Source organism: Nycticebus coucang, chromosome 16 (genome assembly GCF_027406575.1).
Source record: "Nycticebus coucang isolate mNycCou1 chromosome 16, mNycCou1.pri, whole genome shotgun sequence".
NCBI classification, from domain to species: Eukaryota; Metazoa; Chordata; class Mammalia; order Primates; family Lorisidae; genus Nycticebus; species Nycticebus coucang.
This window is the reverse complement of record NC_069795.1, coordinates 95,601,595-95,745,773: the sequence shown is the minus strand read 5'-3', so window position 1 is coordinate 95,745,773 and position 144,179 is coordinate 95,601,595. Positions and strand designations below refer to the sequence as shown.

The window sequence follows — 144,179 nt, the reverse complement described above, 5'->3', positions numbered from 1 at the left end:
CAAGTATCGGTCTATTTCCTTCAGATTTTCATATTTCTGAGAATAAAGTTTCTTGTAATATTCATTAAGGATTTTTTGGATTTCTCATGAGTCTGTGGTTATTTCGTCTTTGTTGTTTCTGATTGATGATATTAGAGATTTTACTCTTTTTTTCCTGATTAGGTTGGCCAGAGGTTTATCTATTTTATTGACCTTTCCAAAAAACCAGCTTTTTGATTTATTGATCTGTTGTATTATTCTTTTGTTTTCAATTTCATTTAATTCTGCTCTAATTTTGGTTATTTCTTTTCTTCTACTGGGTTTGGGGTTGGAATGTTCTTCCTTTTCCAGTTGCGTGAGATGTCCCATTAAGTTGTTAACTTCCTCTCTTTCTGTTCTCTTGAGGAAGGCTTGCAGTGCTATAAATTTCCCTCTTAGAAGTGCCTTTGCAGTGTCCCAGAGGTTCTGATAGTTTGTGTCTTCATTGTCATTTTGTTCCAAAAAATTGGTGATTTCTTTCTTAATCTCATCTCTGACCCAGCTATCATTCAGCATAAGGTTATTTAACTTCCATGTTTTTGTATGGGTATGCAGATTCCTGTTGTTACTCAATTCAAGTTTTATTCCATGATGGCCCGAGAAGATGCATGGAATAATTTCTATTCCTTTAAATTTACTGAGGTTAGACTTGTGACCTAAAATGTGATCAATTTTGGAGTAAGTTCCGTGGGCTGATGAGAAGTATGTGTATTCAGTTTTGTTGGGATGAAATGTTCTGTAGATGTCTGCTAAATCTAAATATTGGATGGTTAGGTTTAAATCTAAGATTTCCTTGCTCAGCTTCTTTCTGGAGGATCGATCCAACACTGCCAAGGGAGTGTTGAAATCTCCAACGATTATGGAGCTGGAGGAAATCAAGTTACTCATGTCTGTTAGAGTTTCTCTTATAAATTGAGGTGCATTCTGGTTGGGTGCATAGATATTAATAATTGAGATCTCGTCATATTGAGTATTACCCTTAACAAATATGAAGTGACCATTCTTGTCCTTCCTTACTTTTGATGGTTTAAAGCCTACTGTATCTGCAAATAAAATTGCAACACCTGCTTTTTTCTGATTACCATTTGCCTGAAATATGGATGACCATCCTTTCACCCTGAGTCTGTATTTGTCTTTTAAGTTGAGATGTGACTCTTGTATGCAACAAATATCTGGCTTGAGTTTTTGTATCCAGTCAGCTAACCTATGCCTCTTTAGAGGACAGTTTAAGCCATTCACATTGATGGAGAGTAAGGATAAGTCTGGTGGAATTTTGGGTATCGAGTTTTTCAAAGGTCCAGTGGACATTTTTAATCCTTTCGCCAGTGTGGAAGTTGGAGTTTGATCCGAAGTTTCTGAGTGAGTTTACTTTTGTGGTATAGGATTGGGTTGGTCATTGTGGAGGATAGGTCTGAGAACATCCTGAAGAGCTAGTTTACTTATGGCAAATTTTTTCAACATATGAATGTCATTGAAGTATTTAATTTCTCCATCATAGATGAAACTCAGTTTAGCTGGATACAAGATCCTGGGTTGAAAGTTTTTTTGCTTTAGGAGATTAAAAGTTGATGACCAACCTCTTCTTGCTTGAAAAGTTTCAGCAGAGAGATCTGCAGTTATTCTAATATTCTTACCTTTGTACGTTATAGTTTTCTTTCGCCGGGCTGCTTTGAGAATCTTCTCTTTCATGTTAACTTTAGTGAAGCTAATTATGATATGTCTGGGAGATGGCTTATTGGGGTTGAATCGTGATGGGGTTCTGAAGCTGTCTGCTATCTGAATTTCAGATTCTCTAGGCATGTCTGGAAAATTTTCTTTCATAATTTCATGTAGAAGGGCCTCTGTGCCCTTGGCAGCCACTTCATCATTCTCCGAAATTCCTATAACCCTTATGTTGTTTTTTTTTCGAATTATCTGAGAGCTCTCTGAGTGAGTGATCCGTTTTTGCTCTCCATTTCTCTTCCTCTTTGAGAGATTGGGAGCGTTCGAAGACTTTATCTTCAATGTCAGAAATCCTTTCTTCTGCTTGCTCCATTCTGTTACTGAGGGATTCTACTGTATTTTTCATATCTTTGAGGGCTGTAAGTTCTTGTTTCAGTGTGTCTAAGTCTTTGGTGGTTTTGTCTTTAAATCCGTTAAATTCTTGAGACAGTTTTTGAATTTCTCCTCGAATTCCTAATTCCATTTTATTAATCTTGTCTGCAAACCAAATTCTGAATTCGACTTCTGACATCTCAGCCAGTTGTTTATGAATGGGATCTTCAATCACATCTGCCGTATCTTTTCTTGGGGGGGTTGATCTATTCTGGTTATTCATGTTACCAGAGTTTTTCCGCTGATTCCGCCCCATGGTTTACTCCCTTTGGTTTTTCCCCTGGGGTTTTATCGAGGGCCGGTACAGTGCTGTGCCCTGAGAAACTGGGGCCCTGTTTGGTGTGGTGGAGCAAAGTGGTTCTGTCTTGTTTTCAGCTGGTTTCTGTTCGATCCTATTGCAACTTCTACTCTGGCTTGAAGTCTCAGCTGTGTGGAAAAATCAGCAATTAAGTCACCCCGCCTGCCCACCTCTGGCCCCAGTTGGAAAAGGAGAATCAAACCTTCCTACAATCGCACACCCAGGGCACCGCCTGAAAAGTCCTCAGTCTATTAGCCCAGTTCAAAAGGTCCGAATCAACTGTCTCAATCGGCACTTGTCTCGGGTGAAAGGGTTCAAGAGGTCTCTGGGAACTGGATCACAGGGGCCTGGTGACTCCTCTGACACAGCTCACCTCAGTGCAGCATGGAGTCAGGAGGAGCCACCCAGCAAACAGAGCAGTCTGGGAAGGTTGACGTCTCCTTCCCCACTTTGCCCCTCCGTCAGACCCAGTCACTGGTATCTCTGCAGATGGCTAACCCAGTTGCCTGCAGTGAACAGACACTCCAGGGGTTTGCACCTGCCTGAATCGCAAGGAAGTCTGCCAGGCCCCCGCAGACTGCCGCTATCTAGCAGGAGGAGATGGGGCCTGACATCTTTGAGTGTTTGATGCAGGTGATGGGAAGGAGGTGTTCACTCAGGCTTAGCCCCGTCCCTGATGCATGCTGCTAACAGAACAGAACAGAACAGACAACTTTGTGAGGTTCTGTCTCTGTTCCTGTCGTCGCCTACAGAAGACGGGCTGTTTTGAGTTCAAACGTCTTTGCTGCTGGAGAATTGCGTCTGAACACCTCTCTGGGTCGGCCCCGCCCTGGAAGCTTCCGGGTTTGTCAGCCGTGTCACCGGTGGCCTCCTCTGGTTGCCCAGGGAGACAGGGGGTGTGGCCTCAGAATATCCAGAAGTGAGCGTTCTGCCGTTAAAGAAAAAACGGCTGTTGATCTACCTCCAGGGAACTGCTGCTCTGGTGTGGGCACTCAGGCAACCCTTTTCTCCTCTGTCCCACGCCCCAGAGTCAGCACTGAGCGGCCGCAGTTTGTGCTGGGTCCACACTCCTTAAGAGATCCCCCAAGAATCAGAACTCTTGGGGATGGGCCCCCAGACCCCGATTGGGAGTGGGGCGGGGGGAAGCTAGAGTTTCATTCAGTTTCACGCAATACTACGGTCCGGCGAGGGCTCCTGCACTGCACCGCAGGGAAGTGCCGCCAAGGCTTGATTTCCCCTCAGCAGAGTGCCCTCTCCTCACTCACGTATCCCAGAGTCAGCGCTGACCTGACGCAGCTCAGGCACTGTGCACTCCCCTCGAGAAATCACCCAAGGAGCCGAACTCCTGGGGGATAGGCCCTCAGACCCCGAGGGAGAGTAGGGGTTCTCAGCTCTCAGCAGGGAGGCCAGAGTCTTATTCAGTCTTGGGCCCCATATGCCTGGGGAGGGTTGGTGCACTGCACCGCAGGGAAGTGCCGCGAGGCGTGACTCCCCCTCAGCCCGGTGCCCTCTCCTCACTCGGCGCGCCTCAGTGTCAATGCTGACCAGTCGCAACTCGGGGACTGTCCACTCCCCTTGAGAAATCACCCAAGGATCCGAAGTCCTGGGGGACAGGCCTCCAGACCTCAGTGGGCGGGAGGGGAGCGCCGGGGATTCAGGGTTGCCGGCAAAGGATTCCCAAAGTTTTATTCAGCCCTATGTCCGGCAGGAGAACGCCACGGCACCCCAGTAGGGGAGGTAGGTCCAGTTTTTAGAAGGTCTCTCCCATGGAGTGTAGTGGGAGGGCCTTTAATTTCTGCCCGCTTGTTTAATTGTGGGGCTCTAGAGCCGGTCTCATGGGGGAGGGGGACTCCCGTCCGCTTGGTGGTGGATTTTGTACCTTTTGTTTGCGTCCTTGTGATCACAACTTGCCTCAGCTGTGTTGATGTGCGTTCTTCAGCCTTCTCTCTTGGTGAGGCTCAAGTCCACCAGGATACTTACTAAATTCCTGTCCCTTAACTCTCTTTCTTGATGGGAGCCTTTGTTGAAAGCTGGCTTCAGTCCGCCATCTTGTCTCCCCCCCACCACAGTTTGTTAATTGATTCATGGGTTGATGGACACTTGGGTTGCTTCCACATTTTGGCAATTGTGAATTGAGCTGCAATAAACATTCTAGTGCAAAGGGGTCTTGCTCTTGCTCAGGCTGGTCTGAAACTCCTAAACTCAATGGATCCTCCTGCCTCGGACTTGGATTACAGGCATGAGCCACTACTCCTGGCCAGGATATGGATATTTAGTTTCAAACTTACCAAGTATCAGGCATTCTTTGCCTCTCTCTACCCCACTACGACTGAAGATAAAACATATTTCATGCCAGTTTACAGATATCTAAGAAAACATCCCTCAGAAGATTCTAATGTCCAAACCAAAATTGAAGTTTCTGGGCCAAGAAAACCGCTGGCTGCCCTTTGGCCCCTCAAGGACGAACCCGAGCTGTCTGGTCACCTCTTCCCTGGACGTCTCTATTTTGTTCTCTTATTAACTCAACACTGTCTTTGTTATCTTCATTGCAAATGTCTGAACTGTGCCAAGGCTGTCAAGTTGTATCTAGATTGAGTTTTTTCAATCTACTTGTATAAACTCTAGAAAACAGAACAAAATTTTCCTCTTTCTTTATCATCAGCTAGTTCCTTAGATGATAAATAAATTTCAGTATCCCACACACAGAAGATCCTCAATAAATAGTTTTGTTCTGTAGAAAAAAATTTTTTTGGCTCCATTCCCAGAATTAACAGTAACAACCAAAAAAAATTTTATATGTGCATGGTACAAAGGGACATTGTAGAGTGCATAAGGAAGCTTAAAGGAAAGGGGGGAAACATTCTGTGAATAATACTCTAAACCAGAGGATAAGACTGTGCATTGTTCTGGGAAAGGGTCTTTTGCAAGTAAACAGTTAAACCTCCAGTGAAAGCAGGCCACAGCTGGAGGGGTGTTTACAGTGCAAGGCAGGAAGTGTGGAGTCAGTGACTTCTGCTAGCAGGAAGGGGTAGAGGGGAAGGGGGAGGGAGGATTCTTAGCTGTTCTCGATCTGGAAGATTTTCATGATATGAAGCCAGATATTGGCCAGTAAACTTCTCCCATTGCTACAGAAAGGATGAAAAGGTGCTGAGTGCAGACAGAGTGAAGCCAATGTTGGAAGATGCAGGCATGATGCCCAGAATACAGTTGGAACTTCCAGCATTTGAATGGAGCTACACAAAAGTAGGAATTAAGATGCTTGGACATCTAGAAATACAGTTGAGAAAGCTTTCTTAAATAATAATGACTAAATACTTAACACTTATTTAGCAATTTTTACATGCCAAAAGCTTGTTTTGAATTAATTATCTCATTTACTATCAAGAACCCTGCAAGAAAAGTCCATTTCAGAAATTATTCCTTATTTTACAAATGATCAAACTGAAGCTTTGCAGGTTAAAGAGCTTGTCCAAAATATAAATTCAAATAGTTTGCACCTGTCAAAATACAAATGTCAAAAAGTTAGAAATATAATTTTCACCGAAATATTAATACAGACAGAATAAACATCCAAGATTTGCTTTTCTCATTTATAAGGGAACCAGGTGATTTAAAAAAGAGGACAGGAGAGTCTGTGTGTGTGTGTGTTTGTGTGTATGTGTGTGCATCTCACCAGTGGAAGAAAAGAATGTGCCTGCAATCCTAGCACTTTGGGAGGCCAAGGCAGGAGGCTCACCAAACATAACAACTGACAAACAGAAAACACTAACACTTCTTAGTCAAACAAGCATGCATAAAAATTAGAAGCTTGCATAGAATGGCTATAGGCTAAACTGATTTATTTCCTTGTTGTTTTGCTGTTGTTGCTTTTTTTTAATTAATTATTTTTTATTAAATCATAATTTTGTACATTGATGCATTTATGGGGTTCAGAGTACTGCTTCGATATACAATGTGAAATGTTTATATTAAACTAAGTAACACATCCATCACAATTATACTCATTTCTTAATAGTTTTGAAATGTACCATTGCATCATGCACATTAGGTGAGGTCTCCCCAAATACCCTCCCTCCTCCCATCTTCCCCCTCCTTTCCCTTCTCTCTTCTCTTCCCTTCTACCTTCTGGACTATAATTATGTTTTGTCATTCGTATGAGTGTGTAGGTAGTTATATATTGATTTCATAGTAGTATTGAGTACATTAAATACTTTTTTTCCATTCTTGAGATACTTTACTAAGAAGAATATATTCCAGCTCCATCCAGGTAAACATAAAAGATGTGAAGTCTCCATCTTTTATGGCTGCATAGTATTCCATAGTGTACATATACCACAATTTGTTAATCTATTCATGGGTTGATGGGCACTTGGGCTGCTTCCAGCTGTTGTTGCTTTTAAACCTAGGATTAAGCAGGGCTCTGTGGCTTTCACCTGTTGTCCAGCTACTCAGGAGGCAGAGGCAGGAAGATTATTTGAGGCCAGGAGTTCAAATCTAGGCTGGGCAACAAAGCAAGACCCCCATCTCTGAAAAAAGGGTAAGGGAGAAAGAAGGAAAGAAACAAGAAACCTAGGCTCAGGCTGCCATGTAAATCTGCATGACAGTGTGCACATTATATCCGATAATTCAGAAACAATCTCAAAGTCATAATGCCTACCATTTTTTCAAAGCCTGCTCTGAGTAAGGTTCTCTCTGTACATTATCTTATTTAACCCTCCAATGACCCAGTAAAGTGAACATTATCATCTCTATTTTACTGGGGAGCAAACGGGTTCAGAATTAAGTACTTTGCCTATAGTCACATAGCTCTCAATTCTGCTGACTCCAATGTCAATGCTCTATGATGTCTGCTCAGTAGCTCTGCCTGCACCTTTTCAGTCTATGTGGAAAAGCTGATTATGTCTAATTTTTTCCTTTGGTGAGAAGGTTGAAAATGGAGGAGAGTGAGCCAGAATGGGATCCTGGGGTCAGGGCTAGTGGTGAGGGGCACCTTTAGTGGGAGAAGAGTCTGCAGAACCAAGCAAATGAGACAGGTGAGAGTGAGGTGGGCCAGGGAGGCACCCAACTGGTGCTAGTGCTGGTACTGCTACAGCCCAATGCGGGGATGAACTAGTCACAACAGGCAACAAAGCCAGGAAAAAGCAGAGAACCCAAGAATCCATGAAGGACAGGATATTAGGGAGACAACTGTGCTCACATCAGAGGGTCATGCTGGGTTTTTTTGCATGATCTCTAAAGATTGATAACTTAGGAGAAAGAACAAAGAACTTACCCTACCACATGAAGATGTTATGATTCAATATATATTCATCCATTGATCTGTTTTAAGGATCAAATTAAAATCCACTTGTAGATTTGCATGTAATGCTGATTACTTGCAAAGAAGAAATGATGAAGCTGGAGAAATTCCATAGTAGAAATTCCAGACTAATCAAAGAAAACCAATGGCCCTTTCTGGTTTGGACTCCGAGCCCCAGCCCTGTGGTGAGACCCAACAGAGTGGTGCAGTGGTGCACGCCAGCATTACTGAGTCAGGAAAGGTGTGGATCAGGTGAACCAACACAGACTTTTCCACCAAATTCCATATCAAAAGTGCACATGACTTTAAGCTTAAATGTAATAGTTCAAAAATATATACAAAGAGGTATGCCACAATCCTACACATTTGGTAGTAAAGTTTATGGAAAATTTTGCCCAAGAAGTTGCTCAGGCTGATGATAGAATTGTTTCAGAAAGATAGTTAGTAAGCTATGTTCAATCATCAATTCATAATGGGTTTATTAAGAGAATCTAAGAGTGTTTGAGGACAGATCTATTCCTGACCCTCTCCAGTTGGTATCTTAGAGGGCAAGTATATCCCTGTTTCTCATATAAAATATATTTAAATGTTAATTCAAATATAAAAATATTTATTTACCTTACAAAGAATTTCCCTAGAAAACAACTTTTGTTTTACTGTTTTGGATTTTATTTGAAAGGTAAATAAATGAATTCCAATAAAAACATACATATGTAAGAGTATATAATAGTAAGAACTTATTTTAATATAAAAGAGTCATCAACAGAAATAGAATATCTGAAGTGAATGTCAGATTAAATTTTCTAATATTAGGTTGAGTTTATTTCAAAACACAATTAAATTCAGCTGAATGGTGGTGGGGCTCCTCCTCAGTCCTTAACGGTTTATTTATTGCTGCTACAAATAAAACATCTGTTAGCTGTGTAAAGTTATAAAAACTTTCCCTTTTATGGCTATAAAACTTAGAATTAGTATAATGTAACAGATTTGTCCAAGTGGAAATGTATTAATTAACCAAGCTGATTGAAAAAGTCCTAAGTATTATTTCTTAATTTTCAAAAATCACATACTTTCCAAGGAACATGAAATATTTCTTTTTTTTTTTTTTTTGCAGAGACAGAGTCTCACTTTATGGCCCTTGGTAGAGTGCCGTGGCATCACACAGCTCACAGCAACCTCCAAATCCCAGGCTCAAGAGATTCTCCCGCCTCAGCCTCCCAAGTAGCTGGGACTACAGGCGCCCGCCACAACGCCCAGCTATTTTTTGGTTGCAGTTCGGCCGGGGCCGGGTTTGAACCCGCCACCCTCGGTATATGGGGCCAGCGCCCCACCGACTGAGCCACAGGCGCCGCCCGAAATATTTCTTTTTTTAATAGGTCCAAAAATTTCTCACATCTACCTTTGCGATAAATTAGGTCTTTCTACCAACTTTATGAAAATTATTATTATTATTAGACAGAGTCTTGTTCTGTTGCCTGGGCCAAAGTGCTATGGCATCAACATAGCTCACAACAACCTCAAACTCCTAGTCTCAAGTGATCCTCCTGTCTCAGTCTCCTGAACAGCTGGGACTACAGGTATGAACAACAACATCCAGCTAGTTTTGCTATTTTTAGTGGAGACCAGGTCTCGCTCTTGCTCAGGCTGGTCTCAAACTCCTGAGCTCAAGCTAGCCTCCTATCTTGGCCTGCCAGGTGCTAGGATTACAGGTGTGAGCCACCGTGCCTGTGGCCTAGCCAAAATTATTTTATGAAATATATCTAGCCCCTCCTCACTTTTTTTCCCATGGGGAATAAAAAAGCCTGGAGTATAAAGTCTACACACCGTTTTTGGACAAATCCAGTCATTAAAAGCAGAGCTGCAGAGACAAGTGTGGGGAGTTCTCTGTACTGTGAAGTTTGGTTCTCTGTAGGTGTGAAGTAGAATTTCATCAAACTGAATGTGTTATGAATTTTAAATATATTTGATGCTAAAAAGAAAAAAAAAGTATGTTGTCCTTTCTTGTAGGTTTGTCCTTAGATGTGTCTGGTCACGACCTTAGCAGATGGCAACTGACATCAAGAAAACAGGAGAAGCCCTGCTGAGGGCACACTGCCTGCCACCTGTATGATAGGGGATTCTCAGGACATAGGGGACATGGTTGAGTGCAGGCACTGAATGGCTTCAGTATGAGCACAAGCAATCTCCCATTTCACAAATATTTTTCATAAATGTTTAAGGACTTGGAGATATGAAAAGAACATCTTTAAACTTTTAATTTGAGTAAAACAATAATTCACCTATTAGCTTTGGTGTTCTGTCCCACCATAACTGTCAAGGTCATTAAAATGTTTGTCACTGGTGGATCACAAAGTCAAGTGGAAGCTGCCCTTTTCTAAGAGTCTCACTTTGTTGCCCCCAGCAGAGTGCCGTGGTGTCACATAGCTCAAAGCAACCTCATACTCTTGGGCTCAAGTGATTCCCTTGCCTCAGCCTCCCACGTAGCTGTGACTACAGACACCCGCCACAACGCCCGGCTATTTTTTAGAGATGAGGTCTCTGGCTCAGGCTGGTCTCAAAATCCTGAGCTCAGGCAATCCACCCACCTCGGCCTCCCAATGTGCTAGGATTATAGGCGTCAGCCACCATGCCCAGTCATGCCCTTTTGAAAGTAGTTTCTCCCAACATTTTATTACAAAAAATTCAGACATAGCAAGTTGAAAGAATTTTACAGTGGACATTCATGTGCTCATCACCTAGAATCTTCCATTATCAATGTACTCTACTTCCCTGAGGGGGTTTAAAATTGTTTTGTGCTTTTGACACCCCCAGATCTGCTGATGTGCTATGTGATGGTTTGAACTCTTCACAGAGGTTCTTGGCGCAGTGCAGATATACAGAGGCACCAGGTATGGGATGGAGAGGAAAACTGTGGGGAACCACCAGGGACACATACCCCAATTATTTTTAAACCTGCCTCAGAAACTATTCTGTGAATATGGTCAAAGTGGCAACCGTTTATTGCCTTGAAGTTCAGCGCCTAACATTACATGCAGTATACACTAGAAGGGCAATACATTTTTTGTTTGTTTTGAGACAAAAATCTCACTCTGTTACCTTGGGTAGAGTGCTGTGGCATCAGCCAACCTCACAGGAACCTCAGACTCCTGGGCTTGAGCAATCCTCTTGCTTCAGCCTCCTGAGTAGCTGGGACTAAGGCACTGACCACAATACCCAGCTAGTTTTTCTATTTTTAATAGAGAAGTGAGTGTGTGTGGGGGGGGTGTCTCTCTTGGTCAGGCTGGTCAAGAACTTCTGAGCTCAAGGGCTCCTGCTGCCTTAGCAATATATGCAGAGGACGCCAAGAGCCAGAGGACCTCTGAGCAAGATGATTTGCAGCTGGGGAATGGACCCTCGGGTGATTCATCCACAGAATCTTGCAGAGAAAGAGCCCAAGTCCATGGTGATCCTTAGGCATGCAGTCATTATCTAATACTCCCCTCACCTGTCTTGTGCTGTCTCAATAAAAGGCTACTGCAGCGGTTGCTTGGGGCTATCCTGCAAGCAAGGTTAGCCTGCCTCCTACAAGCTTGTACTTCTAATCTGCATTAAGCCTGCTTCCTTTCTGCGGTGATCAAGTCCAGGGCCATAGGGGACGGTAAGGGCTGTGACAAATATAATATTTTTTTAAACAAATAAAAGCTTTTTTTCCAAAAAGGGCTTACCGTGATATACATACACTATGTTTTCAGTGCATGAAGGCCCCTTTACAGATTCAAGAACTAATTTCTTGAATTTCCCTAGTATTATACATCTGTAATATCAAGCCTAGATATAAATGTGCTTTTTCTTAACAAAAAAAATAACAGAATTGTCCTGAGAGGATAACCGCATAAACTCTATAAAAACAAAGACTGTAGATTTAGGTCAGTTGAGCTCTGGAGCCGTCAGAAAAATATATTATTACTATACTACTAACAATAATCCTCTTTATTTTAAAATGTGACAGTGCTATTCACTAATATCTTGGTGGCATTCCCAGAAAGCGAGCTTCACATAATTGGCAAGTTTTTGCAAAGACTGTTCTTTCTTTGCAGTCTCTGTATTAGTGTGTCTGACTGATTTCTTCAACTCTATCCTCTCCTAACTCAGTTTAGGTGAAAAGATATCTCTGTTCTACAGAGTTCTTAGGTCTTAAAAAAAATTGTATTGGAATTTCACATTCAACACAACACTTGGGGGGTGGGCAGGACAGCAAAATTAACCATTCCATATGAGTAGCTATGTCATTCTACACTTCACCTGTTGACCTAGGATAAATATGGGTCTCGTCTCAGCCCCAGTATCAGAAAGCCAGATGTAGAAGGGTGAGTTTGAGCAGAGAGAAAATAGCTTGTAGCAGACCATATAGCTTATGGGAAGGAGAAGTGAAAGTTAAGCTCGGAATACTCTGTAATTATAAGAAACACCTGTAACATCTCAGCGATATAACACCTTAGTGATAAGAGCATGAGGAAAGATTCAGCTCTCCTTAAAATGAGAGCTCACGAGATGAGAACATCAATGATTGTCATTCTCTACCGCTGTGGTGCAAGTAGCCATGGAAGTACGTCTATAAGAAGCTACAGGACAGGGCAGTCAGGGAGTGCTGATTCTTTTGTGGACTTGCTCACTCTGACTCGCGCTTCTCCTGCTCGCAGAGCGTCTCCCCTGGTAGACTACTAAGATTTACTTTCCTTTTGAGACCGTTTCTCTTCCTCTCCCTTCTGCTAAAGCGAATAGCGCACAGGCACATAAGGGTAATTGTTCCCCAGCAAGATAGTACAGCGGTCCAAGGCCAGACAATAGATAAGCTGGGGCCAGAGACCTGACCAGTCCTAGCCCTGACAAGTGGCATCCCAGATGGGACAGTGGACAGCCACCAGCAATAGCTCAATAACCAGCTGGAGAATTAGGCTGTTTGGCAGTCTTTTTTTTAAATTATTTTTTTATTAAATCATAACATTGTACATTGATGCATTTATGGGGTTCAGGGTACTGCTTCGATATATAATGTGAAATGCTTACATTGAACTAAGTAACACATCCATCACAATTATACTCATTTCTTAATAGTTTTGAAATGTACCATTGCATCATGCACATTAGGTGAGGTCCCCTCAAATACCCTCCCTCCTCCTCCCCTTCTACTTTCTGGACCATAGTTACGTTTTGCCATTCATATGAGTGTATAGGTGATTATATATTGATTTCATAGTAGTATTGAGTACATTGGATACTTTTCCATTCTTGAGATACTTTACTAAGAACAATATTTTCTAGCTCCATCCAGGTAAACATAAAAGATGTGAAGTCCCCATCTTTTTTATGGCTGCATAGTATTCCATGGTGTACATATACCACAATTTTTTAATCCAGTCATGGGTTGATGGGCACTTGGGCTGTTTCCATGTCTTGGATATTATGAATTGGGCTGCAGTAAACATTCTGGTGCAAATGTCTTTGTTGTAGAATGATTTTTGATCATCTGGGTATATACATAGTAGAGGAATTGCAGGATCAGATGGTAGGTCTACTTTCAGTTCCTTGAGTGTTCTCCAAACTTCTTTCCAAAAGGTCATATTCCCACCAGCAGTGTAGAAGTGTTCCCTTCTCTCCACATCCACACTGACATCTGTAGTTTTGGGATTTTGTGATGTGGGTTAATCTTACTGGAGTTAGATGGTTTTGATTTGCATTTCTCTGATGATTAAGAATGATGAGCATTTTTTCATGTGTTTGTAGGCCATGCACCTGTCTTTATCAGAGAAGTTTCTGTTCAAGTCTCTTGTGGTTATTTATTCTTTTCTTATTGATTCGTTTGAGTTCTCTGTAGATTCTAGTTATCAGACCTTTGTCTGTAGTATAACCTACAAAAATCTCCAGTTCTGAAGGTTGTCTCTTTGCTTTACTTACTGTGCTCTTGGCTGTGCAAAAGCTTTTTAGTTTGATCAGATCCCAGTAATGTATTGTCACATCTCATTCCTGACACCACTTGTCAGGGCCCAAGACTGGCCAGATCTCAGGCCCGGCTTAACTAGGTTCTGGACACAGACCGCTAAGTTACCTTGCTCAGGTCTATTAGGTGCCTGAAGGCTATCTACTTTAGCTGGAGAGAGAGAGTGTGTCTTAGAGTAAAGCAGTCTTCTTAGAAAGATAGATCTTAGTCTTTAGCAGAGCTTGGTAATCTTCAGCAGAGAGACTCCATGCTGACGTTCTACAGGTAGAAGAGGAGACAGAGTCAGAGTAAGCTGGTCTGTGATAGAATGCGCATGCTCCTGACTGCCTTCTCCTCCAGCCTAATATAAGGCTGATCTCGTGCCGCTCAACACCACAGGTGTAGAGATTGCCAATTCACCAATAGTCTCATCTTGGGAGCTCTCTTGCTTGTTAGGAGAGCTAAATCCCTCTCCATGCCCTTTCCACCAAGGCGTTCCATTATTGAGCTATACGGGTATTTCTTTTTTTTTTTTTTTTTTTTGTAGAGACAGAGTCTCATGGTACCGCCCTCTGGTAGAGTGCCATGCTGTCACACGGCTCACAGCAACCTCTAACTCTTGGGCTTACACGATTCTCTTGCCTCAGCCTCCCGAGCAGCTGGGACTACAGGTGCCCGCCACAACACCCGGCTATTTTTCTGTTGCAGTTTGGCCAGGGTTGGGTCCGAACCTGCCACCCTCGGCATATGGGGCTGGCGCCCTACTCACTGAGCCACAGGTGCCGCCCTATACTCCTCCTAGCCATAGGATATATGGGCTGCTACAATGTATTTTTGGTGTTGCTTCAATTGCCTGGGGAGGTCCTCCTCATAAAATATTTTCTCAGGATGATTTCTTCAAGTGTTTTCTCTGCACTCTCTTCTAGTATTTTTATAGTTTCATGTCTTAAGTTTAAATATTTTATCCAGTGAGAATCAATTTTTGTTAATGGTGAGAGGTGGGGGTCCAGTTTCAGTCTTCTACAGGTCACCAGCCAGTTCACCCAGCACCATTTGTTAAATAGGGAGTCTTTCCCCCACTGAATATTTTTGATAGGCTGGGTTCATCTCTTGGTTTTCTATTCTGTTCCATAATCTACCACTCTGTTTTTGTGCCAGTACCATGCTGTTTTGATCACTATTGGTTTATAGTATAGCCTGAACTCTGGTAATGTGATACCTCCTAATCTGTTCTTATTTCTCAGTAATGTATTTGCTATTCAAGGTTTTTTCTGATTCCATATAAAACAAAGTACTATTTTTTCAAGTTCTTTAAAGTATAACAATAGTGCTTTAATAGGGATTGCATTAAATCTGTAGATTGCCTTGGTTATTATGGACATTTTAACAATGTTGATTCTTCCCAGCCATGAGCATGGTATGTTTTTCCATTTGTTAACATCTTCAGCTATTTCTTTTCTCAGAGTTTCATAGTTCTCCTTATATGTCCTTTGTTAGATAAATTCCCAGATATTTCATCTTCTTTGACACTATTATAAAAGGAATAGAGTCCTTGATTGTTTTTTCAGCTTGATTATTGTTGGCATATATAAAAGCCACTGACTTGTAAGTATTGATTTTGTTTCCTGAGACACTGCTATATTCCTTGATCACTTATAAGAGTTTTAAAGTTGAGTCCCTGGGATTTTCCAGGTATAGGATCATATCATCAGCAAAGAGTGAGAATTTGATCTCCTCTGACCCTATTTGGATACACTTGATCACCTTCTCTTGCCTGATTGCAATAGCTAAGACTTTCATTACTATGTTGAATAGCAGTGGAGACAGTGGGCATCCTTGCCTCGTTCCTGATCTGAGTGGAAATGTTTTCAATTTTACACCATTCAATATGATATTGGCTGTAGATGGCCTCTATCAGTTTAAGAAATGTCCCTTCTATGCCCATTTTCTTAAGAATTCTGATCAAGAAAGGATGCTGGATATTATCAAAGGCTTTTTCTTCCTCGATTGAGAGAATCATATGGTCTTTTTTATTTTATTGATGTGATATATTATATTTATAGATTTGCGTATGTTGAACCAACCCTGTAACCCTGGAATAAAGCCAACTTGATCATGGTGTATAATTTTTTTGATGTGTTGTTGAATCCTGTTTGCCAAGATCTTATTGAATATAGATATTCATTAATGATACTGGTCTATAATTTTCTTTTTTTGTTGGATCCTTTCCTGGTTTGGGTATCAGGGTGATATTTGCTTCATAGAATGTGTTGGGAAGTATTCCTTCTTTTTCTATGTGTTGGAAAACATTGTATAATATAGGTACTAGTTCCTCTTGAAAGGTTTGATAGAATTTGGATGTGAAGCCATCTGGTCCTGGACTTTTCTTTTTAAGGAGATTTCATACTGTTGATGCTATTTCAGTGGTTAACATAGGTTTCTTCAAGATTTCTAATTCTGGGTGGCACCTGTGGCTCAAAAGGGTAGGGTGCCGGCCCCATATGCCAGAGGTGGCAGGTTCAAACCCAGCCCCAGCCAAAAACTGCCAAAAAAAAAAAAAAATTCTAATTCTTTCTGGTTGAGTGTAGGAAGGTGGCATACTTCCAGGTATTGGTCCATTTCCTTCAGATTTTCATATTTCTGGTAATAGAGATTTTTGTAGTAATGCTTGAGGTGTTTTGAATTTCTGAAGTGTCTGTTGTTATTTCTCCTTTATTGTTTCTGATAGACAATATTAGAGATTTTACTTTTCTATTTCTGGTCAGTTTGGCCAAAGGTTTATCAATGTTGTTTAATCTTTTCAAAAAACCAACTTTTTGTTTTGTTGATCTTCTGAATGATTCTTTTGTTTTCAATTTTATTTAATTCTGCCTTAATTTTGGTTATTTCTTTCCTTCTGCTGGGTTTGGGGTTGGAATATTCTTCCTTTTCCAGTTGCTTGAGATGATCCATTAAGTTGTTGGCTTATTCTCTTTCTATTTTCTTGATGAAGGCTTCCAGTGCTATAAATTTCCCTCTTAGGACTGTTTTTGCAGTATCCCACAGGTTTTGATAATTTGTGTCTCCATTATCATTTTGTTCCCAAAATTTGATGGTTTCCTTCTTAATATCATCTTTGAGCCAGCTATCATTCAGCCTAAGATTATTTAGCTTCCATGACTTTCTTTCACTATGAAGATTCCCATTGCTGTTGAGTTCAAATTTTATCCTCTGGTGGTCTGAGAAGATACAAGGAATAATTTCTACATTTTTAAATTTTCTGAGGTTAGACTTGTGTCCTAGGATATGATCTATTTTTGGAAGATGACCCATGGCTGATGAGAAGAATGTATTTTCAATTTTATTAGGACGAAATGTTCTGTACATGTTCTGAACAAATGTTCCATTTGTTCTAGGGTCAGGTTTAAGTCTAATATTTCTTTGTTTAGTTTCCTCTTGGAGGATCTGTCCAAAACTGTCAAAGAGGTGTTAAAATCTCCAAATATCATAGTGCAGGAAGATATAATGTCCATTAAGCTTTGCTTTATGAATTGAGGAGCATTCTGGTAGGGTGCATAAATGTTAATTATCAAAATCTCTTCATGTTGGGTGTTTCCCTTGACAAATATGTAGTGACCTTCCTCATCTTTCTTTATCTTTGTTGGTTTAAAGCCAATTGTACCTGGTACTAAAATTGCAACCCCTGCTTTTTTTCTGGTTTCCATTTGCCTGTATTATACAAGTCCATTCCTTCGCCCTAAGTCTATTTTTATCCTTTAACATAAGGTGAGATTCTTGTATACAGCAGGTATTCGGTCTGAGTTTATATATCCAGTCAGCCAGCCTGTGCCTCTTTAGAGGACAATTTAAACCATTCACATTAATTGAGAGAATTGGTAATCCTGGTTATGTTTTGGGTGTCATGATTTTCAGATATCCAGTGGACATTTTTAGTCCTTTCACCACTGTGGAATTTGGGTTTTGTTCAAAAATTTCTGGGTGAGTTTTCTTTGGAGGTAGAGCATTTCACTGGTCATTGTGGAGGATGGGTCTGAGAATATCCTAGAGAGCTGGTTTAGTTATGGCAAATTTCTTCAACATGTCTATGTCATTAAAGAATTATTGATTTCTCCATTACAAATGAAACTCAGTTAGCTGGATATAGGATCCTGGGCTGGAAGTTGTTTTATTTTAGGAGACTGAAGGTCAATGACCATCTTCTAGCTTGAAACGTTTTGGCTGAGAGATCAGCAGTCATTCTGATATTTCTCCCTTTGTAGGTGATACTTTTCTTACATCTGGCTGCTTGCAGAATGTTCCCCTTCATCTTAACTTTGGCAAAGTTTATCACAATGTGTCTAGGAGATGCTTTATTTGGATTGAGTCTTGCTGGGGTTCTGAAACTGTCTGCTATCTGAAGTTCTATATCTCTTGCAATGCTTGGGAAATTCTCGTCCAAAATCTTTTTGAGTTGAGCATGTGTACCTTTAGGACCATCCTCTTCTTCTTCCAGAATTCCTATAAGATGAATGTTTGATCTTTTGGAGTGATCTCACAACTCTCTCAGGGAATGATTAGTTTTTGCTCTCCATTTGTCTGCCTCTTTGAGTGTTTGGGAATGTACAAAAGCTTTATCCTCAGTTTCAGAGATCCTTTCTTCTGCCTGGTCAACTCTATTACTGAGGGATTCTACTGTATTTTGGAGCTCCTCAACTATTTTGTTTCCTTGAGCTCTGCTATCTCATCATTATGTCCATGTCTTTGGTGACTTTGTCTTTGAATTAATTAATTTCTTGAGGCAATTTTATAACTACTCTTTGGAATTCAAATTCTATTTTTTCCTCCATTCTATTTATCTTATTTGCCATCCATATTCTGAATTTGATTTCTGACATTGCTGCCATTTGCCTATGCATAGCATCTTCAGTTGTATCTCCTTTGTCATTTCTAGGGGGTGTTGATCTACTCTGGTTATTCATGTTGCCAGAGTTCTTCTGTTGGGTCCTCACCATGTTTATTTTCCACCATTTGGTTATTAGAACTGGTAGAGTAAAATTGAATTGGGGTTCCCAGGTAAGGTATTTCCCTTACCAAAGCACCAGGCTTTGTAATTGTTGCTTATCTCCTAAAACCTTACAAAGTCCCCTTTCAAAGTTTTAGTTGGAGACTCTGAGGACCTACTTGGTGAGATAGCACAAGCTAGCTCTGTTTTGATATCAGTCAACCTCTACCCCATCCTAAGAAACCATAGTATTAGGTTCAAATCTCGACTATGAAGAGATACAAACAGCTGCAATGCCCAGCCCCCACCCTTCAGTTCTTTTCTACTCCAGAACTTCAAAGGTCAACCCCAGAATGTCCCCAAGTGGACAGCCCCAGACATGGATTCCAAACAAATTGTCTCAGGCAGTGCAAACCCTGCCCAGAGAGGGATTCAAGGGTCTCCACCAGCACAATTGGAGCCAGGGATCCACAGTCCCACCCACCAGACTCAGTCCACACTGTTGTCCACTTCTTTGCTCAGAGGCCCCACTGGAGCCAGGGGCCATGCCCCCACCCACTTGTCTCAGTCCACCTCCAGGTAGCCTCTGCTTGCCAGACCAGTTGGAGTCAAGGGACCATGCCCCTGCCTGCCAATCTCAGTCCACTGCCTGGGAAGCCTCTGTTCGCAGGCTCTGTTAGAGTCAGGGCACCGTACTCCACCCACAGGTCTCAGTCCTGACCTGGTAAGCCTCTGCTCACTAGCCCCGCTGGAGACAGTGGACCATGCCCTAGCCCTCAGATCTTAGTTCATATCCAGTACACCACTGCTTGAGGGTTCTGTTGGAATCAGGGACCACGCCATTTCTCTCAGGTCACAGTCCATGCCTATAAAGCCTCTGCTCACAGGCCCAGCAGGAGCTGGCAACAATCCCTAGCTGCCAAACTCAGTCCACATGGGGCAACCACTGTCCCGCTGTGGGTGCCGTCAGAGTTGGGGGTACTGCACCCTGTCCTGCCAGACACAGCCCGAACTGAGGGTCAACACTACCACCAGCCAGGCATAGTCATAACCAAGGGTTTGCTCCTCCTCCTGCTGAGTGTCCCTTTCCACACCCTCTTTCTTCTCCGTTAGTCACAGATTCTGTCCTGATGGTTGGTGGTCCACACTATGCCCAGTTCTCTCAGGACAAGACCAAACTCTCTGTGCTCTGTAGGGGGCACAACTTCAGGCTACCATGCAAGGGGGAAAGGGTGGACTTGGAGTTTGGATTTGTGGGGGAAAATATCTGTTCAATTTTATGCCTGGTGGGGTGGTGTCTAGATTCATAAGTGGGACCTCCCTGGAGAAAGAGACCTGGAGTTTAGTGGCTCTCTCCAGCAAGGTAAAATGAGAGGTCTTTTGTTCCCTGCTCATTTGTAGATAGCCTGCGGCTGGCCCCCTGCTTAGGGGAGGGGTCTCCCTCTAGTCGATAGGCTTTGTACCTATAATTTGTTTTCTTGAATGCTTTTCCTTGGAGTTACAGCTTGCCAAACTTTTTTCTTGGCTCAGCTCCCCATCTTTGGCTTCATGGAGTCTGATTCCATCTAGTTTTTCTTCCTCTGCTCAGGAGCCTCTGACGAGGGTTGCTACCAGTCGTTCATTTTCCCAGAATTCCCCTCTTTGGCAGTCTTATTGGGTTCTTGGTGAGGGGACAAAGTGATTTCTGAACATTCCTCATAGATAAGAAATGTTATATTAATCAGGACTCCTTTGATTTCAGGTCACAAAGATATAACCCAAAATAGAATAAATGAAAGTGGAGACTTAGGGCTCTCACACACTGAGGAAAGGGCAGGGCACAGCTGTCTTCAGGGAGAAAGCCAAAAGTCTGATACCATTTGGGATTCCCGTCCCTTCCTCTTTCCCAACTTCACAATGTCCAAAGTCCCCTCCAGGCTCACCATGCTCAGCTTCTTCAAGAAGGGACAGTTTCTGATTCTTTTGTTCCAATACAAAAATTCCTGAATAAGAGCTCTGAAGACCTTGCTTGGGTCACTTGCCATTTCCTAAGATCAGTATTTATCAATCTCCACTTGGGCCAAATGGTTAGAGTGAGGATAGGAGATGGTCTTCAGAAGGAAGAGAAGGAAAGCTCTGGGCAGGTGACAACAGATGACCTCAGACTCCTGAACAGGACCGGCCAACCTCCTCAAATTGCCCAGATTTATAAGTAATCTTGGGCCAGGACTACCCTCAATTCCAAGTCGCTCAAAAATGCTTTACCTATCCACGGTCCTCCAAATGGATTGGTACTTGGGGAGCTTTGAAGGACGGGATAAAAGATGATGAGAGAGTTTCTGGAGGCGTTATTGTGCCAGGTTCCCACGGGGTGACTGGTGTTTTCACAAGGACTCAATGGCCAATTAAATGTTTTCAAATTCATGGTTTATTGTGAGATTTTCACACAACAACAATCATGAATGTATATTCAACACACCCAGGCAATGATAAGAGAGAGGGAGAAGGAGCCACTGCTGGAGAACAGTACACTGACTGACAACCAACCCGGGCAGGAGGGGATTTACCAGAAAAGGCTGACCATAGGGGAACTGACCAGCAGGAGATTGCGGCTCTTCTGGCAGAGCTGTCAAGGTCTGTGTGTGAGCTTCTGCAGATGTCTGGGCCATCATCTTTGCCATTTTTATGGCCCTCTGCACCGTCATCTCAGCCACCTTTGGCTTTCATTTTCTTTTTGGTTTCAGGGTGCCTGGGCATAGCTGGTGTCACTTTCTCCACCACCAGTCAGTCTGAGGGGCCAGCAGTTTCACTATGGGCTGAGTCACTTGTCATTTTATTATTATTATTATTATTGAGGATTCATTGAGGATACAAGAAACCAGGTTACACTGATTGCATTTATTAGGTAAAGTCCCTCTTACAATTGTGTCTTGTCCCCAAAAGGTGTGTCACACACCGAGACCCCCCTTCCTTACTCTTCTCTGCTCTCCCCTTCCACCACCACCCACCATGTACTAGGTAATTATTGTCCTCATATCTAAATTGAGTACATAGGATTCATGTTTCTCCATTCTTGTGATGCTTTACTAAGAATATCTAAATTAAGTACATAGGATTCATGTTTCTCCATTCTTGTGATGCTTTACTAAGAATAATGTGTTCTACTTCCATCCAGGTTAATACAAAGGATGTAAAGTCTCAATCTTTTTTAATGGCCAAATAGTATTCCACCCTCAGTATACGGGGCTTGTGCCCTACTCACTGAGCCACAGGTACTGCCCTATTTGCTTTGCTTGTTGTCTCCTTAGCTGTACAGAAGCTTTTTGGTTTAATTAAGTCCCATTTTTGTTGTTGTTGCAATTGCCACAGCAGTCTTCTTCATGAAGTCTTTCCCTAGGCTGATATATTCCAGTATTTCTTCTATGCTTTCTTTGAGGATTTTTATAGTTCCAATGCCTTAAATTTAAGTCCCTTATCCATCTTGAATCAATTTTTGTGAGTGGATAAATGTGCAGGTCCAGTTTCAGTCTTTTACATGTGAATATCCAGTTCTCCCAGCACCATTTATTGAATAGGGAGTCTTTCCCTGGGTGTATATTCTTGTTTGGTTTATTGAAGATTAGGTGGTCTTGTGGTTTCATATGGATTAAGATGGTGTTGTTAAACAAAAACATATATAGAATAAGATTATTGATGGGTTGAAGAACATACTGTGACCAATGGCTTACAGGATCCTAACCCTATATGTCCCCTAGGAACAATGGCACAATATTCACTACTTCAGTGCTCTTGGTAACTTCACAAGAGATAGTTACCATGTATAATGAGCATCAACTACATCTCCTTTTCAAGGGTTCTGTGAGGATTCAATGAGTGGTAGGACAGGTTTTCTTGTTCTCTCAGACCCATCCTTGAGTGAGACACAACCAAAATGAAGGGAGCCTATAATGTGACTCAAGATTGAGAAGAACAGAAACACCTGCTTTGAGGAGGCAGAGCAAGATGGCAGCCGAGTAACAGCTTCCTTGCATCTGGGCACCGTGAGTCTGGGGATATAGGACTCCAGGCATCTCTGGCTGGTGGGATCTGCCTATCATCACTCCTGAGAGGATACAGGGAGTCAGCGAGAGACTTCTGGACCCCAAGAGGAGGACTAAAACAGTGGAAAACCGGCAAGTGGTTGTGTGTGTTCAATCCGTCTAAACCCTCCCGCAACTTCCACAGGCATGAGAACTTAAAGAGCAAGAGGAAGTGAAAGGAAAATTAGGGCAAGGAAACAGATAAAAGAAATCACTCATGAGGAAGAATCAGCAGAAAACTCCAGGCAACATGAAGAACCAGTCCAGAACAACCCTGCCAAGGGACCATGAGGTAGCTACTGCAGAGGATTCCACTTATACAGAAATGTTAGGAATGACAGAAAGGGAATTTAGAATACACATGTTGAAAACAATGAAAGAAATGATGGAAACAATGAAGGAAACTGCTAATAAAGTAGAAAATAACCAAAAGGAAATCCAAAAACAGAATCAAATCAGAGATGAATGATATAAAGAATATAAAAAGGATATAGCAGAGCTGAAGGAAATGAAACAGTCAATCAGGGAACTTAAAGATGCAATGGAAAGTATCAGCAACAGGTTAGACCATGCAGAAGAAAGAATTTCAGAGGTAGAAGACAAAGTTTTTGGGATAACTCAGATAGTAAAAGAGGCAGAAAAGAAGAGAGAGAAAGCAGAACGTTCACTGTCAGAATTATGGGACTTTATGAAGCGTTCCAACATACGAGTTATAGGAATTCCAGAAGGCAAAGAAGAATGCCCCAGAGGAATGGAAGCCATACTAGAGAATATTATAAAAGAAAATTTCCCAAATATCACCAAAGATTCTGACACACTGCTTTCAGAGGGATATCGGACCCCAGGTTGCCTCAACTCTAACCGAGCTTCTCCAAGACACATTGTGATGAACCTGTCCAAAGTCAAGACAAAAGAAAAGATTCCGCAAGCTGCCAGGAGTAAGCGCCAGTTGACCTACAGGGGCAAATGCATCAGAGTGACCGCAGACTTCTCTAATGAAACTTTCCAAGCAAGAAGACAATGGTCATCTACCTTTAATCTACTTAAACAGAACAATTTCCAGCCCAGAATTCTGTACCATGCTAAGCTAAGCTTCAAAATTGATGGAGAAATCAAATCATTTACGGATATTCAAACATTGAGGAAATTCGCCACAACAAGACCAGCTCTACAGGAAATACTTCAACCTGTTCTGCACACTGACCACCACAATGGATCAGCAGCAAAGTAAGAACTCAGAAATTAAAGGACAGAACCTAACCTCCACACTGATGCAAAAGATAAAACTAAGCAATGGACTCTCACCAAATAAGACGAATAGAATACTACCACACTTATCAATTATCTCAATAAATGTTAATGGCTTGAATGCCCCACTGAAGAGACATAGATTGGTTGACTGGATTAAAAACACAAGCCATCCATTTGCTGTCTGCAAGAAACACACCTGGCTTCAAAAGACAAATTAAAGCTCCAAGTCAAGGGTTGGAAGACAATTTTTCAGGCAAATGGAATTCAGAAGAAGAGGAGTTGCAATCTTATTTTCGGATACATATGCATTTAAAGCAACTAAAGTCAAAAAAGACAAAGATGGTCACTTTATATTGGTCAAGGGAAAAATACAACAAGAAGACATTTCAATTCTCAATATCTATGCACCCAATTTAAATGCTCCCAGATTCTTGAAACAGACCTTACTCAGTCTGAGCAATATGATATCTGATAATACCATAATAACAGGGGACCTTAACACTCCTCTTACAGAGCTGGACAGATCCTCTGAACAGAAATTAAACAAGGATATAAGAGATTTAAATGAGACCCTAGAACAACTGTGCTTGATAGATGCATATAGAACACTCCATCCCAAAGATAAAGAATATACATTCTTCTCATCACCCCATGGAACATTCTCCAAAATTGATCATATCCTGGGACACAAAACAAATATCAATAGAATCAAAAGAATCGAAATTTTACCTCGCATCTTCTCAGACCATCAGGCACTAAAGGTGGAACTCAACTCTAACAAAAATGCTCGACCCCACCCAAAGGCATGGAAATTAAACAATCTTCTGTTGAATAACAGATGGGTGCAGGAAGAAATAAAACAGGAAATCATTAACTTCCTTGAGCATAACAACAATGAAGACACAAGCTACCAAAACCTGTGGGATAATGCAAAAGCAGTTTTGAGAGGAAAATTCATCGCTTTAGATGCCTACATTTGAAAAACAGAAAGAGAGCACATCAACAATCTCTCAAGAGATCTTATGGAATTGGAAAAAGAAGAACAATCTAAGCCTAAACTCAGTAGAAGAAAAGAAATATCCAAAATCAAATCAGAGATCAATGAAATTGAAAACAAAAGAATCATTCAGAAAATCAATGAAACAAGGAGTTGGTTTTTTGAAAAAATAAATAAAATAGATGAACCATTGGCCAGACTAACGAGGAATAGAAAAGTAAAATCTCTAGTAACCTCAATCAGAAATGATAAAGGGGAAATAACAACTGATCCCACAGAGATGCAAGAGATCATCTCTGAATACTACCAGAAACTCTATGCCCAGAAATTTGACAATGTGAAGGAAATGGATCAATATTTGGAATCACACCCTCTCCCTAGACTCAGCCAGGAAGAAATAGAGCTCCTGAACAGACCAATTTCAAGCCCTGAGATCAAAGAAACAATAAAAAATCTTCCAACCAAAAAATGCCCTGGTCCAGATGGCTTCACTCCAGAATTCTATCAAACCTTCAAGGAAGAGCTTATTCCTGTACTGCAGAAATTATTCCAAAAAACTGAGGAAGAAGGAATCTTCCCCAACACATTCTATGAAGCAAACATCACCCTGATACCAAAACCAGGAAAAGACCCAAACAAAAAGGAGAATTTCAGACCAATCTCACTCATGAATATAGATGCAAAAATCCTCAACAAAATCCTGGCCAATAGATTACAGCTTATCATCAAAAAAGTCATTCATCATGATCAAGTAGGCTTCATCCCAGGGATGCAAGGCTGGTTTAGCATACGCAAGTCTATAAACATTATCCACCATATTAACAGAGGCAAAAATAAAGATCACATGATCCTCTCAATAGATGCAGAAAAAGCATTTGATAAAATCCAGCATCCTTTTCTAATTAGAACACTGAAGAGTATAGGCATAGGTGGCACATTTCTAAAACTGATTCAAGCTATCTATGACAAACCCACAGCCAATATTTTACTGAATGGAGTAAAATTGAAAGCTTTTCCTCTTAGAACTGGAACCAGACAAGGTTGTCCTCTGTCACCTTTACTATTCAACGTAGTGCTGGAAGTTCTAGCCAATACAATTAGGCAAGACAAGGAAATAAAGGGAATCCAAATGGGAGCAGAAGAGGTCAAACTCTCCCTCTTTGCTGACGACATGATCTTATACTTAGAGAACCCCAAAGACTCAACCACAAGACTCCTAGAAGTCATCAAAAAATACAGTAATGTTTCAGGATATAAAATCAATGTCCACAAGTCAGTAGCCTTTGTGTACACCAATAACAGTCAAGATGAGAAGCTAATTAAGGACACAACTCCCTTCACCATAGTTTCAAAGAAAATGAAATACCTAGGAGTATACCTAACGAAGGAGGTGAAGGACCTCTATAAAGAAAACTATGAAATCCTCAGAAAGGAAATAGCAGAGGATATTAACAAATGGAAGAACATACCATGCTCATGGATGGGAAGAATCAACATTGTTAAAATGTCTATACTTCCCAAAGCAATCTACCTATTCAATGCCATTCCTATCAAAATACCAACATTGTACTTTCAAGATTTGGAAAAAATGATTCTGCATTTTGTATGGAACCAGAAAAAACCCCGTATAGCTAAGGCCGTTCTCTGTAACAAAAATAAAGCTAGGGCATCAGCATACCAGATTTTAGTCTGTACTACAAAGCCATAGTGCTCAAGACAGCATGGTACTGGCACAAAAACAGAGACATAGACACTTGGAATCGAATTGAAAACCAAGAAATGAAACTAACATTTTACAACCACCTAATCTTCGATGAACCAAACAAGAACATACCTTGGGGGAAAGACTCCCTATTCAACAATGGTGTTGGGAGAACTGGATGTCTACATGTAAAAGACTGAAACTGGACCCACACCTTTCCCCACTCACAAAAATTGATTCAAGATGGATAAAGGACTTAAATTTAAGGCATGAAACAATAAAAATCCTCCAAGAAAGCATAGGAGAAACACTGGAAGATATTGGCCTGGGGAAAGACTTCATGAAGAAGACTGCCATGGCAATTGCAACAACAAAAAAAATAAACAAATGGGACTTCATTAAACGGAAAAGCTTCTGTACAGCTAAGGAGACAATAACCAAAGCAAAGAGACAACCTACACAATGGGAAAGGATATTTGCATATTTTGAATCAGACCAAAGCTTGATAACTAGGATCTATAGAGAACTCAAATTAATCCACATGAAAAAAGTCAACAATCCCTTATATCAATGGGCAAGAGACATGAATAGAACTTTCTCTAAAGAAGACAGACGCATGGCTAACAAACACATGAAAAAATGTTCATCATCTCTATATATTAGAGAAATGCAAATCAAAACAACCCTGAGATATCATCTAACCCCAGTGAGAATGGCCCACATCACAAAATCTCAAAACTGCAGATGCTGGCGTGGATGTGGAGAGAAGGGAACACTTTTACACTGCTGGTGGGACTGCAAACTAGTACAACCTTTCTGGAAGGAAGTATGGAGAAACCTCAAAGCACTCAAGCTAGACCTCCCATTTGATCCTGCAATCCCATTACTGGGCATCTACCCAGAAAGAAAGAAATCCTTTTATCATAAGGACACTTGTACTAGACTGTTTATTGCAGCTCAATTTACAATCGCCAAAATGTGGGAACAGCCTAAATGCCCACCAACCCAGGAATGGATTAACAAGCTGTGGTATATGTATACCATGGAATACTATTCAGCCATTAAAAAACATGGAGACTTTACATCCTTCGTATTAACGTGGATGGACGTGGAAGACATTATTCTTAGTAAAGCATCACAAGAATGGAGAAGCATGAATCCTATGTACTCAATTTTGATATGAGGACAATTAATGACAATTATGGTTATGGCGGGGGAACAGAAAGAGGGAAGGAGGGAGGTGGGTGGGGCCTTGGTGTGTGTCACACTTTATGGGGGCAAGACATGATTGCAAGAGGGACTTTACCTAACAATTGCAATCAGTGTAACCTGGCTTATTGTACCCTCAATGAATCCCCAACAATAAAAAAAAAAAAAGAATATATTTGTAAGAAGTAAACTGTGTGGAAACCTCAAAAAAAAAAAAAAGAAACACCTGCTTTTAGTGTGAAAAGGGGAGTGTTAATCACCACAATATTTAAAAATCTGATTGTCTTTCAGATATGCCAACCACCAGGAAGACTTACTGACACTTGTCTTGTGCCCCATCTTCCTTCTAGCTATAGACTCGGAAAGAATGCCTGGCCACCCAGGGGAGGTCGGAGGTAGTGCTGGGGAGTGGAGGGATAAAAGGAGGGGAGGAGCACCCTAGGGGACTCCATAGCCAGCCATGGAGGTGACCATGTGGTGTGTTACTGATGCCCAGGATAAAAGGCCTCATGGGCAGAACTGGAGATAAGCCAAAAGGACTAGAAACACTACTTCTAGATTTTTGACCCCATGCATTGATTTCTGATTTCCATGGACTCTGTGAGAGTTGGAATATAATGCTTGAACTTAAGGAGATCCCTAAATGAATATTCCTCAGGATTTCATGGGTGCACCTTACAGGCTAAGAGTAAAATCGTTTTGAAACAGATTTATTCCTTGACATCCACAGTAAATGGCATAATGCTGGGATTATATACACAGAATATGATACGTTATGCCTGGCATATAATTAATATTCAAAACATGAAAAATATTGTTGTTATTATTGCAAGGCTCCATGAGCATGCTTTGTGTCAAGCTTGAAAATAGAAATTTTATAGTATGCATTGAGCGCCTATATTGGGTGAGGTGGTTTTGGGGTCCACATGGGGGAAATTAATAGACAGTGCCCTGCAGGAACTTAGAATCTAGAAGAGAGAAAGGGTGCACAGAAATAACCATACAGAAGGTAATGTTGTGGTACATTCAAAGTGCTTTTTGATTTCTGAGGAAGGAGCCATGATATCCACTTGGGAGATCAGATGCAGAGGTGGTGCTTGAGCTGGCTTTTGAAAGATGGGTTTGACTAGACATGCAGAGATAAGAGATGCTGTAAGGATGCAATATTATGAGCAAAGCCCAGAGGCAAGAAACCTCAGGTAATGAACGACCAGTGGCACTTTGGCTGACTAGATAATTGGATGTGGGAGATGAGGACAGATAGGTGATGTTATGGGCTGAGCTGCACCCCACTGAAACTCATGTGTTCAAGTCCTAATCCCCTGTACCTCAAAATGTGACTATATTCAGAGATAAGGTCTTCAAAGAGGTAATTGAGTTAATATGAGGTCTTTATGGTGAGTCCTAATTTAATATGACAGATATCCTTATAAAAGGACATATAGATAGACAAAAGAAAGACCCCATGAAGACAGGAAGAAGACAGCCATCTAAAAGCTCAAAAGAGAGGCCTCAAAGAATTCAAGCCTGCAACACCTTGATCTTAGAGTTCTAGACTCCAGAACAGTTAAGAAAATAAATACCTGTTGTTTAAACCACCTAGTCTGAGGTTCAGGGTTATGGTAGCCCTAGCAAATGAACACAGGTGAGCTGGAGTTCAGGTGCAAGGGTATTTGAATTGCTGGCAAAGGAGTTTGGGCTGGATTCTGTACTTAGTGTGAGCAACTGAACTTTTAAAGAATATCTAACAAGATCCATGGTGTGCTGTAGGAAAGAAACTAGAGCCATCCTCTAAAGATTATGAACTAAAAGGGAGAGAAACTGCAGGCCAGGTGAATTATTGCTGGAGGGGCCAATTCTTGCTGGTTTACACCTCCGTAGCCAAGTTGTGGATCGTTAGTCCTTGACACAAAAAAACCTGTTCAGTAGAGTGGTGGAACACAAAAGAGAAAGGTCTGAGAAAAGGCCAGGAAAACACTTTTTAACAAAACACTGGTACTTGCATGAGCTCTAGAAACCTTTCACAAGGGCATGTTTGAAGTTTGCAGTGAGGCCATGGTGATAAAACGGAATTTTGCAGTGGTGGCCACTTAGCTTGAAGTGTTCTATGTCTAAGTGAGCCGAGAGTATCACTGGGGATATGAAATATCCTCTTCAGGCATCTGGCTGAGAGTCCTGAGCCGATGTGTGTGCCTGGATGGGGCTAGCAACCTCAAACTTCCTTCAATTTGTCTTTTCGCTCATTTTGGTTTTGGCTTTCTGGAGTCTGTATCCAAGGGAAACTGAGGCAATGATTGCCTGCACCTACAAAGCAGGTGATAAGGGCCAGAACTCATAGCTGTGCATGTAGAAAAAAGGGTATTGACTGGAAAGGCTCTGTGGGATGATAGTGATGGGACATGGTAACCAGTTGGGAGAGTGACTGAAACTACCCAGGTGCTGAAACTGAATGACTTAGAGTTTGAATTTTACAAGAGTAAAATAATGTCACTCTTGAACATGCTGAGTTTGAGATATATTTCTAATTGTGATGTGCAAATGCCAAAGTAATATAATATAATACACCAACCCTAGAATATAAAGATTTCAGAACTATGTGTCTTAGAGTGACATATAAAACCAGAAAGTAGGCAAGATACCCAGGGATGAGCAGGGGAAGGAGAGAGGTAGAGGCTGTGAATAGCTATTTGCAGGCTGTGGTAGGAACAGGGGATGACAAAGCAGTGCTCAGAGATCTAAGAGGGAAACTGGGACACAAAAGCCACCAGCAGAGGTCAAGCCAAGGAACAAGAGATGTAGTTACCTGTGGAAAAAGATAGGTGGATGAAAATACCAAGGAATGACTCTACGCCCGTAGCTCAGTGAGTAGGGCGCCAGCCACATACACTGAAGCTGGCAGGTTTGAGCCAGCCTGAACCTGCTAAACAACAATGACAGCTGCAACCAAAAAATAGCCAGGCATTGTGGCAGGCGCCTGTGGTCCCAGATACTTGGGAGATTGAGGCAAGAGAATTGCTTAAGCCCAAGAGTTTGAGGTTGCTGTGAGCTGTGGCAGCACATCACTTTACCAAGGGCAACATAGTGAAACTCTAATCTCAAAAAAACAAACAAACAAACAAAAAAAAGGAATAAGAATAAAGCTGAGGAAGTTCAAGACAGATAAATTTGATTTCAGAGAAGTAAAAGGCTAGCTCATCTTAGAAAAGGTGGAAGGAATTATGGAGAGTAGAAAATGTCTGCAATCGGCGTCATGAGGAATATAACAGAAAGTAAACACAGCTGGACAGAAAGACTGCTAGTCCCAGTGAGGATTCAGTTGATATTCACTCATATAAAAGTATGAGGGAAAATCCTACAGCTTTCTATCTTTCCACCAGTAATTAGCAGCTGTTTTAGTTAGCCCTTTTTGAAATGTAAGTGATCGAAATCCCAATTCAGGTGGAAGCTAGATTAAAGATATTGCCTTATCTAACAGGAGAGTCTAAAAGGTATAATGACATAAGACATAGCTAGATCTAGGGTGTCGAACAATGGCATTGAGTATATATTTCTTCCACTGTTCCACTCTGCTGTCCTAGCCAAACTCCAGACTGGCAGCTCCTGCTTTAGCAAACCCACACAAAAAGACCACTTCTTTCTCAAAATTTCTAGCTAAAAATCTCAGAACAGACCACAAGTGGCCTAGCTGGGGTAATGTGCCCCATGCTGTGCTAATCACAAGTTTCAAAGGAATCCAATACCTTGCTTGGTTGGGTTTGAGTCACATGTTTACCCCTGAAAATATGACTCACATAGACACAAAGTGGGAATTAGGTGGCAAAATAAGGAGGGATTAGGGCCAGTTGTGGTGGCTCTCACTTGCAATGCTAGCACTCTGGGTGGCTGAGGTGGGTGGATTGCTTAAGCTCAGGAGTTCAAGATCAACCTGAGCGAGAGCTAGACCCCATCTCTAAAAAATAGCTGGGCATTGTGGGTAGGTGCCTGTAGTTCCAGCTACCACGGAGACTGAGGCAAGAGAATCGCTTGAGCCCAGGAGTTTGAGGTTACTGTGAGCTATGAAGCCATAACACTCTACCCAGGGTGACAAAGTGAGACTCTAACTCAAATCAATCAATCAATCAGGAGGGATTCTCATTTGCCATTCTTGATCTTTGAAACTTAGTAGGGTGGCACCTGTGGCTCAAGGGAGTAGGGCGCTGGCCCCATACACCGGAGGTGGTGGGTTCAAACCCGGCCCTGGCCAAAAACTGCAAAAAAAAAAAAAAAAGCTTAGTAAAAAGTGGCATGGTATGAGCCTGTAGTCCCAGCTACTTGAGAGGTTAAGGGTAAATGACTTGAGCCCAGGAGTTTGAGACCTGTCTGGAGAATAAAGTGAGACCCTGTCTTAAAAATAACAATGATACACAGTAATAAAAGTAATAGCTACATTTTCTCGTAGAAAAAAACAGCCTGCCTGCCCCTATACCTATATACCACTTCCAAATTGTTTTGAAGTTATGTTTATCAGTCTATGAAGAAAATTGGAGGGCAGGGTGGTGGCTCATCCTGTAACCCTAGCATTCTGGGGGCTGAGGCAGAAGGATCACTTGAACTCAGGAGTTCAGAACAACCAGAGCAAGAGCAAGACCTGGTCTCTACTAAAAGTAGAAAAAGGCATCATTAGTCCCAGCTACTCAGAAGGCTGAGGCGTGAAGATCACTTGAGCCCAGGAGTTTGAAGTTGCTGTGAGCTATGCTGATGGCATAGCACTCTAGCCTAACAAAGTGACACTGTGTCTCAAAAAAATAGTAATTTAAAAAAAATTGGAAATTCTTTCTGTAAAGAGTCAAAGAATGAGAGTTATAAATGACAAAAGAGGTGGTTAAGGAAAAGAAATAGTGTATTTTAGTAATTCTATGTATTCTAAATACTTGTCTATTTAAAATAACTATTGCATTCCAGCTTTTTTATGTATTTACTTTTTACAAGATATTCTGTATAATTTAAGAGAAAATTCCTAAGACAGCGAGAAAACAATTTGTGACAATAAATTCTCATAAATGTCAAGAAAGAGTTTTTTTTTTTTTTTAAAGCTTAATGCAAATTCTACGTTATTATGCTATAGTGCCATCCTTTAGGTCTTCTCAATCTGTTTTTTTTTTTTTTTTTTTTTTGTAGAGACAGAGTTTCACTTTATGGCCCTTGGTAGAGTACCGTGGCATCATACAGCTCACAGCAACCTCCAACTCCTGGGCTTAAGCGATTCTCCTGCCTCAGCCTCCCGAGTAGCTGGGACTACAGGCGCCCGCCAAAACGCCCAGCTATTTTTTGGTTGCAGTTCAGCCAGGGCCGGGTTTGAACCCGCCACCCTCAGTATATGGGGCCGGTGCCTTACCGACTGAGCCGCTGTCCTCAATCCGTTTTTTTTTTTTTCCACTAAAAATATAACTGGATGTAAGTAATATTGCATAGAGACACTCTCTCCTCACCCTCCCTCTCCTGCCCCTCTAAATCTCTTATTGGATGGTATTTGAAAGTACGTGGGAGGCATTATCTTCAAAGGGCTAATTGGATTTTTCTTACTTAATAGATCTTTTTTACCCTTTAATAATAAATACATATGTTTACAAACATCATATACAGGGAATTATTTGGAAATTCAATTGGGTGGTGGTTCTATTAGTCTTACAGCAGTGGTGACCACACAGTAAAAGGGACAGTCCAGGAAGGGACGTAAATCAAAAACTAGCAGCCCAGTACATCAGACCAGTTTGGGGGGCATAAGCAGGTGTGGCGTCCGGGAGGGCAGAGCGAGGTTGGTGCTGAGAGCTCAGCTGTGTCCAGGGAGGCAGGCAGGAGCTCAGGAAGTCATGGGCAGGCTGTGGGGGAGAGGCAGGACCTTGGTCAGTGTCCTTGAGCATGCCACTCAGAATTTGGAGTTGACAGGGAGATAAAGGAGTTTGGCCTGGACCCTGGGAAGATCAGCTCAGTCACTGGCAGCTAGAGCACAGCCAGGGTAAGATGACTGAGTCCCAGGCAGCGGCTACCTCCATTGTACTTTGGATTTGAGCAGTTTTTCTGCTATAGATGGAAAAAAGGATGAGTGGGCCTATCTAAATACTAGAGAATTCAGCAGAAGGCTAAGTTTTCTGGGAAAAGAACGGTTTCTGATACCTCTGAGTTGGACATTTTAGCAAAAATGAGCCATGCATGATACCAAAGGCAAAAATCCTAAAAAATATATTAATATATTAATATCAATATAAATATCAAAAAATTTAAACTCACTTCTCAGTAAATATTGGCAAATAAACAAATACATACACACCCAAGATGTCTAGCTATCCAAACTACAGTTAACCCTTGATACAAGATAAAACTATGGTTTAATCTACATGAATGTTTATTAACAGCAGAAAACTACAAGTAATTGAAAAGTCAATCAATTAGGCAATATTCCTCCAATGAAATTCCAAATCTTTCTTTTTCATAAAATACCAGATGGTGAATATTTTTGGTTTGTGGGCTACAGGTCTTTTTTGCAACTACTCAACTCTGAAGCGGCAGCACAAATACATCCTTAGACAATATGGAAACAAAGAGTGTGACTGTGTTCCAGTAGAACTTTATTTATAAAACTAAGGTGGATTCCCTACAGGTTGTAGAACAGTTTCACCCCTGTTCTAAGTAGTTTGCAATAAACCACAGTTCAATGAATATTAATTAAAAGATGTGATTATGATCATAGTGAAGAAGGTGTGAAGTAAAACAATTTTAGGTAAAGATGTTTTTTTTTTTTTTTTGTAGACAGAGTTTCACTTTATGGCCCTCGGTAGAGTGCCGTGGCCTCACACAGCTCACAGCAGCCTCCAACTCCTGGGCTTAAGCGATTCTCTTGCCTCAGCCTCCCGAGCAGCTGGGACTACAGGTGCCCGCCACAACACCCGGCTATTTTTTGGTTGCAGTTTGGCCAGGGCCGGGTTTGAACCCGCCACCCTCGGTATATGGGGCCGGCACCTTACCGACTGAGCCACAGGCGCCGCCCATTGTTTTTTGTTTTTTAAATAAGGCTGTTTGGAGAAAAACAGCAATTGTAATCACAAACATTGCCCTCAATTGGGCACTGTGGCTTGTGCCTGTAATCTATATTCTGTGAGGCCAAGGTGGGTGAATTGCTTGAACTCAGAAGTTCAAAGCCAACCTGAGCAAGACCAACACCCCAGCTCTACTAAAAATAGAGAAATTAGTCAGGCATGGTAGCAGGCACCTATAGTCTCAGCTACTTAGGAAGCTGAGGCAGGAGGACCACTTGAGCCCAGGAGTTTGAGGTTACTGTGAGCTGTGCACCATGGTACTCTACCCAAGGCAGAGTTTCACAAAAGGAAAAAAAAAAAAAGTGAATGTTGCTCTCAAGTGTTACTCAAGAACCTTTCAGAAGAAATACCTTTTCAAATCCTTCAGAATCTCGTTCACACATCCGAAAAGATGGACTCCAAAATATTTCGGAAGCATTGCTATCTCTGTGTTTCTTACTATAGCCCATTTGGGACAGTGGGAATGACTTTGATGCTTTTAACAGCTATCCAAACTACAGTTAACCCTTGAAGGATGTGGAGGTTAGGAATGCTGACCCCCTTGCACAGTAGAAAATCCACTTATAACTTATGACTCCCCCAAGTTTAACTGTGAATAGCCTTCTCTTGGTTGGCAGCCTTGCTGATGTTTAACAGATTTTGTATACTATACTCTTACAACCAAATAAACTAGAAAAAAGATAATTTTATTAAGAAAACCATAAGAAAGAGAAAATACATCTACAGTATTGTACTGTATAGGTATTATAAGTTTACGTTATCTGTGCACAAAATGAATCATCTGTCTGACATGGTGGGCAACTGCAGCTACAGCCCTTGATCTACAGTATATCTCCAGCAATTCAAATTCTTGTAATGTGACTTTGCTCAGCTGCTTGGGAGCACATCCAGCATTACTAGTGGAATTTCATAGGGGTCCCAGGGTTTTATCCGATGTTTATAGGATTGCACTAAACAACATGAAAGGCACTTAAGAATGATGGGAGATCACTTTTTACTTAGATAGGCAATATACTGCTCACACAGAGATGATTAGTGTCATGCAGTGTTGTAAGTGGATAAACTCAACACTTGAGCTCACTGCAACTGTAATAGGCGGTAGTCACAAAATTATTACAGTAGTACAGTGTGTGCTGTGGTTAACTTTATGCAGTTGTGATTTAATAATGTGTCCTCATATTTGTTTACTTATCTCTTTGCCAGGAATGACGCCCATGTAAAGTCTGTGTTTGCATGCGTGAATTCTGACCAATCCTACCTTTACTATCATTATGATAGTAAATGATAAAATAGACTAGTGTCCACATGTATACTGTGCACTCCTGATGTACCTATCTTTTTCTTAATTTTTTTTTTTTTTTAGAATTCCAGGCTACATGGTACATCTATCAGTTTTTTCAAATAGCCACAAATCTCAAAAAATTTTCCAACACTTTAATTGAAAAAAATGTACGTATAAATGGACTTGCACTGTTCAAATACATTTGCTTAAGGGTCAACTATATATGGAATGATCACAGGTTTCACTTGTAAATTATTCTTGTTGGTTTTTGTTGTTGTTGACACAGTCTCACTCTGTCACCCTGGGTAGAGTTCACAGAGCTCACAGCAGCCTCCTGGGCTCAAGAGATTCTCTTGCCTCAGCCTCCCAAGTAGCTGGGACTACAGTTGCCCACCACAATGCCTGGCTCATTTTTCTATTTTTAGTAGAGACAAGGTCTGGAGGTCTTGCTCTTGCTCAGGTGATCCACCAGCCTGGGCCTCTCAGAATGCTAAGATTCCAGGCATGAGCCACTGCACCTAGCCTATTCTGCTTGTTTTTATCATCCAGTCTAGAGTCCTCAAATGTACTCCTGCATCTGACACACCATTGACGGTACACAGAGTAAATATGAGGCTTTTAAAACAGTGTGTGAGTTTATCAGACTGACAGTTGATAAACAAGGGGAGTGCTCCTATGCAGACTGTAATTCTACCACTATAAGAGGAAAGGGAGAATCTGCACTCAAGAGCCCAAATCTCATAGTATTAAATAGGTACAGTAGGCTGTACAGTACACTCAAAATTCTTCAATGATTTGGTTTTTCCATATTCATTGTGAGCATTTGCAGGCAGTTTTTATTAGAAATCAAGGATATAAATTTCAATATAGACCTATCTTCTAGTCAGTTTAGGTAAAGCTGGAAGTTTGCAATTATTGAATGATCTGAAAAGACAGATGGTTTTGGTAAATAATAATTAATCCCTTTGCTTCGTAAATATTTTTTTTAAAAAAGCTTTGATTGTGAAAGCTTTGATTGGGTGCCTACCCAACCCTGCAAACAAAGAGAACAAAAGAATGCCTTTTCTCTACATTCAGACAAAACAAACTCTGCACCCAGTCCTCTGGTTAGAGATATAGTGCGTACTAGAATTAAAGCGAGAGCAGCACATATTGGGTGTAGCGATTTCCTTTTTTTCTGTGTGCAGCAGTCTTTCTTAATCTTGTGCCTGCGTGGAGACAAAGGACTTTAAATGGAAAGGATTGTGCAACCACCAGCCACTTCTACAGCTTTGCTGGAAGCCTAGCCTAAGTGAATATTTGGGATCCATTCTCTAAGTAGAAACTGTTTGGAACCAAATGAATGGACCCCCTGAATGGAACCAAAGCTCATTTTTCTTAGTATCCCCAGTGCCTGGCCTATAGTGGGAATTTGATAAGTTAGCTGATTACAAGTTCTACTTGTAAATTAATCTGCTTCTTTTTTTTTTTTTTTTTTTATTGTTGGGGATTCATTGAGGGTACAATAAGCCAGGTTACACTGATTGCATTTGTTAGGTAAAGTCTCTCTTGCAATCATGTCTTGCCCCCAGAAGGTGTGTGGCACACACCAAAGCCCCACCCCTCTCCCTCCTTCCTTCTCTCTGATTTTCCTTACCCCTCCATGTCCTTAATTGTCATTAATTGTCCTCATATCAAAATGGAGTACATAGGATTCATACTTCTCCATTCTTGTGATGTTTTACTAAGAATAATGTCTTCCACGTCCATCCAGGTTAATACGAAGGATGTAAAGTCTCCATTTTTTTTAATACCTGAATAATATTCCATGGTATACATATACCACAGTTTGTTAATCCATTTCTGAGTTGGGGGGCATTTAGGCTGTTTCCACATTTTGGCGATTGTAAATTGAGCTGCAATAAACAGTCTAGTACAAGTGTCCTTATGATAAAAGGATTTTTTTCCTTCTGGGTAGATGCCCAGTAATGGGATTGCAGGATCAAATGGGAGGTCTAGCTTGAGTGCTTTGAGGTTTCTCCATACTTCCTTCCAGAAAGGTTGTACTAGTTTGCAGTCCCACCAGCAGTGTAAAAGTGTTCCCTTCTCTCCACATCCACGCCAGCATCTGCAGTTTTGAGATTTTGTGATGTGGGCTATTCTCACTGGGGTTAGATGGTATCTCAGGGTGGTTTTGATTTGCATTTCTCTAATAGATAGGGATGATGAACATTTTTTCATATGTTTGTTAGCCATGCATCTGTCTTCTTTAGAGAAGGTTCTATTCATGTCTCTTGCCTCTTGATGTATGGGATTGTTGGCTTTTTTCATGTGGATTAATTTGAGTTCTCTATAGATTCTAGTTATCAAGCTTTGGTCTGATTCAAAATATGCAAATATACTTTCCCATTGTGTAGGTTGTCTCTTTGCTTTGTTTGTTGTCTCCTTGGCTGTACAGAAGCTTTTCAGTTTAATGAAGTCCCATTTGTTTATTTTTGTTGTTGTTGCAATTGCCATGGCAATCTTCTTCATGAAGTCTTTCCCCAGGCCAATATCTTCCAGTGTTTTTCCTATGCTTTCTTGGAGGATTTTTATTGTTTCATACCTTAAATTTAACTCCTTTATCCATCTTGAATCAATTTCTGTGAGTAGGGAAAGGTGTGGGTCCAGTTTCAGTCTTTTACATGTGGATATCCAATTCTCCCAACACCATTTATTGAATAGGGAGTCTTTCCCCCATGGTATGTTCTTGTTTGGTTTATCGAAGATTAGGTGGTTGTAAGATGTTAGTTTCATTTCTTGGTTTTCAATTCGATTCCAAGTGTCTATGTCTCTATTTTTGTGCCAGTACCATGCTGTCTTGACCACTAAGGCTTTGTAGTACAGACTAAAATCTGGTATGCTGATGCCCCCCAGCTTTATTTTTATTACTAAGAACTGCCTTAGCTATACGGGTTTTTTTCTGGTTCCATACAAACCGCAGAATCATTTTTTCCAAATCTTGAAAGTACGATGTTGGTATTTTGATAGGAATGGCATTTATAGGTAGATTGCTTTGGGAAGTACAGACATTTTAACAATGTTGATTCTGCCCATCCATGAGCATGGTGTGTTCTTCCATTTGTTAAAATCCTTTGCTATTTCCTTTCTGAGGATTTCATAATTTTCTTTATAGAGGTCCTTCACCTCCTTCGTTAGGTATATTTGTAGGTATTTCGTTTTCTTTGAAACTATGGTGAAGGGAGTTGTGTCCTTAATTAGCTTCTCATCTTGACTTGTGGACATTGATTTTATATCCTGAAACATTACTGTATTTTTTGATGACTTCTAGGAGTCTTGTGGTTGAGTCTTTGGGATTCTCTACGTATAGGATCATGTCTTCAGCAAAGAGGAAGAGTTTGACCTCCTCTGCTCCCATTTGGATTCCCTTTATTCCTTGTCTTGCCTAGTTGTATTGGCTAGAACTTCCAGCACTATGTTGAATAGTAAAGGTGACAGAGGACAACCTTGTCTCATTCCAGTTCTAAGAGGAAAAGCTTTCAGTTTTACTCTATTCAGTAAAATATTAGCTGTGGATTTGTCATAGATAGCTTCAATCAGTTTTAGAAATGTGCCACCTATGCCTATACTCTTCAGTGTTCTAATTAGAAAAGGATGCTGAATTTTATCGAATGCTTTTTCTGCATCTATTGAGAGAATCATATGATCGTTATTTTTGCCTCTGTTAATATGGTGGATAACGTTTATGGACTTGCGTATGTTAAAGCAGCCTTGCATCCCTGGGATGAAACCTACTTGATCATGATGTATGACTTTTTTTGATGATAAGCTGTAATATATTGCCTAGGATTTTGTTGAGAATTTTTGCGTCTATATTCATGAGTGAGATTGGTCTGAAATTCTCCTTTTTGGTTGGGTCTTTTCCTGGTTTTGGTATCAGGGTGATGTTTGCTTCATAAAATGTGTTGGGGAAGATTCCTTCTTGCTCAGTTTTTTGGAATAATTTCTGCAGTACAGGGATAAGCTCTTCCTTGAAGGTTTGATAGAATTCTGGTGTGAAGTCATCCGGACCAGCGCATTTTTGGATTGGAAGATTTTTTATTGTTTCTTTAATCTCAGTGCTTGAAAATGGTCTGTTCAGGAGGTCTATTTCTTCCTTGCTAAGTCTAGGGAGAGGGTGTGATTCCAAATATTGATCCATTTCCTTCACATTGTCAAATTTCTGGGCATAGAGTTTCTGGTAGTATTCAGAGATGATCTCTTGTATCTCTGTGGGATCAGTTATTTCCCCTTTATCATTTCTGATTGAGGTTACTAGAGAGGTTACTTTTCTATTTCTCATTAGTCTGGCAATGGTTTATCTATTTTATTAATTTTTTCAAAAAACCAACTCCTTGTTTCATTAATTTTCTAAATGATTCTTTTGTTTTCAATTTCATTGATCTCTGATTTGATTTTGGAGATTTCTTCTACTGACATTAGGCTTAGGTTGTTCTTCTTTTTCCAATTCCATAAGATCTCTTGTGAGATTGTTGATGTGCTCTCTTTCTATTTTTTGAATGTAGGCATCTAAAGAGATAAATTTTCCTTTCAAAACTGCTTTTGCAGTATCCCACAGGTTTTGGTAGCTTGTGTCTTCATTGTTGTTATGCTCAAGGAAGTTAATAATTTCCTGTTTTATTTCTTCCTGCACCCATCTGTTATTCAACAGAAGATTGTTTAATTTCCATGTCTTTGTGTGGGGTCAAACGTTTTTGTTAGAGTTGAGTTCCACCTTTAGTGCCTTATGGTCTGAGAAGATACAAGGTAAAATTTCAATTCTTTTGATTCTGTTGATATTTGTTTTGTGTCCCAGGATATGATCAATTTTGGAGAATGTTCCATGGGATGATGAGAAGAATGTGTATTCTTTATCTTTGGGATGGAGTGTTCTATATGCGTCTATCAAGCACAGTTGTTCTAGGGTCTCATTTAAATCTCTTATATCTTTGTTTAATTTCTGTTTAGAGGATCTGTCCAGCTCTGTAAGAGGAGTGTTAAAGTCCCCTGTTATTATGGTACTATCAGATATCATATTGCTCAGACTGAGTAAGGTCTGTTTCAAGAATCTGGGAGCATTTAAATTGGGTGCATAAATATTTAGAATTGAAGCATCTTCTTGTTGTATTTTTCCCTTGACCAATATAAAGTGACCATCTTTGTCTTTTTTGACTTTAGTTGCATTGAATCCACATGTATCTGAAAATAAGATTGCAACTCCTCTTTTCTTCTGAATTCCATTTGCCTGAAAAATTGTTTCTAACCCTTGACTCGGAGCTTTAATTTGTCTTTTGAAGCCAGGTGTGTTTCTTGCAGACAGCAAATGGATGGCTTGTGTTTTTTAATCCAGTCAGCCAATCTATGTCTCCTCAGTGGGGAATTCAAGCCATTAACATTTATTGAGATAATTCATAACTGTGGTAGTATTCTATTGATCTTATTTTGTGAGAGTCCATTGCTTAGTTTTATCTTTTGCATCAGTGTGGAGGTTAGGTTCTGTCCTTTAATTTCTGAGTTCTTTGCTGCTGATCCATTGTGATGGTCAGTGTGTAGAATAGGTTGAAGTATTTCCTGTAGAGCTGGTCTTGTGGTGAATTTCCTCAATGTTTGAATATCCGTAAATGATTTGATTTCTCCATCAATTTTAAAGCTTAGCTTATCAGGGTACAAAATTCTGGGCTGGAAATTGTTCTGTTTAAGTAGATTAAAGGTAGATGACCATTGTCTTCTTGCTTGGAAAGTTTCATTAGAGAAGTCTGCAGTCACTCTGATGGATTTGCCCCTTTAGGTCAACTGGCGCTTACTTCTGGCACCTTGCAGAATCTTTTCTTTTGTCTTGACTTTGGACAGGTTCATCACAATGTGTCTTGGAGAAGCTCGGTTAGAGTTGAGGCAACCTGGGGTCCGATATCCCTCTGAAAGCAGTGTGTCAGAATCTTTGGTGATATTTGGGAAATTTTCTTTTATAATATTCTCTAGTATGGCTTCCATTCCTCTGGGGCATTCTTCTTCCCCTAGGGAATATATTCCTATATATATAGGAATCCCTAGGGGATTCCTATAACTTGTATGTTGGAATGCTTCATAAAGTCCCATAATTCTGACAGTGAATGTTCTGCTTTCTCTCTCTTCTTTTCTGCCTCTTTTACTATCTGAGTTATCTCAAGAACTTTGTCTTCTATCTCCGAAATTCTTTCTTCTGCATGGTCTAACCTGTTGCTGATACTTTCCATTGCATCTTTAAGTTCCCTAATTGACTGCTTCAGTTCCTTCAGCTCTGCTAAATCCTTTCTATGTTCTTCATATCATTCATCTCTCATTTGATTCTGTTTTTGGATTTCCTTTTGGTTATTTTCCACTTTATTAGCAGTTTCCTTCATTGTTTCCATCATTTCCTTCATTGTTTTCATCAGGTGTGTTCTAAATTCGTTTCTGTCATTCCTAACATTTCTTTATAGGTAGAATCCTCTGCAGTAGCTACCTCCTGGTCCCTTGGAGAGGTTGTTCTGGACTGGTTCTTCATGTTGCCTGGAGTTTTCTGCTGATTGTTCCTCAGGAGTGATTTCTTTTATCTGTTTCCTTGCCCTAATTTTCCTTTTACTTCCTCTTGCTCTTTAAGTTCCTGTGCCTGTGGACTAAGGTTTCGATCAGTCCTTTTGGTATAGGACCAGAAGAATAAGAAGGTTGAAAAGCAAGAAGGGATGAAATAAAGAAGGAAAGAATGAAAAGAAAATAGGGAAAGGAGAGGGGGTGGGTAAAAGAAATATTGACGAAAACAAGAGAGGCACAGAAAGAGGGGGACAGAGCAATATAGGTGTACAGTAGGGTACTTTGACACAACTTTAAAAAACCCCAACCTCTGGGGGTGCCCAGTTGGGTGGTTCCCTTGACGTCATCAACTCTTTGCTAACCTGATCAGACACTATCAGAGGAAAGACAAAAATGTTATAAACCAAACCAAAACAAGCAAACAGAAAAGTTTATGGGATAAAATTGGGTGAAAAACCAAATAATAGGGGTAGAAACACTAGCAAAATGAAGTTCTAGTTATTGAAAAAGGCAGCAATGGGAAATTGTATTTGTATTAGAAAACTGGAGAAAGAAAAGAAAAAATCTGTATAGAAAAGGTTGAAATTAAAAAACAAAACAACAGCAACATCAAAATAAAAAACAAACAAACAACAAAACAACCAAAAACAAAGCAGTATGTGTATCTTGTTGAATATTGTCTGGGCAACAGGTGGTCTTCTGGGGTATGAGATGTTAATTACAATGCTGATACGACTGGAGGTCTCTGCTGATTTCTCAAACCCCACAGGGTAGACACCCTAAGTCTCTCTTCAGCCTTCTTAAAAGGCACTTTAAGCTTCTAAACTGGCTAAGCAGAAGCTTTCCCAGGAAAGTGCTTGTCGCTGGAATCACTGGTGAAGTGGATATCCACTTACCCAGTGTGCCAAAACCGGTCTCACTCTGCCTCTGAGGGTTAGGGCTGTAAGGCAGCTCAGACCCTGCTTTTAGGCTGCTCAGTCACTAGGTTACTAGTTCCCATCCGATCCTTCCTCTGCAACCCCTACGGCGGACCTTGTTGGGGCAGTTCTCTCACAATGGCTCCCTGTGGTCCACAGCCAAAAACTCTGTCCATCCAGCTTAGCGGCTCAGTCTGGGGTCCCAGCCAATGCCCAAAGTTCTCCACACTCCTGCTCAAGCTCTCCCCAAGGCAGTTCAACTGAGTGCCAAGTCCTAATACACCAAAACAGTTCACAGGTAAGGCCTTTCTGGTTTGCAGTCTTGCTACTGCACTTACAGCTGTTGGCGGGATTAGACCGATGGAACACACGTGATTACTTGCCAGTTTTCCACTGTTTTTGTGCTCCTCTTGGGATCCAGAAGTCTCTCGCTGACTCCCTGTATCCTCAAAGGGATGATTATAGGCAGATCCCACCAGCCAGAGATGCCTGGAGTCTTATCTCCCCAGACTCATGGTGCCCAGTTGCACGGAAGCTGTTCTTTTTTTAATTGAGCTTAGAGCCCCCCAGAATGGACTCCTGGATTTGGTGTACTACTGGAGGTACAAACAGTAAATCAGAAGCTTTACCTAAACTGCTAATGAATGAATGAAACATAAACTCTTTAAAGTTCCATCTTAACACAAGTTAACTTGATACAGTTCTGTATTGTGAGAACTGGAGGAAAATGTATAATCCAAAGATGTTATTGGGGTAATGTAAATTGTATAATTCCTACATAATTTTGTGATGACTGTTAAAATTAAAATGTATACATCCTATAACCAAGCAATTCCATTTCTTTGAATTTGCTCTGTATAAAAAAGCTCACATATGTACACAGAAAGGAATTTTTTGTAGAAGCAAAATCATCACAAAATTTTCTGTAGAAGCAAAAAACTAGAAACAATTGAGATGACTCTTAAATAGAGAACTGGTGAAATAAATTATGGTATATACATATAATGGAATTCTGTGCTGATGTTAAAAAGGAATACAATAGAATTATACCTACTGACATGGAATGATCTCCAAGATGACATTGTTAAGTAAAGAAAAAAAACAGGTACAAAACAATGTGTTCCTTATGCTCTTGCTTACTTAAATTAAAAAAAATGGGGGGAAGAATATAAACATATGCTTTTATTTGAAAGACAATGTCTTAAAGATTACATTAAGAAACTGGTGGTTGGGCACAGTGGCTCATACCTGTAATTTTAGCACTGTGGGAGGCTAAGGTGGGAGGATCTCTTGAGCTCTGAAGTTAGAGATCAGCCTGAGCAAGAGCAAGACCCTGTCTATATTAAAAAGAGAAAAACTAGTTGGGCATTGTGGTGGGTGAGTGTAGCCCCAGCTACTCGGTAGGCTGAGGCAGGAGGATCCCTTGAGCTCAGGAGTTTGAGGTTGCAGTGAGCTGTGATGCCACAGCACTCTAGCCTGGGGCAACAGAGTAAGACACTGTCTCAAAAAAAAAAAAAAAAGAGAGAAGGAGAGGGGAGGGGAGGGAAAGGAAGGAAAGAAGGGAAGGGGAGGAGAGGAAAAGGGGAGGAGAGGGAAGGGGAGGGAAGACTGGTAACAGTGGTTCAATCTGGGAAGAATTGGGGAAGTGGGAGGATTGGAAGAAGAGGGAGGGAAATTTGCCTTTCACTTTTGTATTGTTTGAATTTCTAACCATGTTTAGAGTATCTACAAAAAAAATTTTAAATAAACATGTTCAAAAGTAAATATTTAAATATTAGTTTCTAAAGAGAATCCTTCTTAAAGATCACTAGTATATTGTAAGTAACCCTTTGTGTCAGGAAAAATGGGGAAAGGGGAAAATGCACAGTCACTCATGAAAGCACAAAACCTCTCTGCTAAGGAGACCTGAAAAGCAGGGAACATGGGTAGGAGGGGAATTGTTCCTGTATACATTTTTTGTACCTTTAGATTTATATAGATGTGTGGGTATATACACATACATGTATATGTAAAAGAATATATTATTTGTTATATATAATTTTGGGGTTTAAGGTAATTTTTATTTCAAAATATAAGCAGGTACAAGTGTTTGTGTTACATGGATGAATTGAACTTAGGGCTTTTCATGGATCCATCACCAAAATAATGTACAGTATACCTAACAGATAAGTTTTCATCCATCATTTCCCTCTCACTCCATACCCCTCTTGGATTCCAATGTCCTTTACACCACTTTATGACCATTTGTATACATTGTTTAGCTTCCGTTTATTGGTGAGAACATGGGGCATTTTCATATTTTTCTACTCCTTCACTTAGGATAACATCCTCCAGTTCTACCAAATTGCTGCAAATGACATTACTTCTTCCTTCCTTTTTATGGCTGCATAGTACTCCATGGTATATAGTGAATATCCATATTTTCTTTATCCATTCATCAGTTGATGGGTATTTAGGTTGATTCCATTTCTTTGCAACTGTAAATTGTGCTGTGATAAACATTCAGACACAGATGCCTTTTTGATACAACAATTTCTTATCCTTTGGGTAGATACCCAGTAATAAGATTGCTGGATCAAATGGTAGGTTTACTTTTAGGTCTTTGAGAAATCTCCATACTGTTGTCCACAGAGTACTAATGTACTAATTTACAGTCCTACTGGGAGGACATAAGCTTTCCTTTTTCACTGCATTCACACCAGTGTTTGTTGTTTTTTGATTTTTTTAAGAATGACCATTCTGATGGGAGTAAGGTGGTATCTCCTTGTGATTTTAATTTGCATTTCCTTGATCATTAGTGATTTGCACATTTTTTCATATGTCTGTCGGCTATTTGTCTATTTTCTTTTCAAAAAACTCTATTCATGTCTTTTGACCACTTTTTAATGGAGTTACTTGGGGTTTTTCCTTGCTGATTTGTTTGAGTTCTTCAGATTCTTGATATTAGACCTTTGTTGGATGTATAGTTTGGCAATATTTTCTCCCATTCCATAGATTGTCTATTTACTCTGTTGATTATTTAGTTTGGAGTACAAAAACTTTTAATTAAGTCTCATTTATTTATTTTTCTTGTTGCTGTATTTGCCTTTAGGGTTGTAGTTATAAATTCCTTGTCTAGGGCAATGTCTGGAAGAGCTTTTCCTATAGTTTCTTCCAGAATTTTTATGGTTTCAGGTCTTACATTTAATCCATCTTGAGTTATGTTTGTATATGGTGAGAGAGAGAAATACTGTTTCATTCTTCTGCATGTTCCTATCCAATTTTCCCAGCACCACTTATTGAATGGGGCATCCTTTCCCCTATGTATGGTCTTGTCTGCTTTTTTGAAGATCAGTTAGTCATAGCTTTGTGATCATTTTCAGTGTTCTCTATTCTGTTCTATTGGTCTATGTCTCTACCTTTGTACCAGTATCATGGTGTTTTAATTATTATAGCCTGTAGTATAATTCAAAGTCAAATAATGTGATGCCTCCAGGTTTGTTGTTTTTGATTAAGATTGCTTTGGTTATTTGGGCTCTTTTTTAGCTCCATATGAAGTTTAGGATTATTTTCTCTAAATCTGTGAAAAGTGACATTGGTATTTTGATAGAGATGGCATTGAATCTATAAATAACTTTGGGAATATGAAAATTTTAACAAGGTTGATTATTCCAATCCATGAGCATGGGAGGTTTTTCTATTTCTCTGTGTCATCTGCAATTTCCTTCATCAATATTTTGTAGTTCTCCTTGTAGAGATCTTTTACCTCCTTGGTTAAGTGTATTCCTAGGTATTTTATTTTCTCTGCAGCAATTATAAATGGTATTGCATTCTTTATTTGACTCTCAGCTTGACTTATAAGTATATACAAATGCTACAGATTTGTGTACATTGATTTTTTTAACCTGAGATTCTCCTGAATTTATCAATTTTAGGAGTCTTTGATAGAGTCTTTACAGTTTTCTAGATACAAGATCATATTGTTGGCAAACAAGGATAATTTGTTTTCTTTTTTTCCCATTTGGATGTCCTTTGTTTCTTCCTCTTACCTAATTGCTCTGGCTTGGACTTCCAGTATTATCTTGAGCAGAAGTGTGACAGTGGACACCCTTGACTTCCTCTGGTTCTTAGGGAGAATACTTTCAGCTTTCCCCCCATTCAATGTGATGTTAGCTGTGTGTTTGTCATATGTAGCTTTTATTATTTTGAGGTATATTCTTCAATGCCTAATTTGTTGAAAGGTTTTAATCATGAAGCAGTGGTAGATTTTGTTGAATGCTTTTCCTCTATCTAATGAGCTAATCATATTATCCTTGCTTATAACTTTGTCTTTCTATTTATGTGGTGAATCACATTTATTGATTTGTGTATGTTGAGCATCCTTGAATCCCTGGGATGAAACTCAGTTGATCATGTTGGATCATCTTTTTTTTGATGTGCTATTAAATTTGGTTTGCTAGTAATATGTTGAGGATTTTTGCATCTGTGTTATTTGTGGTGTTTATTTTTTTGTTGTGTCCTTTCCTGGCTTTGATATCAAGGTGATATTGGATTTGTAGAATTGTTCTGGAGGGTTCCCTCCTTCTCAGTGTTATGGAACAGTTTCAGTAGAAGGAGTGCCAGTTCTCCTTTGTAGATCTGGTAGAATTCAATGGTGATTCTGTCTGGGGCAGAGTTTTTGTTTTTGTTGGGAAACTTTATTATTGTTTCAATCTTGCTACTCATTTTTAGTCTCTTCGGGATTTCTATTTCTTGCTTATTCAGGCTTGGGAGGCAGTGTGTTTCTAAGAATTTATTTCCTCAGGGTTTTCTAGCTTGTGTGCATAGAGGTTTTCATAGTAGTTATGAATTTTTTTTATTTCCTTGGTATCACTTGTAATGTCTCCTTTTCTATTTCTGATTGAGTTTATAAAAGCTGTAAGTTTTAACTTTTGGATGTATTTACACTGGTGCGTATTGCTTGTTCTGTCCCATGTGTAAAATACTTTTACACAATTTTTTGTAGGGCAGGTCTAGTGATGATGAATTCCCTTAGTCTGGGAAAAACTTTATTTCTCCTTAATTTATGAAACTTAGTTTTTCAGGATACAAAATTCTTGGCTGGCAGTTATATTTAAGGATACTAAAGATAGGCCTCCATTCTTTTCTAGCTTGGAAGGTTTCTGTTAAGAAATCTGTTCATCGGGCGGCACCTGTGGCTCAGTGAGTAGGGTGCCGGCCCCATATGCCGAGGGTGGCGGGTTCAAACCCAGCCTCGGCCAAACTGCAACAAAAAAATAGCTGGGCATTGTGGCGGGCGCCTGTAGTCCCAGCTGCTCGGGAGGCTGAGGCAAGAGAATCACGTAAGCCCAAGAGTTAGAGGTTGCTGTGAGCCGTGTGATGCCACGGCACTCTACCTGAGGGCGGTACAATGAGACTCTGTCTCTACAAAAAAAAAAAAAAAAAAGAAATAAGAAATCTGTTCATCTGGTGAGTATTCCTCTGAAAGTTACTTGATGGTTTTGCTTCATGGCTCATAGGAGTTCCTCCTTCACATTGACTTTGGCCAGTCTGATAACTACATGCTTTTTGCAATGATTCCCCCAGCTGTTCATTGAGCTTCTTGTATCTGATGTCTAAATCTCTAGCAAGACCAGGGAAGTTTTCCTCAATTACTCCCCCAAATAGATTTTCCATGCCTTTTGCTTTTTCTTCACTTTCGGGGATGCCTATGATTCTTACCATTTGGATGTTTTACATTATCTCATATTTCTCAACTTTGTTCATTCCTTTTGATACTTGGTTCTTTATTTTGATGGGCTGGGTTAATTTGAAAGAGGTGTCTTCATGCTCTGAAATTCTTTCTTCTGCTTCATCTTTTTGTTTTTGTTTTTTTTGCAGTTTCTGGCTGCAGCTGGGTTTGAACCTGCCACCTCTGGCATATGGGGCTGGCGCCCCACCCCTTTGAGCCACAGGCGCCACCTCTACTTCATCTATTTTAAAATTTAACCACTGTGTTTTTGTTTGTTTGTTTGTTTTCCTAATTGAATTCTGCAATTTCTAGAAGTTCTATTTTTTTTTTTTTTTTTTAGAGACAGAGTCTCACTGTATCGCCCTTGGTAGAGTGCCGGGGCATCACACGGCTGACAGCAACCTCTAACTCTTGGGCTTACGCGATTCTCTTGCCTCAGCCTCCCGAGTAGCTGGGACTACAGGCGCCCGCCACAACGCCCGGCTATTTTTTTTTTTTTTTTTTTTGTTGCAGTTTGGCCGGGGCCGGGTTTGAACCCGCCACCCTCGGCATATGGAGCCGGCGCCCTACTCACTGAGCCACAAGCGCCGCCCAGTTCTATTTTTTTTTTTTTTTTAAATATCGATCTATTTAGCAAATTTTCCATTCATTTCTTGAATTATTTTTCTGGTTTCTTTGAATTGTTTTTCTATTTTCTATTGGATCCCATTAAGGTTCCTCATAACCCATATATGAAATTCTTTACCTGACATCTCAGGATTTTCATTTTGGTTGGGATCCATTGCTAGCAAGCTAGTATGCTCCTTCAGGGAGGTCGTTCACTATGATTTTCCATACTTCTGGATTTCTTACTCTGATTCCTTCTCATCTGGAGCAGCTGTTGCTTCCTCTTTGGGGATTTTGTTTTATTTAGATGGGACAGTTTTCCCCCCTCAGTCTTACATGTATGCCTGTATCATAGGTTGGGTAAGGACCTTTGATTTTAGTGTGGGTACTTTGATGGAAGTCTAGGTTTGGGATGGATGCATTGGCTATAGATATCCTTAGTGTGGTCATTTTCTTGATTACTAATTATTTTTATGCTGTAGCAGTAGTATACTACATGCAAAGGCACAGTCCCTGACTCTTGTTGATAACGGTAGATGGAAGTCTTTGAAATACTTTCTCTTTCCCTAGTCATGTGGTCAAATTAACAGTATGAATTACATTGGGATGCCCAGTTTAATCTCTAAGTCAACAGGTGGTGGTTGTAGTTGACAGCCACATCCTATATGATTGAATCAATAAATGCTATAATGGTCTGTACAAAAGTAGGTGACACTTGCAAAAAAGATCCAGCTGCAGTGGTATTTTGGGGAACCTGTGCCCTGCTTTAGTTGAGGAGGAGAAACTGGATGTCTGAGGCAGTGGGCAGTCCCCTTTGTCCTGAGGGGCTCCCTGGATCTCCCAGATAACTTCTTGTGCTCTGCCACAGCTGGGTGGGGCTAGGTGTATGAAAGTTGTCTCAGCAGGGGTTGAGGCCTGAGAAAAGCCACCAAGGTGGATCTGAAGTGGCTCCACCAAGCCAAAAATTCTACTCATGAGGGAAGAGCAGTGTGGGATTCAGTATGGGAGATGGGAGTGGGTTTCACTCCTCTCCCTCTTTCCTTGCCCTCCTTCCAGCAGATGGCCAAAAGCAGAAGCCCAAACTAGTTGGGCTCACCAGCAATGTTGCTGTAGGCTGGCAGCTTCCCTGCCCAGGATTCTGCCCAGACTGAAAGGGCAGCTTTCCAATGGGGACAGAGGTGCTACACTGTGGCTCAGACCCACACTGCAGTTTCCTCTTAGTTCTGCCTGTGTGGGCTCCCCTAGCTCCCAAGATTAGTTCACAAATCTCCACTCTGTGCCCCCAAGCAGCACAACTGAGTCCTAAAGGTATGTGGGCCTGTCCTCTGATGCTGTAAGTTCAATCCCTGACTTTTACAGGGAGAAGCATGTTGGTCCTGAGTTGCCCAAGGAACACTCAAGCAGTCTTCCTGTCCCTCCCCTTAGGGTATGCACTGCTCTGCTGGAGTAGTCAGGCAGGCAGCACCAGGGAGGGCCAGTGGAGAGGGAGCTCATAGTCTGAGCACCCCTTGGTCCACTGCAGGTCTTTAAGAGGAAAAGCCTGAGCCCACCTCTGTGGAATCCTTGGAGTGGTGCCCATGACAACAGAGGGGATGCAGCCATTCCTGAGAACCTCAGCTCCATTGTCCCTTGGGGAACTTGTGTTGACTCACATGGGAACTCACAGAGGACTGTCATGGCTGCATTGGCAGCTCTGGGCAGGAAAGGAGGGTGGGAGGAAGAGGAGGAGAGTCTAAGTGGAGGAGCTGGCACTCTGGTCCCCTTTGTCCCAAGGAGCCCCCTTGGTTTGCTGCATTCTCTTCTCTCCTGAAGGCAGCCACCCTGAATGTCCAAGCTCTGGCATCACACAGTTTCCCTGGGACCCACCACATCTCTGTGGCTACCCCAGCCTGGGAAAGTGTTGGGAAATGTTTATGCGGAGACCGGTGACAGGAAACTGATGGGCTGAAGGTCCCTGGGGAGGACCCAGGCACACAGTGGAGAAGCAGTGCGGCACATGCTGCCTTGGCTCAGGCCTATGGTTGGGGGAGCAACCCTGGAGCTGTTGGCAGCCCAGTGCTTTGCTCTCCAGAAGGTCTTAGTTCACAGGCAGCAGCAACTTTAGGCTAATGAAGGTGGAAAAGTTCTCTAGCAGCTCAGGAGCCTACCATCTGCTGGAAATATGAGGGGAGGAAAAACAAACACTCCCAACTACCCTTTCCATGCTGAGGGAAAAATACAAGTTCCCTAACACTGGCTTTTAATATTTAACAGAATCTTTACAAGTTTCTTTTGAATTTAGAGATATAGATCAAAGCAAAAACAGCTGAAAGTAATATGCAGCACAAAGGTGGTTCTTAAGTAGCTGCTTTTGTGTAGATGGTCATAAGTCTTAAGACTAGTTAAAACTGTTTTAGGATTCCTTAATTGCCTTAGTGCCCTTTAGTTAATTGTAATACTGAAGTCTTTGCCTAATGTGCATGTTTAACCTTTTTGGAGAATTCCTGCTGCCCTGGAATAACAACCTTATTAGAGGTAGATAACCTCTAATAAACTCATCTAACCTATCAAGCTGTCTCCATAGTATGAGATCTGACAAACGAGTTCACCAACTTGCCACCATGAGCTTGTATTGGCAGCACTGTGAAAACAGCTCAGAAAAATTTTATAACCTAGGTATATCAGTGTCTCATAGCTGTGTTCATGTTGACATGTGCCAGTGTCTTGCTGAGTGGTGTTCATTATTGTTGCATGTTTTTCTGTGCCCTATGATGACAGTTCTGATGGCCTTTCAGAAAGAGTTCCAAAATGGCTTTGAAGGGTGGACTAGGTGCTGGCATTGGTGCATAGCTTCCCAAGGGGAGTACTTTGAAGGTGACCACAGTGATATTCAGCAATGAGATATGTAGCCCTTTTTCTAGGACGAGTTCACGAACTTAATTGTCAGACTTTGTATTTTTCCCTCCCCCACATCTCTTGCAGTCAGTGGGCTCCCATGCTGCTGGAGAGCTCTTCTATCTCTCAAGCTCAAAAGCTATTGCTGCTTGGGAACTGGGAACTTCTTAAGGATGAGGCATCAAGCAGTGCCATTTGTGGTCATATTCTAACACCTTGGACCTGAGCCAAGAAGGCAGGCACCATGTTGCTTCCCCACCCACCATGCTCCTTCATCTTCCCCAGGGGACTTCAGCAGCTCAGTTTTCATCTCATTCATTTCTAAACAAAATTTTCCAAAATTCAGCTAGGACAATGGGAGTCACAGGGGTCCAGTTGGTCCCAGGAGATCTGTGTGACCCCAGAGCCATTATGGGTGGGCTTCCATGTTGAGAGAGGGACAGACATGACCAAAGTGATAGTTTTTTTTCCACTGAGATTCTTTTCCTCCTTTTCTTCTCTCCCACCCATGGCTGCTGAGAGATGATTAGCCAGGGCTCTCAGGAACTGCTTTACTTCTCTATTGGTGCATCCACCACACTGAGGCTTCCAGAAAGAGTAGAGCTCAGAGCTTTTCTCCAGGAGTCTAAAGAGGACTGAGGGCTCCCTGCCTGCACTGCTACTCCCCAGAGAGGGGCATACCCCAAGCTGGAGGAATGTTGAGCCTGCTTGGGCACCCCAGAGGCAACTTGGGACCAGCACACTGCTCCCTGGCATGGTCAGGGACTGAGCTTTGGTGACTTAGGGACAGGCTCACCCATACTCCTGGGTCTCAGCTGCATTCCTCCGGGGCAAGGAGGAATGATATGTGAATTGGTCTCAGAAGGCAAGGATGCACATGTTGGCAGGGCAGGGGTGAGAGTGCAGTGTGGGTCCTAGATGCGGCATGCTTGCAGGGCAACCCTCTCCCCACTGGAGGACCATGTCCTTCTTCAGACTTTCAGAGTGTGAATCTCAGAAGGCCCTGCCCCTACAAGTGACTTTCTGGTTAGGTGAGGCCACTGCAGCCTCTCCCTGGCAACTAGAAGCTGAGAGCAGACCTTTAACCCCTGCTGAAATGGATACCTTACCAACTTTTGTGGAGTCTGAGGGAAGCTCACCCAACCCAGCCCCAACCTGCCACAACCTTCCACCAGACTCTGTTATGGAAAAGAATGAGGACTCACCTGAAGTTCCAGGCCCCCACCCACCACCTGGCACAATCAAGCACTTGTTCCTTCAGCATCACCTACTGACGGGGAGGTCAATCTGCATGCACTTTACAGCATTTACTGACTCAATCATCAGAGTGTGAGCAAGCCTCATCCACAAATACCACCACTGTCTCAGAAATTAAAATGGGCGTGCCATAACCTAAACAAAAGAAAATCAAAACATAAGCAAAAGCTGCCCCTGATGAGTATCAACAAAAGATCTCTGTATATGTGAAAACCAGAATGAAAGGATACCCCCAAAAGAAAACAATAACTCTGTGCCAATGGAAATCAACCAAAATGAGAATATTGAAATGACCGACAAAGAATTTCAAATATGGTTTGTAAGGAAGTTCAACAAAATACAAGAGAAAACCCAATACAAAGAAACCACAAAAGCAATGAAAGAAAAACAAATATTGATTTTTTTTTAAAAGTAAGCAGAGCTTCTAGAAATGATGAATTCATTCAAGGAAATACAAAACATAGTGGAAAGTCTTAAGAATAGGCTTGATGGCAGGCGCCTATAGTCCCAGCTACTCAGGAGGCTGAGGCAAGAGAATCGCCTAAGCCCAGGAGTTGGAGGTTGCTGTAAGCTGTGTGATGCCACGGCACTCTACCCAGGGCAATAAAGTGAGACTCTGTCTCTACAAAAAAGAAAAGAATAGGCTTGATGGGACAAAATTAAAAAAAAATCTCAAAATTGGAAGACAACACTTTTGAATTAAACAAGTCAATCGAAGAGAAAGAAGAGGAATGAACAAATCCTACAAAATGTTTGGGGTTATGTAAAGAGGCCTAACATAGGAATCATTGGCATCCCTGGGATGAAGAAAAAAATATGCAAGGGCTGGAAAAGTTATTTGAAGGACTACCTGATGAAAATTTCCTAGGTCTTGCTATACATCTGAACTTATGGGTACTAGAAGTTCAACTAACTCCTGGGAGATTCATCACTAAGAGGCAATCACTATGACACATAGTCATCAAATGGCCAAAATAACACAAAAGAGGAAGTCCTCCAAACCATAAGGTAACTTACAGAGGAAAACCTGTCAGACTAACTACAGATTTCTCAACAAGCCAAAGTGGAATGGGTCCTCAATCTCAGTCCTCTCAAACAGAATAATAGCCAGCCTATAATTTTTTTTTTTTTTGAGACAGAGTCTAGCTCTGTTGCCTGGACCAGAGTGCCATAGCCTTAGCTTATCTCACAACAACCTCAAACTCCTGGGCTCAAGCAATCCTCCTGCCTTAGCCTCCTGAATAGCTGAGACTATAAGGACACATTACAACACCAGTTTATTTTTCTATTTTTAGTGGAGATGGGGTCTTGTTCTTGCTCAGGCTGAACATCTGAGTTCGAGTGATCTTCCTGCTTCAGTCTTCTAGTGTGCTAGGATTAAGGGCATGATCCACTGTAGCCAGCCATGACTCTAGAATTTTATGTCTGGAAAACTAAGTTTTTTATATGAGGGAGAAATAAAGACTTTTCCAGACAAGCAAGCACAGAGGGAATTTGTCAAGAGTAGACCTACCCTTCAGGAAGTACTCAGAACTGCATTACAAATGGACCAGCACAATAAACACCCACTAGTGTAAAACCACCCAAAGGTCAGAGCCCAGATATCACAATGGATTAAGAGTTATAACAAAGCAATAAAGTTGTACTCACCAGGATGAACAGAAATACATCCCACATTTCAATTCTTTCAATAAATGTGAATGGCTTGAATTCCCCACTCAAGAAACATAGCTGGGCTAAATAGATTTTAAAAATATAAGCCAAGTATCTTCTGTATCAAGGTAACACATCTAACCCCCAACGACTTGTTTAGATTCAAAGTAATATTCCATGCAAATTCAAAACAAAAGAAAGCTGATGTAACCATTCTCATATCTGATAACAGACTTCAAATCAACAAAAGCAAAGAAAGACAAACATGGTCATTATCATGGAGAAGGGAACAATTCAACAAGAAGACATAACAATCCTAAATATTTATGTAGCTAACATAGGTGCACCCAGATTCATAAATCAAACCCTACTTGGTCTAAACAAAGTGATAAACAGAAGCACCATAATAGCTGTAGACTTTAACACCCCACCAACAGAACAGGACAGATCCTCCAAGCAGGAAATAAGCAAAGAAATAATGCCCTCGAGCAGACCTGTGGAATAAATGGACCAGACATTTACAGAACATTCTACTCCCAAACCACTGAATATATGTTTTTCTCATCAGCTCATTGAATATTCTCTAAGAATGATCAACCCCTAGGCCACAAAACATATCTCAACAAATTCAAAAAAAATAGAAATGAATCTTCTCAGACCATAGTGAAATAAAACTAGACTCATCTCTACACAAAGTCATGAAAACTAAACAACATGAATGAATGATATTTAGGTCAAGGAGAAAATTAAGAAGGAAATCAAAACAACAAAAGGGGACACAAGTTATCAAAATCTGACAGACTCACCAAAAGCAGACATAAAAGAAAAATTTATTGCCATAAATGCCTAAATCTAAAATACAGAAAAATCATAAATCAGCAATCTAATGAATTGTCTCAAGGAACTGGAAAAGGAAGAACAAACCAATTTCAAACCCAGCATAAGAAAAGCAATAATGAAGGTCAGAGCAGAACTAAATGAAATTAATAATAAAAGAATTATACAGAAGATTAATGAAACAGAGAGTTCTTTGAAAAGATGAATAAAATTGACAGGTCTCCTCACTAGATTAACCAGAAACAGGAAGGAAATAACCCTAATAAGCTCACTCAGAAATAAAAAAGGAGATACTATAACTGATACCACAGAAATACAAAATATCATCTCTCAATACTATAAAACTCTTTATGCACTTAAACTTGAAAACATTGGAAATGGACAGTTTGTGAAGACACATAACCTCCCTAGACTCAGGAAGAAATAAAATTCCTGAATAGATCAATATCAAGTAATAAAATGGAAACAGCAATAAAAAAATCTTCCAACCAAAAAAAAAAAAAAAAATCCCAGAGGCAGCGCCTGTAGCTCAAAGGAGTAGGGTGCCATCCCCATATATCAGAGGTGGCAGGTTCAAACCCAGCCCCAGCCAAAAACTGCAAAAACATAAAAAATAAAAAATAAAAAAATCCCAGGCCAGATGTTTTCACAACCAATTTTTAACAGGACTACAAAAAAGAACTGGTACCTATACTACAGAAATTATTTCATAACAGAAAAAAGGAAGGAAATCTCCCCCAGCTTATTCTACAAATGGCATTAATTTCATTTTCTATCACATTGATACAAAATCCAGGAAAAGAAATAACAAAACAACAAAAACTCAAACCAATATCATTTATGAATATAGATGTAAAAATTCTCAATAAAATATTAGCAAACCAAATTCAGCTGCACATCAAAAAAATAATCCACCTCAATCAATTGTGCTTCATCCCAGAGAAGCAAGGATGGTTCAACATGTGCAAATCTATAAATGTAATTCACCACAAAAATACAAGCAAAAACAAAGATCATAAGCTCCTTTTAGTTGATGCAGAAAGAGAATCGACAACATTCAACACCCTTTTATGATAAGAACTCTTAACAAAATAAACATAGATGGAATAAATCTTAATATTATAAAAGCCATATATGACAAACCCACAGCCAAGATCATACCGAACAGAGAAAAATTGAAATCATCCCTGCTTAGAACTGGAACCACTGTTGCCCACTGTCACCACTTCCGTTCAGCGTAGTGCTATAAGGCCTAGCCCGAGCAATCAAGCAAGAAAAGGAAATCAAACTACTATTGCTCTTTATGTAGAGAAACCCAAAGATTCTATCAAGACACTCCTGGAATTAATAAATAAATTCAGAAAAGTCTCAGGTTGAGGGGAGGGAGACAAGATGGCGGACTGAAGCCAGCTTTCAACAAAGGCTCCCGTCCAGAAGGAGAGTTAAGGGACAGGAATTTAGTAAGTATCCTGGTGGACTTGAGCCTCACCAAGAGAGAAGGCTGAAGAACGCACATCAACACCGCTGAGGCAAGTTGTGATCACAAGGACGCAAACAAAAGGTACAAAATCCACCACCAAGCGGACGGGAGTCCCCCTCCCCCATGAGACCGGCTCTGGAGCCCCACAATTGAACAAGCGGGCAGAAATTAAAGGCCCTCCCACTACACTCCACGGGAGAGACCTTCTAAAAACTGGACCTACCTCCCCTACTGGGGTGCCGTGGCGTTCTCCTGCCGGACATAGGGCTGAATAAAACTTTGGGAATCCTTTGCCGGCAACCCTGAATCCCCGGCGCTCCCCTCCCGCCCACTGAGGTCTGGAGGCCTGTCCCCCAGGACTTCGGATCCTTGGGTGATTTCTCAAGGGGAGTGGACAGTCCCCGAGTTGCGACTGGTCAGCATTGACTCTGAGGCGCGCCGAGTGAGGAGAGGGCACCGGGCTGAGAGGGAGTCACGCCTCGCGGCACTTCCCTGCGGTGCAGTGCACCAACCCTCCCCGGGCATACGGGGCACAAGACTGAATAAGACTCTGGCCTCCCCGCTGAGAGCTGAGAACCCCTACTCTCACTCGGGGTCTGAGGGCCTATCCCCCAGGAGTTCGGCTCCTTGGGTGATTTCTCGAGGGGAGTGCACAGTGCCTGAGCTGCGTCAGGTCAGCGCTGACTCTGGGATACGTGAACGAGGAGAGGGCACTCCGCTGAGGGGAAATCAAGCCTTGGCGGCACTTCCCTGCAGTGCAGTGCAGGAGCCCTCCCCGGGCACAAGACTGAATAAGACTCTGGCCTCCCCGCTGAGAGCTGAGAGCCCCTACTCTCACTCGGGGTCTGAGGGCCTATCCCTCCGGAGTTCGGCTCCTTGGGTGATTTCTCGAGGGGAGTGCACAGTGCCTGAGCTGCGTCAGGTCAGCGCTGACTCTGGGATACGTGAGCGAGGAGAGGGCACTCTGCTGAGGGAAAATCAAGCCTTGGCGGCACTTCCCTGCGGTGCAGTGCAGGAGCCCTCCCCTGACCGTAGTATTGCGTGAAACTGAATGAAACTCTAGCTTCCCCCCGCCCCACTCCCAATCCGGGTCTGGGGGCCCATCCCCCAAGAGTTCTGATTCTTGGGGGATCTCTTAAGGGGTGTGGACCCAGCACAAACTGCGGCCGCTCAGTGCTGACTCTGGGGCGCGGGACAGAGGAGAAAAGGGTCGCCTGAGTGCCCACACCAGAGCAGCAGTTCCCTGGAGGTAGATCAACAGCCATTTTTTCTTTAACGGCAGAACGCTCACTTCTGGATATTCTGAGGCCACACCCCCTGTCTCCCTGGGCAACCAGAGGAGGCCACCGGTGTCACGGCTCACAAACCCAGAAGCCTCCAGGGCGGGGCCGACCCAGAGAGGTGTTCAGACGCAATTCTCCAGCAGCAAAGACGTTTGAACTCAAAACAGCCCGTCTCCTGTAGGCGACGACAGGAACAGAGACAGAACCTCACAAAGTTGTCTGTTCTGTTCTGTTCTGTTAGCAGCATGCATCAGGGACGGGGCTAAGCCTGAGTGAACACCTCCTTCCCATCACCTGCATCAAACACTCAAAGATGTCAGGCCCCATCTCCTCCTGCTAGATAGCGGCAGTCTGCGGGGGCCTGGCAGACTTCCTTGCGATTCAGGCAGGTGCAAACCCCTGGAGTGTCTGTTCACTGCAGGCAACTGGGTTAGCCATCTGCAGAGATACCAGTGACTGGGTCTGACGGAGGGGCAAAGTGGGGAAGGAGACGTCAACCTTCCCAGACTGCTCTGTTTGCGGGGTGGCTCCTCCTGACTCCACGCTGCACTGGGGTGAGCTGTCTCAGAGGAGTCACCAGGCCCCTGTGATCCAGTTCCCAGAGACCTCTTGAACCCTTCCACCTGAGACAAGTGCCGATTGAGACAGTTGATTCGGACCTTTTGAACTGGGCTAATAGACTGAGGACTTTTCAGGTGGTGCCCTGGGTGTGCGATTGTAGGAAGGTTTCATTCTCCTTTTCCAACTGGGGCCAGAGGTGGGCAGGCGGGGTGACTTAATTGCTGATTTTTTCACACAGCTGAGACTTCAAGCCAGAGTAGAAGTTGCAATAGGATCGAACAGAAACCAGCTGAAAACAAGACAGAACCACTTTGCTCCACCACACCAGACAGGGCCCCAGTTTCTCAGGCCACAACACTGTACGGGCCCTCGATAAAACCCCAGGGGAAAAACCAAAGGGAGTAAACCATGGGGCGGAATCAGCGGAAAAACTCTGGTAACATGAATAACCAGAATAGATCAACCCCCCCAAGAAAAGATACGGCAGATGTGATTGAAGATCCCATTCATAAACAACTGGCTGAGATGTCAGAAGTTGAATTCAGAATTTGGTTTGCAGACAAGATTAATAAAATGGAATTAGGAATTCGAGGAGAAATTCAAAAACTGTCTCAAGAATTTAACGAATTTAAAGACAAAACCACCAAAGACTTAGACACACTGAAACAAGAACTTACAGCCCTCAAAGATATGAAAAATACAGTAGAATCCCTCAGTAACAGAATGGAGCAAGCAGAAGAAAGGATTTCTGACATTGAAGATAAAGTCTTCGAACGCTCCCAATCTCTCAAAGAGGAAGAGAAATGGAGAGCAAAAACGGATCACTCACTCAGAGAGCTCTCAGATAATTCGAAAAAAAATAACATAAGGGTTATAGGAATTTCGGAGGCTGATGACGTGGCAGCCAAGGGCACAGAGGCCCTTCTACATGAAATTATGAAAGAAAATTTTCCAGACATGCCTAGAGAATCTGAAATTCAGATAGCAGACAGCTTCAGAACCCCAGCGCGATTCAACCCCAAAAAGCCATCTCCCAGACATATCATAATTAGCTTCACTAAAGTTAACATGAAAGAGAAGATTCTCAAAGCAGCCCGGCGAAAGAAAACTATAACGTACAAAGGTAAGAATATTAGAATAACTGCAGATCTCTCTGCTGAAACTTTTCAAGCAAGAAGAGGCTGGTCATCAACTTTTAATCTCCTAAAGCAAAAAAACTTTCAACCCAGGATCTTGTATCCAGCTAAACTGAGTTTCATCTATGATGGAGAAATTAAATACTTCAATGACATTCATATGTTGAAAAAATTTGCCATAAGTAAACCAGCTCTTCAGGATGTTCTCAGACCTATCCTCCACAATGACCAACCGAATCCTATACCACAAAAGTAAACTCACTCAGAAACTTCGGATCAAACTCCAACTTCCACACTGGCGAAAGGATTAAAAATGTCCACTGGACCTTTGAAAAACTCGATACCCAAAATTCCACCAGACTTATCCTTACTCTCCATCAATGTGAATGGCTTAAACTGTCCTCTAAAGAGGCATAGGTTAGCTGACTGGATACAAAAACTTAAGCCAGATATTTGTTGCATACAAGAGTCACATCTCAACTTAAAAGACAAATACAGACTCAGGGTGAAAGGATGGTCATCCATATTTCAGGCAAATGGTAATCAGAAAAAAGCAGGTGTTGCAATTTTATTTGCAGATACAGTAGGCTTTAAACCATCAAAAGTAAGGAAGGACAAGAATGGTCACTTCATATTTGTTAAGGGTAATACTCAATATGACGAGATCTCAATTATTAATATCTATGCACCCAACCAGAATGCACCTCAATTTATAAGAGAAACTCTAACAGACATGAGTAACTTGATTTCCTCCAGCTCCATAATCGTTGGAGATTTCAACACTCCCTTGGCAGTGTTGGATCGATCCTCCAGAAAGAAGCTGAGCAAAGAAATCTTAGATTTAAACCTAACCATCCAGTATTTAGATTTAGCAGACATCTACAGAACATTTCATCCCAACAAAACTGAATACACATACTTCTCATCAGCCCACGGAACTTACTCCAAAATTGATCACATTTTAGGTCACAAGTCTAACCTCAGTAAATTTAAAGGAATAGAAATTATTCCATGCATCTTCTCGGGCCATCATGGAATAAAACTTGAATTGAGTAACAACAGGAATCTGCATACCCATACAAAAACATGGAAGTTAAATAACCTTATGCTGAATGATAGCTGGGTCAGAGATGAGATTAAGAAAGAAATCACCAATTTTTTGGAACAAAATGACAATGAAGACACAAGCTATCAGAACCTCTGGGACACTGCAAAGGCAGTTCTAAGAGGGAAATTTATAGCACTGCAAGCCTTCCTCAAGAGAACGGAAAGAGAGGAAGTTAACAACTTAATGGGACATCTCACGCAACTGGAAAAGGAAGAACATTCCAACCCCAAACCCAGTAGAAGAAAAGAAATAACCAAAATTAGAGCAGAATTAAATGAAATTGAAAACAAAAGAATAATACAACAGATCAATAAATCAAAAAGCTGGTTTTTTGAAAAGGTCAATAAAATAGATAAACCTCTGGCCAACCTAATCAGGAAAAAAAGAGTAAAATCTCTAATATCATCAATCAGAAACAACAAAGACAAAATAACCACAGACTCATCAGAAATCCAAAAAATCCTTAATGAATATTACAAGAAACTTTATTCTCAGAAATATGAAAATCTGAAGGAAATAGACCGATACTTGGAAGCACGCCACCTTCCAAGACTTAACCAGAATCAAGTGGAAATGTTGAACAGACCCATATCAAGTTCAGAAATAGCATCAACTATACAAAACCTCCCTAAAAAGAAAAGCCCGGGACCAGATGGTTTCACGTCAGAATTCTACCAAACCTTTAAAGAGGAATTAGTACCTATATTACTCAACCTGTTCCAAAATGTAGAAAAAGAAGGAAGACTACCCAACACGTTCTATGAAGCAAATATCACCCTGATCCCCAAACCAGGAAAAGACCCAACAAGAAAAGAAAATTATAGACCAATATCACTAATGAATATAGATGCAAAAATATTCAACAAGATCCTAACAAACAGAATCCAGCAACACATCAAACAAATTATACATCATGACCAAGTTGGTTTTATCCCAGGGTCTCAAGGCTGGTTCAATATACGTAAATCTATAAATGTAATTCAGCACATAAACAAATTAAAAAACAAAGACCATATGATTCTCTCAATTGATGCAGAAAAAGCTTTTGATAATATCCAGCATCCCTTCATGATCAGAACACTCAAGAAAATTGGTCTAGAAGGGACTTTTCTTAAACTGATAGAGGCTATCTACAGCAAACCCACAGCCAATATCATATTGAATGGAGTTAAATTGGAATCATTTCCACTCAGATCAGGAACCAGACAAGGCTGCCCATTGTCTCCATTGCTTTTCAACATTGTAATGGAAGTTTTAGCCACCGCAATTAGGGAAGAAAAGACGATCAAGGGTATCCATATAGGGTCAGAAGAGATCAAACTCTCGCTCTTCGCAGATGATATGATTGTGTATCTGGAAAACACTAGGGACTCTACTACAAAACTCCTAGAAGTGATCAAGGAATACAGCAGCGTCTCAGGTTACAAAATCAACATTCATAAATCGGTAGCCTTTATATACACCAACAACAGTCAAATTGAAAAAGCAGTTAAGGACTCTATCCCATTCACAGTAGTGCCAAAGAAGATGAAATATTTGGGAATTTACCTAACAAAAGACGTGAAAGATCTCTATAAAGAGAACTATGAAACTCTAAGAAAAGAAATAGCTGAAAATGTTAACAAATGGAAAAACATACCATGCTCATGGCTAGGAAGAATCAACATTATCAAAATGTCCATACTACCCAAAGCAATATATACTTTCAACGCACTCCCTATTAAAGCTCCACTGTCATATTTTAAAGATCTTGAAAAAACATTACTTCGTTTTATATGGAATCAGAAAAAACCTCGAATAGCCAAGACATTACTCAGAAATAAAAACAAAACAGGAGGAATCACACTACCAGACCTCAGACTTTACTACAAATCGATAGTGATCAAAACAGCATGGTATTGGCACAAAAACAGAGAAGTAGATATCTGGAATAGAATAGAGAACCAAGAGATGAATCCAGCTACTTACCGCTATTTGATTTTTGACAAGCCAATTAAAAACATTCAGTGGGGAAAAGATTCCCTATTTAACAAATGGTGCTGGGTGAACTGGCTGGCAACCTGCAGAAGACTGAAATTGGACCCACACCTTTCACCATTAACTAAGATAGACTCTCATTGGATTAAAGATTTAAACTTAAGACATGAAACTATAAAAATACTAGAGGAGAATGCAGGGAAAACCCTTGAAGAAATTGGTCTGGGTGAGTATTTCATGAGGAGAACCCCCCGGGCAATTGAAGCAGCTTCAAAAATACACTACTGGGACTTGATCAAACTAAAAAGCTTCTGCACAGCTAAGAACACAGTAAGCAGAGCAAGCAGACAGCCCTCAGAATGGGAGAAGATATTTGCAGGGTATAACTCTGACAAAGGTTTAATAACCAGAATCCACAGAGAACTCAAACGCATCAGCAAGAAAAAAACAAGGGATCCCATCGCAGGCTGGGCAAGGGATTTGAAGAGAAACTTCTCTGAAGAAGACAGGCGCACGGCCTTCAGACATATGAAAAAATGCTCATCATCTTTAATCATCAGAGAAATGCAAATCAAAACTACTTTGAGATATCATCTAACTCCAATGAGACTAGCCTATATCACAAAATCTCAAGACCAGAGATGTTGGCGTGGATGCGGAGAAAAGGGAACACTTCTGCACTGCTGGTGGGAATGCAAATTAATACATTCCTTTTGGAGGGATATATGGAGAACACTCAGAGATCTAAAAATAGATCTGCCATTCAATCCTGTAATTCCTCTGCTGGGCATATACCCAGAAGACCAAAAATCACAACATAACAAAGATATTTGTACCAGAATGTTTATTGCAGCCCAATTCATAATTGCTAAGTCATGGAAAAAGCCCAAGTGCCCATCCATCCACGAATGGATTAATAAATTGTGGTATATGTATACCATGGAATACTATGCAGCCTTAAAGAAAGATGGAGACTTTACCTCTTTCATGTTTACATGGATGGAGCTGGAACATATTCTTCTTAGTAAAGTATCCCAAGAATGGAAGAAAAAATATCCAATGTACACAGCCCTACTATGAAACTAATTTGGGACTCTCACATGAAAGCTATAACCCAACTACAACTTAACAATAGGGGGAAGTGGGAAAGGGGGGGGTGGGTAGAGGGAGGGGAATCGGTGGGATCACACCTGTGGTGCATATTACAGGGGTATTTGCGAAACTTGGTAAATGTAGAATATAAATGTTTTGGCACAGTAACTGAGATAACGCCGGAAAGGCTATGTTAACCACTGGGATAAAAATGTGTCAAATGGTTTATGAAGTGAGTGTATGATGCCCCATAATCATATCATTGTATACACTTATGATTTAATAAAAAAATTAAAAAAAAAAAAAGTCTCAGGTTACAAAATTATGAAAATCAGCAATATTTCTGTACACCAATAGTCAAGCTGAGAATCAAATCAAACACTCAACACCTTTCATAATAGTAACAAGGAAAATAAAATACTGAGGAATATATTTAACCAAGGAGGTTAAAAACCTCTACAAGGAGAACTTGGAAACACTGAGGAAGGAAATCACAGAGGGTGTAAACAAATAGAAAAACGCAGAATCAACATTGCTAAAGTATCTATACTACCCAAAATGATTTACAGATGCAATGCAATCCCCATTAAAATGCCAATGTCATCTTTTGTACATCTAGAAAAAATAATTTTATGATCATATGGAACCAGAAAAGATACTGAATATAGCTAAAGCTATCTTAAGCAAAAAGAACAAATTGGGAGGCATCACTTTACCAGATTTCAAGCTATACTACAAGCCTCTAGTAACCAAAACAGCATGGTACTGGCACAAGAACAGAGACACAGATTAACATCTCAGAACAGTTAACTCAGATATAAAACGATCCTTATATTGCCATTTTATCTTTGACAAAGCATACAAAATATACAATAGAGAAAGGAATCCCTATTCAGTGCTGAGAAAATTGGATAGCCACATGTAGATAAACAGGAGTCTCACCTTTCACTATTCACAAAAATTTAAGTGTGTTCATAATGGATAGCACACTTAAATCTTAAAACATGAAACTATAAGAATTCTAGAATTCTTATTGGAAATAACAAATAATATTGGAAAAACTCATAAATACTGGCATAAGCAAAGAATTTATGAAGAAGACCCCAAAGACAATCATAGCAACAGCAAAAACAATAAATGGGATCTGATTAAATTAAAAAGCTTCTGCACAACCAAGGAAACAACAGAGTGAAGAGACAACCTACAAGATAGGAGGAAATATTTGCATCTTATACTTCCAATAAAGAGCTAGTAATCAGAATTTATAAAGAACTCATGCAAATAGCAAGAAGATGTCCAATAACTCTATTAAAAAGTGGGCAAAGGACATGAACAGAAATTTTTTTAAAGAAGATAGACAAATGGCCAATAAATATATGAAAAATACTCAATATCTCTAATCATCAGGGAAATGCAAATCAAAATCACCATGAGATATCACCTAACTTCGATAAAAATGGCTTTTATCCAAAAGTCCCCAAATAAAACAGATACTGGCATGAATGTGGAGAGAAAAGAACACTTATCTACTGTTGGTGGGACTGCAAACTAGTATGATCTCTTTAGAAAGTTGTATGTAGGTACCTCAAAGAACTAAAAGTAGATCTACTATTTGATCCAGCAATCCCAATATTGAATATTTACCCAAAGGAAAAAAGTCATCCTATAAAAAAGACACTTGCATTTGAATGTTTATAGCAGCACAATTCACAATAGCAAAGATATGGAAACAGCACAAGTGCCCATCAATACGTGGGATTAATAAAACGTGATATATGTATGCCATGGAGTATTACTCAGCCATAAAAAAATAGTGAACTGGGTAGTGCCTGTGGTTCAAGGGGTAGGGTGCTGGCCCCATATGCTGGAGGTGGTGGGTTCAAACCCAGCCCTGGCCAAAAACTGAAAAAAAAAAAAAAAATAGTGAACTAATACTTTGTTAACAATCTGGGTGTAACTAGAGACCATCCTCCTAAGTTAAATCTCATAAGAATGGAAAATAAAACACCACATGTACTTACTTTTAAAATAGAACTAAAGGATCAACATTCATGCATACATAGGGTAGTGAAATTCAGTGGAAATCGAGCAGGTGCAAGTGGGCAAGAGGAGACAGGTAAATTCACACCTACTGGTCGTCATGCATACTATCTGGAGACAGACACTATTACATGTATAACCTTGACTCAAGTGGTACAAAAGTTTGTACCTTGTTACATTCTGAAATTTCAAAAAAAAGTAATGAACACCTTTGAATAAAAAAAAAAAATAGCATTACACCTGGATACATTTTTTTTTAATCTAAAACTTTTCCTTCTTCCTGAGATGATCTGGCAACCAGTGTCTCTCTAGTTCATCTTGCCTCCTCTCCAAAAATCATTGTTTTGAAAGATTTACTAAAAGCACGGGCATTGAAAGGACAAGGTACCCTGATGTAGAAACGGCATGTGTGGTAGGATCAAACAGCTCTTCTTTCAAATCCTGACTCTTTTAATAGTTGTGTGGTATTGAGCAAGTTGCTGGATTTTTGGGCCTCTTCTGCAAACCTTCAGAGGGATGTAGCATGGATTAAAGGGAAAATATATGTATAGCACGTTTCCTAACATATTTAAAGGTCAGTGAATTTCAGTTATCATATGGCAGATGAAATGCTTTCTATTCCAAAATGGTTTTAAGACTTCTAAAGAAGGTGTTGCCATTGACCTAGATCGGTGGGTAGCACTGATTTGTCCTAAAGTGACCCAAGGCGGCACAATGCCACATCATAGTACCAATTGATTAAACGTTGGCATTGCTAAAAAGCTTGTAATTGGATAAGAATGAATAAATAGATGGCAGTTAGCATTGCTGACTCACCTTGTGACTTCTCATAAGAGCTATGGTAAATGAGCAAAGAGGAAACTTTTTAAAGTGATAAATAACAGTATAGACTTGTAAAATTCACAGAGCATATAGCACTTCTTTTTTTCTTTCCCTTTTTGTCTTTTCAGAAACACATGTTAATTATATAACAAACCTATTAGTCTGTTATAAAGGTACCAGCTATAACCAAACATACTTTTATTTGCTTCATGGTATACCTAAGTCATATTATTGAAATGGTTAGCAAATCTCTTGCTATTTTAATGGCAAACACATACGTGAATCTAACTGATTATATTCCTACTGTTGGAAAACCTTACATCTCAACATTTACCCTTTACTCACTAGTGTTTGGGTATTACATTTCTGGAATAACCAGACAATGGTACTTGCAATGATTTATAATGACTTACACATATTCACACACAAAATGTCTATATTGGAAATTGTTTTTCATAATTGCTAACTTTAATTGCAAAATAATTGGATATTTTGCAGTGTGAAATAAAATAATTCTACATATACATAAATTTTTGTGTAATTTCTTCCTAAGAGATTGGTGATCCTCTGAATTTGTTTCCGAACTTTGAATAACAGTTGCAATATTTTTTTTTCAATATCGAACTTAATCAGCTCTGTCCCAAAGCTGAGACAGAAAACATTACCAGTAATGTTTTGTAAACTACTGGAACTCCATAATCTGAGTGCTGACTGTGCTGATGAGACTGCCCCATAGGCAGCTGGTTGACGTGTTACAAGAATGGAAGACCAGCGACCTCGTGAGGCAAATCCAAGTGTTGCACCTGGGGGTCCCGCAGAAATGCCTGATGATTGAATATTACAAAGGATTTCTGAAAGGGTATTTGTTTTTAGATGTCTGGATTCAGAACCAACTAAGCACATACTTTGGGCTAAATAAATTTATATGCATGTTACTTCAACATCTTTTGTTTTTAGGTTGATATACTTAATATATATACTGGTTCTGGAGAAAAATTAAGCATCAATATTGTGCCCTTGAGAATTGAAGTAACAGATAACCTTGAGATGTTGTTATTCTTTTTTTAATCTGACTAGTTATTGGTAACATTAATATAGGCTGAGCCAAGACTTTAATGAAAACATATTAGGTTACAGAAGACAAATATTAATACAAAGATTCCCCAACCCTCAGATATTTTATATTTCATAAAATAGATTCTGAAGGTTAGTAATTTTCTTCTAATGTGTTTTAACTAGTTTTGCTAATTTCTAAAAATTGAAGAGAACAATCTACCATTCTGTAAGTCTCATATCAAAGGAAATAGTATCATTATTACTGAAGATGAACAGTCTTCCAACATTGTTCTTTTAAAATGCTGAAAGATTTCCTTTCTGAGCAATACCATCTTCCAGCAACACAATACTTTAGAGTCAATCATCTCAGTGTCCTATTACATTTTTTGTTGACTGAAATTTATCAAAGGCTTCAAGTGTGCACTTTTGTATGTATCAACATTAGTCCCTACACATTCCAGATTTTAGTGTAGAGAAGTTTATTTCCTTTGAAGTTCATTTCAGGCCAGGCATAGTGGCTCACATCTGTATTCCCAGCAGTCTGGGAGGCTGAGGCAGGAACTTCACTTGAGCTCAAGAGTTCAAGATCAGCCTGAGCAAGAGTGAGACCCCTCATCCCTGTCTCTACTAAAAATAGAAAAAACTAGCATGCCTGTAGTCCCAGCTACTCCAGAGGCTGAGGCGAAGATTACTCAAGGCCAAGAGTTTGAGGTTGCTGTGAGCTACCCAAGGCAACAGAAACAGACTATTTGCTTAGACAGACCCATTCTAAAATAAAAATCTGCTGGTGAAATTGCTTCTTGTGTTGGCACATTGGCCCTAGTTGTGATTTTTCCGAACAAGGAGCCAAAGAACTAGGATAAGAGTCCACTAAGAGGTTAGACCTGACACTTTGCACTTCGCTGTGTTTGGTCATTCTTTGGTCGAAAGTACACCAAGACCCCAGGCAGACTGCCACTGTGACAGCTGGAGATAGTACTGAAGAAAGATTTCAATATATATAATCTATTTAATTTGATATATATGAAATTTTTGGCATTTAAATGCTAAATTGATTTAAATGGCTTGCTGTGTATTATAAACTCACAAATAGTATCTCTTCAATATTTAATTATGAGAAAGTAATCTTATCACAAGATTTTATAATTCACCATCTTTATTAGGCAAACACAACATAAAAACATAGAATTAGAAACAAAGATTTGGGGAGCTGGTATGTGTCTACAGTAAGAGCTATAATCACAGGGACAACAGTTAACAGAGTAGGTAAACAAGCTGTGAGAGATATGCCACACGCATTATCTCAGGGGTCAGCAAAATCCTTCTGTAAAGGGTCCAAATGTAAATGTGTTCTCCAGTTCAGTGGGCAAGATGATCTCTGCCTTGTGACTACTCTGCCCTCACAGAGCAAATGCAGCTATAAATGAATAAGTTCTACTGTGTTTCGATAAAACTTAGTTGAAGGTCACTGAAATGTAAATTTCATATAATTTTTACATATTATTCTTTAAAAAAAATTAAAAACCATTTAAAAATGCTCTGGGAGGTGGGGGTGGGTGGCTTACTTAAGCTCTCCAAGTTCAAGACCAGCCTGAGCAACAGCTAGACCTTGTCTCTGAAAATAGCCAGGCGTTTTGGCCAGGCCCTGTAATCCTAGCTACTCAGGAGGCTGAAGCAAGAGTTTGCTTGAGCTTGGGCTTGAGCCCAAGAGTTTGAAGTTGCTGTGAGCTATGATGCTACGGCACTCTACCCAGAGCAACACAGTGAGACTGTCTCAAAAAAGAAAAAAATTAAAAACAGAATAATCATTCTTATCTTACAGGCCGTACTAAAAAAGATGCCTATCAGATTTGGCCCTGACCTCTGACTTCTGTATTATCTCATTGCTGACTTCTACATTACCTCATTGGGTTAACCGGGGTTTCTAAATGATTAGATATCCTGATTATATTGTCCAATGAATGGAAATGTTTTCTCACTAATCTTGTATTCCATCCTACTGCCCTGTTTCCTCCCTACTGCCCATTGCTCTCTGTCACCCTGCTGGCACTGATGACATTTAGATCAATTGCTCCTCAGGTTAAGAGTAGATCCTATAGGTCTAGGCTCTATCAGGGGTCCTCAAACTACTGCCCGCGGGCCACATGAGGCGATATGATTGTATTTGTTTCCGTTTTGTTTTTTTTACTTCAAAATAAGATATGTGCAGTGTGCATAGGAATTTGTTCATAGTTTGTTTTTTTTAACTATAGTCCGGCCCTCCAACCGTCTGAGGGACAGTGTACTGGCCCCCTGTTTAAAAAGTTTGAGGACCTCTGCGGGGAACTGTCATCAATTATAAGGTTTTGCAACAATCTTAAGGTCATGTAACATGATCAAATTTGGGCACAGTTTTTTTCTTTTTTGTTTTGAGACAGAGTCTTACTCTGACAACCTGGGTAGAGTGTCCTGGTGTCATAGCTCACAGCAACCTCCAACTCCTAGGCTCCAGCGATCCCCTTGCCTCTGCCTCCATAGTAGCTGGGACTACAGGCCTGGTGCTACCATGCCTAGCTAATTTTTCTATTTTTAGTAGAGACCAGCTCTCACTCTTGCTTAGGCTGGGCTAGAACTCCTGAGTTCAAGGACCCTTCCCAGGATCAAGCCTCAGCTTCCCAGAGAGCTAGAACAGATTTGTGGGTCTTTATAGCTGGAGCTGCCTGCAGAGTGGCAAAGGGGAAGAGTGACAGGTTGTTGTGGCAATCCAAGGGAGAAGTGGAGATCTGGAATGCGCTGGTAGAAACTGGACTAAGGGCAGTAACGCAGACTGGGAATGTATTTAGGATTAGGTGTTTGTTTGAATAAAGATCAATTCGGGGATGTGGAACCCACAGCCTTGGTGATACATGTGACCTTCTGGATGCTTTAGATTGGCCTTCTGACTCAATGCAAATTTTACAAAACGAATCTTTCTAATAAAAGATTTGTTCTGTGAAGTTTGACGATCTGGAGGGCCACATGTAGCCGTCTTGAGACCGCAGGTGAGAAATTTATAACACCTTTTTATGATTTTTAAAGCGCTACCTAAGTTTGGTTGGGGCAATCAATGATCATGCCTTTCTTTTTTTAATTATTAGTAACCATTCAAAAAAATCCGGATTCCTCTTACCTCAACGGGAGCATATTTTTTTACAACATAAAAGTTATATTAGTTGAAAATAATTTTGTGGGCGGCGCCTGTGGCTCAAAGGAGTAGGGCGCCGGCCCCATATGCCGGAGGTGGCAGGTTCCAACCCAGCCCCGGCCAAATAAACTGCAAAAAATAAATAATATAATTTTTTTTCACATCAGCACAATCACTGGACAGGAATCGCTGCGTGGAGACACGGTCTCAACTTCCAAACTATTTCCGGGGGACCACCCTTCTCTACCCGGGTTATCGCTGCTCCTCGGCGCCCAGTCATACCCCTCCAGGCGTCCCAGACTCTCCTCTGGAGCAGTTCTCCTCCCTGAGCTCCCTCCGCCTACTCTCCCGCCCATCCAGGAGGCTCCTCCCTCTCCAGACCCACAACCCAACTCCTTCCCTCCTTCCGTCGCTTTCCTCTTTTCCCGCCCCCATGGCTGCCTTCGATTGGTTAAATCGGCCGGACCGCGGCAGGGAAGCGGCATAGCCGCGTTCTGATTGGCTGTACATAGGCTGGGACTCTCGTGATTGGCTGATAAGAGGCGCCAGCAAGTGTGCCTGCGCGCCGGGGTGTGTGGACGTCGCTTTGTTGCCCGAGGTGGGTGGCGGTAGAAGTTGATAGGGTCTAGGGTTAGCGCCTGGCAGTCGCCACGGTCACTTCGCTCGGTTATCCTTTAGCGTAGGAATCGCGCTGACAGCAGCTATGAGCGGCGGCGTGTACGGGGGAGGTAAGTGCGACCAAACAAGAGAGCGCGCCTTTTTTGGCGTGTAGCGTTTGTAACCGCCGCCCCCAGCCCTCCCCTTCCCGGCGTTCCCTTCCGGTCTCCCGGATCGGAACCCGGCCTCTCCGCCGCGTCCCCGCCTTGCTCTCGACCCGCCCCGGAGCCCACCCGGCTCAGCGTGAGCTTTGGGCTCCGAGGAGTCGCTTCCCCTTGCGGCCCTTTTCTGTCTCGGGGCCCAGAGGAGCGAGATTTTGAGGGTATGCGCTTCTCCCCGGGAAAGCCTCAGAGGTGGGCGGGCAGGCCCTGAGGCCCCAGGGTCACATGTTCCTGAGGGTCTCCAGAACTAGGCTGTATTGGCGGTGGGGGGCGGGAAGGGGGTGAACTTGGAAGGTCCCAGCAGTTTGCTAGCGTGGACGGAGGGTTTCCGTAGATAGCAAAGCGAACAGCCAGAGGTAAAAGTGATTGGTGAAGTGGCGGCCACTTAGGATGCGCCCCGCTCTCGCGCTGCTCTCACCTTTCCGTAACTCCTGCCTATTGATTGTGGAGTTTCTCGTGGGCGGATCTGTTTGGGATTTAGGGACACCTGTAACTTAAGGATGCCCAGAAAGTTTGCCTAGAGTCCAACGTGTCTGTTCTTTGACTTTCCTTGAATAGGCTGTGGTGTAGTAGAAAGATTACCTACCACGAGCTGGGGCTTACACAGACCCGGTTGAACCTCACTATTTATTTAGCTCCTTGATCTTGGGTAGTTTACTTTTCCCCTTTCCCAGCTTCAAGTTCTCCATTTGCAGAATAATTCTTGCACGGTACTGCACTTTTACTCACAGTTTGGTCCATGGACCAGCCCTGTCAACATCATTTGCAAATCTTTTAGAAATGTAGAATCTCAAGCCTCATCCTGAATTTACTGAATTACAGCCTCCATTTTTGCAGGACCCCCAGACGATTCAGAGTATCAATATATATCATGTTTTGGGTTGTAATTGACCTGCTGGAGATCAGGGACACAAGTCCAGAATATTCCTGTTGTTACTGTTTCTAGTAATGTTGCTGTTTCTGAAGAGGTGGCATATTACAGATAGGGAATAACAAAGTTTACAAAGTTTTGGGAGTGTGGTTTCAGAGTCTTCTGAAGTGATATGCTGACCCTCACTGCCTCCTTCCTCCATCTCTGTTTATGTCTTTGGTTTTGATTTTGCAATGTAAGAATTTCCCATTTTTACTATGGAGAAGGCCTACTCAATTTTCATGATTTACCTTTTTTCCGTCTGAGATGCATTCCTGGCAGAAAAACTAGGTCTGTGTGTTTTTGCCTCATTGAACTTGTTGATTCTATTATGATTTTCAGGTTCACTGATCCAAGGACCTGGAGGCTGTCCATTACTCCTTGTTAGGCATTATTTAGTAAGACCAAAATAGATAATGGATAATAGTAATGGAAGCAGCCAATATTTACTGAATGCATATTGTGGGCCAAGAACTATTCCAGAGGCTTTACATGCATTACATTTAATACATGCAATAACTCATTTAATTCACAATAAATGAGACAATACTTCTATCTTCATGTAATTGAAGAAGAAAATAAAGTGTGCAATAGATTAACCAGCCCAAAGTTACATAACTTTGTTGTAAGTTTGGAACAAATATCTCTGGGGTAAAGAAAAGGCATTGTAATAAAACCCTTTCCTGTTTTGTAAAAAGTGTTTTGATTATTTCTCCATAGGTCATTTTCAAATGTGTACCCAACAGCATAATCACATATGTTTAGGCATTCAAAATAAACGCTCTGCTTCTCATTGGCTTATATAGAGGAATATGTATTGAAGCCTATTTCACATGTAAAGTAAACTTGCAGATATATATATGAATATATGATTTTGCATTTGAATCACTGCTGTATGTTTAGTATTTATGGCAGTCCACATTTTTCAAAGGGTTTCCTATAAAAAGCAATCCCAGTCAAAATTTTAATAATAACTTAATAAACTGTATTTTTAAATCTACTTACCAAAAAGATCTTCGTAGGCCAGGCATGGGGGTTCACAGCTGTACTCCAAGCAGTCTGTGAAGCTGAGACAGGAGGATCACTTGAAGTCAGAGGCCAGCCTGGGTGAGAGTGAGATCCCATCTCTATAAAAATAGAAAAATTAGCCAAGGCTTGTGGCACAGTAGTTGTTCTAGCTACTTGGAAGGCTGAAGCAGGGGGATTACTTGAGCCCAGGAGTTTGAGGTTGCTAGGCTCATATCATGGCACTCTAACCTTGGGGAACAAGTGAGACTCTATCTCAAGAAAAAGAAATGAAGGAAGTTTAGTCTTGTAGATGGCAATTAAGTAAATGGGCATCATATTTTATTGATTCTTAGTTGTATATCTTTCCCCTCATTTAAGCAGCTGACGTTGGAGTATGGGTTTAAGTGGCAGTATATTTTTTTCTTATTGATACATGAAATAATGCATCATATAGTTGATAGCAGCTTTTACTGATGATAAATGGTAGCAGTATCAATGAGGTACATGTTCATTAATAGTAGTATATAGAAAGTTTAAAGGTAGCACAAAGTTACTAACTCAGTGTGAGAATGTTGGCAGGCTTTACAAGAGAGTTAGTGGGGATGGTAGAGGAGGAGTGGACAGGGACAGCATGCCACAGGTCACCTGAGCGAGGCAGGGTCCTCAAACTGCAGCCCACAGGCCACATGAGGCGGTGTGATTGTATTTGTTCCTGTTTTGTTTTTTTACTTCAAAATAAGGTATGTGCAGTGTGCATAGGAATTTGTTCATATATATATATTTTTTAAACCTAGTCTGGCCCTCCAAAGGTCTGAGGGACAGTGAACTGGCCCCCTGTTTAAAAAGTTTGAGGACCCCTGGATGGTATGTTTGGGAGATGACATACAAGTATTATTCAGTAATGTGGTGGGAAGTGCCTGCTGCCAGATATGCTAGGCCTTCAATATCAACTAGCCAGAATGATTGAACTTTTATAGGTGATGAGAAACCACTGAATAGCTAACACCTTTATTTTTATTGGAAAATTTGGGTGCCAAAGTGATCAGAGTTACAATTTTGAAAGATCACATTACAGCAGTTTGAAGGGTAGATTGAAAAGGTGAAGAAAAGGAAGCGCAGTACCCCTAGGAAATTGTAATTTCCTGTTAAGAACTTGATTGAAGGCAGTGGCATTGGTTTTTTGTTGTTGTTGCAACCGTCATTGTCGTTTGGTGGACCTGGGCTGGGTTTGAACCTGCCAGCTCAGGTGTATGTAGCTGGCGCCTTAGCTGCTTGAGCCACAGGCGCCAAGCCGTGGCATTGATTTTAAAGAGGAGGGGTTTTGAGAAATATTTAGCAGAAATAGTTGGCAGAACTTGAAAGATGAAGGTGTTCACTAATCTGAGGTTTTTGCCTCTGAGGACTGGTATCACCCATTGTGAGAGGCAATGCTGAGACTAACAGTGTTTCTGATGTGTTGAATTTGAGGTACCCATGAAACATCAAGTGGAATTGATTTACTGTCCCTTCTGGTTGTCCTGTACCTTTCCTGTATCTTTGTAAATAGCCCCTTTAATAAGTAACTCCTCAAAGTACCCATTTTTAGCGTATTCTATTTCCTGATGGGACATCTACTGATATTCATGGATGATTTGTTATTTTAATTATGTGAATCTGTAAGGTATTTTTATAACTAGGTTCAAGCTAGTAATAACATGAATATTTATTTTTATAGCGCTTTCAATATGTTCTCATAGTAAGCACATTAAGTACTTTAATTTTTATATGATATTTGCAAATTGTTTATGTTAATTATCTTTTAATCTTTTCAGATGAAGTTGGAGCTCTTGTTTTTGACATTGGGTCCTATACTGTGAGAGCTGGTTATGCTGGTGAGGACTGCCCTAAGGTAAGTAATGTTAGAGTTAACTGGGTATATAGGGCTATTCATGTAGAATTAAATTTATATGGAAATTCTGATTCAAAACAAGACATTAGTTGGGGGGGAAATGACTCCTTGCTAAAAAACAGGTGAAATTCCTACATCCTTTTTTTGATTCTTATAGGTAGATTTCCCCACAGCCATTGGTATGGTGGTAGAAAGAGATGACGGAAGCACGTTGATGGAAATAGATGGCGATAAAGGCAAACAAGGAGGTCCTACCTACTACATAGATACTAATGCCCTTCGTGTTCCGAGGGAGAATATGGAAGCCATTTCACCACTGAAAAATGGGATGGGTATGATATTTTATACATGGATTTGATTATAGAGTATGCATGGTATAGAACATCAGCCATTTTTCTATGTTTTTATTCTACAAACTGATGCACCAGGCACTGGGAATACAAAAAATACACAAGAAATGTTCTTTTTCCTCAAAAAACTTATAATCATGGCATCAGTGGGATTGATGCATACATACAAATGTGATACACTGTGGGGTAAATGTTCTAATACAGGGGTATACAAGAACCAATGGGATTAGAGGGAAGAGATGTTTAACTCTATCATTGCAGAGTCAGTGATGGTTTTCACAGAGTAGGTAACTTTTCTGATAAATTCTTTATTTTTTTGAGACGTGATCTTATTCTGTTGCCCAGGCTAAAAAGCAGTGGCATCATCATAGCTCACTGCAACCTCAAACTTGAGGGCTTAAGTGATCCTCCTGCCTCAGCCTCCTGAGTAGCTTGTGACTGTAGGCATGGACCATGATGTCTGATGAATTTTTTTATTTTTTATAGAGAGGGAGTCTTTCCCTGTTGCTCACGCTGGTCTCCCAACTCCTGGTCTCAAGTGATCCTCCTGTCTTTGGTGTCCCAAAGTGTTAAGATTACAGGGGTGAGCCACCCTGCCCAGTCTTTTGTGACAAGTCTTGATCAATGAATGAGAATTAGGCTAGCTGACAAATTTGGATAAAGTAGAGGGACTAATGTGTGAAGAGATGGAGTTGTGAAGGAAACTGAACACGTTTATAAATAGTATATAGCTAAGTATGGCTGCAACATTGGGTACATTAGGATTAGTAGCAGGAAAGGTAGTCAGAATAGTCATAAAAGACCTTGTAAACCATTTCAGGGATATATTAAGCTACTAACTGAAGGAATTTAAACAGATGTGATATGCTCATATTTGTCTTCTGGAAAGATTAACAGCAAAATGTAGGCTAGATTGGAAGGAAACAGAGACAGGGAGCTCAATAAGGGAAGTAAGAGTCCAGATGAGAAATGAAGAGAGTTAAAACTATTAATGCTGATAGTTGAGATCCTGAGGTGGCTTTTAGGATATCCAAGAGAAAAATGGTACTGAGTGATTGCAAGTGTGAAAAGCAGAGAAGAGTTGAGAAGGTTTCCTAGAGTTCTGGTTGTAGTAACTGAATAGAGGGTCCCATTCACTGAGATAACAGAAGGGAAAGGAGCAAGTTTTATGGTTTTAAAAGGAAAGTGTGTCGAGGATACCCCAAATCACTTTCCAGTTTGGGCTTGCAAGAGTCTTTTCATTGTGGAGTCGACACAAGTTGCTTAATCCCTCCAGCAACAAGCTTCCTCCAGAAACAAGTTATAACATGACAGCACATGTCTACCAGGAGAATACATCAGAGACACGACACCCACAGCTTTTACTGAAAGCTGGTCATGGAGGTACACCCTGCCCTTCACGTACCAAGATTTTAGACTCCAGAAGGAAAACAGGCGTTTGGTACAGACCACATTATTTGTACAGTTTTGGTACTCTTTTCATTTGGGGAAAGTTTTTATCAGTGTAGGAAATGGTTTGCCAGTCAAGTTCCTAGACACCAGCTAAGGTTCAAGCTTGTAAGTAAGTCTTTCTCAGGCTTGCTATTACATGGGTTCATTGAGTTCAAAGTGTTTGGACATGCAGGTAAACAGGTGAATAAAAGGTCAGAATAAAGATTTTAAGACATGGAGTTGCATTTTATTACCCAGACAGAGTTTGGAATATGAAAAGAGAGTTGAGGATAGAGTTCCTAGAAAAAACTTGTACTTAACCAATCAAGAAGAGGAGGCACCCATGAAAGACAGTGAAGAGGAGCAGTTAGGGATGTAGGAGAAGAGCAAGAGAGCAAAAAGCTTATGGAAGCATAAAAGTCTGGTGATTTTCGGTGTTCTCAGATGTGACATTGAGATTTACACTAAGGAGGGGAGAGAAAAAGAGAAGTTAAATTTACCAACGAAGTCCATTGACTTCCTCCCCAGCGCCAATCTACATGGGCCTGTGGAGTAATATATTATACAAGTAACATCGTTTCTTCTTTGGGCTGTGGCAGAAAAAGTTTATAAACTCTTGTATAGTTAATAGTGTCATAATTTAGAGAGGTCAGGTGAGATTAAAAATATAAAGTCTCCATAGACTTGCCTCTTAGAAGGTCGTTAGTGACTTATGCAAGCAGTTTTAAGGGAATATTGAAGAGCAAGCCAAAATGAAGATATATGCTATGCTCTGAATTTTAAAAATGTCTTTTGGGTATCAAGTCTGGACCATACAAGTCTTTTGTATTTCTTCTTACCATTCGGATTATACACTGGGCCTCTAAGTAACTTGTTGAATGATATTTATTTGATATTTTAGGCCTATTAGATACTTTAACTACATTTGGTGCAGATTTAGGGCTAGAGGGACCAAAAAGATTATGTAGAAAACAAAGATAACTTCTGAGGCTGGGTACAGTAGATCACACATGTAATCCTAACACTTTGGGAGGCTAAGGCAGGCAGATGGCTCAAGGTCAGGAGTTGGAGATCAGCTTGAGCAAGAGCAAAACTCTGTTTTTATCAAAAAAAAAAAAGAGAGAAAGAAATAAGCTGGATGTGGTGGTGTGCACCTGTAGTTCCAGCTACTTGGGAGGCTGAGGTAGGAGGATTGCTTGAGCTCAGGAGTTTGAGATTGCACTGAGCTATGACAACACCACTGAACTTTAGCCTGGGCAACAGGGTGAGACCCTATCTCAAAAAACAAACAAAAAAAGATAACTTCTGTGTAAAGTACTAAGTGGTGAAATAGATCTGTAAAATAAGTAGTTTCCGTGTATTAAATTATAAATTGCTAAGTCATAGAAACAATCTCTCAAGATGCTGTATTCATCTTCAATTAATTGTTTCCAAGCTATTAATTTTATATTCCAGTTGAAGACTGGGATAGTTTCCAGGCTATTTTGGATCATACCTATAAAATGCACGTCAAATCAGAAGCCAGCCTGCATCCTGTTCTCATGTCAGAAGCACCGGTGAGACAAAGACTTCTTTTCCATGTTTCTCTAGGGTTTTTTCCCCTTTAGTTTTCTCCTCATTTGAAATATTTCAAATATTTCTTTTTCTTCAAAGAGGTGTTGAAATTCATATTTTGAATTTGAAAATTAAATAGAGGATTAATTTTTAAACACTGTCATAACTTTTATTATTTCAATAAATATTCTGAGAACAACAAAACCCAAAAGGGTTCTGGTGGTTATTTTTCCCCCCCCAGGATTTGTTTTAACATTTGATTTCCGTACATTGCTTCCCGTTGTAGGTTTGTGAATCATCTCTTGTGCCCAAAGAGCTGTGTATATCTATTTTCCTTCTTGCCTCCCTCTCCTTTCTGAGACAAGGTCTCACTCTGTTGCTGGGGCTAGAGTACAATGGTGTTGTCATAGCTCACTGCACTCAAACTCCTGCGCTCAGGTGATTTGTCTGCTTCAGCCTTCCTGAGTAGTTGGGATTATAAGGCATATAACACCACACCTGGCTAATTCTTCTAATTTTTGTAGAGACAGGGTCTTACTACGTTGACCAGGTTGGTCTTGAATACCTGACCTCAAGCAATCCTACCTCAGCCTCCTAATGTGCTGGAATCACAGGCGTGGACCACCACTCCCAACCCTATTACCTACTTTTATCCTCAGGTCTCCAAAAGAGATGTCAAATGTTGAACTAGCACTGGAAATTTCTAAACTGAAGTCTCTCGTGAAATACATTTAATATATAGACAAAAAGGGCCCAGAAAGAGAGCATAGTGGTTATAAATTATCAATATCTTATTATTTCAACTTACAGTATCCTTTATGACTATCACTATAAGTGGGAGAATTTGGTGGTCTAAAATTTGTGTTTAGGATTTTGATTACTAGATTTATAATTGAATAATAGTTTTTAAGAACCCCAATTTCCTTGTACTTTGAGAAGTCTGTAATTTCTAGAATTTATAGAAGCAGGCTTTATTAAAAACTTTAATTTTAATTTATATCTAATTTGTTTATAAAGAAATAAAAGTAAATTAAGTATAAAGAGATATTGTTAAAGATGATTTGCTATGGTATTTTATTTTTAATATTTTGCATCTTTGTTAATATCATACATTTTTAACTCTTAAAGTACAAATAATTTCCATTTCTTCTTTTTCCCCCTTCTTCTTAAGTGGAATACTAGAGCAAAGAGAGAGAAACTGACAGAGTTAATGTTTGAACATTACAACATCCCTGCATTCTTCCTGTGCAAAACTGCAGTTTTGACAGCGTATCCTTGAAAGGAGTACTGATCTTTTCTCTAGAAGTGTGTACAATGCTACTAAATATAATACCTTTGACAGAAGACATGAGCCAATTCTTTCTTGTTCAGAAGTTGTTTTTTCCCCTACTCTCTTGCTTTTTAACTTGTAGTGTTTTTTTCTTTTTTAATACTATTTTTATTTTTTCCAAAAATTGCACCAATATAAAGCAAAGTTCTAGTTGCTGTGAGTGTGTTGTGTAGGTGTTAGCTCTAGTTGATGAGAACCTGTCGTGCAGGTGTAGCAGTATTGCCCTCATCATGTACTCATTGGACAGTAGCGCAACCCCAAGAAAAGGATGGTTTCTTTTAGTATTTCTATTGGAACTAATACTAGAAGATATGAAAGAGAAATAAGAAAACACTCAAATGCTGATTAACACTTGGTTTTTTTGTCTGTTTATTTTTTACAAAGGGTAATGTGGTTAGAAGACAGTGTTTTAACCAGTTGGCTTAAATGAATTAAAAGATAGCCATTTTCTCCCTATCTCTAGTATTATAGAAATTAGAAATTAATTGTAAATTTGTTTAAGACATAATCATCAGATATTTATTGTAAGCACATTAAGGAACACATAGGAAAATATTATGCCTTGAGCTCAAAGAATGTGTCATGTAAATATTCTTGTTAAAAGCTAAATGATGGATTTAAATAATACTTCAAGACAACGTTGGCAAAAGCCATAATGAAGTACATGTTTAAATTGAGTTTTTTTGTGTAGTAATCATGGTAGTTCAGAGAAGGAATGGGGTAGCCTGACAAACTTTTATAAAGAAAGTGGAACTTAACTTCATGATGTAGGGGAAAGAGCTTTGTGTTTAGAGTCCAGTTTGCACTGCTTACAAGTATATGATCTTGAATTTATTCAAGTACTTGAAAGCTGAGCGTCGTTTTTTACTTGCTTGTCCTGTATACCTTTCCTGGCTTGCTGTGATAGAGATTTTTATATGCGTATTTGAGGATCACTTTGGTTACTGTTATTAACACTTGTCTGCAGTGCTGTGTCTTAGAGATGACTTCAGCAGAAGGGTGGAAGTAAAAAGTCTAAATGTTTGTTACAACAACTTAGTTTAATAGTTGAAGATACATGTTAGCATATGGTGGGAGTTGTAAAATAGGTTTCGGTCAGTCAGTAGAGACCTTCCATGTAAGGTTTTTAAAAATATGAAAATGAGACTCTAGAGAACCATTGCAGAATTTTGAGTAGGAGAAGGAATGAGAACTTGATAGACTCATGGTGTCTATTATCTCACTTAATTTTCATAGTAACCCTGTCAGGAAACAATCATAAAGTAAGCAAAGTTGTCCAAGAGCAATAATGGCATTCTTGAATTTCCAGACAGGTCTTTTTTTCTTGAATTTCCAGACAGGTCTTTTTGGCTGCTTCCTTAAAAGACATGTATAAACAGAATTGGGTATTATTTTTTTATTCAAAGTTTTTCCTATAGAAAATTTCAAACATAAGATAGAATGTTATGGCGACCCCTATGTGCCTACCCTGCTTAACCATTTTCATCACACCCAGTGATTTATATTAGCAATAATCCCACCCACATTCCCCTTACACCATAATTTTGAAGCACTTCCCAGACACATAACTTTATTTATGGAAACTTGAGTATGTGTCCTCTAAAAGATTTTACTATGTCCCTCTAAAAAAAGTTACCATAATTTCTTTTTGTTATTAAAACAGTTTAATCATACATTTTGAATCAGGACCCAAAAAAGGTCATATGTACATTTTATTTGTCGGTTATATCTCTTAAGTTTCCTAATCTGTAGATCTCACCTCCCACTTTTCTTTGTGATTATTTGTTTATTGTTAATAGATTTTTTTTTCTCCTACACTCTGGATTGTGCTAACTAATGTTCTTTAACCTTGTTCTTCCAGTGGTTCTCAAACTTTTTGGTTTTAGGATTCTTTCAACCTTTTTTATGTCACGGCACACATGAATTTATACTTAAACTTTTGCAGCACATGTAAATTAAGTTGATTAAAAAAAAACAGTAACTGGACCACTTAAGTACATAAGTGCTACTGTTTAACGCAGTATGCATATCAGGTCTGTAAACCTAGCAGTGTGACTTGAAGTGTTTCCTGCAGGTGATTCTGACTGTCGAGTATTTACATGGACCATGGTGATATCCAAAAGAAAAATGCTTTTATATTTATAGATTATTTCATTGAACCATATATAAAATGGGTATCAATAAATGTATTTACTCCCCCCCCCAAAAAAAAATAGTAAAAAAAAGAATATACTTAGTGTGCTGTGAACTTCTTTCAAAAATAATTAATGATCTTTAAAAATTTTCACAGCACACGTAGATCCTCTCACGGCACAACTGTGTGCTATGGGACACCAGTTGAAAATATATATATGTGAATTGTATCTGGCAATATTTAACATGTTAGAAATTAAAACAGAAACTTTAAGCTTTAAATTTAATATTAAAATAAATTTAAAAAGAATTAATTAGAAAATAAAAATAAGACACATTAACTGTCGCATTCCAGTGAGAGATCAGGGACTGATGCCACTTATGGTATTTTATTTTTGTTTTTTGAGACAGAGTATTTGTTGCCCCGGATAGAGTGCTATGGCGTCACAGTTCACAGCAGCCTCAAACTCTTGTGCTCAAGTGATCCTCTTGCCTTCGCCTCCTGAGTAGCTGGAACTTAAGGCGCTTGCCACCATGCCCAGCTTTTTTTTTTTTTTTTTAAAGAAATAGGGTCTCACTGTTTCTCAGGCTGGTCTGGAACTCCTGAGCTCAAGCAATCCACCCGCCTCGGCCTCCCAGAGTGATAGGATTACAGGCATGAGCCACCATGCAGCCTCAATGGTTTTTTTCACATATTTGTTTTTGTGGGACAAACAACCGTACAAAAAGAAAACATCCCATCTGCCCAGACCAGTGTTCTTTAACCTTCACCTATAATGGGGTTTCTCTTTGGTACCCACATCCTCCCCAGGACATCCAGAGCTTTTTTTTTCACAGCTTTACCGATCTCTACTTCAATAAACAGGATAGCCTTCAGAGCAGAGATAGTTTTGGTTCTTATGTGTCTCCTGTAGTGCCACACAGGTGGCCTCCTTCCTTCTCTTCCTCCCTCCCTGTGACGTGACATTATTAAGCAACTGATTTAGTAGGTACATAAAAGATACTCAGTAAATGTTTGAGGAATGAGTAAATAGCCCTGCTCCTAAATACCAGTTTGGGGTATGTTTACATGGTACAGTACAGAGCTGTGGAAAATGGGATCTGCTAATATTTGTTAGCTGTTGAAGTCACTAGTTTTCCAACCCAATTGAGTTTGGGGAACTGCCAAACTGTTCAAATGGCTCTTTAGTACTCTTTGAGAATGGTTGTAGTCCCTGGCTCAAATGTCATAGCCTCCCACTGTTCTTACCAAGTTTCTGTTAAAAAAAAAATGTGTCTCAATTTGTTTAAGCTCTTAGGTCAATCTCAAGAGACTCGATGATTATATTAATTTTGACCAACTTAATAGAAGGGAGAAAGGTTTCCACTATGTGGAAGTTCTGCCTCTTGTCATTTGTTCTTAAGCCAGAATTATTATTTGATAACCAATTTTCATTTGTAGATTCAACACATTTTAAACTGTCATGTACATGTTTCAGAAATGGTTTCTGGAACATAAGAATTGTCCCTCGACAATAAACATTATTATAAGAACCTTGATGTTTTCTTTTCCTTAATTCTTTAAACTAGATTTGCTAATGGTCGTTCTACTGGGCTGATTTTGGACAGTGGAGCCACTCATACCACTGCAATTCCAGTCCACGATGGCTATGTCCTTCAACAAGGTATAAGTATTTAACCAGGACACACTGGTTAGACGATTTTAGATGTTATGAAGATACAATGACGTGAAATAACTAATTGCACTATCAAAGATATTAGTTTAAATCTTTAGTACATATTATATATATATATATATTTAAAACTAATACATGGCTTTATGCTTTGAAGAGCAGTTAATGATACCTAAAAAAAATGATTTCTCTAGGAAAAATGATTTATCAGAGGAAATTGGTCCCAAGGAGTTTGGATGTAAAGCTCTCTTAGCCTTATTTAATCTGCTTCATAGGCATTGTGAAATCCCCTCTTGCTGGAGATTTTATTACCATGCAATGTAGAGAGCTCTTCCAAGAAATGAATATAGAGTTGATTCCTCCATACATGATTGCATCAAAAGTAAGTAATGATTGGATTTTTTTGTGTGTGGAACTTATCTCCAACTCCTCCTGTGTTAAGAACCCTGTTAACCTCGCGCGTGTTCTTGGTACTCTCAGGAAGCTGTTCGTGAAGGATCTCCAGCAAACTGGAAAAGAAAAGAGAAATTGCCGCAGGTTACAAGGTCTTGGCACAATTACATGTGTAATGTAAGTAACCCTTATTCTCTTTGCAATGTTACATGCTTTTTGCATGGGCATTAAAATGTTATAGCCTCTAAGTCCTTGAATAGAATTTGGACACTTTATGTTTCCAAGCTCTGTATTTTTAATGATATTTTACAAACAAAATTAAGATCTTTGGGGAAAAAGGCCATGCTTTTCCTATTTGCCAGACAAATAACTCTACAAACTGCTACATATCCATTTGGATTACTAACATGAGACCTGAAAGGAATTTTGGTTTTAGAAACAAGCATTATATTATTCTTAACTTTTTTTTGAGACAGAGTCACACTGGGTAGCCCTGTGTGGTAGAGTGCTGTGAACTCCTGAACTCAAGCAGTCCTCCCAGAGTGCTAAGTTTACAGGCATGAACCACTATACCTAGACTATTCTCAACATGTTGGCTAAGAAAATTGGTTTAGATTTTGTAGAAACCTACTAGTATGGCTCAGTTATGTTCTTTTCCCACATTATTCAGCCATGTCAAAGATGTCTATTACTGTCTTAGCAAAGAGCAGATGAGAAAGTCAGTCTCTTTACTAAAAATCCATCTCTGAACATAAGGCTTACTGACAGGGAGAGCTTAGTAAAAACAATTTCTCACACTACAGATACATGTTAATTTCTACTTTCTTTTTCTTTTTTTGAGACAGAGTCTTAAGCTGTCACCCTGGGTAGAGTGCTGTGGCGTTGCAGCTCACAGCAACCTCAAATTCCTGGGCTTAAGCGATTCTCTTGTCTCAGCCGTCCAAGTAGCTGGGACCTATAGCCCGCCACAATGCCCGGCTATTTTTTTTGTTGTTGCAGTTGTCATTGTTGCTTTAGCTGGCCCTGGCCGTGTTGGAGCCCATCAGCCTTGGTGTATGTGGCTGGCGCCCTACCCACTGAGCTGTGGTGGGTGTAATTGACCTTTTAAAGCAAATGTTTACAATTGGGTTTCTTACTACTCAGAGTCCTTGCTTGGAAGATTTATACTCTTTAAGTGATTTACCCATCCAGAAACATGGTCCAGTTTCATTTAGGAAAGTTTTGTTTTTTTTTTTTTTGAGACAGTCTCACTTTGTCGCCCTCGGTAGAATGCAATGGCATCACATCTCACAGCAACCTCAAACTCTTGGACTTAAGTTGATTCTCTTGCCTAAGACCCTGTTTCAAGAAAAAAAAGGATTTTAAGTGTAATGTTACAAAAGTATAGATTGTAAAGAAAAATCTTGGTTTTGTTTCTTAAACTTTTTTTTTTCTGTCCATAGTGTGTTATCCAGGATTTTCAAGCTTCAGTACTTCAAGTGTCAGATTCAACTTATGACGAACAGTATGTTTCTTATTTAAATCGTACACTTCATAAATGATGAAAAGATTTGTTTAGTTTAAAAAAGATGGAATCGGGCGGCGCCTGTGGCTCAAAGGAGAAGGGCGCCGGCCCCATATGCTGGAGGTGGCAAGTTCAAACAGCCCTGGCCAAAAACTGCAAAAAAAGAATCATAGACTGTTTAACTGGTTAAAGGTATAAAGTTATGCTAAGATATACTGAATAACATTTTAAAATAAAATATTCTGATTTTTCACAAGTTGACAATTCCATAGTTTATGATTTTGAAGAAGATTGTTTTTGTCTTTTGTGTAATACTGTTTAATGTTTCAGAGTAGCTGCACAGATGCCAACTGTTCATTATGAATTCCCCAATGGCTACAACTGTGATTTTGGTGCAGAACGGCTGAAGATTCCTGAAGGATTGTTTGACCCTTCTAATGTAAAGGTATGAAAGCTGATTTCATGATTAGCCTGACCTTTCCTATATTTTTAAAGGGCTCTTGTAATTAGAGTGTCTAAGAAAGATATCTTTTTGCATGTGCTTTACTGTATGAAGTCCTTCTATTATATATTACTACTTATTTTTGTTGTTCTTGTTGCAGGGGCTGTCAGGAAATACAATGTTAGGAGTCAGTCATGTTGTTACTACAAGTGTTGGAATGTGTGATATTGATATCAGACCAGTAAGTGCCAGTCTCTTGTTACAGAATAAAGGTGGCTTTTGGATTAGGCCATTGTCTTTGAAGTCCATTTTATAATAGCATGTGTAAAAAGATGAAGTACTAGAAAAGGAAAAATATAAAACTCTCAAGCTGTGGTGTCCAGTGTGGCAATTTAAAATGAATGAAAACCTAAAATTCAGTTATTTTGAGGCTACTATGTTGGACAGCACAGATACAGAACATTTCCTTCAGTACAGAAAGTTTTTAGACAGTGTTGCTCTGGAGTTCTTCAAATGTGGGAAACCAAAATTTATATATTACTGGTGATTTTCTTTTTCTTTTTTTTTTTCAGATAGAGTCTCATTTTGTCGCCCTCAGTAGAGTGCTGTGGTGTTCAAGCTCAAGCAATTCTCTTGCCTTAGCCTCATGAGTAGCTGGGACTACAGGCGCCTGCCACAACACCCGGCTATTTTTTTTTTTTTTTTTTTTGGTTATAGTTGTCATTATTGTTTGGCAGGCCCAGGCTGGATTCGAACTCTCCAGCTCTGGTGTGTGGCTGGCGCCCTAGCTGCTGAGCTACAGGTGCTTAACCAACTGGTGATTTTCTTATACATAGCACAACTTTGCTTCTACTTTTATTTTTCAGAAAGGTGTGGTTTAAATTGTGTAACTTCTATGTGGAATTTATTTTAGATGATTTTGCTATTTTTTTGTGCTTTGTCAGGTTTTTGAGTACTAACTCCATATCATATACTATATGCATAATTAGATAGATATCGTATGTCCTTATTTGATGTTATCTGTAAGTTCTTGGAAACTGCAACTTAAAGTGAAACAATGTACAGCATGTCCTTAAATGACATTGTTTCAGGAAAAGAAATTGTTTTTGTTATATATCATTTTGTTTAAAGTCACAGTGCTAATAGCTAAGGTTGTATAAAACTTACATTGCTTAAAAAAGGCTTTTTTTGAGACAGAGCCTCCTAAGTAGTTGGGACTACAGGTGCCTGCCACAACACCTGGCTATTTTTAAAGACAGGGGTCTAACTCTGGCTCAGGCTGGTCTTGAACTGGGGAGCTCAAGCAATTCACCCACCTTGGCTTCCCAGAGTGCTAGGATTACAAGCGTGAGCCAATGTGCCTGGCCTTCATTCTTTATTTCAACTAGTAAGTAACCTTGTAGGCATGTCCTTCTAGGACAAGTGAAGTATAAGTTTAGAATTTTTCAAAGTAGCAAATTCGTTGCTACTTTGGTTCTCAACCTTCCCAATGCCACATATAGTTCCTCATGTTAAAATTAGCAACAAAAATAATTTTATGGTTAGGGGTCACCACAACATGAGGAACTGTATTAAAGGTTCACAGCATTAGGGAGGTTGAAAACCACTGTCTCAGAATGAAGTGTGAGTGACCACACCTCACCCTATCTCTTAAAAAAAAACTTAACTGGATCCCATCACCAGAGGTTTTTATTGAACTGTCCCTAGGAATTGGTGTTTTAAAAGCTCCTCAAACGAATTGAATGTACATCCAGGATGTACAATATTGTTTATTACTATATGGACCTATTTTAAGCTACTAGGTCCATATAGTAATAAAACTTTTTTTTTTTTAGTGCTGTGGTGTCACAGCTCACAGCAACCTCAAACTCTTGGGCTAGCGATTCATTTTTTTTTTTTTTTTTTTTTTTTTTTTTTAATTTTTTTGTTGTTGTTGTTGGGGATTCATTGAGGGTACAAGAAACCAGGTTACACTGATTGCATTTGTTAGGTATAGTCCCTCCTATAATTGTGTCTTATCCCCAAAAGGTCTGTCACACACTGAGATCTCCACCCCCAGTAAAACATTTTTTAAAAGAAAAGGAGGAAATTGGGCGGCGCCTGTGGCTCAGTCGGTAAGGCGCCGGCCCCATATACTGAGGGTGGCGGGTTCAAACCCGGCCCCGGCCAAACTGCAACCAAAAAATAGCCGGATGTTGTGGCGGGCACCTGTAGTCCCAGCTACTTGGGAAGCTGAGGCAAGAGAATCGCTTAAGCCCAGGAGTTGGAGGTTGCTGTGAGCTGTGTGAGGCCACGGCACTCTACCGAGGGCCATAAAAGTGAGACTCTGTCTCTACAAAAAAAAAAAAAAAAAAAGAGAAAAGGAGGAAATTGTGGTAGAGGACATGGTTTTATTTGTAGTTGTATTTAAAACTGTTGGAAACATTTGGAACTAATTTAATTTTTTTGTTCTAGGGTCTCTATGGCAGTGTGATAGTGGCAGGAGGAAATACGCTAATACAGAGTTTTACCGACAGGTTGAATAGAGAGCTGTCTCAGAAAACCCCCCCAGTAAGTTATGTTTGTTCTTTAGTCACATGCATCCTCACTGGTGGTGTAATTTTGTAAACAAGGTTCATTTTTCAGTATATCATGGTATTTTGTGTGTGCCCAGTACAGTATTATTTAAATAAGTTAATACCCTTTTAACCAAGTTTTCCCAGAATATAACATCTATTGTTTACTCTTATTTGAATGTCATTTTCATTAAGTTTTACTTATTAACCTAACTTGAGGGAGAAGGTAATTTACATGGTAAGTCAGGGTGAATGGCAGTCATAATCTTTTCATTTTAAAACGTTAATTTGCTTTTTTGGTTATTATACACTAAAATTTAAATACGTAAGTTAAAAAAACTTATTCAGGGGCACTGGCCCCATATACCGGAGGTGGCAGGCTCAAACCCAGCCACCCGACCACAAACTCCAAAAAAAAAGAAAAACTTATTCGGGGTTATAAGCCCTAACAGTATCTTTAGAATTTTATATTTAGTAGCCTTGGTCTTAAGGAATATTTTACATATGCCATTTTTATAATAATTTAAAAGGGAGGTATAGATGGGTGGATTGCTTGAACTTGAGGAGCAAGAGGAAGACCCCATCTTTAAAAAATAGCTGGGTGTGGGCGGTGCCTGTGGCTCAGTGAGCAGGGCGCCAGCCCCATATACTGAGGGTGGCGGGTTCAAACCCGGCCCTGGCCAAACTGCAACAAAAAAATAGCCGGGCATTGTGGCAGGCGCCTATAGTCCCAGCTACTCAGGAGGCTGAGGCAGGAGAATCGCCTAAGCCCAGGAGTTGGAGGTTGCTGTGAGCTGTGTGACTCCACGGCACTCTACCGAGGCAATAAAGTGAAACTCTGTCTCTACAAAAAAAAAAAAAAAAAATAGCTGGGTGTTGTAGCAGGCACCAATAGTCCCAGCTATTTGGGAGGCTGAATTGAGCCCAGGAGTTTGAGGTTACTGTGAGCTATGACACCACAAAACTCTACCAAGGCAACAAGGTGAGACACTGTCTCAAAAAAAAAAAAAATAAAATCATTAAAAGTGGTACTTGCATTTATAGGCACAAGACTGACATCTGCCTTGTGCAGTCTGATCTAGAGGATACCTGAATCACCATATTAACCATTAGATTTCATAGAAAGTCCCTGAATAACAAATATAGATATGGGTGGTCCCTGATCTTATCAGGACCAATTAGAAACTATCCTTATCCTTTAAAAAGTAATTCAAAAATTGAAACAAGGAAAAATATTCCACTGTAATTAGTAGACATGATCTTCTTTACCTACAAAAAACTCATGTTCACCCCTCTAATCTCTAGCACTGCACCCACATCCCATACTCTACCCCGGGCACACACACATTTATTTCATTATGAAAAAAGGCTCAAACTACGTGTTCATAGGTAGAATAGAATATTGGAAGATATCTGCAATTTGATAACTGTCATGAGACACATTCCTATGTAGAGGAAAAAAAAATCTCTTGATACAGGAAGTGAGGTGGGAGATAGTACTGAGTCAAAAATTATGTATATAACGAGAGTTTTGAGTTCAAAACAAAGTGCTTCTGTTTGGAAGGGAAGCAGAATGAATAAACTTACCTGAGATCTGATAGCTATATTTTGATTTGTTAAGGGCAAGAATGAACTAAGATAGGAGGGATTAGTGTAAGCATAAAGGCCTAAAAAGGAAGCAGTTGGAAGAGTGCGGAGGACTACAAACAGGAAGCAGCCTGGAATAATTAATGTCACATGTTGAATGAAATGAACTAATAATATGAAGCATTTACATATTACCTGATTGGTAGTGTCAAGAACAGGTTTGCTTTATAAGATATATATTGTGAATGCATACTTCAGTATGCAGTTTTCTAAAGTTTATACGGTTTATTTTCTTATCAAATACTGTATATTAAAAGCCATATTCAAAGTACTTTAAAAAACCTTTCTAACCTATGCGTTTTAGCCTATTTCAGAATTACCATGTTTAATCTATCCGAGTTTGAACTAGAGTCAGAAGTGTTTGTCAAAATTGAAATTTCCGGAGTCACCAGTTTTATAATTACACTAATGCATGTTCTCCCCTGTCTATTTTAGAGTATGCGGTTGAAGCTGATTGCAAATAATACAACAGTGGAACGGAGGTTTAGTTCATGGATTGGTGGCTCCATTCTAGCTTCTTTGGTTAGTAGATGAGCTACTTTGCAAAACTCAATATTCTTACTGAATTATACTAAACTTAGTCAAAATACTAAAAATTCCAGTGCTTCATTATCTTTGCATTTTATAACTATGAAATAAATGAATGGAAGGCCTGATAAGAATTACCAGTTTTATATGTTCTGGTACAACAGAATGCCACTTTGCCTTATTTAGTGGACGTTTCAGCCTAATTTCCGTTTCTTTCTCAGAGATGGAAATATGTTAACGTGCATACCTCTTCTAATAATACCCCTGGTTTGCACTGAGGACTTGTCTACAAGGCATGTTCCTTCTTAAGTTGTTTCCTGGTCTGTTCGGTGAGGTACAGGAAGTCAGGAATTGGTTCTTGAGGCATATGGTGAAATTATGGGGAGGGGTCTAACATGTTACTTGCACTGATTGTCTGCCTTGAATCAGGAGAAAAAGTCTTGTACTTTTTTGTACCCTAGACTCAGAGCATTTCTTTATTACTTCAGAGCAGCCAAAGTAAAAGTCACTAAGTACTCAAACCTTCCAGCCATCAGAGCTAAATCCTCAGTCTTCCTGCCTAATCCTATACAGGTATTGAGGGATTTAATATTCTTTCTGACTTTAAAGGCAACTCTTGATAGTGTCTTTGAATGGTTCTGGAGGCCAGAAATAAGAGTAATGGAGTACGTCTTTGGGGGAGAGGACTCTTAAGTTCTTCAAAGTTTAGGAGTTGTGAAATGAAAATAAAGATATTAAAAGAGAAAAAAAAATTTTTTTAATAAATAAGGCATGATTATATTTCTTTCCATTTTACAGGGTACCTTTCAACAGATGTGGATTTCCAAACAAGAGTATGAAGAAGGAGGGAAGCAGTGTGTAGAAAGGAAATGTCCCTGAAAAAGAGTTCCCAGCCTCTGCCTTCCCCTGTCACCTATGTTTCATAGCTTTAGTATACTCAGGAAAAGAATGACCATCTTTTGTAGAATGTTTATACATTTTTGCATATTTCAAGTTCCACTTAAAATTTTTTAAGGGTTTAACTGGCTCTATAAATTAAAATAAGTTTGTGCTTTCCTTGAAATGCACTTATTCTTACCGTAAGCATTTTATAATTTTGTATAAATGTCTATTTTCTCTAAATATTTTGCTTTCAGTAAAGTGCTTTCCAACTCTGTTTAGTATATATTAATTACCAGTGGACTGGTACAGTTGCTTTTTACTGACTAGTAAAAGTTACTGCCTATGCTTTCTACCTTAGGCTTACAAAATTAAATAAAAATTATTAGCCATTCCAGAACTATTTTTGGACTGTTTTGCATTTTATAACTTGCCACTTTACATACAAAATATATTTATCATTATTTTGAGAAAATACTTGCTATTTGTTAATAGTAGCCACATTCCCTTTCAATCTTAATAGTAACAGAGGTAAAAACTGTTAACTGAATTCCAAAAACTACCTAATTGCCTATAACTTTCACATTCTATAGGACAGCAGGTCATATTAAAGCCTGCTTATGTGTCAAAATCTATTAATCTGAACTATACCTGGTTTTTTAAAACATGGTAAAACAATGACCACTTTCAGAATTAGCATTCTGTATTAACATTTATAGTAACTGATAAGTCACTCAACTAAAAACACAAAGTTTCTTTATAAACCACTTAGGTACACATTTACTTTTGTATACAGACCATTATGTAAGAAAGACAAAATGGTAAATTCAAGAGTTCAAACATCTTAGGCAAGACTTGATTTCTGGGCTTCAGAAAGATGTGGAAACTTCTTCTGAAGAAATTTTTCTTTCTTTTTCTCCAGACTTTTCTTCCGTGTTCTGATGCGGGCTTCCTTCTCAAATCTCAGTCTAGAATTACAGAAGTGTTAACAGCAGTTTATACAAACATATTTCCTGTTATACAGTGCTGTCAAAATAATGTTACACATCAATTACAGAAAAGCCTTATACATGCCAGTCTTTGTATCTGATGTGTTATGTGTATTATTAAATTTGAATAATCACCATGTAAACCTACACAAGTCAGGAGACAAATGTGTGGGGCAGAACCTGTGGCTCAAAGGAGTAGGGCACAGGAGACAAATGTGAACTTAGAAGCACCTGAAACCCTATGCCTACTGTCCTTCCTATTTCCTGATGGGAAAGAGTGTTCAGATCTTGTAAGCCCGTTAACAGATTGCACCTGAAGTCCAATCCTGGTAAGACTATCTTCCTTCCTTCTTTCAGAAACACTAATTTTATTGAACACATTAGATTTTTGACAGCCTTGAGATTATACAGTACTGACTCCAGTTTATTTCTTGTACAGAGAATAAAACCTTGCTAAGGCTCTCTAAATAAATTTGTTTCTACACATCACAGTCCCAGAACATGAGGCATATGTGCCTCAACTAAATTATCTTCACCTCTAGGGTCAATGTGGGAATTGTCAAAATTGGAAATGATAAATTCATGGATGCCAAACCTCTATTATATTTAAACTGGTACTTTAGGGCCAGGGATCTCAGCACTTTGGGCTGTCAGAGAAGGAGGATTTCTGGAGACCACCCCTGTCTCCACAAAAAACTTAAAAATTTGGGTTGGACACAGTGGCTCACACCTGTAATTCTAGCACTCTGGAAGGATAAGGCGGTGGACTGCCTGAGTTCAGGAGTTTATAAGACTAGCCTGAGCCAGAGTGAGACCCTCACCCACCTCCACCCTGGTCTCTAAAAATAGCTGGTGGTGTGGTGGGCACCTGTACTCACAGCTACCTGGGAGGCTGAGGCAGGAGGATCACCTGAGCCCAAGAGTTTGATGTTGCTGTGAGACATGTTTATATGTAGGCATGTTTACAGAACAATGCAACTAAAGAGATGTACTAAATAACTGTAATATGCCAGGGCTGTGAGAGACGTCACAGAAATAAAAGCACATGCATAGATATAGAAAAAAAGACAAAGTCAAAATGAGATTAACCATTCTATTCATCAATTTTCGTTCCTATTATATTTTGGCCATTTTTAAAAAAGTAAACTCATTTTGGGCGGTGCCTGTGGCTCAGTGAGCAGGGTGCCGGCCCCATATATGGACGGTGGCGGGTTCAAACCCAGCCCCGGGCCAAACTGCAACAAAAAAATAGCCGGGCGTTGTGACGGGTGCCTGTAGTCCCAGCTGCTTGGGAGGCTGAGGCAAGAGAATCGCCTAAGTCCAGGAGTTGGAGGTTGCTGTGAGCTGTGTGACGCCATGGCACTCTACCGAGGGCAATAAAGTGAAACTCTGTCTCTACAAAAAAATAAAAATAAAAAATAAACTCATTTGGCTCAGCACCCATAGCCCAGTGAGTAGGGTGCTGGCCACATACACAGAGCCCAACCCTCCTGTTAAACAACAATGACAACTGCAACCAAAAAATAGCCAGGCGTTATGGTGGGTGCCTATAGTCCCAGCTACTTGGGAGGCTGAGGAAGAGAATTGCTTAAGCTCAAGAGTTGAGGTTGCTGTGAGCTGTGACGCCACAGCATTCTACTGAGGGCAACAAAGACTATCTCAAAAAAATAATAAAAATAAAAATAAAAAAAAATCTGAAATAAAGGTTTGTTGGGCTTCAGAATATTCAGAAGGGAGTGGCACCTATGGCTCAAAGGGGTAGGGCACCGGTCCCATATGCCAGAGGTGGCGGGTTCAAGCCAAGCCCCGGCCCAAAACCATACACACAAAAAAATAATAATAAAAAAATAAAAAAGAAGAGCTTATTAAAAAAAAAAAGAATATTCAAAAGATAATGCCACATTCGCTGAAGGTAAAGCTAAAAAAACTAGTTTTAAAGGTAAGATCCTTAAGAATATGTAAAAGCCTGTAAAATGTATAGGATTGATAAATTCCTATACATTATTTTAAGTCATTTATATCTTCAATTTATATACTAAAGGGGGGAATAAAATGCACAACACTGGAGGGAAAAAACCAGCCAGTGCAGGTCAGATCTCTTCAGAAGTTCAGCAGCTGAACTAGGTCTTAAATGTGAGTAAGTGGGAAGGTTTAAAAGCCATAAGAAAAAAAGAAAAGGGGGAACATGAGTAAGATACATTTAGGAAACAGTTGAGAGTTATTTCAATGAAAGGTGAATAGACGAACTTGCGAGAACAGGGTGGGGAAGAATTTAGATTTTATCCTGTAGACAGAAGCCCACTGTTTGCTTTGCTTTTTAAAGATGGGATTGTCTCGGGCAGTGCCTGTGGCTCAAAGGAGTAGGGCACTGGCCCGGAGGTGGGGAGTTCAAACCCAGCCCCGGCCAAAAAAAAAGATGGGATTGTCTCTAAATTGCCTAGGCTGGTCTTGAACTTGTGGGCCTCACGAATAGCTGGGGCTACAAGTGCATAGCCATTGCACTCAGCTACTATTATGTTTTTGAATAGCACTGCTTTGATAAAAAGGCTTCTAGCCAGGAAGCAGTATTTGAATAGAATAGAGTGAGGAAGATGTTCAGTGATTGAATTTGATGAAGAGAGACTGAACTATAGTAGAGACAAGGGGAGACCACAGAGCCTGCAGACATTCTGCAGGAAGAACTGAATCAAGGACTGACCCAATCTAGAACCCTGGTGTAATGCAAAAGATGACTGACTTAGTGCCCGTGTGGACAGGTACTACAGACAACATGAGGGTAGGGAGCGTTTCAGTGCGGGAGATGAACAATTTTAAATGTTATTCTAAGTATACAAAACACTTTGCACTCCATCCTGTGTATACTGTTTTAGAAAAGCTTTTTGTTGGCTCTGCGCCTGTAGCTCAAGCGGCTAAGGCACCAGCCACATACACCGGAGCTGGTGGGTTCACATCCAGCCCGGGTCCGTCAAACAACAATGACGGCTGCAACCAAAAAATAGCTGGGTGTTGTGGCGGGCGCCTGTAATCCCAGCTACTTGGGGAGGCGGAGGTGGGAGAATCGCTTGAGCCCAGATGTTGGAGTTTGCTGTGAGCTGTGATGCCACAGCACTCTACCCAGGGTGACAGCTTGAGGCTCTGTCTCAAAAAAAAAAAGAAAGAAAAGCTTTTTGTTTGGCATGGAAATAAGCTTTTGGGGGAGAAAAGCAGTATTTGAGTGACTCTTGCTGAAAGTAGAATGTCTTATCCATGGTAACTATTAAAAGCTGTGCTTTCTGTGCTGCTAGTTTTTCTCATACCCCTTTCCAGCTGCTCTTCTGGCCTTGACTTCTGACTTCTAGCAATAACGAAGAACCCTGTGGCTTCCCTACCCTGTCTCCCTCTGCAGTCATTATGATGGAGTTAAGCAGCACCTTTGCCCAGGAAACCATAAACGTGCAATTCTTTTTCTCTCTAACTGTAGTTCTGGGAATTCAATTTTCTCTCTGGTTTCTGTTTGGATGTGGATCAAGTGTTTTATTTTTATGAGACAGTTTTATTTTTTTGCTCAGGCTGTGATGCAATGGCATCATCATAGTTCACAGCAACCTGAAACTCCTGGGCTCAAGCAATCCTCTTGCTTCAGCCTTCCAAGTAGCTGGGACTCTAGGTGCCTACCATCATGCTCGGATAATTTCTTTTATTTTTAGTAGAGATAGGCTCTTTGTCTTGCTCAGGCTAGTCTCAAACTCCTGGCCTCAAGCAATCCTCCTGCCTCACCCTCCAAAACTGCTACAATTACAGCAGTTATGAACCACCATACCCTGCCTGGATCTAGTGTTTTAAAGTAGCTCTTTTTAAATATTTTATAATTATCAGCTAGTGATTCACTGGACCACTTCACTCCGCTGCCTTAAAAGAAGCTCTATGTTCTTTCTATTCAATGGTAAACCTAATACAGGAAAAATCTGCTATAGGAAATACTTGGAGATTTCACAGGATACTGTGTATTACATTCAGAAATAATGCCAGAGACTTCTTTCCTCTACCTATTTCTTCTGCCTAGAAATAATATGAGCACACATTTAATGCAACTGAATTACTTGGACCTTCATTTTAACATTATAGGAGCATTTACATATAGGTAGATGAAGAAAAAGGCAATAAAACTTTTGAAAGGATATACACTATAATGTTAACAGTGGCTATTTCCAGATGGTGAGATTACATCTGACTTTAATTTTCTTCTTTTTCACCTGACTTTCCTATTACTTATGTCATTTCTTTATGTCAAAGAAAGTGTAACATAAACCATCTCATACGAAGATATTACATCTCATTATTAAGAGTACTTGTGCTCACCTGACAAAACGTTCCACATAAGGCATTGCAAAGAATCGTTTCTTACGGTATCTTTTATTTAGGTACCAAGGTATAGGCCATTGCTTGAATTTGTGCCTGCCAAGAAAGCAAAAAATTAAAAAGAAACATTTACTACATTTCCACTTTCTTCACTGACCTCAAATGTGTTAATCTAAATTAAAATTAGCAGAAAATAAACACTTATAGTGAGATGTTTTGCCAACTTCCTTTTTTTCTGTGTTGGATTAAATGATTACCAACAGCACAGCTAATCCCCTGAAGCTGGCTCCAAGCAGATGCAGCACAAACTCCATTAAAAGACACTATCCTTGGGCAGCACCTGTGGCTCAGTGGGTAGGGCGCCAGCCTAATATACCAAGGGTGGCAGGTTTGAACCCAGCCCTGGCCAAACTGCAACAAAAAAATAGCTGGGCATTGTGGTGGGTGCCTGTATTCCCAGCTACTCAGGAGCCCGAGGCAAGAGAATCTCCTAAGCCCAAGAGCTGGAGGTTGCTGTGAGCTGTGATGGCACAGCATTCTACCGAGGGCGATAAAAAAAAAAAGACATTATCCAATGAGTAAGTGAATTAAGTGGGATAATGTCCAGAGTACAGGGGAAGGTCTCTAACCACTCAAAATGATGTCACCATTTTGCTGGCTGAAATTTAATATTCTAAAGATACTAGGCCAGGCGCAGTGGCTCATGCCTGTAATTCCAGCACTCTCGGAGGCTGAAAAGGGTGGTTGCCTGAGCTCAATTCGAGACCAGCCTGAACCCAGAGCGAGACCTAGTCTCTAAAAATAGCCAGGCATTGTGATGGGCACCTGTAGTCCCAGCTACTTGGGAGGCTGAGGCAAGAGGATCACTTAAGCCCAAGAGTTTGAGGTTGCTGTGAACTATGACGCCACAGCACTCTACCAAGGGTGACAAAATGAGACTCTGTTTAAAAAAAAAAAAAAATTCCCGTAATTTGGCCTAGGTCTTATCCTGATGGCAAGGGGAATAAACTGAACTGGTTCATGTGACCTTATTCCCGGAAAAATTTTTAACAGTCCCAGGTTCTCAAAGGGCAGAGAGTGTGGGTATGTGTTCTGAAGTTATTAGCTTCACAGGTTTTTATAATCTCCTGAAATTACATGTGTACATATACATTCTCCTGGGGAAATCATCTATAACTTTTATCAAATTCTTGAAAGGATATATGATTCCTTCAGATTAAGAATCACTGTAATAAAGAACATATAGATAACTGAATCACAGGAATGAGATGTCTCGGCTGGTGTCATTTTTACCAGATAAAGCTACGTTTATTCATATCCTGCTATTCCAAAGTGGTCTGGGAGCCTCTTCTTATATTAAATACATCATCAATGTATCTCATATGGTGAAAGTTTTTTTTTTTTTCTTTTAAGACAGAGCCTCAAGCTGTCACCCTGGGTAGAGCACTGTGGCATCATAGCTCACAGCAACCTCCAACTCCTGGGCTCAAGTGATTCTCCTGCCTCTGCCTCCCAAGTAGTTGGGATGACAGGCGCCCCTGCCATAACGCCCGGTTATTTTTTGGTTGCAGCTGTCACTGTTGTTTGGCGGGCCCGGGCTAGATTTGAACCCGCCAGCTCAGGTATATGTGGCTGGCGCCTTAGCTGCTTGAGCCACAGGCGCCAAGCTGGTGAAAGTTTTCTTAAAAGATACTGGCAGAGGGCTGGGTGTAGTGGCTCACACCTATTATCCTAACACTCTGGGAAGCTGAGGTGGGAGGATCACTTATACTCAGGAGTTTGAGACCAGCCTAACCAAGAGCAAGAAAGCCCGCCTCTACAAAAAACTGAAAACTTAGATGGGCATGGTGGCACACACCTGTAGTCCCACCTATTCAGGAGGCAGAGGCACGAGGATCACTAGAGCCCAAAATTTTGAGATTGCTATAAGCTATGATTAGACCATTGCACTTTAGCTGGGGTGAGAGAGTGAGGTCCTGTCTCAAAATAAATAAATCAATAAATTATTAATTTTTAAAAAGACACTGACAGGGGAATGAGGCATGGGATCTCCACTCTTACAAGAGCCACAGTTTAAGTTATGTACCAGATGATCCTTCCAAAGATGTCTCTTCTCCAAGCACCAGGTCTAGGATACTCTTGACCAGTCTGAAGAAGTCTTAGAGAATCCTCTCTCTCCTGGACAACTTTATCTAATGCATCCATGGAATCTATTACCTGAGAATGGATAATATATCCAATTATAATTCTCATTTAACACCTAATCACATCCCAATTATAATTCCCATTTAACAATCTCCTGTAACAAAATTCCAATGAAAGGACATATAAAGATTTATGCTACATTGTGACAGGCAACTGTAGTCCCAGCTACTTGGGAGGCTGAGGCAAGAGAATCACTTAAGCCCAAGAGTCTGAGGTTGCTGTCTACCGAGGGTGACACAGTGAGACTCTATCTCAAAAAAAAAATTATGCTATAGAAAATCTATGTTCAATATTTTTGCCAAAGAGCCACTCTATCAAATATTTCTTAAAAATGTTTCTGGCACAAGTATGTACACATCGGTGTACCCCTTTTACTACTTTCTATAATTTTTAAAATGCTCATAATTCCTTAAAATGAAAATCTATTTAGATGAGATTTTCATATACTAGTTTTGTTTGGAATAGGATACACTTGTACAGATTCCTTCTGAAAACCCAATTTGACTCACACAATTTCAAAACTCAGTGAGCTAGTAAGAAGTAATAACAATTTGCTATTTTTGTGATATTAAAAACCATGTCTTGGCTTCAACCAATCACGGTGTTCCTCGTATACAGACACAGATATTTTGGGCTGCATGGCAGCTGTTGCTATTCGAAGGAAAGGAATATCAAAGGAATTATATCTGGATACTAATCTCTAAATGTTCATCAAAATGCAAGATGATACTACTAAACTTCTATTTATTGTTCTCTTTAAGATTTCTAATTGTTTTATAATTTATGCAGTAGTATGTTAGAGTAATATTTGTTTACAACAAATATTCATATATTGGGAATTGTAATGTCAGACAAGCCAAACTTTCTCATAGTTCTAAATAAATTCACACAAGAGAACCATTTTGTATTTTACCCCTGAGCATCACAACAGATATCAAATACTGCATACACATATTTGGTTCTTATAAGAATCCTCAAAAAAAGTGCATATTAGCTTATAAAAATAATTCCCCAAGTAGCTAGGAGACCTGAAAGAGATGCAAAGCCACAAATTTAGATACATGACTTCATAATCTGTTCATTCAGTTCATACTCAGCACTTCCCCAACTGCACTCAAAGCTTACTCACCTGTCTTCTTCTATATGAATTTCTACAAAATCCTTAAGAAATAAAGGTAGGCCAAACAAATCCTAGTTTGAAGAAAGATCAACTTAGGAAAGTGAAGGGAGCACACTGGTAAGGGCTTAACGCAAAGGTCTCTAACATTTAGAAATCTGTAATCAATCTGGCTGTTCCTCACATTAATCTGAAAATAAATGAATAAATGAATACATACATACACACACATGGCTAAAGAATTGGCCAAGCAAGGGCAGGATTTTAGGCTCCTAACTAAAATCTATTGTTAGCTTACAAAGATAGAAAGTTAGGGCTATTGGCCAATGCAGTGGCTCACACCTATAATCCTACCTAAGCCTAGGTGCTTGAGCTCATGAGTTCAAGACCAGCCTGAGCAAAAAGTGAGACCTCATCTCTCCTAAAAATAGACAAACTGAGGCAAGAGGATCTCTTGAGCCCAAGAATTTGAGGTTGCTGTGAGCTTTGATGCCATGGCACTCTACCCAGGGCCACAGCTTAAGACTTTGTCTCAAAAAAAAAAAAAAGGAAAAAAGAAAGTAAATGGTGCCTCAGCACCTGTAGCTCTGTGGCTAGGGCGCTGGCCACATACACCAGGGCTGGCAGGTTCGAACCCGGCCCAGACCTGCTAAACAACAATAACAACAACAACAACAACAAAATATAGCCAGGCACTGGCTGAGGCAAGAGACTCGCTTAAACCCAAGAGTTTGACGTTGCTGTGAGCTGTCACACCATGGCACTCTGCTAAGGGCAACATAGTGAGACTGTCTCAAAAAAATAAAAAGAAAGAAAGAAAGTAAATGGGTATATTCAAATGTTTATGCCACCAGCTGTGAAGAAAAATCAAAAGTATCAATGAGATACATCTTATTCAAAACAAGTCAACCTCAAATAACCTTTTTTCTAGTTTATAAGTTTCTCAGAGCCCCAAGAGTGTTAGCTTGTATGAGAGAGAATACAATTCTTTTTTCCCTTTTTCATGCAGTTTTGGCCAGGGCTGGGCTTGAACCCCCAACCCCTGGTATATGGGGCTGGCGCCCTACTCCTTGAGCCACAGGTGCTGCCCATTTTTTTTTTTTTTTTTTGAGACAGAGTCTCACTTAACTCTGTTGCCCCAGGCCACAGTGCCGTGGGGTCATAGCTCACAGCAACCTCAAACTCCTGGGCTCAAGAAATTATCTTGCCTCAGCCTCCCTCGTAGCTGGGATTATAGGTGTGCACCACCAGGTCTGGCTAATTTTTCGAAGAGACCAGGGTCTCACTCTTGCTCAGGCTGGTCTTGAACTCCTGAGTTCAAGGAATTCACTCCCTCACCTCCCGGACCCGTGGCCTCTGAGGTTGTTAAGATTATAGGTGTGAGCCCCAGAGGATACAAAATCAATGAGATTGTATTCTAAAGTCAAGAGCACACATTTCCATTTGTAGCCAGGAATTAAATTTAGAGACCAGTCCTTGAAACATTTTTTAAATAAGATTCAAAAACATATCTGTAAAATTATAATCAGTTGTTTAGCATTTGCCTTGTTTCAGTATTTCAAACACAGAGGGACTAAGACAATATCACATATTTATGTGATCAATAAATACTAACACTGTGAAAAGCACATATAATCTGGGTTTTTTAAATCTCAAATGGGTACTTAATTACTTTAGTTACAATTCTAATAGAATTGCAAAGTTTCTCCCTCAAATTTAATATTACTCTGTAAATAAAATTTGTCTGTAATATGCTTGAACTGGTATCAACCCAAACCAGTCGGTGGGGACCTGTAATCCCAGCTACCTGGGAGGCAGAGGCAAGAGGAGCACTTGAACCCAAGAGTTACAGGGTTGCTGTGAGCTATAACGCTAGGGTACTCTACCAAGGGCAACAAAGACACCGTGTTCAAAAAAAAGAAAAATCACATCCCAATTAAAATTCTCATTTTCTCTTTTACTCTTCCTTAAACAATTCTAAGTCTGCAGTTCTCAATATCTTACATTGAGTTATCTTTAATATCTTATATTAAGAATAATTTTTTTCTTTTGCTTAATAAAGTTTCCCCAGTATGAAAATTTGTCACAAAACACTGAGAGTTTGAGGCTTAAAAAAAAATTATGACCATGTTTAGCTTTGAATATATATACAGCAGAAGGAGGAGTTAATCTATTATCGAAGTTCAAAGATCTTGTAACAGCACAATTATAGCAAAACTTTATGGTCAAGTAAACAATTTGTTATTTATAATGCATTTTTACTTTGTCAATGTAATTTAAAAAGTCTCTAAAAAAGTTTTTCTTAATAGCAGAGTTAGGAAACACACCTGAAAATAAATCTCATTACTTTATAAATGTTCCATCGCAAGAACACCTTACAAAGCAGATCTTAGCTTATAATCATATCGTTTCTCCATTAAAAGAAATCAGGTTCCACTGTTAAATGGATGATTTCAGGGCTGGGGCTGAGAAGGCCAAGATGAATCCAGAACATCAAAGAATGACCCATCAAAGACTGATGAGGACCCTCAAAAGAAGTCACACTGCCCAAACTGAAATTCCCAAGTCTGCATTGATAGAATTCATGAATGAAGACACAAAGAATGGGGAGAAGGGAAAGCAGAGAAACAGAGAAGCCAGCTAATAAACGTAGAAAATCACCATCCAGCAAACACTGCAGCAATAATCGATTCAGAAAAGAATCATCACTGGAGGTGCGGCGCCTGTAACTCAAGCAGGTAAGGCGCCAGCCACATACACCAGAGCTGGTGGGTTCGAATCCAGCCTGGGCCTGCCAAATAACCATGACAACTCCAACCAAAAAATAGCCAGGAGTTGGGTGGTACCTGTGGCTCAAAGGAGTAGGGCACTGGCCCCACATGCTGGAGGTGGCGGGTTCAAACCCAGCCCTGGCCAAAAACTGCAAAAAAACCCAAAAAAATAGCCAGGAGTTGTGGCGGGCGCCCAGCTACTTGGGAGGCTGAGGCAAGAGAATTGCTTAAACCCAGGAGTTGGAGGTTACTGTGAGCTGTGATGCAATAGCACTCTACCCAGGGGCTTGAGGCTCTGTCTCAAAAAAAAAGAATCAATGAGTGAAAGTGAAGAAGTTATAGGATATTTATATAGTCTCTAACTATCACTACTCCATAGAGTGGAAAAAACTAAAAGACCACCTTAATCAAGTTATTAATGCTAATATCAATAACAGAAAAAAATCAACATCCTGTACACCTCCTGATATGATGCACTGTGACGAACAAGGCATTGCTTATATGATATTCCTGACAATCTTACCATGAGAAACATCACACACAATGAAATTGATGGGTTGGCCTGTAGTTTTCAAAAGAGGAGAGAGACCAGGTCTCCACATTAAAGGAGATTAAAGAGACGCAAAAACTGAAAATACGTGATCCAGGACTTTCTTTGACCATAAAAGACATTATTGGAATAACTGTAAAATCTAAATAAGATCTATATATTATAGGTAATAATAGTTTGTCAGTGTTAATTTCCTAATTTTAAAAATTATACAATGGTCATATAAGAGAAAATCCTGTTTTTTAAGGAAGCATACAATTAAGTTTTTAATGGATAACAGGACATGATGTATACAACTTACTCTCAAATAATTAAGAAACAATAGTATGGAGGGGCGGTGGAGGCACAGAATAATGCAAATGTGGTAAAATAATCACATGAGAATCTGGATAAGGGGTAGATGAGAATTCTTTGTATTACTCTTATAATTTTTCCTCTTAGTCTTGATACATAGTATTACATTAAGATAAAGTTAAAAAAAAAGTTACAAAGCTTATCTTTCACTAAGTCAGAATAACCTCCATAATTAAATACTTGATGTTGTATTCCATACGTATTTTTTTACTTTCTCTAGGGATATTATATCCTTCCATCTTAAAGGCAGTGTGGCAATTATGGTTGTAACTAGAGTGAGGAAAAGAAACTAAAGTTGCTGTGGTTAGGCAGCCAGATTAACACTATTACAAATGAGTTCTGTTCTCACTGATTTTCTAGGGCACAGAAAAATCAATGAAGAGTTGAGCTTGAAAGCAATCTACGAAAAAACTGTATGAATCTAACTAAACAAAAATAAAGAACTTCCACATAGAAAAAATATCTTAATTATATTTCTTAAAAGAGGCAGATCCACATACTGATATGGAAAGATATCCAGGGCTCGGCGCCTGTGGCTCAAGCAGCTAAGGCGCCAGCCACATACACCTGAGCTGCAGGTTCAAATCCAGCCCGGGCCCACCAAACAACGACAGCTGCAAACAAAACATAGCTGGGTGCTGTGGTGGGCGCCTGTAGTCCCAGCTATTTGGGAGGCAGAGGCAGGAAAATTGCTTGAGTCCAGGAGTTGGAGGTTGCTGTGAGCTGTGTTGCCACGCACTCTACCCAGGGCGACAGCTTGAGATTCTATCTCCAGAAAACAAAAAAGAAAAATAGCTGTGCGTTGTGGATGGTACCTGTAGTCCCACCTACTTGGGAGGCTAAGGCAAGAGAATCGGTGGAGCCCACGAGTTGGAGGTTACTGTGAGCTGCGATGCCACTGCATTCTACCCAGGGCAAAAGCTTGAGGCTCTATCTCAAAAAAAAAGAGAAAGATATCCAAGATACACTAGGGAGGTGATAAACACAAGTTTAAGAGGAGTATATACAGTATAACCAATTTTTTTTGTTTTTTGAGACAGAGCTTCAAACTGTCACCTTGGGTAGAATGCTTTGGCATCACAGCTCACAGCAACCTCCAACTCCTGGGCTTAAGCGATTCTCTTGCCTCAGCCTCCCAAGTAGCTGGGACGACAGGTGCCCGCCACAATGCCTGGCTATTTTATGGTTGCAGCCATCATTGTTGTTTGGCAGGCCCGGGCTGGATTCGAACCCACTAGCTCAGGTGTATGTGGCTGGCGTCTTAGCTGCTTGAGCTACAGGCGCCAAGCCAACCAAATTTGTTATAAAATAATTAGACACACTTCCACATGTAAAAAAAATTCTGATGGATAAACAAGAAACACATAAAACTGATTACCTTGGAGTGAGAATAGGAAGAACAAGGGATTTTTATTTTATTGATGAAGGAAACCTAATTTGAAAATAACTAATCTTTCTGGGGCGGCGCCTGTGGCTCAGTTGGTAAGGCGCCGGCCCCATATACCGAGGGTGGTGGGTTCAAACCCGGCCCCGGCTGAACTGCAACCAAAAAATAGCTGGGCGTTGTGGCAGGCGCCTGTAGTCCCAGCTACTTGGGAGGCTGAGGCAAGAGAATCGCTTAAGCCCAGGAGTTGGAGGTTGCTGTGAGCTATGTGATGCCACGGCACTCTACCGAGAGCCATAAAGTGAGACTCTGTCTCTACAAAAAAAAAAAAAAAAAAGAAAATAACTGACCTTTCATAACTATGCAAATATGTTAAACACTACTAACTGTAAATTTAAAAGATAGTATATTTTACGTTAAGTGATTTTTACCACAGTAAAAAATTGATTTAGTTGGCGAGGAAGTGGCTAATCAGATCTAGAAATGTGAAGTGGTATGATTGTAAGAGGGACTTTACCTAACAATTGCAATCAGTGTAACCTGGCTTATTGTACCCTCAATGAATCCCCAATAATAAAAAAAAAAAAACAAAAAAAAAATAAAAACTAAAGTTAACAAACCTTGTAAGAAACAAATCAGAAGGAATACAAATGTAATCGATAATTACTTCAACACTGCATTATGTATAATTGCATAAAATTAGAAAGGAACATCTAATAACACAGTTGGCTGAACAAATTATGGTTTCCTGCTATCTAATATACTGTATGGTGTGAAATATTTATTAATATTTTGCTTATTGTTTATTGTTATTCCACCAACTAGAATAAAAACTCCTTGAGAACAAAAAAAAAAAAAAAAAAAGAAATGTGAAGTGGTGCAGTTCTTTAGAAAACACTTTGGTGGTTTCTTAAAATGTTGAATGTGGATTTACCATATGACCCAGCTATCTCCCTTCTAGTTATCTATTCAAATGAAAACATCTGTCCACACGTACACTGGGGGTGCAGGCAGGAATGAAGAACAACTAGAGGTAGGCTTGAGGTTTCTTTTGGGGATGATGGAAATGTTCCAAAATGAGATAGCTGAAATGGTTGCATAACTCTACATTTACTTAAAATCCAACAGAAATAGAAAAAAAAAATGTATTTGACAGGAAATACAGGAACCACATACTCACTCCATTTAGCCTTTACCCTGCACTCTAGTCCCCAGCCTCTCTTGTCTCTTACCTTCTCTAACCGCTCTGGACTTGGCATTGGCAATCTCTGCCGCTTGGCCTCCTGCTCTAGGGTTAAGAGCATGTTTCTTTCTTTCAGTAGGACATACCTATAAGCAAAAAATACAAAACTTGTGGGGGCTATGTTAATACAGTTGTGATTTATAACATCAAAATTAGTCTATATTTGCAAGTCATTTATTTTATTATTATTACTTTTTTTTTTTTTTGAGACAGAGTCTCACTCAGTTGCCCTGGGATTGAGCACCTTGGCATCACAGCTCACAGCAACCTCAAACTCCTGGGCTTAAGCATTCTCTTGCCTCAACCTCCCAAGTAGCTGGGCCTACAGGCGCCCGCCACAGCACCCAGCTATTTGAGGTGAGGTTTCACTCTGGCTCAGGCTGGTCACAAACCTGTGAGCTCAGACAATCCACCCACCTTGGCCTCCCAAGTACTGGGATTACAGGCGTGAGCCACCGCGCCTGGCCTACTTGCAAGTCATTTAGAAATCTCAATACACAGAATATCATTACAAAGAATAATCCTTGATACAGAGCAGTATCTTTGCTTATCCAATTTGTTCAATAAACTTTCCGTGAGCCACAAAATTGTATCAAGTGGTAGGAGAGTTACAAAAAAACATAACATATTCCTTACACTCCAAATGGACAAGGAAGATGAATGATATTTGCTGAGGACCTGCTCTATGCCAGGCAGCGTGTTTAGCACTTTACATACATTATTTAATTCTCACAACAACCTTTTGAGGTTGGTACTATTTCCACTTCCTAAATAAAGTAAGGCAGAGAGAAGTAATGTATTCTGGGTCACACAGCTAATTCAAGAAACACATCCATTTCACTTTTACTTTACCATGCTGCTTCTGAAACCACAGTGTGATGCATGTAGCATAGTGTAACAGCACCAGAAGAATTAAGTAGGAAATACTTCTAAGATGATAGGGAAAACTCTAAACCCTCTTCTAAGATGACAGGGAAAGCTGAGTAGTGCAGATGGAATGTGCTAGGATGGAAGGGTCAGCAAAGCAAACATAATTTGCTTTGGGGACTGAGCAGCAGGGCTAAAGTGAAGATAGGCTGTCTAAATACATCTGGTTGAGAATCAGAATTATAAGAAAGGAAATAAATGTACAGGGCATTGAAAATGAGACAAGGGAAATGGAGCATTTTATACTAAGGAAGAAGACAATTTTAGGGGGAGGCGTGACAGAAGGTTGTGTGGATGGTTTGTTCAGACATGATGAATGCTGAAAGGGTCCTAAGTATCCTTTTACTAATACCTCATGGTAAGCAGTGCTTTAATATAACTTATTTTTCTAAAATGAATAAACATAATATTAGTGATTTTTATAAACACTTTGTAATTCTTTAATCTGCCATGAAAGATAACCCTTTAAGTCAGGGGCAAAAAATGTAAATGCCTACTAGGGTGCCCAGACAGTTGACAATCATGAGTGACATAGCACAGTGAAAGAACAGCAGGACAGTATGGAGAAGTGGTGTGCACTGCTTCATCTAGAAGGGACAGTTACTAAAAAGACCTGCCAGTTATTGCCACCAAGAAATGCAGTGCCAGTGTGGTCAAATCACAGGTCTGATTATTCAAGAAAAGCCAGAAATCCTTATTTTGTGTGTAAAATTTCCTGATTTTCGAAACAAGTACAGTCGACCTGGGAGGCTCCACACTTTGCCAGCTGTGTGCTTACCTCCAGATTCACCTTCTGTAGTGCAAAGGCATTTTCCTGCCCCTCCTGACCACTGCCAGAGGCAGAAATACAGGTCTCAGTTTCCAAAAGGAGCTTTTAAAGAGATGGAAAACATTTCTGCCATTTTTTTCATGCCACTTCCTATTACTTATTCTCCACTCTCAATTTTACATATCCATATCTATGGGAGAAGGGGCAACGTAGTCTTGAGCTGGTTCCCACTGAATTCAGGTGATGTTCTAGATGGAAGTTTGTACTCATATATACATGTCATTGTAAAACTGTGGCAGGACATGTGTAACAACATCACCAAGTGAAAAATCATAAGCAACAATTGTAAAGGTGAGGATTGACTGTTGTCTTATATATAATGTCTGATATGGGGCTGAGCTGGAGAGAAACAGAGGACCTCAAAATACAGGAAACTGTCAAGGTTTAGCCTTTAGCAGAGATGGGACAGTAAGAATCATCAACTGTAGGTGAATGATAATAGGTCCTCTTTAAAAGCTCTGTGTTTCGCTTATGTTCAGGAAAAAACTCTATTTTGAGATGAATAGTCTGCCATTTTTCCTACTTGCCAACGAAGTAACAAACTTCCCTTTCCTTCTTCTCAAAAAAAAAAAACAACCCAAAAAAACAAAGTACAGTCCACACAAACATATCTTTGGGTGAAAGTCAATTAAAGGTCAATTAAAAGTGTAACTCTGGCCAGGAGTGGTGGCTCATGCCTGTAATCCCAACATTTTGGGAGGTTGAGGCAGGTGGATTGCCTGAGCTCACAGGTTCAAGACCAGCCTGAGCCAGAGCAAGACCTCATCTCTAAAAATAGCTGGGCGTTGTTGCAGATGCCTGTAGTCCCAGCTACTTGAAAGGCTAAGGCAAGAGAATTGCTTAAGCCCAGGAGTTTGAGGTTGCTGTGAGCTATGACACCATAGCACTCTACCCAGAGTGACAAAGTGAGACTCTGCCTTTTAAAAAAAAAAAAAAAGTATAACCCTGCCTTAAGTCCTTTCAACCTTCTGTAACCATCAGGAGAAACTGCCAAAAAAGTCCACCTAAATTCTCAACTAAATGTTCTGCCCCACATGCCCTAAAGCAAATAAGCTAAAGATTACAGACTATAAAAAAGGCAATAAAAATGAGGAAAGTCTAAGTATGACCCACTAATCTCCATTTCATTAGTTTACAAAAACTCCTAGTAGAAAGGTGTTAGTATGACCAGAAGCAGTTACATTTCTAAACTGCCAACTATTTTGAGAACTATGATACAATCTAACCTCTGCCATATGTATAAAATCTTTCACAGTCTTATATCTTGCCCACAGTACTATAAGATAAATCACTCAATTTCTCATATCAGATAAAAATAATATTTTTTTGAGACAGGGTCTTGCTCTGTTGCTCTGCTTGGGGTAGTGTACAGTGGCATGGTGTCATCATAGCTCACTGCAAACTCAAACACCTGGGCTCAACCAAACCTCTTGCCTCAGCCTCCCAAGCAGCTGGGACTACAGGCCTACACCACCACACCCAGTTAATTTTTGTATTTTTTTTTTTTAAGAGATGTGGTCTCACTCTTGCTCAGGCTAGTCTTGCTCTTATTCAGGCTGGTCTCCAACTCCTGAGCTCAACTGATCAGCTATTCTCAGCATCCCAGAGTATTAGGATTATACGCATAAGCTACCATGCCCAGCCCAGATATAAAGGTTTTACCTTCTTGTTATACTATAACTGTTTCAATCACCTAAATGTTAATGTATTTTGTATACTTACCAAAGTTTATGTAAATCTTCATTACTTTTGTTCCTTAACTGCTGGCAGGTCCATGATGCTCCTATAAATGATAATTCATAACCTGAAATAACGTTTCTAGTTTTATACCCCTGGCAAATTACTTGACTTTAATAGCTTCATTATATAATGTAACATATAATTACAACTAACCTAAATAACACACATGAAAATATTAGTAACAAATAGCATTCAAAAATGTTAGCATTAGTACAGAATGCATTCTCACACCCTAATGACATAAAATTTCTATCATTACAATTTTAATTATCACTAAAAAATGAAATAGAAAATAAATCCTGAACTTCACTTTTTTTTTTTTGAGACAGAGTCTCACTTTGTCACCCTTGGTAGAGTGCTGTGGCGTCATAGCTCACGGTAACTTCCAACTCTTGGGCTCAAGCAATCCTCTTGCCTCAGCCTCCTGAGTAGCTGGGACTACGGGCACCCATTACAACTCCCAGGTATTTTTAGAGACAGGGTCTCGCTCTTGCTCAGGCTGCTCTTGAACCTGTGAACTCAGGGCAATCCACCCACCTCGGCCTCCCAGAGTGCTAAGATTATAGGTGTGAGCCACCAAGTCTGGCCTTGAACTTCACTTTAATTAACAATTTCAACCTACCCCTCTTCTAAACATTTTGCCAACCTGCCATACATTGTCCTTTTAATTTTCTCTATTAGATAGTCCCAAAGGAAATCAAAAAAGGAAACACCTACATAATTCCTAAACTGGATAAATAATCCTAGAATGATGGAGGGTTAAAGAAATACTGTATATTTAATATTGACCAATCCAAATTATCTCACCAGATTTTACTTTTTCTTCTCCCCAATTCTTTGGGTCATCAAAAAATTCTTCCAGTCCTTTTCTTGATAATGTAGTATGAAGTAATCTACAATGCTGAAGAGATGTGACATCTGGTATATTCTTAGGCAACAAACCAAGAGAAATCCTACAACTGAATGCATATAAAAAAGTGATTAAAGTTTTATAATATTTGAATCTTATAAGCAATAAGCTAAATCATTTCCTCATATATAATGTTAAAAATAAAAAAACCTACTCAGGATTTCTGCACAAGCAATAAACTTGTAAAATACTTTAGAAAGTATTCTTAATATGCCATTATAGAAGTTGCTATCCTATAATTTCAGAGGTAACATTTATGAAATTATATTTTAGGGTAAAAACATTCTGAAGGTCAATTTTGTACTTTGACTTCCATGTCTAGAAATTTCAACTAAATTATCATAGATGAGAATTTATAAATTAAGATGTTTACTAGGTTCACACCTGTAATCCCAGTACTTTAGGAGGCTGAGGTGGGAGGATCATTTCAGGAAAAGGAGTTCGAGACAGTCTGGGCAAGATAGTTTCTACAAAAAATAAAATAATTAGCCATGTGTGATGGTGCAAGCTTGCAGTCACAGCTACTCAGGAGGCTGAGTAAGTAGGATCACTTGAGCTCAGAGTTCGAGGTTGGAATAAGCTATGATCAGGCCACTGCAGACTGGTTGAAAGAATGAGACCTTGGCTCTAGAGAAAAATTTTTTAATTAGATGTTTATTAAAGCATTACAGGTTGATAATTATGTAAACATGAAACTGGGAAATGGTTTAAAAATTGTGTATCTATATCACAAATTACTAAGCAGTAATTTTAAAATTGTATTTTAAAAAATTATTTAATGACTTGGAGAAATGATTTAAAACAAAATAGTAAAGTGTATCACAAGTGTTCTATTCCTACCAAAAATATTTAGGGTAAATCTAATCATGAGGAAATAATCAGACAAATCCAAAATGGAGAGATTCTTAAAAAGCCAACCTTATGGGCCGGGTGCAGTGGTTCATGCCTGTAATCCTAGCACTCTGGGAGATCGAAGCAGGTGGATTGCTTGAGCTCACAAGTTTGAGATCTACCTGAGCAAAAAGTGAGACTCTGTCTCCACTAAAAATACAAAAATGGAGGCAAGAGGATTGCTTAAGCCCGAGTTGGAGGTTGCCTGCTATGAGTTATGATGCCATGGCACTCTACTCAGGGCAATAGCTTGGGACTCTGTCTTAAAAAAAAGAAAAAAAAAAGCTTATCTTATCAAAAATGTCAACATACTGAAAGAGGAAAAAAGACACTGTACTAGACTAAAGAGACTTGGCAACTTACACAATAAATGATCCTTCACTAGATCTTGAATCAAAAAGAAAAAGAAAGTACCAAGACAGGCTGATCGCAGTGGCTCATGCCTGTAATCCTAGCACCCTGGGAGGCCAAGGCAGGTGGATTCCTTGAGCCAGCATGAGACCTCATCTCTACCAAAAATAGAAAAATTATCCTGGCATGGTGGTAGGTACTTGGGAGGCTGAGGCAAGAGGATCTGGAGCCCAGGAGTCTGAGGTTGCTGCAAGCTATGGCACAGGGCACTCTAACTAAGGCCATAGAGTGAGATTCTGTCTCAAAAAAAACAACAACAACAACAACAACAACAAACAACTTTTGTATGCTAGATAACAGCAGCATATAAACAGCAGTATTGAATCAGTGCTAAATACCCTGAGTGTGATCATTGTATTGTGATTATTAAGACAATGCCCTTATTCTTAGAAGATAATGTGAAGTGTCATTATGTTTGAAATCCTGACAAGACTCAAATAATTCAGAATAAAAAGCATGAATAAAAAAAGATAAAAAAGGAGACAAAATGCTAATGACCGGTTAACACAGGTGGAAAGCACATGGCTACCGTTTGTACCACTCTTACAACTTTTCTGTTGGTTTGAAAGTTTTTTTTTTGTTGTTGTTGTTGTTATAGTTTGTTTGTTTTGAGATAGTCTCATTCTGTCGCCCTGGGTAGAGTACCACAGCATCATAGCTCACCGCAACCTCAAACTCTTGAGCTCCAGCAATCCTCCTGCCTTGGCCTCCTGAGTAGCTGGGACTACAGGTGCCCACCACAACGCCCAGCTAATTTTTTTATTTTTAGTGAAGACAGGGTCTTGCTCTTGCTCAGACTGGTCTTGAACTCCTGAGCTCAAGCAATCCACCTGCCTCGGCCTCCCAGAGTGCTAGGATTATAGGCGTCCCCCCTGGTTTATATGATCCTAATTTTATTTAAAAATTATATATGGTGTATTATGTGATGTTAAAAAGAACAGAAGGATATCTATTTCCAGATGGTAGAATGATAGCTGATTTTTACTTTCTTCTTCAAAATACTTTACTCCATTTTCCAAAGGGTCTGTAAACAAACATATATACATTTTATAACTAAAAATAAGCTACAATTGGTTGCTTTTTAAGGAAAAAAAATGAAGTAGAAGAGACAACTGATCTATGTTTGCCACTTTGATCAAGTTATGACATCTGAGCCTCTGTGAAATGGAAAAATTATGCTTATCTTTGTTAGTGTAATAATATAGTAGCACATTAACATTTGCATTCAAGGGCGGTGCCTGTGGCTCAAAGTGGTAGGGCGCCGGCAGGTTCAAACCCAGCCCCGGCCAAAACCCACAAAAAATAAATAAATAAATAAATAAATCTCAACTCCTGAGTGCATATTTAAAAAAAAAAAAAAACATTTGCATTCAAGAGTAGATACCTGAATGCATTTTTACTTTAAAAAAGTCTGACATGGTCTGTTTATAAAACTACTATTTATAAAATTCAACTCATTTTAGACAACTGCCAATAAAAGGTAAGAAACCACACATCCTAGATTGAAAAATGATCAGTCTGTCCAGAAGACAAGTTATCTTTCCACCTCAAAATAATAAATGAACACCATTTGCAAGGGGTTCTTTCTTTCATTCCCTGCAGGGTTACTTACTGTCCATTTGAAAAAGTAGAAATACTTTCATAATTTATCCCTCATTTAATGAACACTCTCTTTGTGACAGATCCTGGAAATATAAGAACATCCTTTTCAAATTTCAGATTAATATGAGGGTACATACGATCAGGTTACCCTGCCTGCGTTTGTAAGATAAAGTCAACATGTAGTTGTGTCCTTCACCCAGAAAGTGTGCCTTATACCCATGCTTTGTACTCGTTAAGTCAGAACTTACAGAACACACACGCGCCCCCATAGCTTCTTTTTTTGTTCGTCCAAACCTTACTCAGCTTGCAGTCCCACAGCATAAAGCTTTCCAGTAAAGTTTTTCCAAAATCACCCAGCCCAAGAGCATGCTTCTGTACCTCTAGGTTTACCTCAACAAATGCTGGGCATCTACAAACCACATATATTGTCTAGTCCACAGCAGAGGGCAACAAAATGTTTGAGGAAGAAAGACTATGTTGGAGGTGGACGTCTCCAAGGTCACTCACTCCTCCCCTAAGAGGGCTCTGGCTCGCCATCCAAGAGGCCTTTCCATCCCTAACCTGTACTCGGCAGAAAAAAAAGACCCAAAGACAGAGAGGTAAACAAACGCACCCAAAACATCACTTACCCTGTGCTGGAAGGGACCTGAAGAGTTATTAACGACCTGGACACCTTCAGAGCGTCTGAGACTCGTCTACAAAGAATAGACAAACTGGCCGCAGCCATTATTTCTGGTAACTAAGCAAATTGCGCTTCCGCCAACAATCCTCTCACTTCCGAGGTTTTATGCAGGCGCAAGAAGAGAACAGGAACGCGCCTTTGCCCTCACTCAACATGGCCACCTTCCGCCTTCATCCTCATTGGTAAACTGGATCTCATCTCCCGTCATTCCTCGGCTTCGTCCTCTCGCCGGACGTAATCATGGCTGCTATGAGTTTATTGCGGCGGGTTTCGGCCGTCGCGCTGGCGTCTATGTCCGGCCGCAGCCTTGGCCCTCGACTCGGATTCGGGGGCTTCCTCATCCGTGGCTTTCCGAAGGCTGTCGGTGGGTACTGGCCTTGGGAGAAAATGCGCGTGGGGGCTGCGGGGTGAGACATAAGAGGACTCTTGAAGGGTGACCTTGGTGGAATCCATAGATGCTAAATAAAATGTGGACAGGTAGAGAAGCTCAGGACCGATTTATTTATTCGGCACAGTAGGTATCGTGGCTATAGAGTCCATGATGGTTTGGGAGGGTCCACGAAAATGCTTTAATTTAAATTTATTTTTAAAAGGAGTATGGCGTTGGCTCGGCGCCTGTAACTCAGCGGCTGGAGCGCCAGCCACATAAACCGGGGCTGGCAGGTTCGAGTCCAGCCTTCCAAACAACAGTGACTACTATAACCCTCCCCCGACCCCCCCCCCCCACAAAAAATGGCTGGGCTCTGTGGCGGGCGCCTATAATCCCGGCTACTTGGGAGGCTGAAGCAAGAGAATCGCTTAAGCCCAAGAGTTTGAGGTTGCTGTGCGCTCTGATGTCACGGCACTTTACCCAGGGCGACATAGTGAGACTCTGTCTCTTAAAGAAAAGAAAAAGAGGACGGCGCCTGTGGCTCAAGTCGGTAAGGCTCCGGCCCCATATACCGAGGGTGGCGGGTTCAAACCCGGCCCTGGCCAAACTGCAACCAAAAAAAAATAGCCGGGCATTGTGGCGGGCGCTTGTAGTCCCAGCTACTCGGGAGGATGAGGCAAGAGAATCGCTTAAGCCCAGGAGTTGGAGGTTGCTGTGAGCTGTGTGAGGCCACGGCACTCTACCGAGGGCCATAAAATGAGACTCCGTCTCTACAAAAAAAAAAAAAAAAAGAAAAGAGTATGGTGTTAATGATTATGTGGCAATGAATCCTGTCGGTACTATATTCGTTTTATCTTACCACAGTCATAAAATAACATTTTTTTTTTTTTTGTAGAGACAGAGTTTCACTTTATGGCCCTCGGTAGAGTGCCGTGGCCTCACACAGCTCACAGTAACCTCCAACTCATGGGCTTAAGCGATTCTCTTGCCTCAGCCTCCCGAGTAGCTGGGACTACAGGCGCTCGCCACAACGCCCGGCTATTTTCTGGTTGTTTTGCATTTTGGCCAGGGCCGGTTTGAACCCGCCACCCTTGGTATATGGGGCCGGCGCCCTACGGACTGAGCCACAGGCGCCGCCCATAAAATAACATTTTTAATAAGTTAGGGGCCTAGGGCGGCGCCCGTGGCTCAAAGGAGTTGGGCGCCGGCCCATATACCAGAGGTGGTGGGTTCAAACTTGGCCCCGGCCAAAAACTGCAAAAATACAAAATAAAAGAAGTTAAAAAATAAGTTACGGGCCTATGAAGGCAAAAGTGCCTTGGACCCAGGAAAATCACAGTGCAGTCCTAGTAGAATTATTTGGAGCCTCTTGGGGACTGTGAGTTGCATTCTACTGGTGTGAAAAATAATAATAGCAATGCCTCAAATACTCGGTATTATGTGCTTTATTCTTTAAAAGATTCTGCAAAGTAAATGTTGTTATTCCCATTTTACAGATGTGGAAATTGACTCAATTATTACAAAAACGTACACCACTGTACTAAATCAATAATAATACCAACCAACATATATGGAGCATCTGTTATGTGTTAGGCACCATTCTAAGGCTTTAAAGAATTAATTAAATTCTCTTCATCAAAAATACACTGCAAGCAATCCAACTAGGTAAAGATGAAGTGAAACTTTCACCTTAAAGCCAAAAAGATCGTCTCCAACCTTAAAGTTTCTTGTTTTATTTTATCCTTCTTCTCTTTTCCGGATTTAATTTGAATTATGCCACTTCACCTGGTGAGGTAATATACATAGGGACTTGCTGGAAACATGATAGAAAGGATCAGTAGTCGTCACAAATTTCGAGCAGGAATTTGAACTGGTTAGAAAACAACATGTGCTAACATGCCTTCTTAGTGCTCCTTGCTCTGAAGAAAATAACCGAATGATGTTGGGGGGAATAATGGGAAACCAGCTTTGGCTAGGATGGTCAGAGAAGACCTCTACTGGGGGTTGTCATTTGATCTAATCCCTGAAGGATAAGATGTGGAGGCAACCATTCAAAGAGCCTGGGAAAAACATTCCAGGTAGAGGGAACTTAAGTGCAAAAACTCTAAGGTGGGAAAGTGGTCCTGGAAATAGAAGGAAACCATTGAGAGAGATGGGTTGATTAGGTACACATTTTTATTCTAAGAGAGGTTATACATGTATACAGAGGGTGCGCCAAAAATGTATATACATTTTAGGAAAGGAAAAAACTGTTAAATTTGTAATGCTCAAGTTACATTTGAGTTCTGTGATTACAAGTGGTCTGGTGGCTCATACCTGTAATCCCAGCACCCTAGGAGGCCAAGGCAGGTAGATTGCCTGAGCCCAGGAGTTTGAGACCAGCCTGAGCAATCAGACCCTGTTCCTAAAAATAGCCAGGCGTTGTGGCAGGTGCCTACAGTCCCAGCTACTTGGGAGGCTGAGGTGGGAGATTGCTTGAGTGCAAGAGGTTGCTGTGAACTATGATGCCATGGCATTCTACCAGGGCTACGGAGTGAGACTCTGTCTCAAAAAAAAAAAGAGGTGCTCATCGTGACTCCTATTCTTTTGTTATCAGTATATATTGAATATTATAATTTTAATATAGTTGTTTCCTTTCTTAAAAGGTGTATACACATTTCTCTGAGGGAAATCTTCTAGGATCTTCTAGGCTAACCCTCTATTATAAGAATCCTTGTCATCCCATTATTGGTACTTGAATAACTCTGTAAATAAGGAATCAGTGAGGCAGTCTGATTTTATTTTCAGCTACTAAAATTGTTAGAAACTTCTTACATTAAACTGGATATCTCTCACACATTGATCCTGGTTCTTTCCTTCAGGCCCACACAGAATAGTATGAGCCCTCTGTGTGGGGTTTTGTATGAGTCCTCAGACAGTTCTTCAGCTATTTAAAGACATTTCCATTTGAGTATTATTGTAGGCCAGTCGGCTTCTCTTCTTTCAGTATTACCATGTAACATATCAGTTTCTGGCTTGTTTGCCTTCTGGTTGCTTAAGTTGGGGCCTGTTCCATTTTGTCCACCTGAGAGGGTGTGCTCTGGAGTGGACACATTGCTGCAGGCATAGTTAGGGGCTAGTATCATCCTGTTTTGACTGTGTACTTCTACTACCACAGATAAAGATTGAATTGGCTTTGGCTTTTTTGTGAGCAATTAGATTTTGGAGGATCTAGGGAGGACCTTGCTCTTACCTCATATTTAATTTTTTTAGATTCAGCCTTTTGTGTATGAAGACTCTTTGGGGATCCCATTTTATTTCAGTGTTTTAGCTGATCTTGTAGTAGCTTTGTGCTTCTAAGACTCAAAGGAATGCTATCTCCACCTCATCTAGGACATTTATAAATGTCTTGATGCTGCAGGACTTTTCAGAGATCCCTTTGATAGATCACTTCATTATTTAATCATTACCCAGAATCTTTTGAGTATAATAATCAACCAATTAATTTTTACTCATTACAAATTCTTTTTTTTTTTTTTTTTTTTGTAGAGACAGAGTCTCACTTTATGGCCCTCGGTAGGGTGCCATGGCATCACACAGCTCACAGCAACCTCCAACTCCTGGGCCTAAGCGATTCTCTTGTCTCAGCCTCCCAAGTAGCTGGGACTACAGGCACCCACCACAACACCCAGCTATTTTTTTTTTTTTTTTGGTTTCAGCCAGGGCCGGGCTTGAACCCGCCACCCTCTGCATATGGGGCTGGCGCCTTACTGACTGAGCCACAGGCGCCCCCCGACATTACAAATTCTTCTAGTATGTTCATTCTTTCATCTCATTCTTTCTTCCCACCGCTACCCCCATCATCTTATCTAAATAGAAACTTTCCTTCTGGGCCTGTTCTTCTTTGTTTTTATTTTTATTTATTTATTTAAGAGATGGGGGTCTTGCTGTGTTGCCTAGGCTGACCTCAAACTCCCAGGCGTAAGCCATCTTCCCACCTTAGCCTGCCAAGTAGCTGGGACTGATTATAGGTATGCACCACTGTGCTGACTGGGCCTGTTCTTTTTAATACTGCATCTGGTTTCTTTCCTTTGTTATCCTTACAGATTTGTAATTGTTTGTGTAGTGTCTGTTTTTCCAAGCAGGATGTATATCCATAGATTGTAGGCCTACCATAGGATCTGCACAAAGTAGGCACTTAAAGATTTATTGAATTAATGCTTGTTTAATGCTTGATACTATCATCTACCCTATAAAAAATTTCTGTTATGGTATCTTTCAAGTGATTTGCTGAAATCCACACTTACCCCTGCTAAATTATCTTAGTCTTGTTATTTTAGAAGCCTTAGTGATATGAATTATACTTAGTAAATAAATGCCAGCTACTAATTCTCTTGTGAATAAACCGCCTAAATTTATTGCAAGCTGCTGCAGGTATTAGCAACATTAAGAAGACAATTCCTGCCCTTGAGATATTTACATTTATGAAGGGCAGCAGAGGCTGGGTGCTGTGGCTCACACCTGTAATCCCAGTGCTCTGGGAGGCCGAGGTAGGTGGATTGCTTGAGTTTAGGAGTTCGAGGTGAGCAAGAGTGAGACCCCCGTCTCTACTAAAAATAGAAAAAGTAGCTGAGCAGAGTGGTACATGCCTGTAGTGCCAGCTACTTGGGAGACTGAGGCAAGAGGATCTCTCAAGCTCAAAGAGTTTGAAGTTGCTATGAGCAATAACACCATGGCACTCTACCCAGGGTGACTCTGTCTCAAAAAATAGTAAATAAATAAAAGGGGCAGCAGTGAAAACAAGTATACACATCACTAGAATATACAGTAATTCAAAGGTAGGAGAGATCTCATCTGATTAGAAAATTGGCTTGGAGGGGAGGGCATTTGACACATTAAACGTGAACAAAGAATGTAAATCTTTCTGATGTGTATTATAACTGAAATTTCTTTAATGGGCAATTAAAGTTTTTCATTCTATAGTGACTTATATGCAAATCCTTGAGAGCAGTTATACAGCAGAAACATAGTCACCATCAATTTCTCAGTGACAGCCAGAGCCTTTCCTGTTCCCAATGGAAAGGGTTTAGAATGCCCATGGTGATCCTTCCAGACCTCTAAGGAGAGGGAATAGTATATAGAGAGAATCCAGGAGAGAAATTTTGCCTCTCGGTTCACCCCCAAACACGGCTTAGTGAAATTCTTTTGGGGAGAATATTTGAAAGAGGAGGCTATTCAGAGGATAGTCAGAAATGGCTTACAAAGGGATCTTATCCAGATACTGTAGCATGTGTAGTTTTATAATGAGTTCAAAGTCTTGCTAGAGATTTGTTGAATAAATACTTCTGGTCCTTTCCATCTATTTTGTAGTAGTTCTCTAATAAATGTTGATAGTGTTATAATGAAATGACGATGTAATTTAAATTAATTTCTTATGCAGCATTGCAGAGGAAACAAGAATGAGCTGCTCACTAAGATTGGACCATCCTGCCTGCTATTGAACAAATTGAAATGTTGTTTATATAGTTTTGTGGGGAGTTTTTTTTTTTTGTTTTTGTTTTGAGACAGAGTCTCACTGTGTCATCCTTGGTAGAGTATCATGGCATCATAGCTCACAGCAACCTCAAACTTTTGGGTTTAAGCAATTCTCTTGCCTCAGCCTCCCAAGTACTGGGACTGCCGGTGCCCACCACAACACCTGGCTATTTTTTGTTGCGGTTGTCATTGTTGTGTTTTAGCTGGCCCGGGCCAGGTTCAAACCCACCAGCCTCGGTGTATGTAGCTGGCGCCATAATCACTGTGCTACGGGCACCCAGCCTGTTCATATAGTTCTTTTATTTCTTTTTCTTTCTTTCTTTCTTTTTTAAGACATGTTCTCATTCTCTCCAGCCTAGAATGCAGTAGTATAATCATAGTTTGCTGCAGCCTCAGACTCCTGGGCTTAAGACATTCCTCCCGCTCAGCCTCCTTATTAGTTAGGATTATAGGAGTGTGCCACCACAACCAACTAATTAACTAAGATAGAGTCTCACTGTGTTGCCTGGGCTAGTCTTAAACTCATGTCCTCAGGCAAATCCTCCCAAAGTGCTAGGATTATAGGCACCAGCCACTGCACCTGACCTAGATATTTCTTTAACCTTGAATTAAAGCAAAGAGAGCTATAGTTTAGAATAGTGTATCAATCTTTGTTTAAAGAGACCCTATCTGCCCTGGACTTAGTACTCAAATAAAATAACATTATTTAATCTTAGCACATTTTGAACATTTATGCACATATATGTTCTTAAAATCTGATTTTATCTCAAATATAATGTATACCCATCGAAACTTGTATAAAATAGGATAGTTTAATATTTCCAGCTCCTGTTCGACACAGTGGAGACCACGGGAAAAGACTGTTTGTCATCAGACCTTCAGGATACTACGACAGACGTTTTTTGAGGTTATTGGTGAGTTGAAATTTTTTAATTAAACTTTTGCACACAAATAGGAAAACATTTTCTGCCTTTTTAGGAAACATCTTTCATTTTATAAAAAGATTTTATTTTGTGTCTGGGCATGGTACTCTCCTGTAATCCTAGCACTCGTAGAGGTGAGGCGTTCCAGGTAAGCCTGAGCAAGACTGAGACCCATCTTTACTTAAAACAGAAAAATTAGCCAGGCATCATGGCAGACACCTGTAGTCCTTGGAAGGCTAAGGCAGTAGTATCACTTGAGCCCAGGAGTTTGAGGCTAATGCCATGCCATCCTAGCCTGGACAACAGAGTAAGACTCTGTCTCAAAACAAAAAACAGCTGAGCTTGGTGGCTCACGCCTGTAAACTTAGTACTCTGGGAGGCCGAGGCGGGTGGATTGCTTGAGTTCAGAAGTTCGAGACCAGCCTGAGCAAGAGTGAGACCCTGTCTCTAAGATAGGCACCTATAGTCAAAGTTACTTAGGAGGCTAAGACAAGAGAATCACTTGAACCCAAGAGTTTGTGGGCTTTATTACTGTGAGCTGTGACTTCACAGCACTCTACTGAGGGCATCAAAGTGAAACTCTTTTCTGTATTAATGGGGGTTTTGAAATATAATCTGTATTTTGAGCTTTAAGAGTACAAAAATCTGCAAGTTACAAAACTTTGAAAATAGATTAATGTGGGGAAGACTGTACTACTAAAATATTTAAAATACACAAAGAACTTCTTGAAAGATTAACAAAGGAGCTACATTATTTTGGGATATGATTTCAGAGAGTGACATGGACATACAGTGCAGACTTAACTCTAGCAGTAATATGGTATTGCTTATTTAGGGTACTGACTACATATTTGTACTTAAAGGGTCTATAAGTACAAAGTAGAAGCTTAGAAGATTGTCTTGACTCTGCCATGGTTTATAAAGCTCAGAATCATCATTTGAGTACTGGCTGCCCTTGAGATATTCTCTTGCCTTCCCATTTTGTTTAATGCCACTCTTCATCCTTCAGTCCATTCCCAACCCATCCAGTTGATTGAGCTCCTACTTTTCTTGTTAAGACCAACTCAAACCCTGTGTACTGGTAGTGATCACCCTAATGTTATTACACTTTTGTTCTTAATATGATATTTTTAACTTTCATGTATTGCTATAACTAAAAAGTCATTTAAATATATAATGTATTATACTTTTGCAGTTAATCCTTTGTCTTTTATTTTTGGTGTTAAACAAAAGCATGTAAGAACTAGAACAAAAGAAAATCATAAGAAATCAATAATTTGGGGGAGGCACCTATGGCTCAAAGTGGTGGGGCGCCGGCCCCATATGCCAGAGGTGGCAGGTTCAAACCCAGCTCCGTCCAAAAACTGCAAAAAAAAAAAAAAGAAAGAAAAGAAATCAATAATTTGATACTATATCCTGATTTGGCAAGTTTATTTATTTATTTATTTATTTATTTTTATTGTTGGAGATTCAATGAGGGTACAATAAGCCAGGTTACACTGATTGCATTGGCAAGTTTATTTTATAAGGAAATCACATTATGAGGATGATTTGAGGGTGGGAAAAGTTAGGAAATAGACAAGAGAAAAAGCTTTTTATTTTTTATCTTAACAGAGATTCTACATTTTATTGACTGGGATTCCAGTAGCAATTGGCATAACACTGGTGAATATATTCATTGGTAAGTCACCACCCCCCACCTCAGCACCACCAAATTGGAAAATTTTTATGACATATGTACATTAATATAAAAAGAAATTATAAGGTGGGTATGGTGGTTCATGCCTGCAATCCAGAGCTTTGGTAGGCCAAGGTGGAAGGATCACTTGAGGCCAGGAGTTTGAGGTTAGAGTGAGCTGTGATTGTCCCATTGCACTCCAACCTGGGTAACAATGTGAACCCCCATCTCTACAAACTTTTCTTTTTTAATTATCCAGGCATGGTAGTGTGCCTCTATAACTCTAGCTACTCCCTGAGGATCCCTTGAGCCCAGGAGTTAAGGCTGCAGTAAGCTCTGATTGTGCCCCAATACTCCAGCCTGGGTCACAGAGCGAGATCTTGTGTCTAAAAAAAATAAAAATTAGCCTCTTTACCTATTTGTCTTGGCAGTAAAGGCCCATTCACTGTCTGTGGCAAACACATCCTGCTTTGTAAATGTTCTTCTTTTTTTTTTTTTTTCATTGGTTTATGCAACTTTATTGAAGAAAAATAAATCAATGACTAGCAGAGCTATTAGTTGATCACTCATCCATTGACAACTTGCATCATTTATTCAGTGCTATATTAAACAGTGTATTGGAAGATACACTAACTAATAGCTCCAAACCTCCTAACAATTTAAATGAAAATTACAAAATGTTTGAGACCCTATTTTGGAATACAAAGGGTATTTGGCTTCTAGTTTCCATTTTCTGTAGAACAAGAACAGGTCATTCCTTTATTGACATGCATAAAATACATCACATTTTCTGTTCTGCTGATGCTATAAATTCAATACCAATTCTCCAGCCACACCAGTTATGAGCATAAAGTATATCATGTAACCTCAAATCTCTAACAGTGAAAGGCTTAAAAAGAATGGATGCTGCCTGAATAATGCTGCTTCCTTTGATGTGACAACTGAGCATCCATCTCCCTCCCCCTCAGGTGATTTCTTTAGCATGTTAGAGCAGTGAAGATGTAAATTTTCTTATTCTGTAAGCCTATCTTTCTCTTCCTCAATAAATTTTGTTTCATGCTTGCCTTAAAAAAGTAAATAATTAAATAAGGAAATTGTAGATATTGTAATGAAAACTCTTGAACAAACATAAGTATGGCAATTTATTTTAAAATAATTAAATTTTACGCTGCTATGGTGTACAATGTTACTTAACACATTTTTTTCCCCTCCCAAAACCTTTTAATGGCACCAATTCTGTAGAGGCCACGTAAGAGGCTTGTGGCAGCCTTGCCTTCTCTTCCTCTAAATAAGTCTAAATAAGGAAAATAAAAAGAGACGGAAGTCTGGCTCATCGCCCGTAGCTCAGTAGGTAGGGTGCCAGCCACATACACCAGGGCTGGTGGGTTTGAACCCGGCCTAGCCCTGCTAAACAATCATGACAACTACAACAAAAAGAAAAAATAGCCAGGCACCTATAGTCCCAGCTACTTAGGAGGCTGCGGCAAGAGAATTGCTTAAGCCCAAGAATTTGAGGTTGCTGTGAGCTGTGACATCATGACACTCTACCAAGGGTGACATAGTGAGACTCAAAAAGAGAGAGAGAGAGAGAGACAGAAGTAGAAGAGAGGCTGAGAGAAAGAAATTTTTTTTTTACTCATCCCAGAACGTATGAAGCCGTAATCCTCTTAAAGAATGAAAATATGAATGACAGTAAACATGAAATTGTCATGGAAAGTTATGTTCATAGTACTTCTAATACCTTAAACCCTGAAGTATTCTGTCTAGTAGGTGTAGGAAGACTAGAAGAAATAATACATTTTTAATTATATCTTATTACATTATATAAAAACAAATTGAGAAACTCTTGTAATGCCTGTAGATAATGCTTTACACATAGAAAATCTATCTAACAAATGAATTGATTTTCAGCCAGATTAAAATGAAATTAAAATATTAGATATCTTCATTAGTACAAATAAAAAGGTCCTTTAAAACCATAAGATGTTGGTTTTTTACTTTAATGGTGAGGAATTAGTATTATAAATTCCTACTGTTAAACTTGAGCAACACCATTTTTTTTAACTAGGTGAAGCTGAATTAGCAGAAATTCCAGAAGGCTATATTCCAGAACATTGGGAATATTACAAGGTTTGTATAGATCATTTAAAATTACTCTTCTTGTCAAAACCTTAATTCTGCAATTACGATATAATTTTATATTTAATTTTTTATATCAAGTAGATAACACCTTTTTTGCTTATTTTTTTACAAACACCTACTCCTGGTACTTTTCTACATTTTCTTAAATTATAAGCTTTGCAATTTTTTTCTTTTCTTTTTTTTTTAATTGTTAAATCATAGCTGTGTACATTAGTGCAATCAAGGGGTACAATGTGCTGGTTTCATATACAATCTGAAATATTCTCATCAAACTGTTCAATGTAGCCTTCATGGCATTTTCTTAGTTATTGTATGTAGACATTTGTATTCTGCCTTTAGTAAGTTTCGCCTGTACCCATTCTAAGATGCACGTAGGTGTGGCCTCCCCATTACCCTCTCTCCACCCTAACTTCCCCCTCCCTTCCCCTTCCTTGGCTCTTTCCTCATAGTCTTGTGCTATAGTTGGTTATAGCCTTCATGTGAAAGCTATAATTTAGCTTCATAGTGGGGCTGAGTACATTGGATACTTTTTCTTCCATTCCTGAGATACTTTGCTAAGAAGAATATGTTCCATTTCCATCCATGTAAACATGAATGAGGTAAAGTCTCCATCTTTCTTTAAGGCTGCATAATATTCCATGGTATACATGTACCACAATTTGCTAGTTCATTCGTGGGTCGATGGGCACTTGGGCTTCTTCCATGACTTAGCAATTATGAATTGGGCTGCAATAAACATTCTGGTACAGATGTCTTTGTTATATTGTGATTTTTGGTCTTCTGGGTATAAACCTAGTAAAGGAATTATAGGATCAAATGGCAGGTCTATTTTTAGGTCTCTAAGTATTCTCCAAACATCCTTCCAGAAGGAACGTATTAGTGTGCATTCCCACCAGCAGTGTAGAAAAGTCCCTTGCAGCCCCCCTGAGATGGGATCACGTGTTCTTTTCTTGCTAATATGTTTGAGTTCTCTGTGGGTTCTGGTTTTTAGACCTTTATTGGAGGTATAACCTGCAAATATTCTCCCATTCTGAGGGCTGTCTGCTTGCTTTACTTACTATGTTCTTGGCTGTGCAGAAGCTTTTTAGTTTGATCAGGTCCCAGTAGTGTATTTTTGATACTGCTTCAATTGCCTGGGGATTCCTCCTCATAAAATATTCACCCAGGTTGATTCCTTCAAGAGTTTTCCCTGCACTTTCTTCAAGTATTTTTATAGTTTCATGTCTTAAGTTTAAATCTTTTATCCAGTGAGAGTCTATCTTAGTTAATGGTGAAAGGTGTGGGTCCAGTTTCAATCTTCTACAGGTTGCCAGCCAGTTCACCCAGCACCATTTGTTAAATAGGGAATCTTTTCCCCACTGAATGTTTTTAATTGGCTTGTCAAAGATCAAATAACGGTAAGTAGCTGGATTCATCTCTTGGTTCTCTATTCTGTTCCAGACATCTACTTCTCTGTTTTTGTGCCAGTACCATGCTGTTTTGATCACTATGGATTTGTAGCACAGTCTTAGGTCTGGTAGCGTGATTTATCCAGCTTTGTTTTTATTGCTGAATAATGTTTTGGCTATTCGAGGTTTTTTTCTGATTTCATATAAAATGAAGTATTATTTTTTCAAGATCTTTAAAATATGACAATGGAGCTCTAATAGGAATTACATGAAAAGTATATATTGCTTTGGGCAGTATAGACATTTTAACAATGTTGATTCTTCCCAGCCATGAGCATGGTATGTTTTTCCATTTGGTAACATCTTTAGCTATTTCTTTTCTTAAAGTTTCATAGTTCTCTTTGTAGAGATCTTTCACGTCCTTTGTTAGGTATACTCCCAAATATTTCATCTTCTTTGGCACTACTGTGAAAGGAATAAAGTCCTTGACTGTTTTTTCGGCTTGGTTATTGTTGGTATATATAAAGGCTACAGATTTATGTTTGTTGATTTTGTAGCCTGAGACATTGCTGTATTCCTTGATCACTTCTAAAAGTTTTGTAGTAGAATCTCTAGTGTTTTCCAGATATATGATCATATCATCTGCGAAGAGTGAAAGTTTGATCTCTTCTGACCCTATGTGGATACCCTTGATCGCCTTTTCTTCCCTAATTGCAATGGCTAAAACTTCCATTACCATGTTAAAGAGCAATGGAGACAATGGGCAACCTTGCCTGGTTCCTGATCTAAGTGGAAATGATTTCAATTTAACTCCATTCCATACGATATTGGCTGTGGGTTTGCTGTAGATAGCCTCTATTAGTTTAAGAAATGTCCCTTCTATACCAATTTTCTTAAGTGCTCTGATCATGAAGGGATGCTGGATATTATCAAAAGCTTTTTCTGCATCAATGAAAGAATCATATGGTCCTTATTTTTTAGTTTGTTTATGTGCTGAATTATATTTATAGATTTACGTATATTGAACCAGCCTAGAGACACTGGAATAAATCCGACTTGGTCGTGGTATATAATTTTTTTGATGTGTTGTTGGATTCTGTTTGTTAGGATCTTATTGAGTATTTTAGCATAAATATTCATTAGTGATATTGGTCTGTAATTTTCTTTTCTTGTTGGGTCTTTCCCTGGTTTGGGGATCAAGGTGATGTTTGCTTCGTAGAATGTGTTGGGTAATAGTCCTTCTTTTTCTATATTTTGGAAGAGGTTTAGTAATATAGGTACTAGTTCTTCTTTAAAGATTTGGTAGAATTCTGACGTAAAGCCATCTGGTCCCGGGCTTTTCTTTTTAGGGAGATTGTTGATGCTATTTCAGATCTTGATATAGGCCTCTTCAACATTTCCACTTCATTCTGGCTAAGTCTTGGTAGGTGGCATACTTCCAGGTATTGGTCGATTTCTTTCAGATTTTCATATTTCTGAGAGTAGAGTTTCTTGTAGTATTCGTTAAGGATTTTTTGAATTTCTGAGGGGTCTGTTGTTATTTCATCGTTACCCTTTCTGATTGATGAAATTAGAGATTTTACTCTTTTTTTCCTGGTTAGGTTAGCCAAAGGTTTATCTATTTTATTGATCTTTTCAAAGAACCAACTTTTGGATTTATTGATCTGTTGTATAATTCTTTCGTTTTCAATTTCATTTAATTCTGCTCTGATTTTGGTTATTTCTTTTCTTCTGCTGGGTTTGGGGTTGGAGTGTTCTTCCTTCTCCAGTTGCTTGAGATGTCCCATTAAGAGATGTCCTCTCTTTCCATTTTCTTGAGGAAGGCTTGCAGTGCTATAAATTTCCGTCTTAGGACTGCCTTTGCAGTATCCCAGAGGTTCTGGTAATTCGTGTCTTGATTGTTGTTTTGTTCCAAAAATTTGGTGATTTCCTTCTTAATCTTGTTTATATCCATCTATCCTTCAGCATAAGGTTGTTTAGCTTCCATGTTTTTGTATGGGTATGCAGGTTCCTGTTGTTACTGAGTTCAAGTTTTATTCCATGATGGTCTGAGAAGATGCAAGGAATAATTTCTATTTTTTTAAATTTGCTGAGGTTAGATTTGTGACCTCAGATGTGGTCGATTTTGGAGTATGTTCTGTGGGCTGATGAGAAGAATGTGTATTCAGTTTTGTTGGGATGAAATGTTCTGTAGATGTCTGTTATGTCCAGATGTTGAATGGTTAAGTTTAAATCTAAAATTTCTATGCTTAGCTTCTTTTTGGAGGATCTATCCAGCACTGCTAGAGGGTTGTTAAAATCTCCAACTACTATGGAACTGGAGGAAATCAAGTTGCTCATGTCTGTTAGAGTTTCTCATATAAATTGAGAGGTGTTTTCTGGTTGGATGCATAAATATTAATAATTGAAATCTCATCATATTGAGTATTACCTTTAACAAATATGAAGTGTGCATCCTTATCCTTCCTTATTTCGGTTGGTTTAAAGCCTATTGAGTCTGCGAATAGGATTGCAACACCTGGTTTCTTCTGCTTTCCATTTGCCTGGCGTATAGATTGACCATCCCTTCACCTTGGGTCTATATTTGTCTTTTAATGTAAGATGCGATTCTTATATGCAGCAGATATCTTTCTTGAGTTTTTGTATCCAGTCAGCCAACCTGTGCCTCTTTAGGGGACAATTTATTTATTTATTATTTTTTTTTTTTTATGTAGAGACAGAGTTTCACTTTATGGCCCTCGGTAGAGTACCGTGGTGTCACACAGCTCACAGCAACCTCTAACTCTTGGGCTCAGGCGATTCTCTTGCCTCAGCCTCCCAAGTAGCTGGGACTACAGGCACCTGCCACAACACCCGGCTATTTTTTGGTTGCAGTTTGGCCAGGGCCGGGTTTGAACCCACCACCCTCGGTATATGGGGCCAGCGCCTTACCGACTGAGCCACAGGCGCCGCCCTCAGGGGACTATTTAAACAATTCACATTAATTGGGAATATTGGTAAGCCTTTCGAGAGTCTGGTGGACATTTTTAATCCTTTTGCAACTGTGGAAGTTGGAATTTGATCAAAATTTTCTGGGTGGATTTACTTTTGTGGTAGAGGATAACTCTGGTCTTTATGGAGGATAGGTCTGAGAATATCCTGGAGAGCTTGTTTAGTTATGGCAAATTTCTTCAACATGTGAATATCATTGAAGTATTTAATTTCTCTGTCATAAATGAAACTCAGTTTAGCTGGGTACAGGATCCAGGGTTGAAAGTCATTTTGTTTTAGGAGATTAAAAGTCGGTGACCATCCTCTTCTAGCTTGAAAGGTTTCGGCAGAGAGATCAGCAGTTATTCTAATATTCTTGCCCTTGTAGGTGATGGTTTTTGCATCTGGCTGCTTTCAGAATTTTCTCCTTCATATTACCTTTAGTGAAATTGATTATGAGGTGTCTGGGGGATGTCTTATTTGGGTTAAGTCATGCTGGAGTTCTGAAACTGTCTGCTATCTGAATTTCAGAATCTCTTGGCATGTCTGGAAAGGTCTCCTTCATAATCTCATGGAGAAGAGACTCTGCCTTGTGAAGCAACTTCGTCGCTTTTGGGGATCCCTATAAGATGAATATTGGCTTTCTTCGAATTATCCTAGAGCTCTCTGAGAGAGTGATCTGTTTTTGCCCTCCATTTCTCTTCCTCTTTGAGCGTTTGGGAGTGTTCAAAAGCTTTGTCTTCAATGTCAGAAATCCTTTCTTCTGCTTGCTCCATTCTGTTACTGAGGAATTCTACTGTGTTTCTCAGATCTTTGAGGGCTGCAACTTGTTGTCTCAATGTGTCAAAATCTTTGGTCATTTGGTCTTTGAATTCATTGAATTCTTTTTTTTTTTTTTTTTTTTTTTTAATTTGGCCGGGGCTGGGTTTGAACCCACCACCTCCGGCATATGGGACCGGCGCCCTACCCGCTGAGCCACAGGCACCGCCCAAATTCATTGAATTCTTGAGATATCTTTTGGGTTACTGCTTGGAATTCTAATTCGATCTTATTTGCTATCCAGATTCTGAATTCGATTTCTGATATCTCAAGTATTTGTTTGTGTGTGGGATCTTGTGCTGTGTCTGCCCCATTGATCTTTGTGGGAGTTGATCTACTCTGATTATTCATATTGCCAAGAGTTTTTGTTGTCATCTCAGGATTGTTTTTCACCATTGCCTCTGGCTGTCCTCAGAGTTGGGGAGGTGTCTCTCCAAGATTAAACCCCAGCGGGATCACTGTATTGTTGCTGGATCTTTGTAGGGAGTGACCCTGTGTAGTTCGTCTGGGGCAGCCCCCAGCCAAGAAGTTCTGGTTGTGACACACCCGGATCCAGCAACAGGGCGGCAGGTGGTGCGCACTGTTCTGGGAGTGCCTGGCACCCAGCGACTTTGGCACAGAGAGCCCAAGTCTCTAGCAGTCCCTGGCCAGGAGAAGGGCTCTGCGTAGAGGCAGGGAGGGCTCCGGGGGGCACGTGGCTACAGGAGTCCCTGACCAGACAAGCGGGCTGGTGTGGAGGCAGGGAGGGTACAGGAGGGAGGACGCAGGGTTGCGCGGCTTCCCGCAGTTCCTTGTCAGGGCATGTGAAGGCCCATCGGGCACGGGTTGTGGGTCATGGCGCAGCTCTTATGGAGGACAGGGCGGGACCAAGCCCAGGAGTTTGAGGTTGCTGTGAGCTGTGACACCACGGCACTCTCCGCAGGGCAACAGCCTGAGGCTCCAGTGTGCCAAAACTGGTCTCACTCTGCCCCTGAGGATTAAGGCTGTAAGGCAGCTCGGTCCCCGCCTTTAGGCTGCTCAGTCACTGGGTTACTAGCTTCTGCCTGATCCTTGGTCTGTGACCCTGAGGGTATAGCTTGCCGGGGCAGTTCTCTCACAATGGCTCCCTGCGTCCCACAGTCGAACACTATTAGCTCCGTCTGGCTCAGTGGCTCAGTCTGGGGCCCTAAACAATGCCCAAAGTTCTCCGCATTCCTGCTCAAGCTCTCCCCAAGGCAGTTCAACTGAGTGCCAAGTCTAAAAACAGCAAAATGATTCACAGGTAAGGCCTTTCCGGTTTGTAGTCTCACTGCTGCTTGTACTTATGGCTGCCAGCGGGATTAGGTCAATTGAACACACGTAACCACTTGTCAGTTTTCCACTGTTTTTGTCCTCCTCTTGGGGTCCAGAAGTCCCTTGCTGACTCCCCGTATCCTCAAAGGGATGATTATAGGCAGATCCCACCAGCCAGAGATGCCTGGTGGTCTTACTCTCCCCAGACTCACCATGCCCAGTTGCAGGGAAGCTGTTATCGGCCTCCATCTTGCTCCACTTCCTTTTTTTGTTTGTTTGTTTGTTTGTTTTTTGAGACAGAGTCTCACTGTGTTGCCCTTGATAGAATGCTATGGCATCATAGCTCACAGCAACCTCAAACTCTTGGGCTTACTTGATTCTCTTTCCTTAGTCGCTCAAGTAGCTTTGACTGCAGGTGCCTGCCACAAAGCCCGGCTATTTTTTTTTGTTGTTGTTGCAGTTGTCATTGTTTAGCAGACCCAGGCCGGGCTTGAACCCTCCATCCTTGGTGTATGTGGCTGGCACCCTACTCTCTGAGCTACGGGTGCCACCCAGCTTCGCAGTGTTTTAAAGAATAGCTTTGCGATGTGTCTCAAGATAGCAAGAATAACAAATTTTATTCTAAGTTCAATGCTTTAGAAACAGTTTTACCAGTACTGATGTCATTTATTGAGTACTTACTGTTAGCAGGCACAGTACTAAGTGTTTTATAAATAATTTTCTCGTGTAAAAGGTGCTGTTACAGGGCGGCACCTGTTGCTCAAGGAGTAGGGCGCCGGCCCCATATACCAGGGGTGGCGGGTTCAAGCCCGGCCCCGGCCAAAACTGCAAAATAAATTAATTAAAATAAAATAAAATTATAAAATTAAAAATATTTTTAAAAAGGTGCTGTTACTGGGCGGCACCTGTGGCTCAGTCGGTAAGGCGCCGGCCCCATATACCGAGGGTGGCGGGTTCAAACCCAGCCCCAGCTGAACTGCAATCAAAAAAATAGCTGGGCGTTGTGGCGGGCGTTACTGGACAGCACCTGTGGCTCAGTTGGTAAGGCGCCGGCCCCATATACCGAGGGTGGCGGGTTCAAACCCAGCCCCAGCTGAACTGCAATCAAAAAAATAGCTGGGCGTTGTGGCGGGCGCCTGTAGTCCCAGCTACTCGGGAGGCTGAGGCAAGAGAATCGCTTAAGCCCAGGAGTTGGAGGTTGCTGTGAGCCCTGTGATGCCACGGCACTCTACCGAGGGCCATAAAGTGAGACTCTGTCTTTACAAAAAAAAAAAAAAAAAAAAAATGGTGCTGTTACTATTCCCACTTTAGAGATGAAGAAACTGAGACCCAAAAGGAGTTAAGTGACTTGTCCAAGAAATGGGGCCTGTATTTGAACCCTGGCAGACTTGACTCAGGGCCTGCAATGTTAACCACCCATTACACCATCTTGTCACTTCTACCAAAACCTGGAATTTATGCTGTTTCTTGTCTTTACAAGTATTATAGTAAGGTAACCTTAAATAGAGTATATACAAAGTACCTTATCAAGTTTATTATCTAAGTTAATTATATTTTAGAAAAGCTTCACTATTAATCTTTAGGTAAAGCATACAAGTAGTTTATTCATGCTAACTGGTGCAAAGAACTCTATTTCTAGATCCTTAAAACCTGCACTTGGCTCCTGAATCTGCCACATAAGATATTCAGCATAGTATAATGAGAAAGAACTCAGGCTTTAGAGTCAAACAGACCTGATTTGAGTTCAGACACCGCCACTTATTAGATGTACAACTTTGTGCAATTTTGTCATCTCTAAAAGGGGACAAAAGTAGTATCCACCTAATAGATTAAAATTACTTAAAATACATTTTATGTATAGTTTACATGGCTGGCCTAGGTGGCTCATGCCTGTAATCCTAGCACTCTGGGAAGCTGAAGTGGGAGGATTGTACGAGCTCATGAGTTTAAGACCAGCCTGAGCTGGTCCCCGTCTCTACTAAAAAAATTAAAAACTAGGGCAAGAGGATTGCTTCAGCCTAAGAGTTTGAGGTTGCTGTGAGCTATAACACTATGGCACTCTACTGAGAGTGACGAAGTGAGACTCTGCCTCAAACAATATACATATTGTTAAAAAAAAAAAAAAATAAAATACAATGTACAAATAAAATATAGTGTATACACACACATACATATGTATGAAATAGTTGGTACATAGCAATTCTTAGTGGTTTATCTAAGAGGGTCATTTTAAGGAACAGAACTAGAAAAGCAACATATTGTTCATAAATGGACTGATCCTAAGCAGATTTCCCTTGTAGAATCCTATATCAAGATGGATCGCGCGTACTTTCTATGATGGTCCTGAAAAGAATTATGAAAGAACGATGGCTATCCTTCAGATTGAAGCTGAAAAGACTGAATTACGGTAGGATAAAAGAGGGGGTGGTGGGGAAGAAAATCCTTTCCTAGGGTTGCAAATCAGAAGAAACAAAGTCAGTAAAACTATTTCAGCACTGCAAGATACTCTAGTAAAAGGATACAGATAGAGAGTATTAGCCCATTTAGAGGGAAGATTATGAACTGGTAACGCGGAGACTGTTAGGAGATATTTGTTAGATTAAAAGGGGTTCTTTTCAAAATATTCTTGTTCTTTTATGTATAAGGCAACCCTCTTCACCCTCCCTGCAATTTCCTTCCCTCCCACACCTAGTCTTATCCTTAGATGTGACCTCTATTAAACTATTTCTTATATATTCCTAGAAAACATTTTGTATGTTAAAAAATATATTTTATAATATTGTTTAAAAAATTACACTAATGTGGGTGGTGCCTGTGGCTCAAAGGAGTAGGGCGCTGGCCCTATATACTGGAGGTGGCAGGTTCAAACCCAGCCCCAGCCAAAAACTAAAAAAAAAAAAAAATTACGTTAATGTATCTAGAATCCATTTATAAACACTGTTTTACCCCCTTGTCTTTATTTCACTGAATATAGCTTGGTGATCTTATGAACAGCATGTATCCCATCCTGTTTAAAGTTGCATTATATATTTTACTGGATATATATATATATATATTTTTTTTTTTTTTGAGGCAGAATCTCACTCTGTCACCCTGTCACTCTGCTGTAGCATCATCATAGCTCACGGCAACCTTAAACTCTTGGGCTTGAACAATCCTCTTGCCTCAGCCTTCCAAGTATTTGGGACTATAGGCATCCACTGCAATACCTGGCTGATTTTTCTATCTTTAGTAGAGACAGGGTCTTGCTCTTGATCTGGCTGGTCTTTATCTCCTGAGCTCAAGCAATTCACCCACCTTGGCCTCCCAGAGTGCTAGGATTACAGACATGAGCTACTGTGCCCAGCCTATCCTGCTTTTTCTAACATAACAATATATATTTTTTCATGCCTTACGTGGATTTGATTCTTTCTTTTTTTAATAGACACATAGTAGTCCATTATATGGGAAAACTGTAAGTTACATAACCAGTTATTATACAGAGTAAAAAAGAAAGAAGATGATACTTAATCCAAAAAATATATAAATAAACATACTCTTAAATATACTGTGTTTTTTAAATATACTAAAGTATATATAGGCTCAGTGCCCATAGCTCAGCGGCTAGGGTGCCGGCCATGTACACCAAGGCTGGTGGGTTCGAACCTAGCCTGAGCCAGCTAGAACAACATTGAAACTACAACAACAGAAAATAGCCCAGCATTTGTGGTGGACGCCTGTAGTCCCAGCTAGTTGGGAGTCTGAGGCAAGAGAATTGCTTAAGCTCAAGAGTTTGAGGTTGCTGTGAGATGTGACACCATGGCACTCTACCAAGGATGACATGAAACTCTGTCTCGAGAAAAAAAAAAAGAATTCCTTCCTAAAATTAGTTTAAAAAATAAATAAATAAAAATAAACTATGTGTAATCTCTCAGGTTGGTTAACTGCTTCATGTTAATAAAGTGACTTACTTAACTGTGACAAATTCCTAGTCATATAAAGAAGTTAATGTGTGTTTTATAAAAATGGAAAGTAAAAGGTTTGCTGGAGAAGAGACTACTTCAGGAACGTGTGGTAGCTCATGCAAATAAAGGTTTACACCTGGAAGAGGGGAAAAAAGCATTTCTGTAAGAGAGATTATTCAGTTTGTGAAGGAGGACAAGGACAGTAAGACGATCTCAAGAGTTGGAGAGCGTGTTTCTTGATCCTGATTTCTCTTGCTTTTTTCCCTTTATAAATGTTGGCACAATGTAATGCTGGTGAATGAGACTGCATTTTCTGCTCTCGCGAAGTTTTTTGTCCTAATGATGAGGGGCTACCAGAATAGCCAGAGGATGCAAACTCCAAAAAACCATATTCATTTCTTATTTCCTAGCACCTAGCACAGCATATTGCCATAATAGTATTTTGTAAATGACTCTCCTGGCATCTAAAAGATGACAAGACAAGAAAACATGGTCACAACTCAGGTGAAAATGATCTGTCCAGAGCAAGAGAAGGCACAGTATAGGACAGAATTAATTATCAAATGATGTTTTGGTGATAGAAACTAGTCAGTGGTTAACTACATAAGCAAGTAATAAAATGTAAGTCCAAATTCTGCTTATAAATGTTATCAGTTATATGCCTACACATGAATCTATGGAGGGATGTTACACTTTACATAAACTGTAAGTCTCTCGGGTGGTTGTTCTTTAAGGAGATAATCCACGTATTGCTGTTCCATTTGTTACAGATTAAAGGAGCTGGAAGTACGAAGACTGATGCGTCTGAGAGGAGATGGACCCTGGTATCAATATGAGACTATTGATAAGGCACTTGTTGACCATTCTCCGAAAGCAACTCCTGACAATTAATCATTTATTTCTTCAAATACAAAGCATATACTCTGATGGAAAATATGTATATAGTCTATAGTTTTGCTCTCTGTGATGAATAAAAGAGTTTCTTCCATTACTGTTTCTCAGTGTGGTTCAGTAAGAGTAAGGCTTTTGATTATAGGGTTTTGCCTTCCTCTTTTAAGCATTTTTAAAATGTAATAGTAAAAACTTGAGTGGGTAGTGCCTGTGGCTCAGTGAGTAGGGCGCCGGCCCCATATACCGAGGGTTGCGGGTTCAAACCTGGCCCTGGCCAAACTGCAACAAAAAATATCCAGGCATTGTGGCGGGCGCCTATAGTCCCAGCTACTCGGGAGGCTGAGGCAAGAGAATTGCCTAAGCCCAAGAGCTGGAGCTGTGACGCAACTGTACTCTACCAAGGGCAACAGAGCGAGACTCTGTCTTAAAAATAAATAAAGTAAAAAATAAAAACTGGAGAAATAGGAGTTTATGAACTCTTGAAGTTGTGATAACTTTGAAAGATGAGTGTTTTATTTATCTGATGAATGGAGATAATAGAAGTCTAATGTGTTAACCGCTGGTAAGTAGTTTATACAAATGTCTGTATTGTAGACGTCTGGATTATTGAGGGATGACTCAGGATTTTAAGTCACACAAGAAATATTGAACCTGCCGGGCACGATGGCTGATGCCTGTAATCCTAGCACTCTGGGAGACCAAGGGGGGTGGATTGCCTGAGCACACAAGTTTGAGACCAGCCTGAGCTAGAATGAGACCTCACTCCTAAAAATAGCCACAGGTTGTGGAGGGTGCCTGTAGTCCCAGCTACTTGGGAGGCTGAAGCAAGAGAATCCCTTAAACCCAGAGTTAAAGGTTGCTGCGAGCTGTGACACCACAGCATTCTACCAAGGGCTACCCAGTGTGACTCTGTCTCCAAAAAAAAAGTATTGAACCAACTATATAAAATGTTAACACCTTAATGGATTAATTTTTTAATAATTAATTTTAACAAAAAAGGCCAGGCTCTTTGGCTCTTGCTTGTAGTCCTAGCACTCTTGAGAGGTCAAGCCGGGTGGATTCCTTGAGCTAATAAGAGCCAGCCTGAGCAAGAGCAAGACCCCATTTCTACTAAAAATAGAAATAGCCAAGCACTGTGGTGAGTAGTCCCAGCTACTCCGGAGGCTGAGACAGGAGGATCACTTGAGCTCAGGAGTTTGAGATTGTGACCTAGATTGATGCCATGACACTCTACCCAGGGTGACAGAGTGAGACTCTGTCTCAAAATAATACTAGGGCTGGGTGTGGTGGCTCACACCTAGAAGCCTAGCCCTGGGAGGCTAAGGTGGGTGGATAACCTGAGCTCACAAGTCCAAGACCAGCATGAGCCAGAGTCAGACCTCATCTCTAAAAGTATCTGGGCATTGTGATGGGAGCCGGTAGTCCCAGATACTCAAGAGGCTGAGGCAAGAGAATCGCTTAAGCTCAAGAGTTTGAGGTTGCTGTGAGCTATAACGCCCCAGCACTCTACCAAGTGTGACATAGAGTAACTCTTGTCTCCGGAAAAAAAAAAAAAAACTAATAAATTGACATGGTATACATACAATATATACATACATATATACAGCATTATACACATACACAGAGAAGAAATATAAAAGCAGATGAAGTAAAAAGGTTTATAGTCTACCAATCTAGGTAAAGGATATGTGGACGTTCCTTGCACTATTTTTATTTGGTGACTATTTGTAACTTTGAAATTACTTTTTTTGGTTTGGCGCCATAACTCAGTGGTTAGGGCACCAGCCACATACACCAGGGTGGTGGGTTCAAACCCAGCCCAGGCCTGCTAAACAACAATGACAACTGCAAAAACAAAATACCTGGGCGTTGTCATGGGTGCCTATAGTCCCAGCTACTTGGGAGGCTGAGGCAAAAGAATCGCTTAAGCTGAAGAGTTTGAGGTTGCTGTGAGCTGTGATGCCATGGCAATCTACCAAGGGTAATATAGTGAGACTGTCTCAAAGAAAGAAAAAAGAAATGATTTTTTTAAGTGCTAAAATTTTTTAATTTTTTTTTACATATACATGTGTTAATTAGATTTCCATTTTTTTTTTTTGCCTTCACAAAATTAAAAAGACTTAAAATTTAATAATAACAATGTTTAAGATAAGGGCTATAAACAAAAACCTTGTAAAGAACAAAAGAACAAAATACATTCAGAAAAGGAATCAGACAATTACTACATCAAAATATTAAGCAATAATAATAATAATGCAAAGAATTGAAACGTCTTCTTGTTGTATTTTTCCCTTGACCAATATAAAGTGACCATCTTTGTCTTTTTTGACTTCAGTTGCTTTAAATCCACATGTATCTGAAAATAAGATTGCAACTCCTCTTTTCTTCTGAATTACATTTGCCTGAAAAATTGTCTTCCAACCCTTGACTCGGAGCTTTAATTTGTCTTTTGAAGCCAGGTGTGTTTCTTGCAGACAGCAAATGGATGGGTTGTGTTTTTTAACCCAGTCAGCCAATCTATGTCTCTTCAGTGGAGAATTCAAGCCATTAACATTTATTGAGATAATTGGTAAGTGTGGTAGTATTCTATTCATCTTATTTGGTGAGAGTCCATTGCTTAGTTTTATCTTTTGCATCAGTGTGGAGGTTAGGTTCTGTCCTTTAATTTCTGAGTTCTCACTTTGCTGCTGATCTATTGTGATGGTCAGTGTGTAGAACAGGTTGAAGTATTTTCTGTAGAGCTGGTCTTGTGGCGAATTTCCTCAATGTTTGTGTATCTGTAAATGATTTGGTTTCTCTGTCAATTTTAAAGTTTAGTTAGCAGGGTACAGAATTCTGGGCTGGAAATTGTTCTGTTTAAGTAGATTAAAGGTAGATGACCATTGTCTTCTTGCTTGGAAAGTTTCATTAGAGAAGTCTGCAGTCACTCTGATGGATTTGCCCCTGTAGATCAACTGGCGCTTACTCCTGGCAGCTTGCAGAATCTTTTCTTTTGTCTTGACTTTGGACAGGTTCATCACAATGTGTCTTGGAGAAGCTTGGTTAGAGTTGAGGCGACCTGGGGTTCGATGTCCCTCTGAAAGCAGTGTGTCAGAATCTTTGGTGATATTTGGGAAATTTTCTTTTATAATATTCTCTAGTATGGCTTCCATTCCTCTGGGGCATTCTTCTTCCCCTTCTGGGATTCCTATAACTCATATGTTGGAACGCTTCATAAAGCATTTAAATGACTCCTAGAAGTCATCAAAAAATACAGTAATGTCTCAGGATAAAAAATCAATGTCCACAAGTCAGTAGCCTTTGTATACGCCAATAACAGTCAAGATGAGACGTTAATTCAGGACACAACTCCCTTCACCATAGTTTGAAAGAAAATGAAATACCTAGGAATATACCTAACGAAGGAAGTGAAGGACCTCTATAAAGAAAATTATGAAATCCTCAGAAAGGAAATAGCAGAGGATATTAACAAATGGAAGAACATACCATGCTCATGGACGGGAAGAATCAACATTGTTAAAATGTCTATACTTCCCAAAGCAATCTACCTATTCAATGCCGTTCCTATCAAAATACCAACAACGTACTTTCAAGATTTGGAAAAAACGATTCTGCGTTTTGTATGGAACAAGAAAAAAACCCATATAGCTAAGGCAGTTCTTAGTAATAAAAATAATAAAAATACAGCTGGAGGCGGGGGAGAGCAAGATGGCGGCCGAGTAATAGCTTCCATGCATCTGGGCACCGTCAGTCTGGGGAGATAGGACTCCAGGCATCTCTGGCTGGTGGAATCTGCCTATAATCATCCCTGTGAGGGTACAGGAAGTCAGCGAGAGACTTCTGGACCCCAAGAGGAGGACTAAAACAGTGGAAAACCAGCAAGTGGTTGTGTGTGTTCAATCGGTCTAAACCTGCCAGCAACGCTAAGTACAGTAGCAGCAAGACTGCAAACCGGAAAGGCCTTACCTATGAACTGTTTTGGTGTCTTTGGACTTGGCACTCAGTTGAACTCCCTTGGGGAGAGCCTGAGCGGGAGTGCGGAGAACTTTGGCCGTTGTCTAGGGCCCCAGTCTGAGCCGCTGAGCCAGACGGAGCTAATAGTGTTTGGCTGTGGGCCACAGGGAGCCATTGTGAGTGACCTGCCCCGGCAAGCTCCACCCTCAGGGTCGCAGAGCGAGAATCGTGTGGGAGCTGGTAACCTAGCAACTGAGTAGCCTAAGGCGGGGTCTGAGCCGCCTTACAGCCCTAACCCTCAGGGGCAGAGTGAGACTGGTTTTGGCACACTGGGTAAGTGGATAGCCACTTCAGCAGTGATTCCAGCGACAAGCACTTTCCTGGGAAAGCTTCTGCTCAGCAATTTACAAGTTCAAAGTGCCTTTAAAGAGGGCTGAAGATTTAGAATGTCTACCTGCTGCGGTTTGAGAAATCAGCAGCCTCCAGTCGTATCAGCACTGTGATTAACATCTCATACCCCAGAAGACGACGTGTTGCCCAGACAATATTCAACGACATATACATACTGCTTTGTTTTTGGTTGTGGGTTTTTTTTTTTTTTTTGGTTTGGTTGTTTTTTTGTTTATTTTGATGTTGTTGATGTTGCTTTGTTTTTTAATTTCAACCTTTTCCGTACAGATTTTTTTCTATCTCAATTTTTCTAGTTTAATTATAATTTCCCATTGCTGCCTTTTTCAATAACTAGAACTTCATTTTTGCTAGTGTTTCTACCACTATTATTTGGTTTTTCACACAATTTTATCCTGTAAAGTTTTCTCTTTGCTTCTTTTGGTTTGTTTATAGCATTTTTGTCTTTCCTCTCTACTTGGTGGAGGTGGGGTACTGTGTCTGATCAGGTTAGCAAAGAGCTGCTCACCTCAAGGGAACGACCCAACCAGGCACCCCCAGAAGGTGGGTTTTTTTTTAGGGTTGTGTCAAAGTACGCTACTGTACACCTATATTTCTCTGTCTCCCTCTTTCTGTGCTTCTCTTCTTTTTGTCAATATTTCTTTTACCCACCCCCTCTCCTTTCTCTATTTTTTTTTCTTTTCACTTGTTCCTCCTTTCTTTCATCCCTTTCTTTTTTTTTTTCTCTTTTGGCCGGGGCTGGGTTTGAACCTGCCACCTCCGGCATATGGGACCGGCGCCCTACTCCATGAGCCACAGGTGCCGCCCTTTCATCCCTTTCTTGCTCTTCAACCTTCTCATCCTTCTGGTCCTGTACCAAAAGGACTCATCGAAACCTTAGTCCACAGGCACGAGAACTTAAAGACCAAGAGGAAGTGAAAGGAAAATAAGGTCAGGAAACAGTTAAAAGAAATCACTCATGAGGAAGAATCAACAGAAAACTCCAGGCAACATGAAGAACCAGTCCAGAACAACCCTGCCAACGGACCATGAGGTAGCTACTGCTGATGATTCCACCTATAAAGAAATGTCAGGAATGACAGAAAGGGAATTTAGAATACATATGATGAAAACAATGAAAGAAATGATGGAAACAATGAAGGAAACTGCTAATAAAGTGGAAAATAACCAAAAGGAAATCCAGAAACAGAATCAAATAAGAGATGAACAGTATGAAGAATATAGAAAGGAGATAGCAGAGCTGAAGGAACTGAAACAGTCAATTAGGGAACTTAAAGATGCAATGGAAAGCATCAGGAACAGGTTAGACCATGCAGAAGAAAGAATTTCAGAGATAGAAGACAAAGTTCTTGAGATATCTCAGAGAGCAAAAGAGGCAGAAAAGAAGAGAGAGAAAAATAAAGCTGGAGGCATCAGCATACCAGATTTTAGTCTGTACTACAAAGCCATAGTGGTCAAGACAGCATGGCACTGGCACAAAAATAGAGACATAGACACTTGGAATCGAATTGAAAACCAAGAAATGAAACTAACATCTTACAACCACCTAATCTTCGATAAACC

The 144,179-nt window shown here is 40.2% G+C and overlaps 3 protein-coding genes and 1 pseudogene across 8 annotated transcripts; 2 read left to right on the top strand and 2 right to left on the bottom strand.

Annotated features, from left to right (window-relative positions):
- Positions 1–72,867: 72,867 nt before the first annotated feature.
- ACTL6A (actin like 6A) lies at positions 72,868–93,804 on the top strand. Of its 3 annotated transcripts, none has more exons than XM_053564774.1 (14): positions 72,868–73,085; positions 76,905–76,981; positions 77,139–77,313; positions 80,218–80,318; positions 81,488–81,585; positions 85,349–85,443; positions 85,728–85,834; positions 85,933–86,022; positions 87,288–87,349; positions 87,680–87,794; positions 87,952–88,032; positions 90,246–90,341; positions 92,429–92,515; positions 93,320–93,804. In XM_053564774.1, the coding sequence occupies exons 1-14, from the start codon at positions 73,061–73,063 to the stop codon at positions 93,398–93,400; spliced, it is 1,290 nt and encodes a 429-aa protein (XP_053420749.1). In that variant the 5' UTR covers positions 72,868–73,060; the 3' UTR covers positions 93,401–93,804. The 3 variants fall into 3 exon arrangements, with proteins under 3 accessions (XP_053420749.1, XP_053420750.1, XP_053420751.1); XM_053564775.1 differs by lacking the exon at positions 72,868–73,085 and adding an exon at positions 73,196–73,336; XM_053564776.1 differs by lacking the exon at positions 72,868–73,085 and adding an exon at positions 73,196–73,367.
- LOC128568301 (uncharacterized) lies at positions 81,760–81,919 on the bottom strand (annotated as a pseudogene).
- Positions 93,805–94,206: 402 nt separating the features above from the next.
- MRPL47 (mitochondrial ribosomal protein L47) lies at positions 94,207–116,533 on the bottom strand. Of its 4 annotated transcripts, none has more exons than XM_053564789.1 (8): positions 116,291–116,420; positions 113,142–113,224; positions 112,655–112,806; positions 111,830–111,890; positions 108,341–108,437; positions 100,814–100,944; positions 98,728–98,823; positions 94,207–94,368 (listed from the first exon to the last, which is right to left on the bottom strand). In XM_053564789.1, the coding sequence occupies exons 5-8, from the start codon at positions 108,410–108,412 to the stop codon at positions 94,245–94,247; spliced, it is 423 nt and encodes a 140-aa protein (XP_053420764.1). In that variant the 5' UTR covers positions 108,413–108,437; positions 111,830–111,890; positions 112,655–112,806; positions 113,142–113,224; positions 116,291–116,420; the 3' UTR covers positions 94,207–94,244. The 4 variants fall into 4 exon arrangements, with proteins under 4 accessions (XP_053420764.1, XP_053420765.1, XP_053420762.1 ...); XM_053564790.1 differs by having other exon boundaries at positions 112,655–112,740; XM_053564787.1 differs by lacking the exon at positions 113,142–113,224 and having other exon boundaries at positions 112,655–112,740; positions 116,291–116,533.
- On the top strand, positions 116,520–138,351 carry NDUFB5 (NADH:ubiquinone oxidoreductase subunit B5). Its single transcript, XM_053564791.1, has 6 exons — positions 116,520–116,707; positions 123,053–123,141; positions 124,765–124,831; positions 126,897–126,958; positions 135,720–135,826; positions 138,134–138,351. The coding sequence occupies exons 1-6, from the start codon at positions 116,584–116,586 to the stop codon at positions 138,252–138,254; spliced, it is 570 nt and encodes a 189-aa protein (XP_053420766.1). The 5' UTR covers positions 116,520–116,583; the 3' UTR covers positions 138,255–138,351.
- Positions 138,352–144,179: the final 5,828 nt, after the last annotated feature.

Bases quoted from the DNA above. Each gene is read 5' to 3' on its own strand.
- MRPL47 (XM_053564786.1), bottom strand. From the start codon at position 116,388: ATGGCTGCGGCCAGTTTGTCTATTCTTTGTAGACGAGTCTCAGACGCT. The intron at 111,891-112,654 runs GTGAGATAATTT...TATCATTTATAG, and splicing joins AGAAGAAAAAGTAAAATCTG to GAGCATCATGGACCTGCCAG. The intron at 100,945-108,340 runs GTAAGAGACAAG...ATCCATTCTCAG, and splicing joins GTCCAGAGCGGTTAGAGAAG to GTAATAGATTCCATGGATGC.
- NDUFB5 (XM_053564791.1), top strand. From the start codon at position 116,584: ATGGCTGCTATGAGTTTATTGCGGCGGGTTTCGGCCGTCGCGCTGGCG. The intron at 116,708-123,052 runs GTGGGTACTGGC...TAATATTTCCAG, and splicing joins TGGCTTTCCGAAGGCTGTCG to CTCCTGTTCGACACAGTGGA. The intron at 126,959-135,719 runs GTTTGTATAGAT...TTTCCCTTGTAG, and splicing joins AACATTGGGAATATTACAAG to AATCCTATATCAAGATGGAT.
- ACTL6A (XM_053564774.1), top strand. From the start codon at position 73,061: ATGAGCGGCGGCGTGTACGGGGGAG. The intron at 85,835-85,932 runs GTAAGTAATGAT...TGGTACTCTCAG, and splicing joins CATACATGATTGCATCAAAA to GAAGCTGTTCGTGAAGGATC. The intron at 87,795-87,951 runs GTATGAAAGCTG...TTCTTGTTGCAG, and splicing joins TTGACCCTTCTAATGTAAAG to GGGCTGTCAGGAAATACAAT.